General features: G+C 38.4%; 3 protein-coding genes across 10 annotated transcripts in view; 1 reads left to right on the top strand and 2 right to left on the bottom strand.

Moving 5' to 3' along the window:
• Positions 1-12,024, top strand: part of onecut3.L (one cut homeobox 3 L homeolog) — a 50,208-nt gene extending 38,184 nt beyond the window's left edge. The window contains exon 2 of the mRNA XM_018254555.2: positions 8,248-12,024. Within this exon, the coding sequence (XP_018110044.1) occupies positions 8,248-8,540 (293 nt within the window). The 3' untranslated portion in view covers positions 8,541-12,024. The remainder of the gene's footprint in view (positions 1-8,247) is intronic.
• Positions 12,025-25,063: 13,039 nt separating this feature from the next.
• Positions 25,064-106,671, bottom strand: atp8b3.L (ATPase, aminophospholipid transporter, class I, type 8B, member 3 L homeolog). Of its 5 annotated transcripts, none has more exons than XM_041561557.1 (29): positions 106,184-106,671; positions 87,075-87,250; positions 83,961-84,044; positions 81,870-81,961; positions 73,754-73,867; positions 73,224-73,322; positions 72,397-72,458; positions 71,293-71,365; positions 65,235-65,305; positions 65,065-65,147; positions 63,216-63,374; positions 62,597-62,685; positions 62,086-62,279; positions 58,906-59,114; positions 58,352-58,383; positions 57,149-57,305; positions 53,584-53,769; positions 52,958-53,070; positions 51,794-51,958; positions 51,362-51,473; positions 44,674-44,749; positions 41,747-41,888; positions 40,550-40,814; positions 39,552-39,775; positions 36,912-36,995; positions 30,753-30,992; positions 29,433-29,571; positions 27,171-27,301; positions 25,064-26,133 (listed from the first exon to the last, which is right to left on the bottom strand). In XM_041561557.1, the coding sequence occupies exons 3-29, from the start codon at positions 84,013-84,015 to the stop codon at positions 25,957-25,959; spliced, it is 3,543 nt and encodes a 1,180-aa protein (XP_041417491.1). In that variant the 5' UTR covers positions 84,016-84,044; positions 87,075-87,250; positions 106,184-106,671; the 3' UTR covers positions 25,064-25,956. The 5 variants fall into 5 exon arrangements, with proteins under 5 accessions (XP_041417491.1, XP_018109996.1, XP_018109989.1 ...); XM_018254507.2 differs by having other exon boundaries at positions 53,584-53,772; positions 106,184-106,670; XM_018254500.2 differs by lacking the exon at positions 87,075-87,250 and having other exon boundaries at positions 53,584-53,772; positions 106,184-106,670.
• A 2,230-nt stretch (positions 106,672-108,901) lies between these two features.
• Positions 108,902-143,450, bottom strand: rexo1.L (REX1, RNA exonuclease 1 homolog L homeolog). Of its 4 annotated transcripts, XM_018254481.2 has the most exons (16): positions 143,221-143,449; positions 137,661-139,183; positions 134,510-134,602; positions 132,364-132,598; positions 131,562-131,707; positions 129,850-129,987; positions 129,652-129,775; positions 128,938-129,051; positions 124,613-124,750; positions 123,867-123,980; positions 123,517-123,590; positions 121,602-121,712; positions 119,818-119,933; positions 117,011-117,149; positions 116,108-116,228; positions 108,902-109,850 (listed from the first exon to the last, which is right to left on the bottom strand). In XM_018254481.2, the coding sequence occupies exons 1-16, from the start codon at positions 143,354-143,356 to the stop codon at positions 109,762-109,764; spliced, it is 3,411 nt and encodes a 1,136-aa protein (XP_018109970.1). In that variant the 5' UTR covers positions 143,357-143,449; the 3' UTR covers positions 108,902-109,761. The 4 variants fall into 4 exon arrangements, 2 of the variants coding, with proteins under 2 accessions (XP_018109970.1, XP_018109979.1); XR_001934976.2 differs by lacking the exons at positions 108,902-109,850; positions 116,108-116,228; positions 117,011-117,149; positions 119,818-119,933 and having other exon boundaries at positions 121,646-121,712; positions 123,822-123,980; positions 143,221-143,450; XR_001934977.2 differs by lacking the exons at positions 108,902-109,850; positions 116,108-116,228; positions 117,011-117,149; positions 119,818-119,933 and having other exon boundaries at positions 121,658-121,712; positions 123,785-123,980; positions 143,221-143,450.
• Between the last annotated feature and the right edge of the window lie 729 nt (positions 143,451-144,179).

The raw sequence follows: 144,179 nt of genomic DNA, 5'->3' as shown, positions 1-144,179 counted from the left end.
ATGGAATAGGAGAGTAGCATATCCTAGGCTGTGTCCATATGAGGTCTGGGTTACCATACTATTGGGTTGGGCCACATAGAAAGTAGAGGCATGTCTTAATATATTGGGGGCAGGACCGCCATCAGAAATCACAGGGCCCCATATGACAAAATTTCCTGGGCCCCCTGAGCTGCGCCCACAGCAAGCCCCACCTACAGGTCCACCCCCACCACACAGTAAATAACAAAAAAAATATTGGTGGCTAGGGTTCCCACATGTTAAAAAACCCACATGTTAAAAAAAACATTAAAAGATATCGGTGGTCAGGGCCCCCCATAAAAAACATTTGTGGCCAGGGCTCCCCCCAGGCCACCCCCATTAAAAAATATTGGTGGCTGGGACCCCACATGAGAAAAAAAAATGGTGGCCAAAATTGGTGGCCAGCCCCCCCCCCACATTATAAGAAAATTAGTGGCCAGGGCCCCTTAAACGTCCATACCTTCCCGAAGTCAGCAGCTCTCAGAAAGATGGGGGGACTGGCTAATCAAGTAAGTGTGGCATGGCCGGGCCCCCCTTACCCTCGGGCCCCCTACAACTCTCCCCCCTGTCCCCCGCCCTGATTGGGGGCCTGGGATGCCGTGAATTTGAATTATGAATGTTACTCTGTTCAGAACCCACTGAATGTGATACCTTCCCATCATGGCTTTGTCCAAACCACGTGGAAATAGGAGTGACCATTTAACTTCTGGTGGATAGATTTGATTCACCTCTGCTTCGTCACCAACATGCATTTCTGCTCTTACTTTCTCCTATGATTTGTCCACAGTTCATTAGCATTTTAACAGCACAAATTCTAGACAATTTCCCCACTCTGGGGTTCTCACCGTACAGGGTGGCTTCCATATTCTGGAATATTCTGGGCTTCTCACTAAGCACTGCTGACTCTCCCCTCCTGGGATATCAGCTCACCAGCCTCTGGCCTGTCTCATCTTCTCGCAGCACCTCAATAACTTTAGACTTTCAGTCACCTGGTCATTTCGTCCTCTGCTCCTTGCAGTGGCAGGCAGCACCCCCAGGACCTCTGGAAGTTCCTAACGCAGACAGGTAACCTTCCTGTTCTGTGTCCTGCTCTGAGAGACCTGCCTAACACAGTCACTAAAATGAAATACCTTTTCCATAGGACAGCCTTCCTGTGAAAAATCAGCTCCAATATGAGGACGGGACCACTGGAATGTATTGTCTGGCTGGCCTGTTCCTTCCAGCAGTGGCGTAACTATAATACAGCAGACCCCGCGGTTGCGGGGGGGCCCGGGGGACAGAGGGGCCCGGACCAAGCGGTCTGCTGAACTGAAACACTGTGTGCGACGACCAAGATTGCTGCTTGCCACAAGTAATTTAGCGGCGGGGCGGATCTGAGGCTTTCCGAAGGGACAGGAGATGTGCGAGCGCTGAAGGTCATGCGTGTATGCGCATGCAGGTGTACGTGCATGCGTGCGTGCAGCTAAGCCGAGGCCCCAGAAGATTTTTTTGCAGGGGGGCCCGGTTAGCTGTAGTTACGCCGCTGCCTTCCAGAATACTCCAGTTGGGGAGAAATGCAAAATTTACCTTTTGACCTTTCTTTTATACATCTTTCTTTTATCATTCTACCACAATATATAAAATAACATTGTGCATTTATTTTAAATCTATTTGGTATACCTTATGGGTGCTCCACAGTTTTATTTATAGTTTTGTGCATTATTTTTTCCCAAATGAAAATAAACTGCTCTTTCAAGAACTGTATTATTGATTTTCCACAAAAAGGTTGACTGGAAGTCTTGCATATAGAGCAAGGCATACATGAAAAGGATGAGTGGAGAACACTGTATTAAATCTCAGGGTTGTCTGCACACAATGAGTTATGTCATAGACCAAAAGCAGTCCCCAGCAGGAAATCTGAGAACTTCTGTATACAAGCCAGTTGAGTAGGACAGAAAAATCTATTGTCACACACATGGCTGAGTGGGTGCAAGAGCCTGTCGATAAAATGGATCTTGAGGAACACGCCACAGTTGCATAGCAGGCAAATTCTTTGCCATCATTTGAAAATCATTCTCTAGAGATATAAAGCCCTTGCTGTAGTCAATGAGTTGTAGGAAAGGAAAGAAACAGGAAAATACATGGTTGATTCAGAGGCGTTTTATTCAAATAAAATACCCAAGCTGTAATTTCAACATCTGCATTAATGTAGTGTATAGTATATATTTTAATGTATAAAAATATAGTGAATAAAGTACCCCGTTTGTAAAACATAAGGACATGATATGGCTGGGTGCAATTATAAAGGTCATGGAACCCTGGAGTCACCTCTAATATCATTTTATTTTATAACAAGGGTCAAGTGAGTCATATGACAGAAATCACATCACTAAACACCGTTCAACGTTACAGCTGCAGGGAAGTGGGCCTCCTATACACATATATTAACTTGGAACTTGGAATAATCTTGCATCTGAATTTATCTTTTACCTATCTAGTGTCAATGTGGCTGTTAATGTGCATAAAGTTAGGTGCAAAGCACAGTGGGTTCATTTATCAACACTGGGCAAACGTGCCCATGGGCAGTAACCCATGGTAACCAATCAAATTGCTGCATTCATTGTTCTACTTGCAGCTGGCTTTAAAAAGCAAATCACTGATTGGTTGCTATAGGTAACTGCCCATGGTCAAATTTGCCCAGAAATCATAAATGAGCCAGATGTGCCAAGGTGCAAGGGAGCCTTGTAACACTTGTCTCTGGTCAAGCATTACTGCACTGTGCCCACATACACAATCTTCTTGTAACTGCAAAATCTAGAGATGTATAAACTCCATACCCATTGCCCAGCTCCATAACGCTCAAAGCCATTTGAAAACAAGAGAAGATTATTTTGCAAGAACTAAATATTTTGAGGGGCTCATACTGCTGTCATAGAACCAAGAACCAATTAAAAAAACGAATTGAAATTGTTCATTGGCCATTGTCAACACAGCAAAAAAAATCTAGAAGCCCACTTAGCTTCTAGCCAGCCAGCACTGGGGATTTTGCAGGATGCTGGGAAACCAGGTTACGCATTCATTTTCACTCAGCAATTATAGAAAGAATATGGATTATTACACTTTATTTATATAGAGCCAAGATATTATGCATTCAAGCTTAAATATTACAGTATGTCGTGTAAAGGCATTTAAAGTTGAATAAATATTAATTTATTTACAAATGGTGTCAGGCCTGGATTCCGGGCTGAGTCGCCCTTAGTCCAGGAAGGTCCTAGAGCTACTCGGCCGCGCACCCCTTCCACTCACTCATGTGCGCATGCGCTGGATCGCTGGGGATTCCAGAAGTACACATCCCCAGCACTCTGTAGGTTGCGGCTGGGCGGCATGCCGCCCCAAAAATCTTGCTGCCCTAGGCCCGGGCCTTTGTGGCCTTGCTACAAAATCCAGGCCTGAAAGGTACTTTAGTTCTCTCAAAAGCTAAAAGATAGTATGATCTGCCTAAATGTGAATACACAGGTCAGTCCTAGTAGGTATTCAGATGGCAAAACGGCTCAGGGGCCCTATGGATAGATATCATATGAAGGATAACACTCTGCATGGCCATCTTTATACTGATCATTTGGACTGACCATGTGAACAATCAGAACAAAAGGAAGTGAGAAGGAGCTCCATATACTGGCAGATATTGTGCATTTGCATATTTTTTAGCATACAACATCACTGTTATCCATAGTACATGCATAGTAGTGATGTGCGGGTTGGGAATTTACCCGACCGCCCGCCCCCCGCCCTCCCTCCACCCACACCCGCCCGACCACGACTTCCTGGTTTCTTTTATAGACCCGCACTGACCCGCCCCGCCGATGACATCACAAAAGGGACGGGATGAGCAGGTGCATCGTCTATAAAAGAAGAACCTGGAAGTCAGAAGCTGGTATTTGACGGTGGTGGGCGGGGAGAGCAGGAGAAGAGCTCAACCAGCAATCCGTGAAGAATAGTTAGAGGTCGGCCCGAACCTGCCTGACCCGCGGATCCTGCCCGCACATCACTAATGCATAGGAGTCAGGAATGGTTGACTGCCATACACGTATTGGATAGCATACAAAATTACATTTTGCACAAAACCTGGTCAAAGGCATGTACACTGCCTGTTTGGCAGTGTAGAGTCCTGCACAGGTCCATTTTTTGAAACCTGTACACGCAACCTGCAATTTGACCCACGTGTTCCCACTACCCAACCCAGCCCGCAATAGGCCAACTACCCTTCCAACCTGGAGGACACAGAAAACCAAACGTGACATCACATTAAACCAGAAATGATGACACTCCAGTGCTGAATCTTCCCCCCAAAAAAACAAAAACTCCATCACAGTGTTTTACTGAATGTTATATTGAGTAATTCAGATTCAGGCACAAAATAATTACTTACATTAAGTAATTCATATTCAGGCACAAAATAAGGAGGACAAAGATTTAATTCAGACAAGACACTTATAAAACTTATATGCAATAAAGTTTAATTTTACCACGTACATTTAATATTGTTTTCCTACCTTACCCAAAATATCAAACTGACTTGCTGCACTGAAATAAGGCTCACTGAAGAATCCAGCCCTGTGTACTGGAAGAAATAAAAACAAAATCAATATATTTAAAAGGCAAATAAATAAGGGTCTGGATAGAATCCTTGGAAAACACCTCTTTGTGTATATGCCCTTATGAATAGGCTGGAGTGGTTAAACGACCCACTTATGGACAGCAGATAATCTTCGTCAGAATTGTTGTCAGGCCTTTTGTATTTTCAAGAAATAACTTGCATTTAACTAAAATGTGTTGAAAATTGCAGGTTATATTACAGACAAATGGAGGAGGACAATTGCAAAGGTTTAATAAACAGAATAAAAGCAGAGCTTGTGAATATAAGAATGACATCAAGAAGCAGTAAGGAACAGTATACAAAGGCATCAGGTCATTTTAAAATGGTCCATAGATCTCTCTATGGGTGGTACAATTTGTCTATGGGAGTTACAGGACCATTTACCTCACTATTACCTTGAAGGAGCTCTTCATCTTCACGAATCGTTGATGTCTATTTTCAAAATCTCTTAAATAAGTGCACAGCTGTGTAATAGGCCATGAAAAGAACAAAATCCTTTTGTCACAGAGGATGGGGTCTCAGTTGCCTATTTTAACTTTAATGTTATTAGCTATTGTCAACACAAAAGGGTGTTTGTCAGTTTATGCTCAGGATTTAAAATTACCAGCTACCAAATAATTGTTTCAAAAGGTTTACTAACTTGGATTTTTAATATTTTAAGTTACCTAAGATACCCTGCAGCAACCAGCTTCTATTCCTTATTAAGATTATTTTTTCTACTGGAAATCTTCTTATAGACCTTGCTGGTTCCTTCTCATTTGATTGGTTGAGATTTGCCTTCTCTCTTTCTTTCTCTCAAGGCTCAAGTGCTTTATAGACTGCTTTTAGCCCTGCAGCTTCTCTCTTGGGTTGCATAGCATTGGGTGTAGTTTACTAAGTGACCAACACAAAGAGTTGCCACAGGTCTCCGTTCTCCAAAACAGACAGGGGCGGAACTAGGGGTAGGCAGAGTAGGCACGTGTCTAGGGCGCAAAGCTGGGGGGGTGCCAGGCACGTACCTCCTCTGTTGCCTACCTGAAATCCGACCCCTCTCTGCCTGAGTTTTGGCCTATCTTCTGGTTTTGTGAACGTGCACAAACTCCAATTCCGAATTTGTGCATGCGCACGCCAATTCAGGTACGCAAGCGTCAATTCGCGCGCACTAAGACGGCGCCACGTCCGGCCGGCTTGCCTAGGGCGCATGGCTGGCATGGCCCAGCTCTGAAAACAGAGCACAGAGACCTGGGTTTACCCTATAAATATTGCACTGCTTTTGTCTGACAGTCTGTCGGCCTAGCTAGTAAACACCTGCCAAGGCCAGGGCAAGTAGTACAAATTTACTGGCAATGTAGTTGTTGATAAAACTGTAATACTCCAAAGTTTAGTCCTAGTGTGTGCCCATAAGCCTCCGATCTGCCCAGAACCCACATAGGGTTGCCACCTTTCCTACATTTGGAATTCGAGCAGGGGGCGGTAACCGTGGGGCTAGTAACGTGAAAGGAATGGTGGTTGTGTTTTTTCTGGGTCGGTGCCCACGTCTATTCCTGTGAATGATGCTGTCCATGATGAAAAGTGAAGGGGAGGGTGAGTGACATAAAGGGGAGGGCCAGTGACATAAAGGGATGGGCCAGAGACACAAAGGGGGCGGGCCAGAGACACAAAGGGGCAGGCATGTGACGTAGCGGGACGGGCCTGTGACGTGGCAACCCGTGATTGGCCACAAAGCTCGGGAAAGCAGGTAACAGGCTTGCCCAGTTTTCTGAAAACCTGGCAGGTATTTTCGAATTGGACAGCAGGTGTAAAAACCTGATTGTCTGGTTCAAAACCAGACAGGTGGCAACACTAAACCAAGTCCGGACTGAGAATTACAATAGGCCCTGGCATTTCAGGTACACAGAGGCCCAATCAGCCCACTGCCCACACAGAGGCCCAAACAGCCTCCACCAGCCCACTAAATACTGACTTTCTATAGGAACTTATAGGAGCCCCTCTGGCATTTGCCAGAACCCACAGATTGTCAGTCCGGGCCTGCACTAAACCCACCCCAAACTTACACTTCCTTACACCTTCCCTGATCCTCCTGGGATCTCATAGATCCACCCACCTTTCGTCACCACCCAAGGTGGCAACCCTAGACATCTAAAGACAATCAGTTGTTGGGATGGTAAGCCTCCAAAATAGAGACTTGAACTTTATCACCCAGGCATACATAGTAGTAGCTCCATAAACGAACACAACGCTTTAACCAATGCAGGGCAATAGCAAATTTTATTTACAGTAAATGCATAGAAACCATTTTCATTTCATTGTCCTACAGTTAATTTTGAGGTTGTTCTTTTCTCTTGTAAGTAGTATATACATGTGACTTCACATTCAGCTGTTAGTATCTGTGGCTGAAGTTTTGATTGATTTTCTTTGCATGCAGCAGTAATAAGACAGATCGAGGGAGAACTAGGTTGTGCATTGTCAGCAAAAAGCAGAAACAATGACTGATCATCAAAGAACCTTTTGCCTGTGTGTGTGTTCTAGCTTTCATTTTTCTTTTTAAAAAGAACAATGTTTCTGGAATGTCACATCTCTCCCTGTTACACATTACTACATTATGCAAAGCAGCAGAGGGAAAAGCATAAAGTGCAGTCAAAAAATTTATTTTGTTTAATATTTTACTCTGGTTAAAATAAAAAAGGTTCATTTTTTTTACATAAGGCATCTAAAACGCATAGAACAAGACAGCAAATAGCAATGGTTCTATTTACCTGCCACAAGTAACTTCTCTCATTTCTGCCATATTAATATCATCTGCATGCAGTGCAGATACATGTATGGGATCTATTATCCAGAATGCTTGGGACTTGTGGTTTTCAGATAAGGGACCTTTCTGTAATGTGGATTTCCATGGCCTAGTTTGCTAAAAAAAAATAATTTAAACATTAAATGAATGTTTAAATAAACCCAATGGATTCATGAAGCTTAGTTATCATCATGTACAAGGTGTTGTTTTATTATTACAGAGAAAAAAGGAAATAAGAGTTATTTTCTTAAAACAGACTCTATGACATTTGCCCTCCTAATAGTTCTGTGGTTTCTGAATAACAGGATTCCAGATAAGGGATCCAATGCCAGTACAGTCAATGGTACCAGACTTTTGAGACTTAGTCTGGAACATGAAGCATTTAGGAAGCTATTTTTTTTGTTATTCCGAATAATTGTTTTCACCTGATACTACTTTTATCAAATATAACATAAGGTTTTCAGTGAGACCGTTTTCAAAGCTGAAAGATATGCAAAAGGAAAAAAAATAAAACCGCATTCTTTATATGATTTAAAATACACTAGGAATTTACTACAATGAATACAATTTGTATACAATTTGATATACATAAATTACTGGGGCTCATTTATTAACACAGGGCAGATTTGCTCCAAATCAGAGATTTTTTCTATTATTCCACATGGCATAGAATGCAATATACTTTACAGTAGTTGCTATATGGGTTACGGCACTGGGGCATTTCTGTTCAATGTCAAAAAATTCTTGTGCATGGTTCTTTAGAATAGGATGAGTTTAATTGTTAAATCTAACAGAACTTCTTATTTGTTCCTTTTTGCTTCAGCTTGTAAACGCAAAGAACAAGAACAGCAAAAGGACCGCAACCTTCAGCCCAAAAAGCAAAGGCTGGTCTTCACCGACCTTCAGAGACGGACCTTGATTGCCATTTTCAAAGAAAATAAGCGTCCATCCAAAGAAATGCAGATTACCATCTCTCAGCAGCTAGGCCTTGAGCTTAACACAGTCAGTAACTTCTTCATGAATGCACGTCGACGGTGCATGAACCGGTGGCAAGAAGAGCCAGGGTCAAATCCTGGTATACCTTCTGCATCCACAAGCACTTTCTCCAAAGCATGAGTTGTCATCTTTTTCTAGGAAATCCTCAGTTGCATCAGACAAAATATTGAGAAAACACCAAACAAAACCACAAATAATTCCTCTGAAGAAAAAACCAAAGAGCATCTACTTAAAAAGAAAAGAATAACTGCTGCAGACAAAGTGTGGGTGCCACACGACTAGCTCCCTAGAAAATAAGGTTGAATGAGTTTTAAAATGGAAGAAATGGATACAACATTTTAAGAGTTATGATGTGTTGGACTCAAAATATGCAATTTTTAAAACAGAAAATGAATTCATAATTTTCATTAACAAAGGTAGCTGGTATGACTTTGTTATACCTAAAACATGTAAAAAAAATATCAGGCTGCATCTCTTAAAGGAGGCACATTTAACTTGCTGCTCTTTCTGAATTCCAAATACGTTTTTCACCAAATAGAGGCAAAAAAATTAGTCATCTATGATCTACAAAGAAAGAGGACAGCTTAAACTAGAGATTCTACAAGCACATTTTAACCGGATAAGGCAAGCTTCCGTTTGTTAACCTATGCGTTAATTTTTATGGAGAAAGTGGCCAAACTGATTTGATTTCAATCCATAAAACTATGAACCACCTCAGAAAGTCTCACAACCCAGACCGACAACAGCGAGATTTATTTAAATATTATTACATTTTCAAACTATTTGACAAAAAAGACAATATCATGTACATTTTGGACAAAACAGAATGTGTGCAAGTTTGAATGGGAAACAACTAGTGGAGTTTATTCTAACAGGATGGTCAGTTTTTAGTGCCAATAACAACTGCCTTAATGCTGTCTATAGGAGATGGTACTATACCAAAGATAAATTAAACTTTCCAAGGTGTCTCCTAAGTATGACATGTAAAAAAAAGACTTCATACTCTTTTGAACCTCATTAATACTGGAGAGCTCTTTAGGATCATTTGTTCATGAAGAAGACAATATTTGAAAACATAACTGCCCCATTTTAGTTGTAGGAGGCAGAGAATTAAAATCTGTCTAAAATGGGAAGGTGATGGTTGTCAAGAGGTTAATGAACTTTATCAAAATGATGCGGGTAAATATATATATATATATAACTGTACCATCACGTGTGTGTTTTAAAAAAATGGATTTACTTCAATTAACTTTAAGGCAAATTGTGTGCTCATCAAGTAGGCACCAATATTGAAATAAATATATGTATATATACAAATTGAGAAAATTGAAAAGTAAACCTTTCATAAAAAACAGGAGAACCAATTGAGAAATATCATTTTTTTCTACATGGTGTTTGGAGAAGAGCAAAAGATTGCTAAATAACAAAGAACGGAAAAAAGGAAAATGAACAGTAAATGAATCTAGAGAAAAAAAACGAATCTGTTTTGCCAAAGAAAAAAATATCCTAGAAACAAAAACGTTTTTCCCATAAGATCTAAGGATTCATAAACCAGACAGAGAAGTAAAATATTAAACCTGGTGCTGATGTTTTACTTCCCTGCTGCTCCACAATAAGTGGACATTTAAGACTTTTCTAGTGAGAACCTCAAGGAAAAGGCTACCTCACTTGAATTTTTCATTAGTGATTGAACAATCACACTTGATACCAAAGATTTTGTTCTTACTTGCCTGGTCTGTGCTGAAATGCACTTTTTACTGCTAAATGTGCCATATTTCCACTGGCTTTAAATGAAATGTATATATTCTAAACCCCAGTTTTTCACATTTTTTAAAAATCAAGTCTAATATATGTGTTTAACTTAAGGTAGAAATGAAGATTGTGTGCAAAGTAAAATCTTTAGGGCAGGCTTTAGGGCTTGTTTTTTTTTTTTTTCAGAAAGACACTTGTAATCGTTCCATAGCCTAACTTCCTAACTCCTGTGGTAAACCCGATCCACAACAGTCCCCAGAAGAGTGAGGCCACTAAAATGTTATACAGTAATGACAAAATGACAACCCCCGTAACACCAATTCAGTGTTAAAGGAGATATACACATGGACTAAAGGGCACTAATGCTAGAAAAATGCCAAAGCTCTTGCATGCGTAAATAAGTAATGAAAACTTTTCTATGATCCCTTAAGTATGATCTTTGGAATCATTTTATATTTTTCGTTATGATGAAGGAATCAGCTTCTGCTTTGCCCATTTCACTTCCTGTTTATGTTATATGGGTGTTACATATAAAGCCAATAGGTTTCAAGTAACTTACTAAAAGCCTGGCTAGGAGACGGGCTTTTGACTCCTTTATGGTATCTGCCTCTCAAGAAAATATTTCTTTCGACACATATTATATTACATATTAAGCCAATTTCTCATACCTTCTCTATTGTGTAACAAAAATGTTGTAGCCTTCAGAAAAACACTCTGAAGGATCATCAAACCAGTCTACTGCTATAAGGGCAATTTGCATTTCCGCATTAGTGTTATAATGATTATCATGGAGGGGTTTCTGAGAAATGAACTTGTTTGTTTACATTTGGGTAAAGGATTAATAGAATTTTTCTTGACAGATTGTAAATGGAAAAAAACCACTGCAGTATCAGTATGTCTACTCAAAAGGAACAGCACTTGCTTGTGATCTATTTCTTTCTACACTGGATTAGCTAGAAAGTATACCTGTGCATATAGATAGGTCTTCAGAGGCGGATCCTCATGGGAATATACATTTTAATGCCCAAGAGCCATATATAACCTTTAAATCCCTGTAAATATATGCGTTACAATAGGTGCTTAGTAATGTAATTTGTACCACATGACTCATTGAAAAGTGTATATTATAACAAATACATTAATACGTCCCTTGTTATTTATCATGAGGATGTTAGAGGTCACCTCAGAATGCCAACCTCTGTATAATATATGGCCATGGAATTCCTCTTTGACCTTAAATACCCACATACAGTGGTACATTAGTTTTATATAATGTGCCAATCAGTACAGCACAGGGCTGAGATATGATGGGACATGGTTTCCTTAATTACTAATTCTGTCAGTGGGTGCTTATGGGTGTTCCTCCTCTGTGGCCACACAAGCCACTTCATAGATTGGCGTGTCAAACTTGTATTGTCTATCTAAATATACACACACAAATGACATTGAAATTGATATTATGAACTATTATTATGAATGTACATTGGAAGGGATATATGATTTGTAAATGTTGCATGCTGTCTTTTTCATTGTCAAGGGTTACTAACTTTAATGCTTTTTATAGGGTGCCATTTACTAAAAATCAGGCAGTAAATGGAGCTTAGATCTTTGTGATAACAAGCAAACATGGTTGTGTGGCTGGCCAAGTGGGTTTCAGTGTTGTGAACTATTTTATCTTCAGTGAGAAAATAATATTAGCTGGCACTTCAGGGATGACGAATGGGCTTGTCTTTAGTATTGCTTAGTTGCTTGAGTCATCTTGCTAATATTTAAAGGGAAACTCTGGCTTCCAAACCAAAATTTGATAAAGAGGCCCACATAACACATAAACCCCTAATATACCCATCACAGTTACCTGTTTCTTCAAAAAGTTTGAATAAATGCCATTTTTATGCTGCAATCCAGCTGTTTAACAGTTCTTCTCATTCTGCATCATTTGAAATCCTGGCAGAGAAGGAGGGACTAGAACACTGATGTTACAAATTGTAACAACTTCTCCACATGTTACAGACAGCATGCAGGAACTACATAACCCACAATGCATTGCACTGTGATGTTCCTTTCCTTATTGAAATCATGTATGCAGGGAATGGTGGGGTTTGGAGGATGTAGGCTAAGGACAGATGGCTGCTGATACAAAGTAACAGTAGTCAGCCAGCTCAGCAAAGTAGTCAGGCAGCTCAGCAGGAGAGCAGGGGGCTAGGCTTAGGGAACTGTCAGAAACCATTTAAAATCATGAAAGTCTGCATTTTTTTTAATTGATGTATATTGCAAAGTTGCTTGAAATTATGTTTACTTTTCAAAAAGCTTAAGTTTTCGTGGAGTTCCCCTTTAAACACCTTTTAAAATATAATGTGTTTCTTTAGATTCCATCCATAGACACAGAGGAACACATTTAACATAAATGTGCAGTTTTCTCCATGTGTGTGTGTTTTTATTTTTGGGCCATAAAAATGTCTACCCATTCTGCAGTCCCATATAGGCTAAAGGAAATAGATTCACTTGAGTTTTATTTAACTGCAGTTCCTGTTTAATTGCCGTATGAAATGCTATGTGAATGTACTCACACATCTATTTCTGTTTTTGGTTAACTTAGTTGATGTTCTGTACACCCATTGTTTTTTATTCAACAATCATTTTTAATCCACTATTTTTTTTTTCAAAACAAATTCACCTAAAATCTGGCAAAAACCCAGTTGTGGGTTTAAAAAATCAGTTGTGGAAAAAAAATTTTTTTTTCCATTCCTTGAGCCAATTCTCAACATCAATTGATAGTAAATGAGCCGCTCAGTGTTCTTTCTCAGAAAATAGCAGTCCCGCTATAAGTAAAACTCTTTAGTTTGTGGACTACTTGAATTAACTTATTAACACTGATCTTATATTTTTCGAATCCACAAAACACATACTTAAATTGATTTAAATGGTAAATATAGCTGGTTTTAATTAAATCATTTAAAATGTATATTATTTATAAATTTCATGAGATAGGTTTTAATCACATGTTCAGCCTCTACATAGTTAAGTTTTTATATCCATGGGAAGCCAACAGTTGTTTGCATGCAGAATGAAAATTCTATAGGCTCATTTAGTCTCTTTCAGGTAAAATGTACTAAATGTCTATGTTAATGCCACCTACGTGTTAAGTTAAACATTAATTTAAACCACACCCTCTCTAAGATTTGACAATATTAAAAATGCACTCTTTCAGCACAGACCTTTCAAGCCTTCGACAATTTTCTCTGAAATACCTCAAAATATTTAATATATAGTTTATGTAAAAATGCTTAGCTAGGTTTTGAATTTGTGACTTGAAGCTTTCTATTGTTAAATTATGACTTTTTTTGCAGAGGTGTGTGGCATGTTATTTCTTTGATGCATAAAATGGGAGACATATTCAATGTGCAAGGAATTTAGCTAAATGAAGGAAACTTAGGGTGGGCCTATGGGATTTACATATTTAGACATAGAGTTGTTAAGTCTCCTTTCCTTCTAGGGTACAAAGCAGTCTTCTAATGCAATGAGAGATAAATATCCTTTATTTTGTTCATTCTTGTTAATTTCTAACCTGTCCTATGGCAATATTTCTATGTTACATGTTTAATTAAATTGTAATTTCAAAATGGTAGAGGTATAAGGGATGATGTCATTATAATTTAATGCATGAAAATAGTCTGCTTCTTACAATACTGTATTTTTTCTTTATTGTAGGGGTGGGGATTAAGGATGGATCCTACCAGAGATATTTCTGCAGGTGCAGGGGCATTGCATGGATTGGGGATCTCATCTCAGTTGTGAACCATTGTACTTAGAATTGCATTTCATCACCTGAAATGTTGCACTGCTGTTATAAGCAAACAACATTTAAATATCAGCACAAAAGTACCCAATGTAATGGAAGGAGACCAAGGGTAATGCACTTTTAGTGAGACAGCAAATTCAATGTCCAGAACTGCCTAACAAATTCTATAATGCACCATTTTGTACAGAAAAAAAGTAGGATTTCTGCAGAAATGAGATCACGACATTCTCTAATTCTCATTTCATAGGGACCATAGTGTTAATATATGTGAGTTACACCTTGACTTTGCAAGCATTATTAAACGTTTGTTTTATATGGATCTGTGGAAGAAGGTTTTTCTACAAATTAGCTTCTACAATACTCTGTTTCACCAAGTCCCTCAGAAATTTCTCTGGACTGTGAAAGGTTTCCATAAGGTAACATCTCAAGCGCTCTCATTTCTGTCCTATCACAGGTCTTCGAATTCCAGATAAGATAAGTGTATGGCATAGGCCATGGTCAGAGTTGAAGTGTGGCACTATCTATAGTGTTTTTAAGTTAACATAGTATCAAACTAATGAGTGTCTTTGTCTAAGGGAATAGAAAGAGACAATCAGTTATCAAAGTATCCACTTTGAATGCATAGCTATTTTCATGAAACAGTAATCCAACATGAATCAATGGCAAACTGTATAAAGGTTCTTTCACTAATAGGATGGAGGTGCCTGAACATCACAAGGTCAATACAAGGACCTATACAATTTTGCAACCCTTAACTGGAAACTCCTCATTAAGGATCCAGCTCCAAATTATGTCAATACACATCTGTAGTGTCAATATGATCTCTCTCCCGTGTGGTTGTGAGTCGACATTTAGGACTTGCTGCAAGAGAAAGAATCTCTTTGTATTTGGAGAAAGATACCAAAGTAATTATTTCTATAGAAAGTCTAAGATGCACTTAACTCACCTTGTAGCAGTTTAGTGTCAATTACACTTGGAGGCCAGATGACGCGAGAAGCAACTTACATCAGTATAGCAAACATTTCCAATCATATAATAAAAATTGTTTAAAAGTTTAAGATACCATCCAGTTAATAGTATGACTCCAGGATCACCCAGTTTTAACCAAAGATTTGTAGGTAATGACAATCCCTGCCATACGTAAAGCATTTTTTAACCCTTTTGGGTGATCTGGGAGCCCGGTACAATAACTGAGAGGGTCTGGAGCAAATAAACATTGCAATGGTTTGCAGTTTTGTTAAGTGGAGTGGGTTAGTTGCTTTAACCACTTCTATTTGAGAAACATCTCATAAATAACAAAAATATATGTTACCCAGTATTCAACTATAAGTTCAGATAAATGCATTTTGGTAACCATACTGTGTGATTTAATGTTCTCTGTTTTTCTACTCCTTTAATCCTTAGAATGGAATAGTTTAAATCAGAGCTTAAAACTCTTGAATTCTTTGTTCAATACTCATACAGAGTATGCGTTTTAGGAATATCATCAAATACACATAGGTTTTTCTTGTTTAGACATCTATGGAAAAAAACTGTATAGGTGTTGAAGGTTTATGGACACTAAGGTAAGCACTAGGGCAAAATTACGTTTAACAGATTTCAATAAACGTCACACGGGAGTCTTAAAATATTCACAAATGCTATGTATACTCACCTAGAAGATTTTTGTGGCATTGTAGAGGCCACGCGTGAATACCTGACTCGAAAAAAACTATAAAATTACTGGCAGTCACCTAATATTTCTACATTTTACTTCTTCCGTGTGTGTGGATTCTAAAGTTTAAGTCTAATGGTCCATCACTAGTGTAGATATTAAGGCCTTTGTTTATTTATTTTATGGCGGCTCTAAATCACATACAGCCAGCCAAGGCTCTCTGTAGATTGGTAATTGCTTGGAATTCCATTCCAATATGGAAGCTAAAGGTGGCCATACACGGATAGATCCGCTCGTTTGGCGATGTCACCAAACGAGCGGATCTCCCTCCGATATGCCCACCTTGAGGTGGGCAATATCGGGCTGATCCGATCGTGGGCCCTAGGGCCCAACGATCGGATCCTAGCGTTCGCCAAACGGGCGGTCGGATCGCGGGACCGCATCAACAAACAGATGCGGCCGCGATCCGACGGGATTTTTAATCCCATCCGATCGAGATCTGGCCGACTTTCGGCCAGATCTCGATCGGGGAAGCCCGTCGGGGGCCCCCATACACGGGCCAATAAGCTGCCGACACGGTCTGTCGGCAGCTTTTATCGGCCCGTGTATGGCCACCTTAACTTAAGATTTAGTTAGCTAAAGAAATTAGATTTTCCTATTTTTGGTTAAAAGACTTCCGAAATTCACTTTTTCTTGCATATTCTGCAAATTTATGTGCACTGAAGAATAAAATTACACTACACATTTAAGAAGGAGTCCCACTAAATTTCCATTATACGCTTATGCTGGAAATACAAACACGAAAAGGGACATAATGTCATCATGAAAAACTAGAAGGAATGTGATTTTAAAATGTACACTTTTGGTGCATGATTAAACATTTTTCCAAAACTTTGGTAATACCAGAAAGTCCTTTGACTTCTTGAGAGATAGCTGAACCCAGTAAATTGGACTGTAGAAAGCTAACCAAAGAAAGTAGTAACAGTTGTTCTACTAATCAAGTTGTGATTTTCTTGGGTGAAAATATTGATTTTACCACAAATAACTAAAAATTACCTTTTGTAAAATGTTTGGCTAGCTATAGTTGTGCATTTGGAGGAATCATTCATTAATATATGTGGTGCATCCCTAGTTGTTATTTTTCTATGAGCAGACTGTGAAAGTCAGTTGAGAGAACAATAGGTTTCCAAAACGTTTTCCATTTTATGATCTGTTTATGGCCACTTGGCATGCCAAATTCCTGTTGGCAAATGGAATCAATAACAGCCACAACAAGATTGACATTGAAGCAGGGAGATCAATATTAAAAATGAAAGCCCTCTCAGGAACTGTGTGTTGGTTGAAATAAATACAGCGTGTTTATCACCAAAAAAATGTCATGATATATAAATTGTATTTATAAGCCCTAATAGTATTTATAAACCCTAGCTGGTGTCACTGTCCACAAACCTTATGATCTAAGGAATGAAGCCTGACAATGTTTACATTTGTTTTCACATATATGAAGGAAATTACTAAGAAAACAAATGACAGAAACATAAGGGAATTTTTTTTTGGTGGGGGGGGGGTCGGGGTTTAATGACAATCTCTAACCAAAGATGTTCTATTCTGCAGAAACCATGTTGCTGGGAGGAATGCATCTGTGTATCATGATGATATTGTTAAAGCTATTTATAGTAGAACCAAAGATATCCTGTGTTTGGCACTTTACCCAAAAGCATACTGTGTTCTTGTCTAGTGTGAAGTTCCAGGGCCTTGCTGTAAGGGGCTGTCTCAGAGGATAACCTGCTGCAGACTGATTCCCAACTGTTGAGCATTTTTGAAAACAATTGCATCTTTCATGTGTTCATCTCTTCCTGTTTTTCAGTGTGTTGTATGTTTTTGAAATTTATGTTCAATAAATTATTTTTAAATCATTTAATAAACGATTGCCGCATCGTCATTTAAAAAATGCTTTTAATCAAGGCAAGTATAAAAATGATGGATGAAAGCGCCGAGGAAAAAGTACTTCATGTATCACATGTAAAACTTTACTTTTCAACCAGGTATTAGAAAAACATAAGAAGATTTATCAGAGATTTATCTGGTAATCCTTTAGTAACTTTCAACAATTCTATCCAACTGGCCTATCAAGTTCTATTGATTCTATAATTCAGTAACATTTTAAACATTTTCTCAGTTTTTCTCAACATTGATGTTGGTCCATATTGATAGAATGCTTTCTTAACAGATTGATCTGAATTAAATAGATTATGAACTATTTGTTCTGAAATTATCTAATACAGTTTTAACTCACATTTATAGTCTGGTCCCCCAATATCCTGCAAGTGGTTTGAGCTACAACAGCAATACCCTACTTTAAAATATACTTAATTTATGAGAAATGGTCAACATTTTTCCTTTAATGGATAAAGCATGCAAAGTTGTTGTATACACAAAAGGGGCTGTCTTTTTGTCACCTTCTGAAGTATTCTCTCTACAGCAACCATTGTGGCAAAACACAGATTTTACTATTCTGTTGATTAGTACCGAGAGTTTGTCAATAAGGGAAGCTTTAAGATAGTAACCTACAGGGCTATTCATTTCCATGCTCTTTGTAGGAAGAACCTAAGCAATAAAAACTATTTCACTGAACAGGAGGGTGGAAGGGCTGACTATTACACACCATACAGTGTACTGCTAACGTATTGTCGTATTAAAATAAATTGAGACTACCAAATACACTTACTTGACCTTATAGGAGAAGTAAAGCTTAAACTGGACCTGTCACCCAGACTCAAAAACTGTATAATGAAAGCCCTTAAACAAGAAACTCAAATTTCTATTTTTTATTAAAGCATTCATAGCTGTTGTAAACTCATTTAAAAATCTCAGCTGTCAATCAAATATTACTTTCACTTTCCATTCATCACTTACTAAATGTCACTGCTCCCCACACATTCCCCCATTCTCTTCACGTTTAATTGTGTAGCCAGGGCATGGGGCTGGAAATCAGGTCCCCCATTCTGGTGCACAAACACATTTTTGAGACGATGCAAGACTTGCCTTAATAGCAGTGTCCACAAAATGGCACCTGCCTGCTTGCTATAAATCCCAGACTGCAGGAAACAAGATTCAAATAATTGATATAGTGTAATTAAAGTTCATTTTGCTTGACTAATGTGATAAAATAGGATTTTGAATAAATTTTTGGGTGACAGGTTCGCTTTAACAAAAGAAATAGGCTAGAAATGTTGTACATTAAGTTTTGGGCTTCTGTACCAGCCCAAGGCAACCACAGCCCTTTAGCAGAGAAGATCTGTGTTTCTAAAGATGTCCCAGTAGCTCCCCATCAGCTGATTCACTGTACATGCTCTGTTCTGCTGTCACTTACTTAGCTTAGGGACCGATTTACAGTACACATATACAGTACACTAAGGGGCAGATTTATCAAGGGTCGAATTTCGAAGTAAAAAATCCTTCGAAATTTGATCTAATTAAAATACTTCGACTTCGAATATCGAAGTCGAAGGATTTTTTACCAAATTTGGCAATCGAACGATTGAAGTAAAATCATTCGATCGTACGATTAAATTAATTCCTTCGACCTCTAAAGACTTAGAAAACTGCTCTAGAAGGTCCCCATAGGCTAACATAGCACTTCGGCAGGTTTAATTTGGCGAAGTATTGAAGTCTAAGTTTTTTTAAAGAGACAGTACTTTGATTATCGAATGGTCGACTATTAAAACGATTTTTACTTTGAATCAAAGTCGATTCGAAGTCGTAGTATCCTATTCGATGGTCTAAGTATCCAAAAAATTACTTTGAATTTCTAGTTTTTTTACTTCGGAAATTCCCTCGAATTCACTTCGACCCTTCATAAATCTGCCCCATAGAATATAAATGTCACAATATAAAGCTGAATATTAATTAATGCAGATAATTACTACATGAAACCAGTACAACTAGCACCAGAATTTAATAATCAGCCCTGTAGCATCAGCTTATATTACAGGACAACCTCATTTTCTGCTTGATATTTTGCAACGACCCCTAAGATTAGCTTTTCAACGGCTGCTCAGAACCCACTGAGCATATGAGTGACACCCTGTGACAAAGTCCTTGATCATTGCTACTATTAAGAAGCTGAAATTTTAGGCTGGTGCAATAAGTTCATTATATAAAATATCATATGGCATTTTTAGTCATTTTCATTTTTAGGCATTAGTTTTCCTTTAAGCACCAAAGTTTTAAAAGAAGTATATTTGTTTTCTCCAAAAATAAGTGTTTCAATTAATAGATGGTATAAATATTGCCTTAAACTTAACATTACATGGAGCATTTTAAAGGGATTCTTTCATGATTTTTATGATGTTTTTATTTCTAAATTACATTGTTTACACTGCAAATAATTCACTCTACAACATAAAATGTCATTCATGAATCAACAAGTTTGTTTTTTAGTTGTAATATTGGTAATATTACATTAATATTGTAATATTGGCCCATCTCAGAGCATTTTACCTGGCCATGTGCTTTTAGAAAGAGCCAGCACTTTTGGATGGAACTGCTTTCTGACAGGCTGTTGTTTCTGCTACTCAATGAAACTGAATGTGTTGCAGTGGGACCTGGATTTTACTATTGAGTGCTGTTCTTAAATCTTCCAGGCAGCTGTTATCTTGTGCTAGGGAGCTGCTATCTAGTTACCTTCCCATTGCTTTGTTTTTAGGCAGCTGGGGGGAAAGGGAGGGGTGACATAACTCCAACTTGCAGTACAACAGTAAAGAGTGACAATTTTACCAGAGCACAAGTCAAATGACTGGAGGCAGCTGGGAAACTGACAATATGTCTAGCCCCATGTCAGATTTCAAAATTAAATATAAAAATATATGTTTGCTCTTTTGAGAAATAGATTTCAGTGCAACATTCTGCTGGAGTAGCATTATTAACTGATGCATTTTGAAAAAAATATTTTTTCCCATGACAGTATCTCTTTAACAACCATTTCTGTGTGACATAAATGCACCTTTCACTGCAACACGAGTCAGATTTCAGGCTAAAAAATGCACAGAAGCATTTTTGGGCTATAATCTGCCCCCAAAATATAGTTTTCCAAATAGGAATGTTTACAAAATATTGCTCAACTTTACAAGTATGTACGAAACATTGCTTCCAGTGCTACTGTAAATGCCCTATTTTATTTTGTAAATGTAATTTCTAATCAAAGTAGTACCGTTCAACATATTCAACTGATGATGGAAAAAGACTGAACCTCCAGATATATCAGAATGGGTAAATTTAGTAGAAGAAACCAAACATAATGAGGAAATAATAGCTTTTAAAAGGGGTAATTTAATTAAACACTTCCAAAATTGGAGACTTTGGTCTGATTATACGAAACAGTACAAAAATAAAAATGTGATAGAAAACACCTCCTAACCTAAAATGTTATGCCTTTACAATGTTTTGTTTTTAACATTTTCTGACATATATATATATATATATATATATATACATACATAGGCCGGGTGGCAATATTTTAGGGGTGGCATGCAGCCCAGCGGCATCCCTAAGGAACTCAAAGCTCCACAGTGCTCCTGTGCCTGAAAGTGCACTTCTAGAAAGTGCGCCTGTGTGTATATATATATATATATATATATATATATATATATGTGTGTATATATATATATATATATATATATATATATATATATATATATATATATATATATATATATATATATATATATATATATATATATATATGATGCAGGGATCAGCACACTCTTGTCAAGGTCCCCAGGTGGGACCGAAACGTTGGACAATGCTGTGTTATAAACAAAAAGACTTTGATTCATCTTGACAAGAGTGTGCTGATCCCTGCATCGTTTGTATCATTCTAATTGATCGTGCACCTCGCCTTCGACAAAGACAGAGTATAGAACCTGTTATGCAGAATGCTCGGGACCTGGGGTTTTCCGGATTACAGATCTTTACGTAATTCGGATCTCCCTACCTTAAGTATACTAGAAAATTATGTAAACATTGAATAAAAACACTATGAAGATATGTACCTGCGATTTAATTCTGCTTGTGAACCATGTTATGTTTTGTTTGTTGTTTGAACTCCCTTGTACATTCTTCCTTAAAAAGAAATAAACCCCAAAAGCTGGTTTTTTTTGCTTCCAAAAAAGATTAATTATATCTTAATTTGTATCAAGTACAAGATAATCTTTAATTATTACAGAGAAAAGGGAATCATTTTTAAAAATGTAGATTATTTCATTATAATGGACTCTATGGGAGTTATAATTCGTAACGAAGGATGAAGCTTGCACTCACAGGTCTTACAAAAAGTTTTCAAATGTTTATTGGATCACAAAAAACATTTGAAAACTTTTTGTAAGACCTGTGAGTGCAAGCTTCATCCTTCGTTCTACTTCTACCTTTTTGGGCTTTTTTGCACCCAGGCAGAATCTACCATTTTACGAGCTGTCCTGGCTTCCAGAATCATATATATATATATATATATATATATATATATATATATATATATATATATATATATAGTAGTAATGGATCAGCACACTCATTTTAGAAGTGATTAAAGTGTCTTTATTGGTAACACAGCATTGTTATCCAACGTTTCGGTCCCACCTGGGGACCTTTCTCAAGGATGATGTGTACAAAATGCATCAAACCTTAAATACCCTCCCCCACCAGTGTGTTTTGGCGCCAGCATGACGTCATCAGTCCATGTACAGCTGTATAGTCTTTTTCAATCAAGTCTCTTTAGTTGCATGTGTGGAGTGTGCTTCAAATTTCCACCAGTAGGTGTCAGCCCTGTGCCTCTGTGAGCTTACATTATGTGTATATACAAAAAGGTTACTTTGTTCCTTCACTGCAACAATGAAACATCAAAAATTAAAAACATTACTTACAGATCTTGGTGAATAACCACATTGAAATCTGATACTTTGTATATGCTTTTCCTGTAGGATGAAAAAGATACAGTGAGACCTTTGGTTACATTTAGCTAAAACCTCAATTAAGAAAACAGGTTAGTTGTAGCTGTCCGTTTAGTCCCGTAGGCATAACACAGTCAAGTTCGTGTATCCAGAATGCTTCACGTTTTAATAACAAATTATCAATATCACCACCTCTTGGTGGTTTTGGTATATGGTCAATTGGCATACACTTGAATGCTGACGGGTCATGCCTTGCCTCCTTCCAATGTTTTGCCACTGGTTGTTGTGCGATGTCTTGTTTGTTTATATCAATTTTTCTATCAGTGTCCAGTGCTGCCCTGATACTGGCTCTATGCATGTTGATTCTCTCCTTTAATTGCCTAATGGTTTTTCCACAATAGATCAGACCACATGGACATTTGATGACATAGATTACCATTGTAGACGTACATGTTAACCTATGTTTGATTGCATATTTTCGGCCAGTTCTCGGGTGCCTGAATTCCTTCCCTAATATCAACGTATTGCATACAACACAACCTGTGCATTTATACACACCTGGGCGGGATGTCAAAAAGTGCTGTGCCTTAAGTTGTGTGTATTTTGTTACTGGGTCGGAGGGGCTTAGATGTTCTTTGAGGTTGGTGTTCCTAGAGTAGCTAAATTTAGGCTTGTTGGGGATCTTGGTGTTTAGCGCATCATCTCTGGCCACTATTTCCCAATATTTGGTTATCGCTTCCTTTGTGTCCTTGCTTTGAGGGTTGTATTTGCTTACATAATAAATATCATCACTTTCCCTTTTGGGCATCTTTTGTGTATTCTGTAGCAATTGTTCCCGTTCCATGGACATTACTGTATTGGTTGTTTCTTCCACCAATTTTGTGGGATAACCTCTCTCTAAAAAATTTTTCCCCATTATAAGTAGATCCTCTTTGCGCTGTGCAGGGTCACTATCTATTCTAATGACCCTCATTACACATACTACAGAATGGAAATCATGTCCCAACTATCTGACACTAACAATTACGGCAAACTTACTTTCGACCCAACGGAAAAATTTAAAGGGGAACTTAAAACTTTGATTGACATGGGGATATCCCAAGGTTGGCTGACGAAAGAATTGGGAAGCTACCTAATACCCAAGAGTCCATCGTTACCTGTCATATATACGTTACCAAAGATACACAAGAATTTGGAAAGACCACCGGGGAGACCCATTATATCATCCACAGGGTCACTAAATGAAAAACTGGCACAATATCTTGACATGCTATTACAACCCTGCATAACATCCACCAGCAGTTATTTGAAAGACACAACTGATTTTCTAAATGTTGTGGGGAGTATCAAATTGCCAATAGAAAATCTAATACTAGTCACTATGGATGTCCAAAGCCTGTATACTTGTATACCCCACACTTCCGGCTTAGAAGCAGTGAGAGATCTACTGATGAATAATCCCACATACAGTGGACCCGCCATAGAATATGTTACACAACTGCTGAGCTTTGTATTAAATAACAATTATTTCAAATTTGAAACCCAGTTCTATATACAGCGAACAGGGACCGCTATGGGCTCGAAAGTGGCACCCGTATACGCAAAAATTGATATAAACAAACAAGACATCGCACAACAACCAGTGGCAAAACATTGGAAGGAGGCAAGGCATGACCCGTCAGCATTCAAGTGTATGCCAATTGACCATATACCAAAACCACCAAGAGGTGGTGATATTGATAATTTGTTATTAAAACGTGAAGCATTCTGGATACACGAACTTGACTGTGTTATGCCTACGGGACTAAACGGACAGCTACAACTAACCTGTTTTCTTAATTGAGGTTTTAGCTAAATGTAACCAAAGGTCTCACTGTATCTTTTTCATCCTACAGGAAAAGCATATACAAAGTATCAGATTTCAATGTGGTTATTCACCAAGATCTGTAAGTAATGTTTTTAATTTTTGATGTTTCATTGTTGCAGTGAAGGAACAAAGTAACCTTTTTGTATATACACATAATGTAAGCTCACAGAGGCACAGGGCTGACACCTACTGGTGGAAATTTGAAGCACACTCCACACATGCAACTAAAGAGACTTGATTGAAAAAGACTATACAGCTGTACATGGACTGATGACGTCATGCTGGCGCCAAAACACACTGGTGGGGGAGGGTATTTAAGGTTTGATGCATTTTGTACACACCATCCTTGAGAAAGGTCCCCAGGTGGGACCGAAACGTCGGATAACAATGCTGTGTTACCAATAAAGACACTTTAATCACTTCTAAAATGAGTGTGCTGATCCATTACTACTGCATATTATGAACATTGATCGTGCACCTCTACTCTATTGGAGATCGAGTGCGGACACCCAAAGCAACTCTATATATATATATATATATATATATATATATATATATATATATATATATATATATATATATATATATATATATATATATATATATATATATATATATAGCCATTATTAATTACAAATTATATAAATGGATTACTATATTTTAAATCATTTCTAATAAGGTCAAGTAAGCATATTAGGTAGACCATATAAGTTTCTCTAATAAGCCTAGTTGTAAAACTGAAAGGTGATTCATACATACATTAAATACTAACCTTACTATATCTACAATTGGAATAATTCCCCTGATATTTGTGATGAGTGAAATCCACTTGCCCTGATAAAGAACATTCTTGATATAACAGATGACTTCTCTTGCAAATCTGTACATGTGTGAAGATGGATAGGCTTTTCCTCCAGCGGGTGTCTTTACTGTAGGCAGCCAGGTAATTTTGATATACGGCACATATAAAACTGTATGCAAAGTCATTGTTAGCTCATCAAGTTATAAAAAAAAAAGGTTAAAACCTAAAAATAAAAACATGGTTGGAATACAGGTATTGCACCCTTTATCCAGAATGCTCAGGACCTGGGGTTTTCCAAATAAGGGGTTTTCCCATAAATTGGATCTCAATACCTTAAGTCTACTAAAATTCATACAATAAAAACCCAACAGGATAGTTTTGCCTCTAATACGGATTAATTATATCTTAGTTAAAATCAAGTACAAGGTTCTATTTTATTATTACAGCGAGAAAAAGGCATTTATTTTTAAAAAATTTAATTCTTTGATTAAAATGGAGTCTATAAGAGATGGCCTTCCCATAATTCATAGCTTTCTGGAAACGGGTTTTCAGATAACAGATGCTATTCCTGTATTGTGCATTAATATCTTCATTGTGTTCATACAGGACTTCTAAAATTTTCTTGATGTACTGATAGATGCCACTCACTGTAAGATGCCATAGACAGTCATTATATAGTATGCTGGTAGAGGGCTGAATCCCAGTCCAGGACTGGTCAGGAGTCCTTTGGTTTAGCTTTGTGTAAGCTTGTGCCATTGCTAATAAGGTCAGCATAACCTTCTTTATGTGAAAACGCATAGCTAGATCTACGATGCAGAGCTCCTTTCTTGAAAGTCATACCCAGTGCAATTGTATTTGATGCACTGTTCGTATCAGCTTTAGAACACATATTCTACAGAGAAACAGAAGACAATTTTTTTAGCATTCTGGTAACAGCCACACGATAATTTTTTATACTACCAATAACAGCAAATCCATTTAAATGTATCTTTTGTAATGAAAATGTTAAAAAGAATTTTCATGATACATTTAGTCGATACATTTCTTATCTTTGTCCCTGCTAAGCAGAATCTCTGGGTTTCATTATAGGCAGCTGTTAGAATTGAGACAATAGTTGCTAATACCCCAGAGATGATGCTTAGACTCAATGTTGCAAAATTGTTTAAAACAGTTTAGTCTGTACCTGAATTACTGAGCTGCCAGACTCAAACACCAGAGACACGAACGTTCAACTTTAAACTTAGATTTTGGAAAAACAGTAAAAAATAAATAATGGAAAGTATTTGAAAAAGTATTTTCTGGGGAACAATCTGAAAACCACTGAATTGAAAAAGTGTTTGGAAGGTGAACAACCCCTTTAAGCTTAAGCAGTATAAAACCATGCTTATATCTCATAGGTCACATCTGAATAGTAATGAATGTACATTGCAAGTGCTCGTAGGACCACTTTGAATAAGTTTACCAATTCATATTTGGGGTTTAGATCCCCTTTAATAAATCAGAGGATACTAGGATGAATGTATTAAAGCAGTATCAATGTATATTGGAAGTTGTTTTGGGGTGATGTCCCATTTAATATTGAGTCTAGTGTTGACAACAGTGATACAAACACATGTTGGATTGATTTGGATTCTGTTCTTTTTGCATCAACTAGGACAGCAGAAACAACAAACCCAAACAAGTGTAAAAAAAAATAGTTAATAAATCCAAGGCCACTGTTATGTACAAACTTGAGCAAAAATAGGATTAGAACAATCTTTGCATGTGTTTATTCATTACCCCAAGGATTACTTGGTTTTAAGTTGAACCACAGAGCTGAGAAGGTATTGTAACTAATTCAATCATTTGCTGTTAGCTTTATTGTTCTTTGTTGTACAGAGATACACAATAAACTATGTTGTACGTAGACAGGATAAACTAAGTACTTACATTGTAGATACGATTGTGGCTCATAACTTTGTTTAAAAAAATGACGACAAGAGAGGGCAGGATGCTTATCACCACTCCTAGTATTATAGTCAACCATATGTATCCATGGCTTAATGTGTTTCTGCTGGCACCTTTAATAAAAATAAGTAGTCATTATTTTCCCATTTCTATTAAACATATTTTCTTTGGATTTTTCACATGGAGATTACATACATATGCAAAAGAAAGCAATGGACCCATATAATTAACAGGCATAGATTAGCAGTTTAGGCCTAAGGATGCCTTTGATCACCAGTATCATTATAGATCTAGAGTGTGAAGGATGGTTTATCATTGTACCACTTTCTTTATAGGGACCCTTTCACTAATCCCAAATTTTTCCCCAAGACATTTTGCAATGTTTTACATTGAGCTGTCCAATTTATGGGGCATTTTATGAGGGGAGCATTAGTTCAGCTGAGATATATATCTTAGGGGCAGATTTATCAAGGGTCGAATTTCAAAGTACAAAAAACTTCGAAATTCGACCATCGAATTAAAAAAACGTTGAATTCGAATTTTTTTCAACAAATTCGATCGAACTAATAAATGGTTTGAATCGACGATTCGAATGATTTTAGCGATTGATCGAACGATTTTTATTCGATGTGTAAAGACTTAGAAAAATGTTGTAGAAGGTCCCCATAGGCTAACATAGCACTAGCAGGTTTAATTTGAAGTCGAAGTTATTTTAAAGAGACAGTCAAAGTAAATTCGAAGTCATAGTATCCTATTTGATGGTCAAAGTATCCAAAAAATTACTTTGAATTTCAAATTTTTTTACTTCGAAAAATCCCTCTAATTCACTTTGACCCTTAGTAAGTCTGCCCCTAAATATGTGCAACGTAAGCTTTGCAGATATGTCTGATTTTGGGAGTCATTTCATTTAATTTCTCTAGAAAGATAGATGGTAATAAATGTCTAAAAAATGGTAGATAATTACATGAATTAAAAAATATTAAAATCTATTTTTCATAATACAGAGAAATATGGCCTTATTATCAAATTTCTTCTTGGAAGTACTTTTAAAAACAAATTACTGATATCCTGTGTTAGAAAATCTATGTTCAAAGTCACCTGCTTGGGGTACATTGTACCATCAGCAATTTATCAATGTAGATACAATTAAATCCCTCAAGAAGGCATTTACTTTAGCTCCGGTACCCAAAAACCTCATCTTTCAACCTGAACAGATAGCTTTTATACACATCTCAATATATCCTGTTGGAGAAAGAGTCTGGTTCGACCACCTCAGGGTGACTTTTATTAAAGGTGCTCCCAAATGTTTTGGTAATTTCTGTATAATTGATGTCATCTATCCTGTTGCCATCCGACTACAACTTCCTCCAGAGATGAGCAACCCTAATGTTTTCTATATCTTCTTTGAGCTGTTACTATTTTTTGCTGTCATTGTACAAGGATAGTAGCTGGAAAATATCCTAGATTACAATATCCTAGTCTCCATAGTTACATAGGTAATTGAAAAACAGGCAGTTTACTGTTCAATATAAGTGTGACTGGGCTGTCTGAAATGAGACTATATCATCATTTAAATACTTCCTTATTTTGTTTTGTTGTATAATTTATAGATAATCAGAATTTAGTTGCATCACTTGGATGCCACATAACTGTCAATGTTATTTCTCCACATCCCAAACACCTTAAAGGTGGTGAGAAAAAGGGACTATTCAGTGACAACCAGGACCGCCATCAGAAATCGCAGGGCCCCGTACCACAAAATTTCCTGGGCCCCCTGGGCTGCGCCCACCGCAAGCCCTCCCCACCACACAGTAAAAAAACAAAAAAAATATTGGTGGCTAGGGTACCCACGTTAATAAAAATAAAAAGATATTGGTGGTCAGGACCCCAATAAAAAAACATTTGTGGCCAGGGCCCCCCCATTAAAAAATATTGGTGGCTAGGACCCCACATGAGAAAAAAAATTGGTGGCCAGGCCCCCCCCCCCACATTATAAGAAAATTGGTGGCTAGGGCCCCTTAAACTTCCATACCTTCCCGAAGTCAGCAGCTCTCAGAAGGATGGGGGCCCGGCTTATCAAGTAAGTGTGGCGTGGCCGGGGCCCCCTACAACTCTCCCCCCTGATGGCTGCCCTCGTGACAACAGCCTATGGACTGAATTGATATGGTACAGTAAATTTGGCCACACACAACACCCGTCCACACCCACTCACCCCCCGCTTGCCATGCAATAGTTGTGCTTTACCTGGAAACTGGAACATTGTTGGCTGGAAGGTAAACAATGGAAATGATTGGCTGGTAAATGAGGAGAGGAAATATAGCAGTGGGCTGATGACAACAGCAATGACAGAGAGACGGGTCCAATAGGAGATCTCAAAAATGATCTGTCAGAAATAAGAAATTATTGTAAAAATAATTTGAGGGTTTTAGGCTGACTTGAAGCAGAAGTCAGTCACAACTTGTTCCCACTGTTATGCATCAATACCCAGCCTTCCACCCAACTTCTGCACTATTATCTTACAACTTATTTATATTACCTTCTACATTACTTGGCACACATACCCCAGCAATGCATCACTACTGAATTCAGCCCCTTCCTTTCCACCAGTATTTTATAATTTGTCAAAAGTGTGTAAGGGCGATCGTCCCATGAATCATAGGTCTATTATTTCTAGAGTTGTCTCAGAATTGATACATGTGTTATTACAACTCTTAGTTAAAAGATCAGCATTATTTTGATAGGTACAAACATACAAATATACTTGATTGCCTAGATAGATAACAAGATAGCTTGTTATGCCTAGAGATCGACAGAGGTTGCACATGAACTGCTGTAGACATTATTAATTGTAGAGAATACTGTAAATTATGTAAAAGGTTTCTACATAAAGTTTATGGTATCAATTAAAAAATGTTAGAGTGTTGTTTAATACAAACAGGGAAGCTCTTATAGCATGAAATGGGTTATGGAAGAAACGAGATAGACCTGCAGCAAATTGAGAGCTGAAAACTGTGCTGCAGAATTTAAATTTATCAATAGTAACGTTTAACAAAAAGTGAGTTTTGAAAAAAACTTTTAAATAGCATTACATTAAGTCCTGTTTTAGTGTTTGACTTATTTTTTCTGTGTGAGAACTAACCCATTGTATTCTGCAGAGCTTAATTGCTATGTAACTGAGCCCTTTCTCATTTTTCAGATGGAATGGCTACACCACAGCTTGATCTACAGTAATGTTTCTGAAGCAAACATTCCAGTTTTACCAGTGCAGGCCAAGATAAATGACCACCAGAGTTAGGGAACAAGTACATACATACTTTTCTCTGCAAAAATCATAATAAATGTCCCCAAATATGAAGTAGCAGGCATAGGACCACAACTAAGGAGTAGGCAGATTAGGAACATGCCTAGGGTATTAACATATTCTTAAGAAAATCCCTGGGGGAAAACTGGTCCATATCACTACATTCTTATCACAAAGGTAAAAATATAAGATCCTCCAGCAGGGAAAAGTACATAACTGATTTTGCAAGTTTGTCACATTAAATTAAAATGTATACTTTTTACCTCTATAGTGACAGACAGTATCACGGTGGTGGCGGTTGTAACAGCAAATGCTTGGTAGTCACATATCCCGTCGGGACCAGCAGTGTCTCGGAATGCCCCAAATGATATGAAGAATGTGGACAAGGAAGTAGTTATTCCTTTTATGAATGTGATTAGAAATGTTTTGTAAGTGAACAAAGAGCCAGATTGTCCTACTCGGTATAATGCAGGAGACTGTAGGCTGACTTCAGCAGTAACATCCTAAAATGCAAAAAAGGGTTCTTTAAGATACTGCAAATAATATTCTGGGCTTCACCCCAGTCCTTTATAGAGCCTCTTGATAAAGGTCTAGTGTATAGCCTGAAACGTTGTTTGTTGTTACCTTTTACCAGCTAAACTTTAGTTCCCTTTTTTCTCTAAGGCTGGTATACAGAATTATGACCATTCATGCGAGGTTACACCCTGTGGCTTTCAGCTTGACATGACTAAATCAAAATATGATCCATTTAGTTTGTCAATGTCTTTATCCTTATTCACCTAGATCAGAGGTCTCCAACCTTTTTCACCCATGAGCCACATTCAGATATAAAAAGAGTTGAGAATTATTCCTGGGTGGTACGAAATAAGGACCTTGATTGGCCATTTGGTATCCTCTATGTAGACTGACAGCTTACAGAAGGCTTTGTTTGGCAGTACGCCTGGTTTTTATGCAACCAAAACTTGCCTTTAAACAAGGAAATCATAAATAAGCACCTGCTTTGAGGCCACTGGGAGCAATATCCAATGGATTGGTGAGAAACATGTTGCTCGGGAGCCACAGGTTGGGGATCACTAACTGATTATTCATTTCTACACACTCAACATGATGAAGACAAGTCTATGCAGCTTCTGTGTATCATTTATATATATGCACATGCTTATACTGCCTATATAAGTCAGAATGAAGGGTTGCTCTATCGTGAAATATACTGTAACATTGGTACCAGCCACCCTTGATAGAACAGATCTTTGTTGACTTTTCAACTAGAGCCACTCAAGTGAAACACAATTTGTTAGTTTAAACATGAGTGTTCCTTCTGTGGGGGGAACCCACCCAGCAGTATGCAGGCAGTAAATAAGGTTATTAATTCTTTTGGAAAGTGTTATAATGATAAAAAAGACAGTAATGATGCTCCCAATGGCTAAGCAAGCGGGAAGCTCTGATCTTTGCTGGCAATTTAAAATCAGTATTCACAAAACTATGTGGACTCAGGTCAACGAGTTACACTTGGTTACATAACAAATGCCTTTGCTTAACCTCTATACTATAATGTATGTCAACCTGGAAGTAATACCCACAAAGGAAAATGACAGGTTTTACCTTTACATGGCCATTCTCTGTAGCAAATTCAGCCAGTTGAAATATCAAAACAAAAACCAAAAGACTTATCATTCATATATGTAACGCTGTATTAAATGCCTTGGCAAAGTTTAAACTACATCTACTGCAATGTCACTATTAAACTTCCCAAACTCAGGAGGCAGAACAGAAGACGAAGCAGCAGCAGCTTCTTACTCTTTATTTAAGAGTTTTCAATATGTTTTCAATAAGTAGCTGTTAGGGGTGTAAAGCTCAGAAGAATAGAAAGATAGAGACACCGAAGAAGCAGTATGTCAACTAACCAATTAACAACCTAGTTACTAACCTTTGCAACTAAAAGCAAAAGAACGAATTGGAGTAGAAAGCTCTTTAATGCCCTTCATGAGAAAGCTGCAAGATTACATTGTTTCTTTGTAGTGCTGTTACAATGTCTGTTAGAACATATCGATTTGAACAAGTCCTTTGGCAGAATATTGTAGCTGTCCCTTATGATGGAAAGTACTCATTTGTCCAAGGCATGATTGGAATATACATACATTTTATATGCCACAACTCCTAGGGGGCTATTTATCAAAGGTCCAATTTTAGAATGTTTAATACCTCGAATGAATGCAAATGAACTCACAACTCGAACAGTTTCTAATTTAAGAAAAAACTTGAATGTAAAAAACTCTATTCAGCAAAGACTCTAATTAACCGCTTTTTTGGTGAAAAAAATCTAAACGCTTGAATGGTTCGAGCTTTCGGGCTAAACCCTTGAACAAAAAAAACAAACATCATGACGGCTATTAACATCTTCAAATGGTTCAAGGGACCTCTGCCACTGATGCCTACATGATCTTGAAAGGTTTTTAGATGGTGTATTTTCAAACTATTTCCATGGTTGGGGTATAATTAATCTCAAAAAAAAATTTGATTAGTTTTTTTAACCCGAAAATGTGATATTTGACCAAAAAAATAACCTCCAATTTTCGTGGAAAACACAACCTCCTTAATAAATAACCCCCTTAGTGTGCTTGTTAACCAAGCATTATGCTGAATTGGACTGGCTTTCTATTGGGTTTGGACTAGTCTAGTGCTATCAAGAGATTTGAAATCTGGACTGATTTAACTCGTACAATAGGATGAGGTTCGAAAGACCTGTCTGTGCTTGGTATAACAGTAGGCTGTAATGGTGCAGGTGTGGTGCACTGGGGCTTTGTGCAATCAGCACATAAATGCTGTTCCCCTTTCAGTAGCTTAACTAGGAGACCACAGGTCAGGATGCAAAAACTGCACCCCCCCCCCCATCTGCCTCTGAAGAATGCCACAACATCTGCACTGACAAGTAGGGCCATATTAGAGTATTCAATTTCTTTGTAATTGTTGAAATACAAGAGTGAGTATATCCTGGTCAATGCAGCAGGTGCGTAGTCGGTGATATGTTAAACATTTAAATCAAATGTATGATTGATAGTTAATATAGATATTTTCAGTTGAACCATTAGAGGGAACTAGAGAGTAGCTGTTGCTAGGCAAAGTCCCCAGTGGGTGGAGAGTAGAAGATGATAAAAGGGAAGGTTGCAGGTAAAAAAGATTGAGATGCGTCATGGGAACAAGTGAGGGGAGTCACCTCAATGGCAGTTGAGTCATCCCATATAGAAGATATTGTACTTAGACAGTTAGAGGTCAAGTAGTAATAGTACACTCTAGTGGGTGTAAGTTAGTCAGGTGATTAGCATGGGCAGCAGGGCCCTACAAGGAGGTAGTGGGCACAGTGTGTCCAGCAGGAATCTCTTCAGTCAGGGTGGAAGAGGCAAGGCTCAGCAGGACATATCTGGCCAAGACCGAAGGGGTGTCGGAGTGAAGGAGCGAGTGCCCCCTGACAGTGTGTTAAACAGAGTGAAAGCAAAAGAAGGATTGGGGGATAGAGCCTTGCAAATGAGTGCCTGTCTTTGTAGCTGTCCATCAACAATAAAGAGAACGTGGTTACTGCAGCCTTCCGCCTACTGTGTCTAACTTAAGGTGTCTCCATAAGCAGGACGGTGGTTCCTTGCAGGTAACAAAGGGGTTAAAAGCCGTGACCCCGTTACAGATGGCTACTGACAATCTTGACATTATAGACTGAATGCAGGTCTATTAGAAAATCTAGCATGAGCACTAGCCTATTTATCAGAGGGAACAATCAGTATTAATGGGGATGGGTAATAATTATTCCCCAGCATATTTTATAGCAAAAGCAGGAAACCCTGTTAACCCAAAGCCCATTATGTAGTGAAAGCAGTGAATACTGGCATCTTCCATCACATTATAATGAGAACAGTGGTAATGGCAATGCCCAGAATAGAATATAGTTACAGGGAAGGCCACCAGCTACTCTGGCTAGTCCAGCATGTTTTTCAGTGGGAGCAAAGAAACGTTGTTATGAAATAGAAATATCAGCACAGTATACAATGAGTGAAGAGTGTAATTGCATTTTAAGTACATTATATTGTGGATACTGTATGCAAAGTACATCATACAGCGAGAGCAGTGGACAATGGCTAAAGCATCATTATATACTCTTTGATTGCCTTTACTATCTCTTCTAAACTTAGTGTGCAGTCTGATACTGGCTTGTTAAATTTAAGTGCACTGCCTAGTCAGCCTTTTTTTCCTGGGCATTTTGTGTAACTGCAGTCAGTCTTATAATTCAGAAGTTCAAAAGTCATCTGTATGTGTACATCTCTATGCTGAAAGGCAACAAAATGATGAGAAAAGATCAGATGGCTGAAAGTTTATTTTTGCACTCAGCCAGTTTCTCACTCATAATGCAATTCTGGGGAAGGCAGTGTACAAATGGCCTATTATTTACTTCTCTCCTATACTCTTATATTCTTGACTTTCTTCTTCTCTGTCCTGTCACCTCATCTTCTATTCGCCTCCATTCTAATTCCTCTTAGTCTTATGTGCTCTCCTTCCAAATATTCTGTATTCAGCGCCGATTCTGACGAAGAAGACTTCTGAGGCGGCTCTTCAAATTCCGCCCCCTTCGCCGGCTTACCTATCAGGAGGGGAGGCATCCGAGGCAGGAACACTAGTGCGGAGAGCGAAACTGCGCCCTCTTGCACTAGTAAAGCCAGGCACCACCTCAGCTCGCCTCATTGGCGAAGCACCCCTGTCTGTATTTTTCCAACCTTCCCTGTTTGCTGTCTGCTTTGCATTGTACTACCCCTTTCTGCTGCCCACTTTGCTCTTTCCCTCTTCCCCTAAAGGGCAATTGCTGTTTCCATCTTCCCAAACCTGGAGAGAGGAGTGAGGCCTAAGTGTCCAAGGATTAAGGACACAATTACAAAACTTTCTGCCCCACATCAAATAGTTTACACCCCCCATATATATATATATATATATATATATATATATATATATATATATATATATATATATATATATATATACAAACAGAGATCCTATTAAAATTAATACTCCAGTATGTGCAGTTCCACATGCTCTAACTGTGTAATGGACAACAATTTTAAGCTCAACTAGGGCCATCAAAATTTGTAACACTTTGCAACCTCTGTTACTGCTAACCAGAGCAAGAGAAGAGATTGCTGAGCTTCTGGTAAGGTTCTAATGGCACATTGCTCTAGAATGGTATGAATACAGACCAGCAGTATTAGTAAGCAAGAAATGGTGACTGACAACTTGTGCATATACAATGTCTTAAACTGACCTCCAAATAGGCACTGGATTAATGAGAGCTTTGGGGGAGAGTCAATGGCGATGCAATTCTAGGGCAAGGCAGCAGTGTATGCAACAACCCAATCACATTTTCAAATTTTATATTTTTAACTTGCTATTTACTGGTGAGGCCACTGGAACCTTCTTTTTACTGGTCCTACAATCACTAACATTGTTCTCTCTCAATAAAAGCTTTAGCTCTATCTAGTTTTGGCAAGCAAAATTGCAGCTACTCGACCCCTGTCTCTTCCCTAACCACAAGAAGTATCTCCCCTTGTGCCTGTAGAACAATAACCACATTATTTATTACAAAGAATGGCGTACAAAATAAAAATTTGAAAGGAACAACTGCCACCCAGTGACCAAATATAGGAAATGCAATAAACTGAACATTTGAATTAACCCCACTTACAGGAGCATCAGTAAAATTAGATCTAAGCCAAACAGGACCAGGAGGTTAACTAGACAAAAACAATTTTTAAAAAATGGGTGACTGACAAGAGAAGCAATAAGGAACAGAGGTCAATACTTAACCCAGTAATTCAGGTTACAAAGTTTAACTAGGGAAATTAAATAGTGGAGGCTATAATTCTACAAAGCCATATTTGTGAGCATTACCTGCATAAAAAATACCAGAACTTCTGTTTCCCAAAGGATCCCAACAGTGGTATGAGTACAGACTCACTCCATGTCACTGGAGGAGGATTTCCTGATCCCACCCCCACTCCCCTGCAGTTACTTTTTCTGCTGAAGGTTCTCATTCTTGAACCCGGAAGTGGCACAGCATGAGTTAAACAACCATTTTCAACTATAAAACTGATTTGTCTGACTTTTTAAATAATCATTCCCTACCTTACTAAACGTTATACTTGGTAATTATGCGTGCATGGTGACTGCACGGAGGGCCCTTTGGGTTGCAATCCCGGTGGTCCCCCAATGCTCTAGTCCGACACTGGCAACAGGGGTTACTTTATTTATTATAATACACAAGTTTCAAGAGTCCTGTGACAGAAATGACATCACTATGCACCGTTTATAAGGATTTCATTTACAGGATATTCATGGCAATGATATAACATTTTTTTGTTTACTTTGACAATTCAGAAATGTTGTCTCACCTGTTCAAGCACAGCCAGTGACAGAACTGGAAAGCAAGTGAAGGTAACAGAGTAGAGTGATATGTACCAGCTATCATACAGGGTCTGCAAAATAAAGAAAGCAGATGGAAAACTTGTCAGCAAATCTAGTCAATTTATGAAATGAATTCTTAGCCCATTAATTCTGCCATCCAACTTATTATCACAAGGGACATTATTCAGTGCCCCTGGTATATAAGAAAATTCACCATACAATTAACATTAGTATCCAGATGTAATAATGAGCAATAGGTTTGCCCAGGTGTGGAAACCCATAATAGCCAGTAAGATGATTTCTTTAAAGGCTGAACTCCACAGTGCACTGTTGTCCGGCACGTTGCCATGCGATGACACCCATGTGACATGTGGGATGTGCAGAAGAGAACGACACTGAACGTGAAATCACATGTACAAACTACATGTATCCGACTGTCGGATGAAGACGCATGCATGCGGCGTTCATATCTGACAGTTGGATACATGTAGTTTGTACCTGCGATTTCACGTTTAGTGCCATTCTCTTCTGCACATCCTATGGGGACATGTCAGAGAACAGTGCGCCATGGAGTTCAGCCCTTAAAGCAGGTGACCAGTATTTTTAAGTAATGTTTAAGATTTAGGATTCATTTTAGCAGCTTTACAATTTGTCTCCTTTAGGATTTGGCTGCTGAATTGAAACATTGGTTGCTAGTGCAAGTGGCATGAAGCATAATGGATGTGAAACAACATCTGAAGTGTAGTTATTATTTTGTCTTTAATATCTTTTTCCTCATACCCACTCCTGCTCATCTTCCAATTTACACTTTGGTTTTTACATTTGATCAACCAAGCAATAAAGCAGACTTTTAAACATTATAAGAGAAGTTGCATACATAAGAAAATACACTAAATGGATCATTTAGTATGGGCAAGGTTCAAGTGCTGGAGACTAGGGAAACAGCAAGCTCACTAAACATCTGCAAACTACTTGTAGTGAGGTGCAAGCTAACGCTTTGTGCCTTGTGCTCGATTGCACGCACAGGTACAAGGGATAATTGGACTTAATGCCTGACACAAGCAGGAGTCACCTTTGAGGCCCTGGGATCCCTTCTATGAGGACCCCTCATAGAAGGGATCCCTTCAGTTTTATATGCAGCGCTGCTTATTTTTTAAATATTTTTAATTTTACTTGATTAATATGGCATGGTGGTGAATAAAAATCGCTTTTTATCTTATTTTGACTTCTAATCATCTATATTATTTGCAGACCGTCTCAGACACATGTAGTGTGGGGAAAAGTCCCTTGCGTTTTCTCTGGTTTCATATTGTTAATTTAGTGGACACCCCAACACCTGTAGTCTGTTATATTCTCATTAAGCCTCATCTGAGTCACTTTTGTTATTGTTAATTTTATCAGAATTTTACTTATTCTGTAGACTGCAGCAGAACACCACCATTAGTTGCAAGATCTGCTGGTGACGTGGAATCATTTGTGAATTAACAAGGCTGTTGCAGAAATTGTGTTAATGGAACAGTAACACCAAAAAGTTAATGGTGAAAGTGTTTTAATGGAATGACAATATAATGTACTGTTGTCCTGCCCTGGTAAAAGGGTGTGTTTTATTCCAAACGCGTCAGTTAATAGTGCTACTCCAGCAAAATTCTGCACTGAAATCTATTTCTCAAAAGAGCAAACAGATTTTTTTTATATTCAATTTTGAAATCTGATATGGGGCTAGACATTTTGTCAATTTCCCAGCTGCCCCCAGTCATGTGACTTGTGCCTGCCCTTTAGGAGAGAAATGCTTTCTGGCAGGCTGCTGTTTTTCCTTCTCAATGTAACTGAATGTGTCTCAGTGGGACATGGGTTTTTACTATTGAGTGCTGTTCTTAGATCTACCAGACAGCTGTTATCTTGTGTTAGGGAGCTGCTATCTGGTTACCTTCCCATTGTTCTTTTGTTTGGCTGCTGGGGGGGGAAAAGGGAGGGGGTGATATCACTCTAACTTGCAGTACAGCAGTAAAGAGTGATTGAAGTTTATCAGAGCACAAGTCACATGACTTGGGGCGGCTGGGAAATTGACAATATGTCTAGCCCCATGTCAGATTTCAAAATTGAATATAAAAAATCTGTTTGCTCTTTTGAAAAATGGATTTCAGTGCAGAATTCTACTGGAGTAGCACTATTAACTGATTCATTTTGAAAAAAAAATTTTTTCCCCATGACAGTATCCCTTTAACAAGTTGCTGTATAGCCAAGGGGGCAGCCATTCAAGTACAGGATACACAGTAGATAACATATCAGTTCTGAAGAATCCCATTGTATACTACAGAGCTTATCTGTTATCTGATGTGTTTCCTGTGCCTTTTCTCCTTTTTCAGCTTTGAATGGCTGCCCCCATGGCTACACAGCAGCTTGATTATATAAACTATTGTAGAGTATCTGAAGCAAATACACCTGTTTTACCAGGGCATGGTAACAGTACATTATATTGTCATTCAGTTAAAACAATTTAATTTTATGGTGTTAACTGTTCCTTTAAGCCGAATGTAAAATTGAAAACAATGGATAAAAAGGTTACGTAAGAGTTACAGTGTGTGTGTATAGTATTTAAACACACTAATTAATGAAAGGATAATTACAAGGGCACTGAATCCGTTGAAGCAACCAAACCAGACGTGGCCAAGAACATTTGCAAAAGTCTTGTAGAAGAAATATTTGAAGTACTTGGTGATGCGCAAATAAGACCACCTTCCATGGATAAAGAGGAGACGTTGCAGGAAAAAAAATTGTGCTATAGAGAAATCACTTGATTGCACAGCCTGGGTTCCTTCCAGTCCACTTATACCAACTCCAATATCTGCAGCTAAAGAAAGAAAACACAGGTAGTGTTGGTCATAGAAGTTACTGAAAATAACAAAAATAAAAGAAACTACTTTATTAAGAGACTATGCTTGACTTCTGGCAGCTCCCCTGTCATGCTCAAAGTACAAGGTACATCCTTTCAGAACACTTTGAAAGCAATCTATTTTTCATCCTGCACATTCTACAATATGTAAAGTGGCAAAGGATCTACAGATCTCCAAAGTATATTTATCCATTCACATAGAGGCAGATTTGAGTTTCTTGCAAATTTGAAAAAAAAATCTTCAAAACTCGAAAATCTCAATTGCTAGTTTATTTGTAAAACTTCAATATTGAAAACTTGTGTAAAAGACACTCAATTACACTAACATATTCTACTGTTCCTTTTGATTAGCAAAATCTCAAACTTTCTCAAAAGTTTGATACAAAAATAGCTAGAATTTTAAAAATGTACCTCCCATTGATTTCTAAAAAAACTCACTAGCTTTTAGATGGCAATTTTTTTTTATTGATAAATCTAAGAATAGACAGGTTAAAAAAAACAAATAGCAATAAAAAATACAATCCACAATGCTAACAAATCTTCTTTTTAACATTTACGTTAACCTTTAGTAAGTAATAGAGTGGCTTATTCTAAGCAACTTTACAATTGGCTTTTTATCTTTTTTTATAGTTTTTGAATTATTTGCCTTCTTCTTCTGACTGTTTCAAGCTTTCATTTGACAAATGAGCATTTCCCATTACATCCTATTACACCATATTCTTAGTTTCTTACTTTTAATCATGTTGACATCATTTGCCCCATCTCCAATGGCCAAAGTTGTAGCATTTTTGTGTTTTTTCACAAGCTTAACTACCATAGATTTCTGCTTTGGAGTCACTCTGCAACAGATAACTGTCTGGCACTGAGATGCTAAGTCTACAAAGGCCCATTCCTTAAGGTTGTCCTCTTCTTTGTTCCGATATCTCTTCCAGTTGCAACATTTCTGGAAAATTGAGTGCTTGTTTTGCTTTTGGATTGTTGTACCTAAAATTCTACCCTGCAAAGAGAAAATCAGAGTTTGCAAAATTTCAAAATGTTTATTAAGCATAAAGAAGAAGAGTTGTATATATTATAGAGATTTCAAATACTGAATTCTGAAAATGACATATTGCAGTTTGCTCATAAATTCTCTAGATCATTCTGGAAAAAGAACTGACCATAGGACACATTAAAGGAGACCACAGACTAGCCACTAATGCAACTTTTCCATTCATATAAGTTTTAAAGGACCAGTAACACCAAAAACTGAAAGTAATTTAAATGCATTTAACCGGCAAGTCACGCCAAAATAAAAAATTGTCTAATAAAAGAAAACATAATTCTAAGCACCTTTTCAATATACATTTATTAAAAAATTTCAGAGCTTTCAAAGTTATTTGTAAAAACAATTGCTATTGAAAGCAGCATTTTCTTAGCTCATGGTTGTTACTGTTTAAAGTAGCATTTAATAATTCATGGAGCACAGTAGAACGATACCTCTTCAGTTAAAACATTGTATCAACAGTCTGAGCAACCAAGGACAAACAAAAACTGCAATACATATACAAAAACATAGAACAATTGTCATAAAAGCATATTGCAAAGTCACTTTGAATGTTTTAGAATTTATATTAGGCAAATTTGTATTGTTTGGGTTGACATTCCCTTTAAATATAATGTACTAGTTACTCTGCACTAGTAAAAACCGAATTTCTGCTTCTGAAACAATATTGCAACTTATATAAATAAGCTGCATAGGGCCATTAAAGTTGAATAGGGCAATAGGATAAAACCTCTTTCATGTAAAATAAGATATTTGTTACCATGAAACAGTTTATCGGTAGATTCTCCATCAACAGATAACCTTAAATGTTTTTTACTTGTGATGTTAAGAATTTCTGTACTGATAAAATGACAAATGTAACTTCTGAAAACAAATAAGAAACTCACCAGAAAGTCTCCACTAACCACAAGTGCCATCTTTCTTCCTTGCAGGCTGGTTCTGTGCTTCTTGAAGCTATCGCAATTTACAAGATCTTGTCCACTTCCAGAGAGATTGTTGTTATGCTCCCAGTATTCATCTAGAATATCACTAAAATGTAAAAAAAATCACCATAAAAACCTAAAATGTAGGTTCATAAATTGTATTAGTCATTTAACTGGCACAGTTTCTCAAATATCAAAATGAAGATATGTGAAAAATACCAGAGAAGGAAAAACAAGAATTTTCACATTTTGATAAAACAGCTCCTTAGAAACTGATAATCTAGAAAATAAATGTTGCTGATGAGGGATAGAAAATGGCAAATTATATTTAACATACATGTTCCCAATTAACACTACATCGAAGTGGAATGAGCACAAGCCACCACAGCACTTCACTTCAAACAGTTTATTCACCATGACATGTTTCAGACAGGAAACACAGTGTTGACATGGCGAATAAACAGTTGTTTGCAGCAAAGTACTGTGGTGGATTGTGCTCATTCTACTTCAATGAAGATTCTACAGTTGTACAAGAGTTCTAGCATTGGAACATGGTGAGACAATTCTGTGTTGTGGAGGAAAGTCTGTTGTTTGTTCCCAATTGAAATTATGCATGTTATTGTATCGTTTAAGAAGGTATTCTGTTTGAAAGCTAATAATGAGCCCTGGCCGTGTTGGCAGCCGCTATTTTTTGGGTTTAGCTATGCCAGCAAATGTTAATGTAACCCATGTTAATGCAATATACCTTAACAGTAGTGATGGGTGAATTTCTTCCGTTTTGCTTTGCAGAAAAATTCCCGAATTTCCTGCAAAATTTGCGAAACTGCGAAAAATTCTCAAAAAATAGTGAAATCGAAAAGTTCACGGAAAAATAGTGAAATTCAACCATTTTCACGATAAAATCGAGCAATTGGAACATTTTTACGAAAAAATCAAGCAATTTGAACGTTTTCATGGTAAAATCAAGCAATTCGTACCTTTTCACTAAAAATCAAGCAATTCGAATGTTTTTACAAAAAAATAGAGCAATTCAAACATTTTCACTTTAAAAAAATTGAGCAATTTGAACGTGTTCACGAAAAAATTGAGCAATTCGAAAGTTTTCACGAAAAAATCGGAAATTTGTGCCAGGCGAATTTATTCGCCCATCACTACTTAAAAGGTGATGCCAGGATGAGGTTACCCATAATCTCTACAGAGATACACCATAAAGCTACATCACCAGAAGACTTTCACCTTAATAAGCAACATGAAAATTTGTAACACCAAAACTTAATGGAATCGGGCACAATGGTTCATAGTTACATATCGGTAACAAAAAAAAAAAAGCACAATGCAAGCAATGTTTCCTTTGCACATATTTTGTTAACAAATATTGACTTAAATGACTCTGGACAGGGTGTAGAGTAGGTGAAGGACAATAATGACAGAGCTTGGAAGGGAACGGGAAGTTGGCAGAAGGAGCTAGGGAGACATGAAGAGGAGCTCAATACCATATTGCTTGATCCAGAGCAGAGGCCCATCCGCCTTTGGATTGGGTCTAGGTGACCATGCTTTGGGGTCCATACTGTATATAGGTGCCTGGGACTTCAATTCAATCAAATTTTTTTTATCACAGCAGGAGGCAGAATGCTTGCTCTGGGGTCCTATGGCAAGGGATCGTTATGGTTATGGCTATGGCTAAGTAGCCAGCTGTAGTAATACATGCTTTCATGGGCATGGGTCCCACAAGAGTGGTAACAATTAGTTGTCTGGCTTCAATTACCCACCCGACCCCTAAAAAAGCAAAGGGTTTTGCATCTTTTACAAGAGCCGTGACATTGTGGAATTCTCTCCTTGAAGTGGCTGTTTTTGAATTACTCTAACTATCTGAGTGTATAGATAGGTCTGTATAAGTATCTGCATATTTGCGCACTGGAGTTCATTTGGAGGGTTGGAACTGCATGGACTTTGGTTTTTATTTCAACCCAAATTAACTATGTAATGATATGTAACCTACATTTTTATGTATGCTACTATGTACATTGTAAGAGGTAATTAGAGTCATACATGGCAATTAGTGATGGGTGAATAAATTCGCCAAGCGTGGATTAGTGGTGAATTCCACAACTGTGTAGAAAATTCACCTGCAAAAAATCTGGCACAAAAAAAAAAAATTGCTGCGCACATAAAAATTTCCGTGTGTCAAAATTATTCTGACACCCATTGACTTTAATGCATTTGGACAAAATAGTCACGCATATAAAACTTGTCGCTCGTGTCAAAAATTGTCACGCGTCAAAATGACTTTGACGGCCATTGACTTCAATGCTTTTCACGGATTTTCGCCATTTCGACAGATTCGCCCATCACTAATGGCAATTTTGTAACACTTATGGCATTTGGACAAAATAGTCACGCATATAAAACTTGTCGCTTGTGTCAAAAATTGTCACGCGTCAAAATGACTTTGACGGCCATTGACTTCAATTCTTTTCACGAATTTTCGGCATTTCGACAGATTCGCCCATCACTAATGGCAATTTTGTAACACTTATGGTACTACTGTTTTTTCTTATAGTTTGTGCTTGAACTCTAGCAAAAAGGGCCTTGCCATTGCTAAGTCAGAAACCATCTCATCAAAAGTTATAGAAGTCTATTTTTGCCAGCACCTCTTATTTAATAAGTGTCATTCTAAATACTTCTCTTTGCACTTTTGGTGGCGGTGGGTTAAGAATGCTTGGCCATACTTCAAAACCCAAAACTTCGGGCAGAAAAATATACTAAGTTTATATTATGAAAGATATTTCTATAAACTTGTTCAATTGTCATTACAAGGTATAGCCAAAAAGAAACAAGAGCACTCTTTTAGAAAAAAAGTACTACAATTGGTGTAAAAACAAGATAAGTACCTTATCTGTTCTTCAATTAAAATTTCCATATCGTCAGATAGCAGTCGGCAGGAGAAACCAATGTTGATTGCAGTTTCTTAAAGGAAATATAATTCCAGTTTATTTATTGCACAAACTACATACATGCACACACATGCAGACTGGTATTTCTCATAAATCTGTATTTCATTTAGAGATTTAAATTGATTTTTAGATGATTTTTAATAAAATAGTATTTTTTCATTTTTAATCCTTTCAATGCCATTGGATTTTTTCAATATATTGTTGTTTCCTGCAGGGGGGGGGAACTATGTATTGTTTTCCAGGACCTATGTTTTTTGTGGATTTCCACTTTGTAGCAAGATACAAGAATACCTCAAAAATTATAAAATGCCATATTTTACATCATATAGATAAGCATATATGAACTATAGTTTACTATATGTGTGAAAGCACAAGTGGACAACAGATTCCTGACTTGAATAGATCACAAACCTAAAGAAGTACACTGATTTTTTAAAAATTTAGATGGCAAGGCAAAAGGACACAGTCTGATTATTTCAAAATGGCTTACTAGTCCAAATTACAACACTTTGTTCAAATATACTCAAACATTCCACTTTAGCCTCTAATCATCCACATGTCCTTTGACAGAAAAATAACATCTTAAATAAGAATGCCCTGTTTCATGCCCTGTTTGTATTGGATTACTTACCAAAAATGTATACAGAACATATGCATTTTCATGGATGATGGAAAATCATATAGTTTTTGAGTATATACTCTAAACTAACAAACTGCAAAGATTTGCTAAATGTAGTGGTTTTTAGTATTAGTTCAGAAAATAAGGGCTAAACTCAACAGGAGATTTTGTAGGAGGGAGTCTGATTGTCAAAACACATCCTACAAGTCGGATGTAGTCACGTGGGTTGAAATATAATTGAAGATTCAAGCTTTGTAGGATCCTGGAAATCTCGTGGTGTTGTATGGCAAGATCAGATAAAATCTGACCAATAAAATCTCCTGTTTTAGCCCAAACGTTTGCCTTAAGGAGTATGTTATCTATTATATATCCTTACATACATAAAATCCTAAATATGAACTCCAGAGGTCTTCTGAAATGTTTGATATCCAATAAGGGGATTACAAAACAATGTCTGTAGAAGCTCCCCCCCCCAAAAAAAAAACTGCACTACACATCAAATTTTTGCAGGCAAAAACAAGTATTTCTAAACAATATTCCAAAGAAAAAAATCACCTGATCCAGAGATGCACTGGCAAGATCAACATTATGGGGCACATTTATCTAGGGTCGAATATCGAGGGTTAATTAACGCTCGATATTCGACTGCTGAATTGAAATCCTTTGACTTTGAATATCAAAGTCGAAGGATTTAGCGGTTTTAGCGATTCAAAGTATTTTAATCAATCGATCGAATGATTATCCTTCAATCAGAAAAACCTTGGAAAGCTTATGGGGACCTTCCCCATAGGCTAACATTGGCCTCGGTAGGTTTTAGGTGGCGAAATAGGGGGTCAAAGTTTTTTCTAAAGAGACAGTACTTAGATTATCGAATGGTCGAATATTCAAACGATTTTTAGTTCGAATCGTTCGATTCGAAGTCGAAGGTCGAAGTAGCCAATTCGATGGTCGAAGTAGCCAAAAAAACCATTCGAAAATCACATTTTTTTTCCTCTATTTTCCTCTATTCCTTCACTCAAGCTTAGTGAATGGGCCCCCACCACGAAGGCAAAGGCATTTTCACCTTTTTGTTGCCCTCTAGCTAGATATTGTGCTGATGCCAAAATGCTCTATGTGCCATTACCCTTAGCACTGTGGGGCATATTTATCAAAAAGCGAAGTTAGAGATTGCAACAGTCCTCTAGAGTGAAATTCCACCACACTCCATTCATCTCTATGCCATTTTGAAAGGCTTATCAAAGAATGAACTTTCACTTTCACCCATTGATAAATACTCTTTTAAAAATCCCATTGAAATGAATGGGGAGTGGAATTTCACTCTAGAGAACTGTGGCGACCTCTAACTTCACTTTTTCACGAATTTACCCCTAGTGTCTTTGGGCTTCTTAGTGTCTTTAAAAGGCTGCATTTAAAGCTTATGAAAAATTGCAGGTAACATTGCTTTTAATGAAGATTCTTATATACAGTGGGGACTTTCAAGCCAACTAACACTGTAAACATATTATTTCTTTATTTTTTACTTAAAGGAACAGTAACACAAAAAAATGAAAGTGTTTTAAAGAAATGAAAATATAAAATACTGTTTCCCTGCACTACAACTGGTGTGTTTGCTTTAGAAACACTACTATAGTTTGTATAACAAGCTGTTCTGTAACCGTGGGGGCAGCCATTCAAAGCACAGGCTACATATCAGATACAAGATGCTCTCTGTAGTATCCCATTTTATTGTAATACAGATCGTAAATGTTATCTGCTATGTAGACTGTGCCTTTTCTCCTTTTTTTGCTTGAATGGATGGCTGTCCCCATAGCTACACAATAGCCTGTTTACACAAACCATAGTTGTCTTTCTAAAGCAAACACGTAACTTTCACCAATGAATAGCAACAGTACATAATATTTTAATTTCTTTAAAACACTTATTTTTTGGTGTTACTGTTCCTTTAGATATAGGTGATCTCAGTTGCCCAGCAGCCTTTAGTTACTTTTAAGGGTGAAAAATCTATTACTGAACTCTGTACTAAAAGGGTATTCCCTTAATTCTGAATAATGGAAGTGACCACAGTCTAAGACACTGAATGGATTATTTCTGTAGCATAAATTGCTAAATTAAATTAAACATTTCCCTTTGTCTGTCTGGATAAGAGAGTCTTTGTAGCAGGTAAGTCCATACTTTTACATATAGCGGTAGTTCATCTTTTTGTGTTTAGGTGTGGGCTTGGTCTAATATAGTGAGTTTGGCCACCTTTTACTAAACTTCAATATAGCATGGTACAGGTATGGGATCCGTTATCCAGAAACCCATTATCCAGAAAGTTCAGAATTCCCATAGACTCCATTTTATACAAATAAACCAATTGTTTTCTTTTTCTCTGTAATAATAAAACAGTAGTTTGTACCTGATCCAAACTATGATATAATAAATCCCTATTGAAAGCCAAACCAGCCTATTGGGTTATTTAATGTTTACATGATTATATTGTAGGTATGACGATCCAAATTACGGAAAGCTCCATTATCCAGAAAACCCCAGGTCCTGAGCATTCTGGATAACAGGTACCATACCTGTAATTGATTTGGGTACAATTAATGCTTATAAAATGCATCCGGTTTACTAAACTGTGATCAAAAAAATATAATTTTTTTCCAAGATTGATACAACTTGCACATTTAAGTTCCTTTGACTTATTCATTTAGAAGGCTAATTGTAACTAGGAGGATCTATGCTTGACACTAAGGGGGTTATATATCAAAGTTTTTATTTTTTTCATGATTCAAATTTTCTGGCGTGACAAATTATGAATGTGAATAATGGTTTAACGTACCAGTAACATAAATTTTATAAATACAAAGAAAAGATAAACTTTTAAATCGTGAAGTCTTTATTGCACTCCTATTCAGAAAAGGAAACACGGCGATGACCTATCATGCGGCACTCGATTTCTCCTCCCTGGCTATCTCCTAAGGAAGGCAGGGAGGAGAAATCGATTGCCGCAGGAGGGATCGCCAGATCGCCTTTTCTGAAGAGGAGCGCAAGCCTAGTTTCGGTAAGTTATTTCTTAATAAAGACTTAGCAATTTAAAAGTTTAATTTGTCTTTGTGCTTTTTTTTCGTTCTGTACTAAAGAATTTTTTAAAAAAAGAAAATTTATGTTACTGATCCATTAAAAAGCATACATTTTTTATACTTATCAAGCAAAATTATTATGTAAAACTTTGATATCTAAATGCTTGCAAGGTCATGTAGAAGTCAATGGGAGCTGTCCTAGCCAAAACGTAAACTATTTAATTCAAGGTTTTCAAATGTTGTTGAGCTTGTAAAATCACTAAAAATGATGAATTTGAGGAATTCAAGGGGTTTTCCACAATTCTATTCATTGCAGTTTGTTATATTAAGATTTTTTAAATAAATAAAGTGAAAAAATCAATTAATTATGTTACATGCTGTAGACCATTAAATATAGGGCACTGACATTCAAGATACATAGGGCCAGCACAGTATAATCAAGTAGAATCAGTAGAATCAGTAGAATGAGTGTGTTTTGTGATCAAATGGAAGTTGTAGCCTATAAGAAATACAAGGACTGTTCCTGGCTCGTGCAAACTACAAGATACACAGGATTGATTAACAGTATATGTAATAAATAAATAGGCCTTTTATGAGGGGAAAAAAGCTTCTTAACTAAGAAGATATTAGGTACAAAGTGCAAGTCACTTTTTTTGCAAAGTATACAGCATTTTTCCCTAGGGTCAGGTGCAAACCTATGCACCTCGTTTTGGAAGCTTAGATTTGTGTCTATCTATGAATGGGCTGCAGATAAAGGGCAAAAAGTGGAGATCCACTTGCACACCCCTTATTAGTGCAACATCCATAGATGTAAGATGGTATGTGACTAAAGTCTTTAATGCACAAAATAAAAACTCCCACTGCAATGCGTAACACATTCCTGCTTGAGCCACAAAGTAAAAATACACCCATAGGACTGCTTCTCCACCTATTACAATATAATTTGTGATGCTATGTTTTACTTTAACTCTTTTAATGGTTATTCTTTTCTATAGTGTTAAAATCATCGTATAATGTGGAATTCAAAATACAAAGTCAAGAATTCAACACTATTTCTGTAAAAAAAAATTACACTCAAACTGAACAGTGCAACCTCTTATCCCAGCACTTTTTCCCTTTGGAAATGCTCTTTTTTCTACCTTGTTGAATCCTTTAGTTTATAAGATGCTGAAACATCAAAAAAAATACCTTCTTAAGTCCTTTCAATGTGAAATTGACTGATGCACAGCCTGAGGCCGGTTATATTGACCTGAAGCCTAAATTTGTCTTTTATTTATTTATTTTCGATTTGGTTTTGACAACAAAGCACTGAGAAAACCTAATTGTAGTTTTTACCTGTGCTAAGCAAACAACTAGCAATTAAACAGGCTCAAAAACTTTTTTTTTCTAATTGGTATTATAGCAAATGGTAGTTACATTTTTCAATAGGAACTACTCTAGCAAAGAAATAATAATAATAGCATAAAATGTAGCATACAGTATATAAATGTATGCAAAACTGAATCAAATAATTTTGATTTAAACAAGACTACCTAAAGGAACTTGAATAGCAGAATTACAAGTAAAATATATGTTGTTACTTAATAAGGAATAATAGCAGGAATAACGTGTATAGACAATAACATAACCCCATGTTTTTTTATCATTATAATAAAATATAATGGCCCATTTTTTATATTGCTTTACCCTTAACCAAGGTTTGCTTTTAGGACTATTTATTGTATGTGATTAAAGGATAGCTTCAAATTTTGCCAGATCCTGGGATCACTCCAGACAGATCTTTAGGGGTGGCAATGTCAGGGACAACTTGGTCTAAACTTCTGCCTTTAACATGACACTGTGACCCTGTAAACTAGGTTCAACTGTGGTAAAAATTCTGAAAGCTTTAACCTTTGCATTCACCACATGTTTGTGTATCCCTCTGTAATGTTGTTTAGACCAGCTGCCTGTAATCTTCTAATCAAGCATTAGTAAGCCAAACTATTGCTGCCAGTTGCTTTATCATTAAATATTATGCTATTTGCTTGTTCCCATATTCTACTTCCCTAAGGCCAAAAACCCTCCTCCCTACACCAAATTCTTATCTTAAGCTCCTCTCTAATTTATCATTGCTACCAAAGTGTAGCTCAAACATTGGAACTTCAACAGCTTCACGCCTCGCAATGTAACTACCCTCCAGTCACAAAAGCCCCCAACCCCTAGAAACAGGCAAACACAGTGATTAGTGTGCAATAACATGACAGATTATACCACCACCTTTCTAATAACTGTATCTTCCCTCTGCCTGTACTACATCAACTTGTCCCAAACATGCCATGACAGTGCTGCTCTCCCCAGTCTTCAGTCTTTGAAGTGCATTTATCAAAGGGTGATGACTGAAATGTTCAGTCTGGTCCTGAGGTGCTCTATAGTCACCTCAGTCACCACCTTTTGATAAATATAAGAACAAACTTAGCATATAATGGCAAATCTGTATGATTGGACCTGAGCCTTTGCCTTGCCAACTTTTCCTTATAACTAACCAATCTGACTCCTTTTTTACCTAACACATCTCCCCGCCAACACTGGGCCCTGCCAATTCTTGCTCACTCAGCACACTATCCTCACCTAGATTTGTAGGACCTCCCTGGGACTTGAACCTAGATGTAAAAGGTTTACCGTTTGAAGAGATGAACTCAGCAGCGACAAAGAATATTAAATGGAAGGCAGTCTTTCTTTATTACAGAGAAAAAGGAAATCATTTAAAAAATGAATTCTTTGGATAACATGAAGTCTGTGGGAGATGGTTTATAGCAGAGGGGCTGATATAAGATGCCATATACAGTCACTATTTAGTGGACCGGTAGGGGCTGTTTCAGCCTCTATGTAGTTGAAATGCCAGGGCCTATTAAAATCCAGAGCTACAATACACCATTAAAAATCAGCACCTTTTTTTACCCACCTTGTTTGTCTCCAGTCAGTACCCATACTTTCATATTCCCATCTTTCAGCAGCTGTATTGTTTCTGGGACCTTGTCTTGTAATTTGTCTTCAATTGCAGTAGCGCCAAGTAACTGAAAAAGAATTGAAACCTCAGGACCAGACCAAAACAACTATACTAAGACAAATTCTCATATAACCTTGCTTCGTTTTATACTATATCATTCATATATATATCATCTCTTTGCCCTTTTTTTAACCACGACTTCTCTTTGCCCTTTACAGCCGTATAACTCATATCAGTTTCTCTGCTCTGTTTTGTATAAAATAATGACATTTTAAAAAATATATAAAAATTCTGTATATTTAGCTGATTTTACTGCATACACATCATAGAGTATTTTGGAGTAGCTAGTTATTTCAGAGGCAAATGTACATACATAATAAAAATCACCTGTAAATCAGTCTCCATTTCTTCATAAACTCTCTCTAGCTGCACTGCACGATTCTGTAAGGTCACCCTCGCCTGATGATACCGTTTACTCCATGATTTGTACATAGAAATATCTACATCTTTGTAGGCCACGCATAAAGTTCTGAGAGTGTCATGGGCGAACATCTGTACCAACACACAAGTCAAACCAAGAGAGCACAATGAAAGTACTTTTTTTTTTTGAACACTTGAAAAAGAATTAATGTGTCGTGTGTTCTGCCTTTTATTTGAATAAATACTTCTTCATCTCCTTTACCCTGGAATCAGTAGGATCACCAAAATAGGGAACAATTACTGTATTTATTTACTCTAACTCCTCTTTACTTTTCAAAGATAAATTCATAAAACCAGCCATTATAATAATTTGAGGCTATTTTTCTTTTTTTTTAGATATGAATAGAGGGAAAGTTGTGCTCACCGGCTAATTTTTTTCCACTATTTTGAATTCAGCCGAAAACCTAAATGCTCTGTGAAAGATTCGACCTAATACAGAACCGAATCCTAATTTGCATATGCAGATAGGTGATAGGTGATTAGGCCCATTTTTTTTTTAATCCTGTTATTTATTAGCATAATCCGATAACAATTTTGCAGTGCTACACTTTAAGATCTGGATCCTCCATTGTATACCACAAATAAAGTAGGGATGCAGTGAATCCACTATTTTGGATTCAGCTGAACCCCTGAATGCTTCGCGAAAGATTCAACCTAATACCAAACTGAATCCTAATTTGCATATGCAAATTAGGGGTGGGAAGGGGAAAACATTTTTTACTACCTTGTTTTGTGAGAAGTCACAAGATTTCCCTGGTGCCCCTAATTTGCATATGCAAATTAGGATTCGGATTCGGTTCGGACGGGCAGAAGGATTCGGCCAAATCCGAATCCTTCTGAAAAAGGCCGAATCCCAAACCGGATCGCGAACCGAATCCCGAACCGAATCTTGGATTCGTGGCATCCCTAAAATAAAGAAAAATGATTGAAAATTATTTGTTCTGTTTTGTGACAAAGAAGGTAGTATGGAAATTATGTTCCCTATAATGTCCAGTGCCCTTGTTGTAATACATTTTATGTAATGTACTGTATGTATTAACCTCACCAATAAACACAAATATTTATACTCACTGCTAGCGCTTTCTCAGTGATTTCATAACTGGAACATTCAGAATTAAGGCGTCTCATAATCACATCATCTGCACCCTTTGTATAAAGCTTAATCCTCCCATCAGGGTCTTCAACTGTTGACAAAGATTAATGAATGAACAGAACTTAAAGGGGTAAGTCATCTTTCTGTTAACTTTTAGTTTGTTATAGAATGGCCCATTCTAAACAACTTTTCAATTGGTCATCATTATTTATTTTTATTATATATATTTTTTTAAATATTTGTCTTTTTCTTCTGACAGTCCAGCTTTGAAATGGGGGTCACTGACCCCATATAAAAACAAATGCTATGTAAGAGTACAAATTTATTGTTATTGCGACTTTTTATTATCTTTTTATTATCATCTTTCTATTCAGGCCCTCTTCTATTCACATTCCAGTCTCTTATCCAAATCAGTGCATGGTAGCTAGGATAATTTGCATCCTAGCAAACAGATTGCTGAAAATGCAAACTGGAGAGCTGCTAAATAAAAAGCTAAATAACTGAAAAAAACAGAATGCGAATTGTCTCAGAATATCACTCTCTACATTATACTAAAAGTTAATTTAAAGGTAAACAGCCCCCTTAAAACCACGAACCATCTCACCTAAAATAGACATCCTCTTGCGGACACTGCTGAAATCAAGGAGTGCCAATACTCTGTAGGTTCTTTCTACCCCAAGCTCATTTACTGTCATAGTCTCCTGTGTCCGGGATAAAAAGACATACCCAACGTTTCGGGCTGCCGTCACTAAAGCTTCTTCATCGGGACTTGCCGCTTTGTAAACAATTTCTTCTAGGGGTAGCAGAACATTTAAGTTAGCTTACTGTGTGACAATAATTTGTATAGCAATTGTTTTCATGATATATTTAAGATCTTTCCTGACGCAAAATACACTGGTCAAAACAGTGACATTAAAATTCTGATATGCCCTAATTATACTGTAAGAAGAGTTTTCATTCATTTTATGTTTTTATGCATGTACATAGTTAGCCATGTTGGAGCTGCTCCAATAAACCAGCATGAGTCCTGCACAATTTCCACTGTAAACACATTTTGTGGCGACATTTCTGCTGTCTGGATAGAGCAGCAACATAGGAAAAGTGCAGAAAAGGAACCTCTCGAATGAAAAATTCAGATAGACTGCAGAAGTGGCTGCCCTGGGACACATGGAGGAACTTAATGTGTGACCCTGCTTCTTGAGACATTCCTACTTTCTAGAAGCAAACACTATAGATAACCCTGAAGGGCAGTACTGCTGATTGTCTGTGGCCCTAAAACCTCCACAAACTAAACCAAAGATCAGATGAAACAATTTCTACCTATATTGCAGAATTAAGGCACGTAGCAGAGCAATGCCAGTTTAGAGAGTTCCTAAATGAAATGCTGCAAGACCGATAAATCTGCAGTATTCAGAATGAGGCCTTGCAGCTCTGTCTTCAAGATGAGCCTAATTTAGCACTTGCAGCTGTGCAGAAAGGCTTTGGCAGCAGAAACAGCACTTTTACACACACTATGAAAATTTATTCCACAGCAACCAGTGATCACATCATAGCCCCCAATTAGGGAGAGGACATTAATTTGCTAAACCTTATATTTTCACCTTATATAGGATGTGGTAGTAAGCATAGCAGCTCTACATGCCCTTTTAGGAATGCTACCTGCCCTTACTGTACCAAAAACAGCCATGATATACATGTTTGCAAAGCAAGGATTAATCAGGAAAAACCAAGTGCTTATACAAAGTTTTCACAAAAAACAATCCCAACAAATAATAGGGCAGCCTTGGGAACAGAAGTTAAACAGCTATATTACATCCAACATGTCAACAGTAAGGGTCCTGAACACTCTGATATAACTGCAAATGTTTTTACACATGACCATCGGCGTGAAATGGAGAGACCGAGGGGCTGTATTTACTATAAAAAGTTCAGAATTATTTCCTAAACTATTCCCTCATGATCCTCCCACATTATCAAACCCAAGGTGCATACTCCGTGACTATAATGTGAAGTCTGTTCAACTTCTTGGAAGATGTGATGTCAGTGTTCAGTGCAATACATTCAGTTGGATTTTACCCCACCTAATTGCCAAAGGTACTAAAAAAAGCCTTTTGGGAAGGAACTGGTTTTCTCTATAAGAAATCGACATCCAAGGTCTACAGAAGGTCATTGAGGAATTTCCACAAGTTTTTCTGATGAACTGGGCATTTACAAGGGTCTACTCATGTCACTTAGCTTAGACCCTGCAATTTCACCTGTACACATAAAAGCCAGACCTGTGCCATATGCTTTACGTCCAAAAATCTAAGCTGAAATTGAACATCTCACTGCAGAAGGGGTCTTTGAGCCAGTGACACACACACAATACACACACACAATATGTAACCTTGGAACAGAGGTATGGAAGACTTTCTCATAAACAGTTCAAGTTTATTGTGGGGACTTCTTTGTAAGAGGTAAATTACGGCACAATTCTTGCTCCTCAACTTTCCCTGACATAGACTGCTGTCCCTTGCTCTATCACTGGAAAAATGGCCAATTTATTTCCTGTTCCTGTTTGCTTTATTCACTACCAACAACTTTATACTTCACAGTTTAACTTAGGACTCACTGCCACCTAGTAGCCAAACTATTTATACATTACCCTAATTCACAAATGGGCAACCCCGATTGTGCTGGTTCTGAAGCCTAATTATGAAGTGAGAATCTATGGAGACTATACAGTACAGTAAAGTTTTTAAACAGAACCCATATCCTGTTCCTGCTGTGGATCAACTATTATCCAGATTAGCAGATGGCAAGGTTTTTGCAAAAATTAACCTTAACCAGGCATACCAACAGTTGTTGTGGATGAAGTTTCTGCAGATGCCTAGCCTATTATCATCCATCGGAGTGCATTCAGGGTTTAGAATTTCCAGTACTCCAGGAATATTCCAGCACTTTATGGAAACCTCACTATCCAACCTTTCATATTTTGATGATGTTCTACTAATGGAGTCGTTTGAAAGTATATTGGCTGACTGCCTTAGAAACGTGCTCTCTCGTTTTGATTCATGAGGCATTCAGTTAAGAAAGAAAAGTGTGATATTGGAGCTACCAGCATAAACTTCTTGGGGTACCATATAGATACGTCAGGCATTCATCCTACAGAAAATAAAGTGAAAGCTATTCATGATGCACCTGAACTATAATCTAAACATGAGCTTCAAACATTCCATTGGTTGCTCAATTTCTATCACAGCTTCCTTGTTCACAAGGCAACAGTGGCACAGCCTCTTCACCGCTCGCTTGACAAAGGGGCTCCATGGAACCGGACTCCTAAATGTGAGTGAATATTCAATTCTTCAATTTTTCATTTTTTTTCTTGGCTCTCTGTGGTTTGATGTACTTCCTTCTTAAAATGCATGTACATTGTTAGCCATGTTGGAGCTCTAATAAGCCAGCTGTTTTAGCATACCCAGTGAGTCCTGCACAACTTCCACTGTGAACATACTGTAACAGTACTGTAAAATGCTTACTTTATTTAGCAGTACAATTTGAACAAAATATTTAAGAACACCTGTTTTATAAAACAATACATGTATTTCAGCCCGTTAGTATAAGAATCCAACAAAACCTACTAAACATACTGTTCAATGGGATATACTGTATGACATTAGGGGGCAGATTTATCAAGGGTGAAAACTCAAAGTAAAAAAATTCATATTTTGAGCTATTTTTGTTTACTTCGACTATCGGATAGGCCAAAATTCAATTCGAATTTGAAAAAATTTGACTATTCAAATATCGAAATTTATCATGTACTGTCTCTTTAGAACTTCTACTTTGACCATTCACCATCTAAAACCTGCCAAATTGCTGTTTTAGCCTATGGGGGACCTCCTAGAACCTATGTAGAAAAATACTTTTATTCAAATTCGATCGAATGCGCTAAAACTTCAATTCGAACAATTCGAATACAGTCTATTCACCCGAAGTTAAAAACTTTCATTTTTTAAATACATTTTATTCGACTTTCGAAGTTATGGGAGTTCAAAAAAGCTCCCATTACTTTGAAATTTGAACCTTGATAAATCTGCCCCTAGCAGTAGATTGCCTATATTTCATCCCTGGCTTAAACCAGCACATAGAAATGTAATATTAAAACATTTTTATTATGCAACACATACCTCCATCCCTCTCCGCCATTACTGTGTGACAAAGAGCTAGAACACGGAAGAATTCCCTGTATGTACCATCCTTGTTTTCACAAACCATATCAATTAGAGATTGGTCATAAAACTGGAAGTTTTTATCAGCATATTTATTCCAACTGAAATTCACCACCTTGGAAATATTTGTGTTAGAGATGCATAGGTAAAAACAGATTTCATGAAATCAGGATCATTAATTAAATTGAAAAATGTAATTGAAAAATGTAATTGAAAAATGTAATTGAGAAACGTAAAGAAATTTAATTTTACAAGTTGTAAAACGTATCTGGTATCTCCCCATATTTCTACTCTTATTAGGATTTATACCCCATAAGTCCGCTCCATTCACTCCATTATATCCCACTTATGCATTATGACCTCATGGTGCACAGTGTACATTTATGAAGGCATACAAATAATCCTCAAATATACAGTTACAGATTCCTAATATTGTTTCTGTTTCAAACTCTAAAACCTAATTTAGCTGGATTGTTGTAATCGGTGCCTGTTTACAGGTATATTTATGGCTGAGAGAGAAACTTGCTTCTGGCTGTCTGGATGTTTGGACTAGAATTTATAATTATTATACTCAACAAGACACATATGAATATTACTAACCACTTAAAGGAACAGTAACACCAAAAAATGAAAGTGTTTCAAAGTAATGAAAATATCATTTACTGTTGCCCTGCACTGGTAAAACCGATCTGTGTGCTTCATAAACACTACTATAGTTCATATAAACAAGCTGCTGTGTAGCAATGGCAGAAATTGAAAAATGGTTATATGGCTAAAGGTTAAATAGTGGATAACAGATAACACCATTATATTCTACAGAGCTTATCTGCTATCTGCTATGTAAGATGAGCCTTTTTCCTTTGAATGGCAGCCCCCATTGCTACACAGCAGATCATTTATAAAACAATAGTAGCATTTCTATTGCAAACACAGGGGTTTTACCAGTGCAAGGCAACACTGCATTATATTTTTATTACTTTAAAACACTTTCATCTGTTTATGTTACTGTTCCTTTACACTGTTTCTAAACACACTCTGAATTTACTACTTTCTCAATTCTCCCAGTGACAGAAAAATAAAACCCTAGTTATAGTCATTTATTGTTGCCAAACTTGAGAGCATAAATTGCAGTTACCAACATCACAGATAATATTTACATACCTTGATATTCTCTTCATCTTTAGAGCCTGTTCCTGCAGAATAATGCAAATTCAAGTGTAAACAGCTTGACTTACTTTTAAATGTCAATCACATTTAGCTCCTATAGTGAATGGCAATTAAGAGGAGAACTACAAAATGGCATGCTTCTGATGACTTGCGGTGGGTTTGCATATGGGACCATGAACATGTTTTCATGTGACCTATTGAAGTATGAGTTTTATTCTAAACTTCGCCTCTAGTCTCTAATGTAGATGTGCATGGAGAGCTAGCAAGTAGGTCTATCACACTTCTTATAATCACAAAATACAGGTAAGGGACCTGTTATCCTTGAATGCTCGGGACTGGAGTTTTCCAGATAATTGATCTTTCTATAATTTGGCTCGTCATACCTGAAGTCTATTAGAAAATCATGTAAACATTAAATAAAACCAACAGGCTTGTTTTGCTTTCAATAAGGATTAATTATATCTTAGTTTGGATCAAGTACAAGGTACTGTTTAATTATTACAGAGAAAAAGGAAATAATTTTAAATGAAAAACAATGACATAATTACCATAGGTTCTTCCATTTATACAACATTTTTTGAAGGTCATAATATTCTGTGTCAAAGTTCCAGTCTTATCAGAGAAAACATATTCCACTTGGCCAAGTACATAATTCAGACTGCTTGACCTGGCATTGGCTGCTGTGTTTTTTTCAGCACTATACATGCCTTCATCCCAATTAATGAACTTATTGTGGAGAAGATGAATAAGCTCTAAACTAAAGAAGAAATAGATTAAGTGTTTGATTTAAACATACATTTGTACATCCAATTTAAAAAATCAGAAGCTACAAATTTCATATATATATATTTTTACGTCTCAAATGCCTGTCACAAAATACATTTAATCTAATTTTATCCGGCAAAAGAATAGGAACAATTATTTCTAACAAACCATGACTAGCCAAGCCCCATAACATGAAATGGTTACCATACCCACCATAAGGACTGTTTTTTGATAATTTTCAAGGGCAGCACTCACTCACTAATTCTCCCTTTAGGCCAATGGACAGTCTCTCAACAAACACTTTGAATTGATTAGCCCCTCCCGTAGCCTAGTTTATGTCTTAATCATTGCCTGAGCGAAAGGCATATTTTTTGCGAATGATGCCATGGAAGGTGGTCAGAAAAATTACAGCGAACATTGTAAAAATTTATTGTCACCAGTGGTAGCTACTGACCAGTAGGAGTTCCCAAAGCTATATACAACAAACATATTCAGGCAAAGAAAAAAATAAAGTCAATTAATTCACCATAATATTTTTTTCATTCTACTTTTATTGAAGGTTGTTAAGTTAAAGTGAGTACCGAAGAAAAGATTTGATGGACAGATCACTTAAAAAAACAAAAGGATAAAATTATATATTTTCAAGTATTTGTTTTAAAAAAAATGCTATTGCAAAATTGATTGTAAATGAAAATCACAGAAAGGGGCACATTTACTATGGGTCGCATATCGAGGGTTCATTAACCCTCGATATTCGACCATCGAAGTAAAATCCTTTCTGATCGAAGGAAAATTTGTTCGATAGAACGATTACATTTTAATCCATCGATCAAACGATTTTCCTTCTATCAGAAATTGCTTAGAAAGCTTATGGGGAAGGTCCCCATAGGCTAACATTGGTGCCCGGTAGGTTTTAGGTGGCGAAGTAGGTAGTCGAAGTTTTTTTTTTAAAAGAGACGGTACTTCGACTATCGAATGGGCGAATAGTCGAACCATTTTCATTTTGAATCGTTCAATTCGAAGTCGTAGTCGAAGGTCGAAGTAGCCAATTCGATGGTCAAAGTAGCCCAAAAAAAAAAACCTTCGAAATTCAACATTTTTTTAATTCTAAACCTTCACTCGAGCTTAGTAAATGTGCCCCTTAGTGTCATTTCATTGATGCTGTCAAATCTGTTTAAAAAATTACAAAAAAAACCCTTGATCATCAGCTTGCTTGAATGCTTCACATACACTCCCCATTGATTTGTATATATTTGGATTTAAGGTTGTATCGCTTTTCGTTCTAATTTTTGAGATTTCTGTCAAATTTGACATCAGAATTGTGTTCTTTCAACATGATTCTTAATTAGATCTGCATTAGATCCTTATTATCTTATAATACCCCAAAAAATTAATACTTTAATTCATCTAATTGTTTTGTACATTTTAAAAAATGTACAATTTCTGTGTGGTAAATGTGAATAGTATTATGCCCTTATGATGAGCTAATTTCTTCATTATTCTGGTTGAATTTACACCACAGGTTCCATTCCAGAACCTGTAATATTTCTTTTCTTTATGTTCATAATCTCTAGTATCTTAATTGGATTAAGGCGTTAGCATTATTGAGGTTAATGTATTAGTTTTAACTGCATTTGATTTTTTCTTATTATATAGACTAAGCAGAACCATACCTTGTAAAGTATGTTTCATATTAATTAGCATGGGCAGCGGCAAATAGGGGCAAGGGGGTTTAAAATTTTGCATATGTTGCAGCTCACAGACCACTGTCCCAGATCACTATTTAAATGTCCCACGTTGTCCTTCTCAGCTTTCTGCTCCTTGTGAAAAAATGCAAGATGGTGATGAGTTCTGTGGAACACTCAGCCATCTTAGATTTATTTACAGAAGCCAGGCTTAGTTGTGCATATTGAGGAAATTGGGCTAAACTACATGGGAGATTTTGTAAGATGATGTCAGATTGATAGATCACACATTCAAGTTGAATGCAATAGCATGGGTCAAAATATAATTGGACTGATGCAAAAATCTGATGTATAAACTACAAGATTTGCCATCTGATATGATGCCTGTTGGATTGGATCACAGCATGCTGTGTCTCATCCGGTAAGATTAAAACAGATGGTGTCTGACAGACTCTTTTCTCATTGAAATATATTGAATGTCAGATGTAACAGCACATGACCCGACATTACATTACAGCAGTGGGGGATCAGATTTTATAGCATCCTACAAATCTCATGCTATTGAGCAGTTTTGCATGGTGTTGCTTGACAAATCTGATCAAAATCTTCCGTGCAGCTTCATAGTGTATCTTAATCTTGATCTCCTCAGTGGACACTCAGACTGCCCTGCAAATTAATCTGCTAATTACATTGATCTCTTTTTATTCTGTAAGCCTTGTTTGCTAATTTATTGTAAAGAGCTGCATTACCTGCTGGTATTATATAAATAAATGATGATGATTATCATCTATTTCTCATTCCTACATATAGAATTTAGCCTACCACAAGCTAGTGCTTGTTTACAATGTCTTTTTTCCTTGACCCCCCCCCCCACACACACACACATGTACCTCTTCTACCACACGGCTTCTTATTCTTTTATGCCTTCATTTTGTGTCATGGACTATCCTCAAAGAATAGGCCAGTCGATCAACTATGGTTACCTCCTTACCTTTTACACCACTAAGGGAACAAACTGATATTCCTGTAATAGATGGAACCTTCGTCCACTCAAAGGGCATGCCTACACTTGGACGGGGCTACACCTCCTTCCTCTCATGCCTTGCACACGGCTAACACAGATTTCTTACTAGGGACATAACCTGTCAAAGTTAATGTTAACATTCTCCCAACCATAAATTAAATAAAACATACCAACAAATACCTTTTTACAGTAGCTAGGAATTGTTGTGTGTATTATTCTTTTTAAATTGTATCTGTTTTGAAATGAATGCTTACTTGATATACATAGACATTGGTACGATAGTGCTCAGAAGTATAACATAGCCCCAGAAGACAAGGAAAGCACTGTATGCTGGAGTATCTTTTTCCGCCAAAGGAGGGATGTAACTGTGTTTTTCTTTGAACCATGTAGACCAGTATCCAGCAATGATGGCCAGGATTGCTGCACAAACAATAAGCATGCCAAATATCTGGAGGACAACAGATCACTGAAACATCAGTTCCTAGCCAGCTGAGTATAAAATAGCATCACTTTTTCATAAGCATAATTTAATAAAAAGTTACCATATAAATGTCAATTTGTAGACTTTATCTAAAGGAAAACTATAATCCAGAAAATGAGATTTCATCTGCATCTGAAAACAATATCTATATTACAATAATCATATAGCTATGGAGTAAGTTTTATGAGTACTGGCAACAATGTCGCAATGACACTCAGGAGAGACAGTGAAGATGTAGAGATTTCATTATAGACTTGCATACTATACCTACAAGCCTTACTTACAATGATCACAAGACTGTTCATCATTTTCTCAAGTTTGGTTTTTTTCACTCTAACTTTTCCCCCGTTTTTCATTATTTTGGAATCAAATCCTGTCAGAAAAAAGGTTAAACTTGCTGAAAATCAACTACTATGTCAACACACTGTGCATTTATATATATATATATATATATATATATATATATATATATATATATATATATATATATATATATATATATAAGAAATCCAAGCAGATCCGCACTCACAGGTCTTACTACTTAAATAAAAATATTTTTATTGCAGAGCTTACAGCCTAGCCTATGCATTATATACATACACTGGCAGGAAATTGCAATTCTTGCCAGTGTATGTATATAATGCATCCATGTTTGTGATTAATGCACTTTGAGAAAGGCCTCGGATGAGGCCGAAACGCTAGGCTGTAAGCTCTGCAATTAAAACATTTTTATTTCTTGTTGATAAAATTATGGATACTGCACTCAGGCATATGAACTTTCTATTCAAGAGTGCCGGCTTCCCTTGGTTTATATATATATATATATATATATATATATATATATATATATATATATATATATATATATATATTTTATTTATTTTTTTTACAGTATGTAAGTACCTGCATATATCACCAACCCATAGCAAGCCTCAGTGTTTCTAATCTTACAGCCTCTTAAAAGAATGCAGTCATTATCCAAAGAATACGTTTCTCCATTCCATTCAAGTGTCCCTATGAAGGTGTGCATATTACTGTTGGGTTCTTCACACGTTACTTTACCTAAAAACAAAAGGCATTAAAGTAATAATTTAGCAAGGTGTTCAATTTGATTAAAAAAGCACTAAGGACTCCATCTATTAGAGATGCACGAATCTTTTATTTTCGGATATCAAATACCGAATTATCCAAATTATATTTGGCTTATAGGACACGTCAACTAAAAAAAAAAATTGTTTGCCTAAAAAACAGAAAACACAATTCCCAGCAACTTTGCAATATACAATCATTACACATTTTCTATGGTTTTTGACTTGTTTTGACTTGTATTGCCATTAGTGATTCGCTCGAAATTCTCGAAATGGCGAAAAATTCGCAAAACGGTGCCAGCGTCTCGTTTTTGACGCCGGCACCCGTTTTTTGACGCGGCGTCCGTTTTTTCAAAAAAAAAAAACATTTTTTGACGCCAGCGAATTTTCGCGGGCGCTTCGCGAATTTATGCGCGGATTTATTCGCTGGCGGCGAATCGCGCAATTTCGCCGGGAATTCGCGCCTGGCGAATAAATTCGCCCATCACTAATTGCCATTAAAAGCAGTGCCTGTCCCTTTCTCTGCCCTGGTGGCTTGGGCTTTTGAAACAATGTAACACAAGACAACAGATTAACAAACCTGCCTTGCTGGAGGAGACTGGCTTTTGCAACATTGATTAAAAAGTAACAACCGGAGTTATGCAAATGCTTTCAATAACAATTACATTTAAAAATAACCTTTAAATCACTAACAATTTTAAATAAATTTATATCGGAAAGTTGCTTATAATTGTGTTTTCTTTAATTAGGCAAAAAAATATTTTTTGTTTTAACAAGTCCTTTAATAGTAACCAAATCGAAATCCTATTTTTTCTAACTGGAAAACTACTCAGTAGAGCATTATTAAAAAGGACAAATCATAAAATGGATTTTCAAGGGAGTAGTGATGGGCGACTTGGGCGTCAAAATAATTTTGATTTATGTCAATTTTGACACGAGCGACAATTTTTATATGCTCAACTATTTTGTCCAAATTCATTATAATCAATGGGCGTCCGAATAATTTTTTTTGTCTCCCCAGATTTTTTGCCAGCGAATTTTTGATGCAGTTTTGGAAATGTATTTATGTTATACTCTGAAGAAGTGGCGAGACGCCACAAAACGCGTTAAGCGCACAATCCGTCTAAATGCTGATACATTGAAACGTCAATTTTTTTAACATGGATTATTAAAGTATATATTTTTAAATACACCACTCCTGATGCTCGGTAAGTTGCTACTTTTTTCCATGGAATTGGTCCGCCTGGGGGACGGAAATTACACGTAGCACGGGGCGAGTGTGTGAGAGGAATGTGATGCTCCCCGTATTTGGATGTCTTACTGGCAAATTTATTCGCCCATCACTAGTGCTGAGGTTGGTTATGCAGTCTATTATCCTGCAAACATGACTGACTTACAAGTCAATGCTGGGAAAAGGCTCACCTACTGTATCTGTCTATGAAATGGCATTCAAAAGCACTGGAGAACTATTAAGCAGTTCCTTTTTTAAAAATATAATATATATTATCGGCAGATATTATTAGCATCTTATAACTGCTTTGTTTAACCTGTCTTTGTAAAGGTTTGGTTTTCAAGTTGCACAATAAATATACTTTTCACTGTTTTTATGTATACCAACACAATGTAAACAGTAGTTCTAAAAATGTAAAATGGATTTTACTGACCAACAAAATTTGACAAAGATTCTTCTGCGGATAACCCTTGGTGTGTAACCATCAAGGCTTGTTTAAACTTTAAATTTGTCTCCCTGGCACATAAACAAAAGTAAAATCAAGTAAGAAATATTATTGGAATGAGGGTATAATTAAATATCCCATGTAAGATAAATTCTTACCCATCTATATCTGCAGTCTCCACAAAACACAGACTGTTTGGTTCTGAACTTTTCAGCAAAAAAAGATCTGCCTAGTGATAATAATCAGAATTAGTATATACTGTAAATCTATAATGTTCCCTCTTTAATTATAGCCTTTGTATGAATACAAAAGGTGTCTACAATGGCAAGATTTTTTCGTTCAGACCTTTAAAACTTAAGTTAACAGCTTATAAAACCAGTTAATATCAGAATCTACCACAGGGTATAAGTCTTTTTTGGAATACCTACCAAGGAATGTAACTTCTGGATCTTTGGTCTGTTGCGTACTAAGTATATACAACTGAAGTAGGTGACTTACTTAATCATACAAAATACATATGAACTGGTAAACAGTGTTTTAATGTAACTGAAGAGCTGAATATAATTATGTTATTTTGCTTTATTCCCCCCAAGCTACTATGATATTAATACTGGCTCAGAATGAGGTTTTACCATGCCTAATTATTTCACTTATTGGCAGACCATAAACTCCTTATCACTTCCCATATTGCTCCTATTGTGTTCATAACTCAATTTCAAGAAGCCAAAATGGGCAAGGTCTGGTAATCAAGAGACATGGTACAATATTATGGGAGGGGGACATAGGTGACCAAATGTGGCTTTAAATGGCACTTTCCAAAGCCATTGGTTTACTCATAGTTTATACTAATTGATACCAAAAGTATATGTGTATGCACAATTCTGCAACAATTTTTAAAGTGGAAAACGTGCCCTTTATTGTATAAAAAAGTTATTAAATACTAAAGCTAAAGAAAAATATTTTACTGGCAAAAATATTTTTATAATTGCAGATTTTATGAGGAATTCTGTGGATGAAATCCATCTGACTGAGAACATCCTAATAATACCAAATTTGGAACAACACAGGATTTACTAGCAGGAATATAATTTGCACAATAACAGATCTGTGACGTACTAGAAGATGGTTGATTTTATTCTAGTGAGTGCCTCCTATGGAAATTATTCCCATGTTGAGATTTGTAAATTGGTTCCTCTACTAAAAGGCTGTATTGTTAGCTTATGTTAATAAGAGTCATTAAAACTAATGAGCATTTCCCAGTTTAACATCCCTGTTAGATGTAACTAATGGCTACTGAATCTCCCAGTAGAGCTGACATTACTGATATTTTAAAGCTTTTGTATAACAGAACTGGTGGTATGATCTCGGTGATCATACAGAAGAAGGTAGAACAAGGGGTCATTTACCACTGCCCGAGGCACAAGTACAAAATCACTAAGAATTTGCACCCACCATTTGCACTTATCTGTTACTTGGTACAATGCCTTATGCAGTCTGTACATTGCACCTTAAAAAAACAGTGCATGGTGCAGAGTACAGTACAGACATGCTCAAGGCATTCCTGTAGGCCCAACTCAAGTAGTCCTCAAGGCAGTCCTTACCATAGGCAGGTGGTAAGGACAGGCTTTGCACAAGTTAGTGCTCCATGTCTGGATGACAGGCAAGCTAGGGGGCATCCAAGGGGCTCCTATATTGCCCCCAGCCCACCCTCATGAATACAATATTTCTGGGGAGTGCCTAGATTCAACTGGTTGATGTGAAAGACAATGGGTGCTTAATATTGACTGCAATAATGTCTGCAGGTTTTTTTTCCGTGTATAAACCATATGGTAACATTCATAATCACAGTTGTTGTAATTTTAAATGTACAGTATTTACATTTGCCTACATTTTTTTTAAAGGTTTTTATTTAACATTTTCTTAACACAACAGCACATACATATACTTGCATTGCTATGACCGTACAAATGAGAATGAATGTTTGTCGGGTAACAGTAAGTTATACATTCAGTAATATATAGTAGGACAAACACCAGAAGTCAATGGGAGAAACCTTAGGGGGAAATTAATGATGTTTAGAAGTAAATTAGGTAAATTGAGTATCTTTGTGTTCTTAGGAAGCTATCCCTGGATTAACTTCCAGCCAGGGATCCCAGACCTTCTCAAACTTTTGGGGGCACCGTCTAGCCAGATAGGTTAGTTTAAAGGGATACTGTCATGGGAAAAAAATGTTTTCAAAATGAATCAGTTAATAGTGATCTAGCAGAATTCTGCACTGAAATCCATTTCTCAAAAGAGCAAACAGATTTTTTTATATTCATTTTTGAAATCTGACATGGGGCTAGGCATGTTGTCAATTTCCCAGCTGCCCCAAGTCATGTGACTTGTGCTCTGATAAACTTCAATCACTCTTTACTGCTGTACTGCAAGTTGGAGTGATATCACCCCCTCCCTCCCCCCCAGCAGCCAAACAAAAGAACAATGGGAAGGTAACCAGATAACAGCTCCCTAACACAAGATAACAGCTGCCTGGCAGATCTAAGAACAACACTCAATAGTAAAAACCCATGTCCCACTGAGACTCCTTCAGTTACATTGAGAAGGAAAAACAGCAGCCTGCCAGAAAGCATTTCTCTCCTAAAGTGCAGGGACAAGTCACATGACCAGGGGCAGCTGGGAAATTGACAAAATGTCTAGCCCCATGTCAGATTTCAAGATTGTATGAAAAAAAAAATATGTTTGCTGTTTTGAGAAATGGATTTCAGTGCAGAAGTCTTCTGTAGTAGCACTATTAACTGGTGCGTTTTGAAAAAAACATGTTTTCCGATGACAGGATCCCTTTAATAACTGGCAGCATACTGTTTACTAGTCAGACCCATTGTTGTAGCTGTGGAGGAAGGGGACTCCATTTCATTGCCACATGTTTTTTGGCATAGAAGTATAGTGTTTTTAGTAGAGTTCTAGTCTTATTCAATGGGACCGTGTCCTCAATTATTCCCAGCAAACACACCTCCGGGTAAGAATGCCAGGTAGCAGGACTTGTTCATTAATGTATTTCACTACTTCTGCCCAGTACGTATGCACCATTGGACATGCTCAGATCAAGTGGAAGAACCCAGAGTCTGGAGAATTACATTTGGGGCACGATGCAGTGGGGTTCCTACCCATTATTTTTAGCCTTAACAGAGTAATATAAATCCTGTAAATTATTCTGTACTGCACCATCCTGTCTTTGGTGGAGATTAGATAATCATATAGCCCATCAGTTGCCTCTGCCCACATCTCATTACTCAAATGAGGTATATCAACAGCCCATTTGTTCCTTGCCCTATCAAAGGGTTTCCCCAGGCTAGGAGTCAGGGACTTGTATACTACGGAGATTAGTTTGCTTGGGTCTGGGTCCCCTAATCTATTTTTGTAAGATGAGGTCACTGTGTTAGGTGTTATGGAGCCAAACTGGGAGACAAACGCATGGAGGTATCGGAATAATTGTATACTGGGTTGATTTGAGTCAGGGTGGGAAATGTATCTTCCACTAGTAGATCTTTCAAATGGCGGACTCTCACTTTGGGCCAGTAGTGAAAGTCTGGTATTTGCATAATATATGTGAAATTGGAATTTTTCCAAAGTGGTGCATTTGGCGAGGGCGGGAGGTTTGATTTATATAGCGCTCTAGCAGTAAGCGCCCATATTTTTTGCGGGGTCGATAATATAGGTGGCAGTTCAGAGGTGTCTTTGGCTTTCCTATAAGGCTTCTAGGGATCCCGCAATAGTGGCCTGTAGTGCCATGAATGGATTCTCAGGGTCTGGTGTGAGTCAATTGTGTATGTACATTAATTGAGTAGCATAGTAGTAGTATCTTAGATGTGGGAGGGCTAATCCGCCACAGTCCAGAGGGGCCATTAGCGTTTGCCTGATGACCCTGGGGGCTTTATGGCATATAAAGGAAAACAGTACATCATCTATACGCTTAAATAGTTGTGGGGGCATGCTGCATAGCATGCATAAATTTGGGTAGGGATATCATTTTGAATAGGTTTATCCTGCCCCAGACGGTGAGTGGAAGTTTCTCCCATTGATTTGCTCTGGACTTAAACGTTTGCAACACCGGTTCAACATTATCACAGACATATTCATCCATCTTACATGTTATAACTATTCCTAGGTATTTGAACCTTGTAACCCCCTTTAGGCCTTGTATGTCACCTTCTGGGCGAGGCTTCTCAAGAGAGAAAAGAATGGGATTCTCTTTGTTTATTATGACCCTCGTTGAACCTGCCCATTTGATCTGCTAAGTGAAGGGCACTATGAAGGGAGTCGTTGTAGTCTGCTAGAAATAAGAGTATATCATCAGCATATAGGGCAATTTTTTCCTCCATCCTCCCCATTTTAAGTCCTATAACCCTGGGGGACTGCCGGATTAACATGGCTAATGGCTCTATTGCCAGGGCAAACAGCAGTGGGGATAGGGGGCAGCCTTGCCTAGTCCCACGGGAGAGGTGGAATTCCCTGGATAGGGTTCTATTAACCTGTATTCGGCGGGTGGTGATTGGTACAGTAACTGAACCCAAGAGATAAAGTTGGGTCCTATACCAAACTTTTTTAGCACTTTCCACAAATATGGCCACTCAACAGAGTCAAATGCTTTGGTAGCATCTAACGAGGCAATCGTTCTGGTACCAGCATTAGTGTGGTCAATTTGAAGGTGGGAAAATATTCTTCTGAGGTTAAATGCTGTGCTCTTGTTGGGCATAAAGCCAATTTGGTCTGGATGTATTATTAAGGTTACTACTTTGTTCAGTCTTTGGGCCAGGATTTTTGGCACTATTTAAAATCTGTATTAATTAAGGATATGGGTCGGTAGGAATCGCACATTTCAGGGTCTTTCCCCTCCTTAAGTATGAGTATTATGATAGCGGAGTAAAAGGATTTTGGGAGGTAGCCTGACTCTTTCGCATCCGCCAGTGTGGCATGTAACTTGGGTACCAGGTCTTCACCAGGACCATGCTGCCGCTAGACCATCTGGCCCAGCCGTTTTTCTCACAATAGTTTTCCTCCGCCTGTGTCACTTTCCCTGCAGCTACAATGACCTCCTGTATAGAGGCTATGCGCGCTCTCGCAATTGCCAAGATTAAGGTGCCGCAGGCAACCACTTTAGAGGCTTCCCATACTATATTACTGTGGGCCGTGTCTTTGTTTGTCTCCCAGTACTTCACGTACTCAGTGCGGGAAGCTTCCTTCACCTCAGCATTGTTGAGCCATAGTGGAGATAATCTCCATTGGAAGTGCTGAGGTTGGGGCTTTGTGCATATTTTCAGTGACAGTGGAGCATGGTCTGATATGTCTTCTGCCCGGTCAATGAGTGCTTTCACTTGTTGCCGCAGCTGTGTCATCTTGTCTGGAATAGGCCGTACCGTGTCTTCTATGGCAGATACTCTGCATTCCGTTTCAGTGGTTCGTTCCCGGAGGTTTTGAAGGTCTTGGCAATTACAAATCAACTTTAATAGTCTCCAGCTGAGCCGTAATTGAAGTATGCATCCCGTTAATAGCCGCAAGGAGTTAGGCATTTGACGGTTCAGGTGCCTGAGCATTGGAAGCAGCAGAATCCGAGGCTGGAGAGGGTGGGTCATCTTCCGCAGCCCTGTCAGTGTCTTGAGAGGCATGGAGATATCGGTCGATTCTGTTTTCAGATTTATATCTGACCCCATGTTTGCCCATCTTACAGCTGGGTGTACAGCATTGTCACTTGATGGAGGCGATGGCTAATGTTGCCTTGAAATATATTCAGGAGGTTAAGAATGGCTACAACGCCTCCACGGTCGCGTCTGGGCAGCCGCCTGTTACTTTAGGCCGCGGCTTCCGATGTCTGTGTAGGCCTCAACAATTAGCTTTGGGCCAGATGCAGCTAGAGCCGCGGTTTCAGGGCTGGTAGACTGCGGGGAGATTCCGGAGGTAAGGCCCTTCAGTGCGCAGCGTTTTGCGCCTCTTGCCTTAGGGTGATGACCCAATTTTAACTTTTGGCCCCGGGAGCGCCGCAAAGATGCGACTGTTTAGCTGCGTGGTTAGCCACGCCCCCCCACCTACATTATTTTTATGCCTATAGAATTGATATTAAGTGATTTATACCCAAAGTATGTTTTAGAATGTACTTTGGAATGCTTTACATTCAATATATTAATAGAATCACACTTTCTAAGAATAGCATTAAGAACTTACTGGAACAAAGTCATTCTTTTTTAGTCGCACAATATCACCAGTCTGAATGTCTTTCCACTTCTCCATGCAGAAGCTATAAATGTATAAAGAACAAAGAACATTATAAATAATTGAATCTACATTTCCTATAAAGGGGTTGTTCATAGTGATGGGAAAATCTGTGGTGTTTTGCTTCGCGTAAAAATTAACGAATTTACCAAAAAATGTGAGAAACGGCGAAAATTTAGCAAAATGCATGGAAGTTGATGGGTGTCTAAATAATTTTGACGCGCAACAAATTTGACGTGAGCAACAATTTTTATATGCGCTACTATTTTGTCCAAATGCATTAAAGTCTATGGACGTCTGAATAATTTAATGCACACGTCTATTCTGATGTGCCACATCAGATTTTTCACCGGCAAATTTTTGCTGCAATTTTGCAAATTTATTCACTGGCGGTGAAACACGGAAATTCGCTGCAAATTCATGCCTGCCGAATTTATTCGCCTAACACTAGTTGTTCACCTTTGCGTTAACTTTTAGTATGATGTAGAAAGTTATATTCTGAGACAATTTGCAATCAGTTTTAATTTATTATTTGTAGTTTTTAAGTTATTTAGCTTTTAATTCAGCAGCTCTCCAGTTTGCAATTTCAGCAAATTGATTGCTAGGGTCCAAACTACCATGCACTGATTTGTATAAGACACAGAAATATGAATAGGAGAGGCCCTGAACAGAAAGATGAGTAGTAATAAAACAATAAATAAAAAAGGTAGCAATAACAATAATTGTCTTGCCGTACAGAGTTTTTGTTTTTTAGATGGGGACCGTAACCCAAATTTGAAAGCTGGAAAGAGTCAGAAGAAGAAGGTAAATAATTCAAAAACTATAAAAAAAAAAGTGAAAAGTTTCTTATACTTGGTCACTCTATAACATACTAAAAGCTTACTTAAAGGTGAACCACCCCCTTAAATATTTAAAATTTCTTCTATTATTGGCTTTTTTGCATCCATTCTTTTTTTTAAAGTGGTAAGTGAGTGAGTTTGTAATTGTGTTTTCAGTGTGATTTCAGGGGCAGAACTACCTAATCAGTAAAATATTTAATTTCAGCTGGTCTCTCACCTCTGTCCTTTGAGAATTTCACATGGCCTGTTGTTTATAGCCTTGTCATTGTTATTCCGTGCCTGCAGTGGATTATATCAAGAACAAAGAATCAAAACAATATCACATGTGTAAACCAGGTCCAATTATGCTCATATTTAGTAAGGTTCACTATTCAGACCAAACAAGGAAACGGAATGTTGTACATGCCCTTTGTAGAAGTAAAACAACAAATAACTAATTAGCATTAGCCTATGATTAGGGCAATATCTGGGGTTGTTCACCTCAAAATTAACTATTAGTATGATGTAGACAATTTGCAGCTGGACTTTATTTTAAATTATTTGTGGTTTTTAAATTATTTAGATTTTAGAACAACTCTCAAGGTTGAAATTTCAGCACCTTTCTGGTTTGCTAGGATCTAAATTACCCTAGTAACCAGGTAATGGTTTTAATGAGACTGGACTATGAATAGAAGAGGGCCTGAACATAAATATATGTAAAAAAAGTAGCAATGTCAATTTTTTTTGGCTACTGGGGTTAGCGATCCCCCATTTGAAAACTGGAAAGAGTATGCAGAAGACCAATAATTCAAAAACTATATAAAATAAAAAATTAGGACAAATTGAAAAGTTGCTAAGAATCGGCCATTCTAGAACATACTAAAAGTTTACTTCAATTTGAACTACTCCTTTGAAGAGTTATTTGTGCCTGTATATGATACAGTTTCTGAAAATCCAACATCATCACAGTACAACTCTTTGCTACTTTGGATTAATTCACACTGAAGCTTGCTACTCTTTTTCTCTCCATACATATTATAACGGTTAAATATATATAATACTCACAATATCATCAATTAAGTCTCTAATTCCTCTAATAACCAGGAGTACCAGAAGAGGCATCATAATAGCAAACCAGGGCAATGTAGAAATGGCAGGAATGGTCTACAAAAAGAAAAACAATTAGAGACAATTCAGCTGAAAGTTGTATTTATTTTCATCTATCACATTCATCAACTAAGATTTAAATTGGTATAATTATAGTATAGGGTTGGATTTACGGTATAATAATTTAAAGTATAATAGTCTATTTATATAAAGTATATAAATATGTTGTCTTTTTGCATCCATATAAGGCATAAAAGCTTCCAGGCAAAATCATCATACAGGTATTATACACATTTATATATAATTGTTTTTTAAAAAATAATGTTGCCAACAGTAACATTACCTAATTTCAGAAATAACAGTTTTCTTGCCAATAGCGCCTCACTTTTTCTAAATAATTTTAGTGTGAACAGCAAATTTCTTTGAAAGGCAATGTATTGTATACTAATTAGTAGCAGGAAAAAAACTGCACACAGGGGAATCCTTACCTGTAAGATTATTATAAACAGGAAATACAAATTAGCCATTCGGTGGAACTGCTCAAACAGATTCAGTGGTATAAATGTCAGGATGTTATATTTGCTTGTTGTAATGCTGTTATCCTAAAAAGAAACATACAATAAATTAAAATATATATTTGATTAGTCTAGTGACTAGTAATTTGGTGACCATAATTATAGGATTCTATGGGGCTCAATTATTAAGGAAAATGCAAAAAAAACCTGTGCAATTCACCATGTTTTATTTCTTCCCAAAATTACAGAACCATCTGAAATCAAGGCCTAAATGCTGTGCGGGATTATGGAAGTACAGAAATTAATGGCACTAAGCAAACTGCCCACAAATGGATGCATTTTGGACCTGCAAGGTAAGGGGAGGCAAATGGTTCTAGTGTGCAGTCCTAGTGATGCAATAGCACCTAACATGCAATTGGACATATAGGCACAATATGCTCCTTTAACAATTACTGATGAGCACAATTAAGTATCTATACTTAACACTTAATTATGGTAGATGTTAGGCTCCGTTATTATTGCACTTGCATATTTTTTAGCATGAGGCACAAACTTTCTGTCATGGTTTCCAGTTGTTCAGTAGAATGTGAAATGTTTTGTCAATCACACTGGCTTCGCCCCACGTGTTTACCACTCTTTAAATGTCCAATGACAGACAGGTAAGGGCATTTTGTTTCTTAGAACTCTTTCATAAACAAGTCTGTAAATGAACAATTACTATTTCAAGAAAGCTTTACTGTCAAGACCGCCGGGAGCGCGAGGAGTCGCGTCCGCTCCCGGCGGCGAAGAATTCAAGATGGCGGCGCCCAGTCAACCCACGTGGGTTCCGACGCCGGCGCCGTGACGTCAGCGCGGCGCGACGGTCGCAGGCGCGCTGACGCTGGCGCAAGGGCGCCAAATTCAAACATAAAAGGACGCCTGAGACGCCAAGATGGCGCCCGAAAATAGGATTCTGTTCCCTGAGAGTTTCCTGGGTTCCCTTGCTGTTTTCCATACTTATATCTGCCTGATTCCTTGTTGTGACCCTTTGCCTGGACCTGGACTTCGCTGATTCTCTGCCTGCTATTGACCCCCTGCCTGGACTTTGGACTTTGATTATATTCTGCCTACCTTGTGACCTGTAGCCTGAACCCGATTACCCTTTCTGCTTAATCCCTGGATACCACGATCCTGATCCCTCCTGAGGGGCTTCCTCCTAGATCCGGACTACTCCCCAGAGGGGGGCTCCCGGCTCCCTGACATTATTTTCGGGCCATGGATCCTTCTGAGGAAGCCACACCTCATGTCGGACGAGCGCTCCGCGGACTGGCATCCCGCATGGAGGACTACGAAAACCAGCAGGTTCGCATTGGGCAAGCACTCGATGTCCTGCTAGCTCAAGTGCCTTCTGAGCCTTCCACTGCTCCACCTACTGGAGATCCCCCCATGGCGGCAGCCCCTACGAACGCAAGCTACCCGACAGGTGAGCCTCGCATTCCACCTCCCCCTCGCTTCAGTGGGGACCCACAAGCCTGCAGGGGGTTTGCCACGCAATGCCAAATTCAATTTGAGTTCCAACCCACACAGTTTCCTAGTGAGCGTTCCAAGGTGGGGTATGTGATGTCTCGATTGGAAGGCAAGCCACTGGAGTGGGCAACGTCTCTTTGGGAGAAGAATTCCCCGCTGACTTTTGATGTTAAAGACTTTCTCCAAGCTTTTCGTTTAATCTTTGATGCTCCAGGTCGGGTTACGAACGCCCCTGCCCGTCTCTTGCAGCTCCGGCAGGGAAGCCGCAGTGTCAATGACTATGCTATAGACTTCCGAACACTGATGGCGGAGACTTCCTGGTGTGATGACGCTTACAAGGCTGTATACTACCAAGGCCTATCCATCCGCATCAAAGATGATCTCGTCTCCAGAGAGACTCCTGACACCTTGGAAGGGCTGATCGCTCTATCCATTAAAGTGGACACTCGTCTCAGAGAGCACCAGGTGGAGAGAGAGCGCAGCAGACGATTTTCTCCCTTGTTGGCCCCTCGCTTTCAAAGGCCGATTCTGCAAACACCCGCTGTTCCTGTGACTCATGTGTCGACGTCCCCCTTGGAGGAACCTATGCAAGTAGGAAAGACTCGCCTCTCCGAGCAGGAAAGACTCCGAAGACGTATGGCAGGTCTCTGTTTATACTGTGGTGGGAATTCCCATTTTGCCAACGCCTGTCCTGCCAAAGCCAAGAGTTTTGTACCCCGAGGTATGTCTCAGGTTTCTCATGTAGGGGGCATCACTCGAGGTCCTCAGGAGAAGTATCAAGAAAGTTCACGCAGACTTCTTCTTCCTTTGCAGATTCACCTGGCAAGTAAGTCTATCTTCGAAAGGGCCTTCCTCGACTCCGGAGCGGATGGCAATTTCATGGATGCCTTTTTTGCCGAACGCATGAAGATTCCCCTGCTTCCATTATCTTCACCCCTGCGAATTACCGCCATAGATGACAAACCCCTGGAGTTTGAATTCGTCACAAAGTTCACGGCGGAACTATCTGTACAAGTTGGGGCGCTGCATCAAGAAAAACTTTCATTCTTCATCATCCCCTGTCCTTCTACTCCAGTAATATTGGGTCTTCCGTGGTTACGTCTGCATAACCCCACCATAGACTGGTCCACTGGGCAGATCTCTCGTTGGAGTTTATTTTGCCTGCAACATTGCCTTCCGTCAAAACCCCTCGAGAAGGTGAATGTCTCCTCTGCGGAATTAAAGACTTTGCCCTCCACTTACAAGGGATTTTCCAAGGTGTTTTGTAAAAAGTCGGCAGAGTTCCTTCCCCCACATCGCTCCTACGATTGTCCGGTTGAACTCCTGCCAGGAGCTATGCCCCCCAGAGGGCGCACCTACCCTCTCTCTCCTGCAGAGACTACCGCTATGAAGGAGTACATCCAAGAAAATCTCCAGCGGGGGTTTATCCGCCCTTCTACCTCTCCAGCAGGGGCTGGGTTCTTCTTTGTGGAGAAGAAGGACGGAGGCCTTCGGCCTTGTATAGACTATCGGGGTCTGAATAAGATCACCGTGAAGAACAGGTACCCCCTGCCCCTGATTGCCGAGCTCTTTGACCAGCTGAAAGGGGCAAAGATTTTCTCCAAGTTGGATCTCCGGGGGGCCTACAACCTCATTCGCATCCGGGAGGGTGACGAATGGAAGACGGCATTCAACACTCGGGATGGGCACTATGAATATCTCGTTATGCCCTTCGGCCTATGCAATGCCCCTGCCGTCTTCCAGGAGTTTGTTAATGATGTGTTCCGAGATCTCCTAGGAAGGTTCGTAGTCGTATACTTGGACGACATCCTGATCTTTTCCAAGGACCTTGAAAGTCATCGCTCCCAGGTGAAGGAGGTACTCTCTCGTCTGAGGAAGAACTCTCTCTTCGCCAAGTTGGAGAAGTGTGTCTTCGAGGTATCCAAGATCCCCTTCCTAGGATACATTATCTCTCCAGAGGGATTTGAGATGGACCCCGTGAAGGTGTCGGCCATCCAGGAGTGGCCTCTCCCACTGAGTACCAAGGCAATCCAGAGGTTCATCGGATTTGCTAATTATTATCGACAGTTCATCCGGGGGTTCTCTTCCCGCATTGCACCTATCCTGGCCCTCATCCGGAAAGGGGGTAAACCCAGCCTGTGGCCTCAATCCGCCATAGAAGCCTTTCAGTCCTTGAAAGAGGCCTTCACGTCCGCTCCTGTTCTCCGACATCCCAATCCTGCACTACCCTTCTGCATCGAAGTCGATGCTTCTGAAGTCGGAGCCGGAGCTATCCTGTCTCAGAGACACTCCACTGATGGAAAATTGCACCCCTGTGCGTTTTTCTCCAAGAAGTTCTCATCCGCAGAGCAGAACTATGATGTCGGAAATCGAGAACTCTTAGCAGTCAAGCTTGCCCTTGAAGAATGGCGTCACCTCCTGGAGGGCTCTGAAATTCCTGTCCAGATTTTCACAGATCACAAGAATCTGGAGTTTATACAGTCCCTCAAGAGGCTAAATCCCAGACAAGCCAGGTGGGCCCTTTTCTTTTCTCGTTTTAACTTTGTTTTGACTTATCGCCCAGGTTCCAAGAATCTGAAAGCCGATGCCTTGTCTCGTAGCTTCACTCCGGTGGATCGTGACCCTGAGAGGCAGGAGCCAATCATTCCACCAGTCAAGATCATTGCCTCTCTGTATCCCCAATTTGCCGACCAGATTCTGGCTGGGCAGTCCTCGGCTCCTCAAGATACTCCGATTGGCATGGCCTTCGTCCCTCCAGAACTTCGCCTGGCCATCCTGCAACAAACCCACTGCTCCAGACAAGCTGGACATCCTGGTCCGGCCAAGACCCTTGAACTCTTGAGGCGCCTAGTCTGGTGGCCTGATATCCACAAGGATGTAAAGGACTTTGTGGCTGCTTGTAATGTCTGTGCCACTTCTAAGCCTAGCCATTCCCGCCCCAGCGGGTTGTTACAGCCTTTGCCGGTTCCCTCTCGTCCGTGGACGCACCTCTCTATGGACTTTATTGTCGAACTTCCTCCCTCCGGTGGGAATACTGTGATCTGGGTTGTCATTGACCGCTTCAGCAAAATGGCCCATTTCATCCCTTTGAAGAAGTTACCCTCTGCGGTGGAATTATCCCAACTCTTTATTAAGTACATCTTCCGCCTGCATGGTTTCCCGGTGGAGATCGTCTCCGACAGAGGCACCCAGTTTACCGCCAAGTTCTGGCGTTCTCTATGTAAAGACTTGGGAATAACACTTAAATTTTCATCTGCCTACCACCCGCAGACGAATGGGGCAGCTGAACGTGTGAACCAAGCCTTAGAACAGTTCCTGAGGAACCACGTGTCTCTTTGCCAGGACGATTGGTCTGACCTCCTCCCGTGGGCAGAGTTTGCTCATAATAATGCATGTCATTCCTCCACAGGAAGGTCTCCATTTATGGTGGTGTATGGACAGCACCCTCAAGCCTTTCCTCAGGACTTCGTGTTGTCGGACGTCCCGGCTGCAGATGATCTGACAGCCCATATGCTTGCTATTTGGGCTGCAACCAAGTCTAATCTGGAGAAGTGTGCTCTAGTCCACAAGACTTTCGCGGATCGCCGTAGAAGGCCCTCTCCTCCCTACAAGGTGGGTGATAATGTCTGGCTCTCTTCCAGGAATATTCGCTTGAAGGTGCCATCTCCCAAGTTGGGTCCGAAGTTCCTGGGTCCGTTCCCCATCTTGGAGATAATTAACCCCGTAGCCATCAGACTTCAACTCCCACCAGAGATGAGAATCCCCAACGTGTTCCACGTCTCCCTGGTGAAGCCCACCGTCTCCAACCGTTTCTCTGGTGTCCAATCTCCTCCTCCTGCTGTCTCTGTGGAGGGTCAACAAGAATTCGAGGTGGAGAGAATCCTTGATTCCAGAATCTCCAGAGGGTCCCTTCAGTACCTCATCCATTGGAAGGGCTTTGGCCCCGAAGAATGCTCTTGGGAGGGACATCGTGATGTGCATGCTCCTCGTTTGGTAAGAGACTTCCACTCCAAGTTTCCCCAGAAACCAAGTCCCGGTGGTCCTGAGGCCCCCCGTGAGGGGGGGGGGTACTGTCAAGACCGCCGGGAGGGCGAGGAGTCGCGTCCGCTCCCGGCGGCGAAGAATTCAAGATGGCGGCGCCCAGTCAACCCACGTGGGTTCCGACGCCGGCGCCGTGACGTCAGCGCGGCGCGACGGTCGCAGGCGCGCTGACGCTGGCGCAAGGGCGCCAAATTCAAACATAAAAGGACGCCTGAGACGCCAAGATGGCGCCCGAAAATAGGATTCTGTTCCCTGAGAGTTTCCTGGGTTCCCTTGCTGTTTTCCATACTTATATCTGCCTGATTCCTTGTTGTGACCCTTTGCCTGGACCTGGACTTCGCTGATTCTCTGCCTGCTATTGACCCCCTGCCTGGACTTTGGACTTTGATTATATTCTGCCTACCTTGTGACCTGTAGCCTGAACCCGATTACCCTTTCTGCTTAATCCCTGGATACCACGATCCTGATCCCTCCTGAGGGGCTTCCTCCTAGATCCGGACTACTCCCCAGAGGGGGCTCCCGGCTCCCTGACATTTACATTTCTACAAACCTCTATGAACAGGGTCTCCAACCAAAAGCTTTTTCCAATTCTAAGCAACTTTCCAATACATATAAAAAAAATTTTTAAAGTTTGTAATGCTTAATTTATATGAAATAGATAATAAATTAAAATAAGGATTGGCCTGGATGTTTTTATTTTGTGCTCTGCTGTTTCTGACTCTTAAAACAATGAAGCTAATTTTAGTCCTTCAACAGTCTGTTAATCAGCAGGCTTGTGCAATATTGTCAGAAGTACATCAACAACCAATAGTAATAGTAATCAGAATATCAACAACCAATAGTAATTATATTACATATAACTTTAAAATCACTGAAAAACATTAAACAACATTTTTATTTTATTTCTTAACACAATATAATACTAATCAGCTTTCCAGCAAACCCATTAAACATTTTCACTGCTTTAACAGCTCTTTTTTACATATGCTGTTCTCAGTAGCAATTACACTTAAAGAAACATTTAAACCATAAAAAATGTACATTTATTGGATATTGCTAAGAATGAGATTTTCAGGCACCATTCAGATATGACCAAGCATACCTCCTTTGGATGCAGGCCACTTCAGGACTTGGTTATGAACAGTGGGAGGAAGCTACAGACAATGATTATAAATACCTGATCTCTCTAAAACAGGGATCCCCAACCTTTAGAACCTGTGAGCAACATTCAGAAGTAAAAGGAGTTGAGGAGCAACACTAGTATGAAAAATGTTCCTGGGGTGCCAAATAAGGGCTGTGATTGGCCATTTAGTAGCCCCTGTGTAAATTGTCAACCTACATTGAGGTTCTGTTTGGCACTACACCTGGTTTTTATACAACCAAAACTTGCCTCCATGCCAGAAATTCAAAAATAAGCACCTGCTTTGAGGCCACTGGTAGCAACATCCAAGGGGTTGGAGAGCAACATGTTGCTCACAAGCTACTGGTTGGGGATCACTGCTCTAAAAGATAGGCTCATACAGTACAAATCCCTTCACCAAACCTACATAACCCTCCTCCAGGGGCCAATTTCATCCATATTAAATGGTCCTGTCCCCCCATACAACAATTCTGGTCTAAAGTAATAGAGACCCTACTGAATGAACTGGGCACTCCACGAATAGTGGACCCAGCATTCTGTTTGCTAGGGGTAATAGATGAGGCACTATCCACCAACACGGCCAGAGTACAGTTACGTTCATGTAATCATGCACTGGATGGGGGCATAACCCTCCCTCCTAACCTTCTGGAGACAGTTGGTGGATGGAGCACTTCCACTTAATAAAATTAACTTGTGAAATGAGGGGGGATTGGTTTGATCTGGACTCTATGGACATGTAACCTATATTTGAAAAATTGATGTTACCTGCTTTATCCCACTAAATACAGCCACATGTACATCAAAAATTGCAATTTTTAGCGACAGTATTCTCCTGCCTGCACAAGCAGGTGCTTGACCTGTGATCAATCCTATGCCATACTATCAGACACTGTATTGTATTTTGCCTGTTTTGTACTTGTTCTTTTTAAAATCAATTACATTAACCAGCATCTTCAAATGGAGGATTTCATTTTCATTTAAATTCACATTGCCACTCTCCTAGGCTAAGAAAAACATAAAGAATGTGACAGCATAACATTGAGTTAATAATGGGGATCAAACAGAGGGCTTCTCCATTTTCTCCATCTGTACATACTGGTTCTGCAACTATGGCTGCTACATACAGTAGGTACTTGTCATTAGGCGTGGTGCAGGTGTGTGTTTCCCAAAACATCCACCATGTTTGCAAGGCTTAGCTGTACATTTAGCACTCCTCTTTGATCTTTTGCTGCGGCCTCTTTGCCACCTGCATTATGAATACTGCCTGTTAGATGTTCATAATTTTCTGTTTCAAAACTCTACTTATCATACATACTAATGTGTAAGTTCTTCCTTATTTTGGAATCCATGTAAAAGGGTTGATTCTAATAGTTAGTGAAACATAAATCAAAATCAACTTACTGCATATTTCTTTTTTTTACAAAAGAGCCAGGTCTTCTTTTCAACTGATGAATTAAATATCCGGTTATTTGCTCTGACCTCCCAGGTGCATCCTTGATAAAAAAAAATACAAAACAATTATTATACAGAAGATATTGTACCAGCCACACTTTGCTAAATCATTCACTACAACTATAACTAAAACTATCATTTGCCTTTAGTTGACAGCGAGTATTTTCCTGTATATGAAGATAAAACATTGCAGGATTTCCCACACCCTGCTTTAATATCCACTTATACCCCATTGAGGCAAAAGCACTTGGAGTTTATACATCACCCAATGCAAAGAAGTACTCCCAGTTCTCCAGATTTCTAATCATGAAAAAACACTCAATTGTGAAACAAGTTAAGGGTTAAGTCACAACATTATAGGCAAAGAAAGCATCCTGTCTAAAAATGACAATAGGGTAGTATGTATAACAAGTTCAGAACATAATTATGCAGTCCTTTGTAGTTCCTCGGAGAACCTAATTATGCAGTTCCTTGGAGTTCCATGAACTATACAAAAGCACTTGGCCTTCAGCCTCATGCCTTTAAATAGTCATTGAACTCCTCTATGACTTATAATATCCATATATTTTATGGGGGTAATTAATTAATTAATCTAATTAATCTAATTCTATTCATTGACTAATAAAAGATCTCCCAAATAATAGATAGCCAAACTATACATATGTCCTAAGATAAAGATATTAACAAAAATACAAATACTAACAAACATACAAATATACAACCCTGAGATGCCATTAAGACACTGATGAAGACATATTTAACAACAGTTAATGCTGGCATACTAACTACTAAAAACAATGTTATGGGTTACATATTTAGCCACTTTAACCGGGCTTCCCGAGGCATCTAATTTAATTAGCATATACCCCTATCCCTTCTCATTCTGCCTATATTTAAAACCTCTTCCTATTTCCTATTCATTGTGCATCAAATACACAGCTGAGAGCTGTAGTTAATTTACATCTAGAGCGATACAGGTTGCTCATCCTTTTTTAATCTTAAGGATGATAAACCTGTATGAATATAGTATTAACTAAATTTTCCTTTTCAGATATTGGAAAGTATATAATGGTATACTGAAAATTTATCTTTTTTTTAACGTTTGCTTTACAGCAGTTATTTTAGCTGCCGAATCGGCTCCAGTCTGAGTTGACAGCTTATCTGCACATGTATGAGGCGCTCTACCGGGTCTACCGAAACGATATCTGTCCGAAAATTGTTTAGATGTTGATCACACTGGTTTAAAAATTGTCAGGGCGATGAACGCAGTGGCTTTTTGATCAGCCTGATATCACCCACCTCAAGTTATGGCCTACTTAAAGGAGAAGGAAAGCTACTGAGGTAGTTTATTGCCAATAGATTAACCACAATATTACAAGCGATAACACTATATTTATTCTGTAGAATGATTTACCATACTTGAGTAAACAGCTCTAGAAGCTCTCTGTTTGTTTAGGATAGCGGCTGCCATATTAGCTTGGTGTGACATCACTTCCTGCATGAGTTTCTCCCTGCTCCCTCATAAATCTCGGCTTAGATAACAGAAGGAAAGGGAGGAGGGAGAATGGAGGGGCAAAGGGAGAGAGGAGCAAGCTGAGCATGCTAAAGCCCATGCCCCGGAGGTTTAAGCTGAAAGAAGGAAGTCTGATACAGAAGCTCATGTGTATACAATAGAAGGAAAGAAATGCAGTGTTTCTTTTGACAGAAGACTCAGAGCAGTATCACTTTGAATGTTTACTGGTCTATTTATACAGACTTTTCTGATAAAGCTTACTTAGTTTTAACCTTTCCTTCTTTGCACAGGGTTGTCTAATGAGAAAATACAATCATAAAAAGGTGAAAAGTTGTAGGGTCCATTTATTTAATTTTAAACCTTGCCCTATTTTTGTATATGACCCAACATAATTTTTTCTTAGCCAATATATACAAAAAATTAGTTTAGGAGAACTAAACAAGAATGAATAAGGCCACATTGAATGCCAGCATATCTACTGACATCTTTGTTCTCCTTTAAACTGACAAAAATATATTGCCTGCTACCTGATTTTGCTTCAAATTGAGAATCTTCCTCATCTTGATTTTGTTTCTGATTCATTCTTCAAGCGTTGCATTTATTTGAATGATCTAAAGAGAAAGATGTATAGTTAGAAAGTAAACAAGTTCCTTCAGCTTAATTATGTCACAACCTAAAATATACCAGAAAACCATGATAAAAGTAGTTAGTTGTCTCTTAAAACTGTATAAATGTCAACCTCCCAGAGATGATTTTCAGGATATTTTTGACCATGACTCTGGAACAACCTGACCACACACCATAAAACCACAGCTTCACTCCCACCATGTATATGATTCCAGGTGCCTCCAAAAATGTCTGGGTGGTATAACAGCTCTGCTCTTTGCTGCTGTCATCTTTTCCTAACCATTCCTTGCATGAGTCTGTGCTTAGCACATACACAGTACAGAACTTTTCCATGGAGTTTTGTACTGTGCATGCAGCAAGCCTGAACTTGCACATGATATGCATTGCGATGAGTAAAGTTGGTGGTGACCTATCCTGCAGCAAACATCCTCAGGTTTTAAAACCCTATAACTGACCCATTCACGTGAATGACAAAATATCTCTGAACATGGGTTCATAGTAGCCGGAGTTATATACTATAAATGGTAATGATCATTTACCTTATTACACCAAATAACCTGTCATAGGTATACGTAGCGTTGGACTGGGATGCTAGAGGCCAGCCAGTAAACCATAGGGCCTCTAAACATATTATTTTGTTCACCTTTTTATTCTTTAAAGAAACAGTAACACAAAAAATGAAGCGTTTTACAGTAATGCAAATATCATGTAATGCTGCCCTGCGCTAGTAAAACTGATCTATTTGCTTCAGAAACACTACTAGAGTTCATATAAACAATCTGCTGTGGACAAAAAAAATGGAAAATCCATAAATAAGAGATTTGGGAAAAAAAGGGGACAAATATATCTAACTAAAGTATTATAGATCTCTCTGTATAATGTGACTAAAATAAGGTATGATACAGCAAACAGCAGACACAAAATTGAGTGAATTGACGTTATTCTCGTGCCAATAGATGCTCCTAGTAACTTGTCACAAGCAGCAATGCACCCTTTAAGCATGCTCTGATGAATTGGACCTGGTGGTTTCAAGTCACGTTCATTGACTTCCCAAGGAAACTGGACATTATTATCATTATGGATACAATGCACATTGGCAAGTTGTAAGTGAACCTAATTATAAAACCATGCAAAGACTTCCCTAACAAAAGTTCACTCTCCTGTCCTTATTTATTAACGTGTATGTTATTTTATTTTTACATTTTTAAAAAAAATCTATAACAAATACTAAAAAAAAAGTCACCTTTTCAGAAACATGAGATTGTGATACTTTAAGATTCCCTTCACCAATATCACTGTTAGGCCAGCGCCAGATAAAATACTTTATAGCAGAGGTTAAACAGAGTGCTTTTCAGTGTTTCCCTAGCTAAAAGTGTCACTGTCGCATTAAAAAAAAAAACACAGAGGAGATAACTCACCTAATTCTATTCTATGGGACTGTATTCGCAGAACTGCACTAAAATGCAGATTAAATTGTATATATACCTGTAAGTCCCTCACTTTCCATGAAAGGCAGAGGGACTTCCAGTTTCATAATCCATAAATTCTACTTGAATGTTTCCGGCAGCCTAAGAACATACTACTGTATAATGGTTTCCTCTCAATCTGAGGAATCATGTATGTCTGCCTGATTCCCACAAATAAATATATAACACTAAAATAAATATATATATATATATATATATATATATATATATATATATATATATATATATATATATATATATATATATATATATATATAATACACAAAAGCCATGAATATCCTGTAAATTATATCCTTATAAACGGTGAGTTCTGATGTCATCAGTTATAAACGGTGAGTTCTGATGTCATTTCTGTCACATGACTCATTGAAATATGTGTATTATAATAAATAAAATACCCCCAGTTGTAAAATATGAGGATATTAGAAGTTACCTTGGAGTTTCATGACCTGTATAAAAACACTCGGCCTTCGGCCTCGTGTTTTTATATGGTCATGAAACTCCTCTGTAACTTATAATATCCTTATATTTTACAAGATGGGGTACTTTATTCACTATATAAAGCACACTGTCTCCAATCCCAGCCCAGGTGGAAGGCAGTAAAAAGTGTCATGAAATTTCTGGTGTTGCTGGTCTTTTTTTGCACACACACACATATATACATGTATGTGTATATATATATATATATATATATATATATATATATATATATTATATATATATATATATATATTCACATCTTATTCCACAGCAGACTTCCTCTAACCAGTGTCCACATGCAGACGTGCATGTACAGTACATATGCTACAACACTGAATTCATACATGCAAGTCAGCTAAAGCCACGTTGATATGTGAAGTGAAGGAGGCATAAGGTTATTGGTTAGGTGCCACAACTGAGTCACGTTACTCTCTAAAAATTGCATATGTCAAGTAATCAAGTATGCTTTATTTTTCTCTGCACAAATTGCATTATTAAGCAAGCAAAATAAATAAAAAGCTGAGGGTTAACATTAGCAGACTGCCTTGCAAGCTGCAGCCATCTGCTAAAGAATACTGCATATAAATGACAGCAACTACCATTACTCTAGTAAAATGAAAAATAAAAAAATGTACTTACAAACAGGATAGCAGGATATATAAACATAATATAAGAAAAGGTTGATAGAGATGATGATGATGCTACATACTGTATATGCTGCAATTGTAGGGTGTTTGCATATGATGTCAAAAGATATGAATCACGTTACATATAAAATGTTTTATGAAAAAAAAATGTTTTTAAAAAGCTTGAAGTCATTCTGCTATATTTTCTTTAGAATTACAGGATACATAATCCACAAATATAAATATGCCATAATGGCAGAGGTCCTAAAAAGTTAACTGCTATAAAAAAAACACAGCAACGTATGTCCAATAGATGTGATTTTTGTAGCCATTGTTTTACATACCTATGTATTAGAGATTGTTTCCAGTGCATTAAAACCCTTCTGTGTATTCTTTTTTTAAAGCATAACATAATGCTTACCTGATGTCTGTGAAAATGTGTTTTCTGAATGATCATTAAACGGCCAAACACAAGAACATGTTGAATATAAAGGGCTTATGTATTGTGTTTCTCAGGATAATCACTAAGCTCCGCCTTCAGCATCTCTACAAATAGGTAACCCTTGGTGATGTTCTCATTGCACCTGCTCTTCTACACTGTAAGAAGATTGAAATATATTTCCCTTTACAATAGCAATGCGGACTTCTCAGTTTACTTAACCAATGAATATCACCACAGAACAAAAAGTCTATTATGTGTATTTCTATAGTTAGCGATTATATTTCCATGTACTAAGGAATAACAAACTGGAAAAACCTGATATTTGACAGTCTGTGATTTTTTTTTTTTAAACATTACAAAAATTACTAGAGATACATTACAGTTAACAGTGGAAAAAGGGCTGTATCTGTGGGAAGGTCCCAAGGGCTCAAGCCTAGGGTGGCAGAATTTTCAAAAACATATTTTAATGCTACTTGTCAGTCTGTGCACCCCTAGCTCCCCGGCAGTCTCTGTAGTATGAATATTTTCAGGTTGAAGTAGGAGGGCTAGAATATCATGTCTTGAAATATAGTCCAGAACAACCCAAAAGCATTCAGACCTTTCAGTGAACTTTAGAAAATGTTCACAACTTAAATACAAAAGTAGGCACACTGAAAAAAAATCAGTGCTTTGCAGCTGTCTGTCTAATGCAAACAGTATATCCTCAGCAAATTTGCATTAATAATTTACGAACTGTTACAAACTGTAAAAATAGCAAACTGCAAAATAAAACACAAAACAGTAATAATGAAACACAGTGTGGGTAAAAATATTTGAAAATCTCTAGTAAACTGACTCAGTGGCAAATAGTCTTGATTTAAAGCTCCTTCAAAATGCGAGTAATATGTAAGGTAACTAAAATTATTAAGACTTAGCAAGAGAATAAGTAAATTTTCTGACCATATAAAACATTTATTGTGCCACCACTGTAAATAAAAAGCACCAAATGCAAATAAACACAAGTTCAGATACCATAAATTTAAAAATCCAGAGATATTCTCCAGTTTGGATAAAACCCTACCCCCACCCCACATAGACCACCCTCCCTCCTCCCCCCAGCCTAGCTGCTACCCTGGGCAAATGCCCCAAACTTTTTACTTACACCTCGGTGCAGATTCAGGGATCGGAGTTCACGGCAGCCATCTTCCTTGTCTTCAGTAATCTGAGAATGAGACCAGCGGAGCGGCGCATGTGCAGTTGAAGCAATTTACCGGTTTGCAACATCTGCGCATGCGCTAAAATGGATGGAAATTCCCAAAGCCCGGGAAGAAGACACAAAGACCCGGAAGATGGCTGCCGTGAACTAGCAGCTTGGCTGGGGGTTAGGAGGGAAGGGGGATCTATGTGGGGTAGGGTTTTTTTAACAAGGGGTTTGTTTCTCTTTTAAAAAGTATCAGAGATTAACTAGCCCTTGCAGGCAGTAAGCAAAGAATAAATGTTGGTGCAGGGCACACTGGTAGCTCACGTATAGATCAGACCAAAGGTTTGTAGATAAAAAATGGAAACTTTATTTATACAATCATCCCTTGCCTGACGCGTTTCATGTTAATCATAGGCTTGAGTGCAGGCAGTAAGCTCATGCATTGTTCACACCTATGACACCTCTATTGTGCATAACCCCTAAAGCCCTGTACTGTTCACATCTCAGTGTATTGGTAAAACAGGACAACCTCTGCATATCTGGGGTGCCCTAAAATAAATTTGCTGTGGGACCCATTAACATCTAGTTTTGCCACTGGTTCCTTGTATGTGCCATACTCTGCCTGCCCTATGCTGCATGTGTGTGTCAAACTCTGTCTGTGTGTTTCATGTTTAATTTGAAAAGCACTTTTATTATACAGCTTTTTATGTGTAGTGACGGGTCCCCAGGATCCAATGTTCCCTTTCCCCTGCTTTTAAAAATGGGCAAAAGTAATAGATTCAAATGTAAATGTAATATAATGCTTTAATATTGTGGTAACAGTACAGCAGCATGCAAATTCCGTAGTTGAATATGACACCCTTGCAAAATTAGCAAAATACAAGATTTCTAGGTTGGAACCTCGAATGCAGTACTCCAGTGGAGAAACACAAGTACCAAATTCACATACACTGAATATCTTTCTTAAAGTGACTGAGGGAAAAAGTGCAACTGTGCTTGCCAAATTTGGCCATTGCCCATCTAGAAAACCCGGTTCCCAATTGTTACACCACTCATACTATCCTTGAGAAGCTTGATACGCATTCATTGTTTACCATTGTAGATAATGAGGATCCATGAATATAATACTTAGTTGCTCATAACAAACTATACATGCCTACAGAGGAAAAAATATGGAAATATAGAAATAGATCTGCCAGAAGTTCTTACCTCGGCCATACTGGGGAAAAAAAGTCTAATAAGGGTAATTTGCAACCTATCCATATATTGTCTCTAAAAAAGTCTATACAATAAACATAAGCAGTCTAGTACCTATAAGGGCAATGACACATGGGGCAATTAGTCGCTGTGTTTTTTAAGAAAATCTGATTGCGGCGACTAATACTAGTGATGGTGATTTGTACATTTCCATTGTATATATTTCACTGCTAGTCACGGCTACTTCCTCAAAAAAAGTCCAGTGGCGATTTGGAGCAACAGCGGTTCTGAAAAAGTGCAGTGTATTTTAAACGTGACTTGTTTTTCATTGGATGGGAGGGAAACTTTTGATAAACTGGCGATCAGTTGTGGTGATCGGGGGCTTTAAAACTCGTGGTGACTAATCACCCTTGTGTTATCAGCCTAAGGCACATACTTCTAGCCAATGATCTCTTCTGTAGACTTGAAAACTGAGGTCTTAGCAAGAATAAGACACTGGGGCTCATTTTTAAACACTGGGCAAATTTGATCCTGGGCAGTAAACCATAGCAACCAGATTATTGCTTTCAGTGTTCAACCTGCAGCTGACTGAAAACAGCTAATCACTAATTGGTTGATATGGGTTACTGCCCAGGTGCAAATTTGCCCAGTGTTTATAAATGATTAGATTAGCCCCAATAATTAAATAGATACAGTATAAGATAAAGTACTTCATAGCCAAACACGCAGACAAACCTTTAAAATAAAAACAGAAAACAGATGTGGACATAATCTCAGTACAGTAACTGTCTCTGAATGGACACATTGCATAACAATGAATGCACCCACTATTGTAAAGTCAAGTCTAACATCTCAAAATGTAATAGCACCGATCAACAGTGCAGTGTGAATTAACATATTGCAGAAAACAGCAAGAAAACAAAGATGTTTTTTGCCTTTAAATTAACTTTTAGTATGATGTATACAGTGATATTCTGAGACAATTTGCAACATTTGTGGTCTTTGAGTTATTTAGCTTTTCCTTCTGTAGTTCTCCAATTTGGAATTTCATTAATCTGGTTGCTAGGGTCCAAATTAACCTAGTGACCTTGCACTGATTTGAAAAAGAGACTGGATACGAATAGGAGAGAATCTCAATAGAAATGGGAGTAATAAAAAATAGCAATAACTCATACATGTGCATCTTTAAAGAGCATTTATTTTCGATGGGGCCAGTGACCCCCATTTAAAAGCTAGAAAGAATCAGAAGAAAAAGGCAAATAATTTAAAAACTATAAAAAAAAAAATAAGAGAAGACCATTTGAAAAGTTGTTTAGAATGGGCCATTTTATAACATACTAAAAGTTAACTGAAAGGTGAACCACCCCTTTAAGAGAATGGAACATATCCAGTATGGTTCAGAGCATTGGCCCAAACAGCAGAGGTAACAAAATAAATGCTTTTTCAGAAAGTTTTAAACAGGCATACAAGAAGTAGACTTAAGAAGAATTTAAGATATCATATTCATACATTCATATATTTCCCAGATGACTGAAGAAACTCTAACCATGGAAACATACACACGCATCCAAGCTCCATATATGAGGAAGGATGAGAAATCTTACCCTCCGTCCAGCTAGACTGTTCCACTCTGGTCACGTGGACTGTAACAAACAAGGCATTTGGAGGCGCATTCAGAAGTCACTGGTTCAATAGTAGGGTAGATATACATAGTTATGTAGGTGAAAATCCACGTTTATTGATTGTAGTTTAAAAGCATATAGTAATTCAAAAACGATGAATGAGACAGGTGAGTGCATAGCTGTCAGGGAGCCGGGAGCTCCCTCCAGGGAGGTTGTCTGGATCAAGGAGGAAGCCCTCTTGAGGGAACAAGGTCGCGGTATCCAAAGGGTTAAACGGAGAATAGTCAGGATCAGGCAAGAGTTCACAGGCAGGCAGAATACAATCAAAGTCCAAAGTCCAGGCAAAGGGTCAGGATACAAGGCAGGAACAATATTAGGCAATAAGGCACACAGGAAACCCAGGATATGCTTCAGGAAAGTAATCCTATTCTTGGGCGCCATTCTGGCGTCTAGTTGGAGTTTTTATATTCAAATTTGGCGCCATTCTGACGTCATTGACGCTCTTGCGCCGACGTCGGCGCGCTGACGTCATCGCCCGGCGCCGCTACCCACGTGGCGGCCATGGGCGCCGCCATTTTGGGAGCGACGCCGGCGAAGATGGACGCGCCGCCCGGAGCTCCTGGGCCTGCTCCGGGCGGCGATCGTTACAGTACCCCCCCCCCCTCACGGGGGGCCTCTGGACCACCAGGACTTGGCTTCTGGGGAAACTTGGAATGGAACTCCCTCACCAGACGAGGAGCGTGAACATCACGGTGTCCTTCCCAGGAGCATTCTTCAGGGCCAAAGCCCTTCCACTGAATGAGGTACTGAAGGGACCCTCTGGAGATTCTGGAGTCTAGGATTTTCTCCACCTCGTACTCGAGTTGACCCTCCACTGAGATGGCAGGAGGAGGAGACTGACCGCCAGAGAACCGGTTGGTGATGGCGGGTTTCACCAGAGACACGTGGAACACGTTGGGGATTCTCATCTCTGGTGGAAGCTGGAGTCTGACAGCCACAGGGTTGATTATCTCCAAGATGGGAAATGGTCCCACGAATTTTGGACCCAACTTGGGAGATGGTATCTTCAACCGGATATTCCTGGAAGAGAGCCAGACATTATCACCCACCTTGTAGAGAGGAGAGGATCTTCGACGACGATCCGCGAAAGTCTTATGAACAAGAGCACTCTTCTCTAGGTTCAACTTGGTCGCAGCCCAAATAGCAGACATATGGGCTGCGGAGTCGTCAGCAGCCGGGACGTCAGATAGCACAAAGTCTTGGGGAAAAGCTTGAGGATGCTGACCATACACCGACATGAACGGAGACCTTGCGGATATCAGGCCACCAGACTAGGCGCCTCAAGAGTTCAAGGGTCTTAGCCGAACCAGGATGTCCAGCTTGCCTGGAGCAGTGGGTTTGTTGCAGGATGGCCAGGCGAAGTTCTGGAGGGACGAAGGCCATGCCAATCGGAGTATCTTGAGGAGCCGAGGACTGCCCAGCCAGAATCTGGTCGGCAAATTGGGGATACAGAGAGGCAATGATCTTGACTGGTGGAATGATTGGTTCCTGTCTCTCAGGGTCACGGTCCACCGGAGTGAAGCTACGAGACAAGGCGTCGGCCTTCAGATTTTTGGAACCTGGGCGATAAGTCAAAACAAAGTTAAATCGGGAAAAGAAAAGGGCCCACCTGGCTTGTCTGGGATTTAGCCTCTTGAGGGACTGTATGAACTCCAGATTCTTGTGATCAGTGAAAATCTGGACAGGAATTTCAGAACCCTCCAGGAGGTGACGCCATTCTTCAAGGGCAAGCTTGACTGCCAAGAGTTCTCGATTCCCGACGTCATAGTTCTGCTCTGCGGATGAGAACTTCTTGGAGAAAAACGCACAGGGGTGCAATTTTCCATCAGAGGAATGTCTCTGAGACAGGATAGCTCCGGCTCCGACTTCAGAAGCATCAACTTCGATGCAGAAGGGTAGTGCAGGATTGGGATGTCGAAGAACAGGAGCGGACGTGAAGGCCTCTTTCAAGGACTGAAAGGCTTCTATAGCAGATGGAGGCCACAGGCTGGGTTTACCCCCTTTTCGGATGAGGGCCAGGATAGGTGCAATGCGGGAAGAGAACCCCCGGATGAACTGTCGATAATAATTAGCAAATCCGATGAATCTCTGGATTGCTTTGGTACTCAGTGGGAGAGGCCACTCCTGGATGGCCGACACTTTCACGGGGTCCATCTCAAATCCCTCTGGAGAGATAATGTATCCTAGGAAGGGGATCTTGGATACCTCGAAAACACACTTCTCCAACTTGGCGAAGAGAGAGTTCTTCCTCAGACGAGAGAGTACCTCCTTCACCTGGGAGCGATGACTTTCAAGGTCCTTGGAAAAGATCAGGATGTCGTCCAAGTATACGACTACGAACCTTCCTAGGAGATCTCGGAACACATCATTCACAAACTCCTGGAAGACGGCAGGGGCATTGCATAGGCCGAAGGGCATAACGAGATATTCATAGTGCCCATCCCGAGTGTTGAATGCCGTCTTCCATTCGTCACCCTCCCGGATGCGAATGAGGTTGTAGGCCCCCCGGAGATCCAACTTGGAGAAAATCTTGGCCCCTTTCAGCTGGTCAAAGAGCTCGGCAATCAGGGGCAGAGGGTATCTGTTTTTCACGGTGATCTTATTCACACCCCGATAGTCTATACAAGGCCGAAGGCCTCCGTCCTTCTTCTCCACGAAGAAGAACCCAGCCCCTGCAGGAGAGGTAGAAGGGCGGATAAACCCCCGCTGGAGATTTTCTTGGATGTACTCCTTCATAGCGGTAGTCTCTGCAGGAGAGAGAGGGTAGGTGCGCCCTCTGGGGGGCATAGCTCCAGGCAGGAGTTCAACCGGACAGTCGTAGGAGCGATGTGGGGGAAGGAACTCTGCAGACTTTTTACAAAACACATCGGAAAATCCCTTGTAAGTGGAGGGCAAAGTCTTTAATTCCGCAGAGGAGACATTCACCTTCTCGAGGGGTTTTGGCGGAAGGCAATGTTGCAGGCAAAATAAACTCCAACGAGAGATCTGCCCAGTGGACCAGTCTATGGTGGGGTTATGCAGACGTAACCATGGAAGACCCAATATCACTGGAGTAGAAGGACAGGGGATGATGAAGAATGAAAGTTTTTCTTGATGCAGCGCCCCAACTTGTACAGATAGTTCCGCCGTGAACTTTGTGACGAATTCAAACTCCAGGGGTTTGTCATCTATGGCAGTAATTCGCAGGGGAGAAGACAATGGAAGCAGAGGAATCTTCATGCGTTCGGCAAAAAGGCATCCATGAAATTGCCATCCGCTCCGGAGTCGAGGAAGGCCCTTTCGAAGATAGACTTACTTGCCAGGTGAATCTGCAAAGGAAGGAGAAGCCTGCGTGAATTTTCTTGATACTTCTCCAGAGAACCTCGAGTGATGCCCCCTACATAAGAAACCTGAGACATACCTCGGGGTACAAAACTCTTGGCTTTGGCAGGACAGGCGTTGGCAAAATGGGAATGCCCACCACAGTATAAACAGAGACCTGCCATACGTCTTCGGAGTCTTTCCTGCTCGGAGAGGCGAGTCTTTCCTACTTGCATGGGTTCCTCCAAGGGAGACGTCGACACATGGGTCACAGGAACAGCGGGTGTTTGCAGAATCGGCCTTTGAAAGCGAGGGGCCAACATGGGAGAAAATCGACTACTGCGCTCTCTCTCCACCTGGTGCTCTCTGAGACGAGTGTCCACCTTAATGGATAGAGCGATCAACCCTTCCAGGGTGTCAGGAGTCTCTCTGGAGACGAGATCATCTTTGATGCGGATGGATAGGCCTTGGTAGTATACAGCCTTGTAAGCGTCATCACACCAGGAAGTCTCCGCCATCAAAGTTCGGAAGTCTATAGCATACTCATTGACACTGCGGCTTCCTTGCCGGAGCTGCAAGAGACGGGCAGGGGCGTTCGTAACCCGACCTGGAGCATCAAAGACTATACGAAAAGCTTGGAGAAAGTCTTTAACATCGAAAGTCAGCGGGGAATTCTTCTCCCAAAGAGACGTTGCCCACTCCAGTGGCTTGCCTTCCAATCGAGACATCACATACCCCACCTTGGAACGCTCGCTTGGAAACTGTGTGGGTTGGAACTCAAATTGAATTTGGCATTGCGTGGCAAATCCCCTGCAGGCTTGTGGGTCCCCACTGAAACGAGGGGGAGGAGGAATGCGAGGCTCACCTGTCGGGTAGCTTGTGTTCGTGGGGGCTGCCGCCATGGGGGGATCCCCAGTAGGTGGAGCAGTGGAGGACGCAGAAGGCACTTGAGCCAGCAGGACATCGAGTGCTTGCCCAATGCGAACCTGCTGGTTTTCGTAGTCCTCCATGCGGGATGCCAGTCCGCGGAGCGCTCGTCCGACATGAGGTGTGGCTTCCTCAGAAGGATCCATGGCCCAAGAATAATGTCAGGGAGCCGGGAGCTCCCCCCAGGGAGGTTGTCTGGATCAAGGAGGAAGCCCTCTTGAGGGAACAAGGTCGCGGTATCCAAAGGGTTAAACGGAGAATAGTCAGGATCAGGCAAGAGTTCACAGGCAGGCAGAATACAATCAAAGTCCAAAGTCCAGGCAAAGGGTCAGGATACAAGGCAGGAACAATATTAGGCAATAAGGCACACAGGAAACCCAGGATATGCTTCAGGAAAGTAATCCTATTCTTGGGCGCCATTCTGGCGTCTAGTTGAAGTTTTTATATTCAAATTTGGCGCCATTCTGACGTCATTGACGCTCTTGCGCCGACGTCGGCGCGCTGACGTCATCGCCCGGCGCCGCTACCCACGTGGCGGCCATGGGCGCCGCCATTTTGGGAGCGACGCCGGCGAAGATGGACGCGCCGCCCGGAGCTCCTGGGCCTGCTCCGGGCGGCGATCGTTACAATAGCTCTACGGGTTTCGTGACTATACTGGTCACTTCATCAGAATATATCTACCCTACTATTGAACCAGTGACTTCTGAATGCACCTCCAAATGCCTTGTTTGAAACTCTAACCATATCTGATATGTATTTATGGAGTATGGAGCCATAGAATAAGCAACTGCTTAACTGTTCTAAACCCTATTTTTATTTTTTTTTTATTCCTGTTTTGATCTGTAACTGGGATAATGAGTGCTAACAAGATTGAAGGTCTGCCGTATGCAGATTTGGAACAAGAGATCCAAAATGCGTACCTCTATGGTGGTTGTGAGCAAATTGCCACTAATTGCCACTAATTGCCACTAGAGCAACAAATTGCAACACTGCGGAGCGGTCAATTGACAATCTTGAAAGGAGTCTCTTGCTCATTGAGCAGGACCAAGCGGGGTCATATAGTTTGGGGGGAACAGAACAGCAGTAGTATATCGAGGCAGCTAGCTGGGTGACAGTTAGAAAATCTAAGGTGAGCAAAAGGAAAATGGAGGCTGATCCGGAGTTTATACATCGCAACAAATTTGCCAGATTGTGTGATGATGATGGGAGTATGAACTCTGGATTGGCAATTCTAGATGGGGCTGATCTCTCTAACAGCCGGGAGACCAGTTTCTCTAGTAGTGGTGGGGAGGAGAGCAGAGTCAGGCCTAAGCAGATTGTGGTTGTAGGGGACCCAATTATTAGGAAAGTGGATAGGGTAAACTGTCATCCAGATCGCTACAACTGAACAGTTTGCCGTCTCCCTGGTGCCAGGGTTCGGCATGTGGTTGATCGAGTAGACAAATTATTGGGTGGGGCTGGGCATGACCCAACTCTCTTAGTGCATATCGGTACTAATGACAAAATAAACGGTAGATGGAAGACCTTAAAGAGTGATTTCAGGGATCTAGGCTCTAAGATCAAGTAAAGGTCTTCCAATGCCATCTTTTCTGAAATTTTGCCCGCGCCACGTGCAAGTTTAGGAAGACAGCGCGAGTTTAGGGAGCTAAATGCGTGGCTCAAGTCTTGGTGTATGAAGGAAGGGTTTGGGTTCCTAGAGCACTGGGCTGATTTTTCCTTGGGGTACAACCTATACAGTCATGACGGTTTGCACCTCAATAAAATCACTCTTTAAGGTCTTCCATCTACCATTTTTTTTTGTCATTAGTACCGATATGCACTAAGACAGTTGGGTCATGCCCAGCCACACCCAATAATCTGTCTACTCGATCAACCACATGCCGAACCCTGGCACCAGGGAGATGGCAGACTGTTCAGTTGTAGCGATCCGGATGACAGATTACCCTATCCACTTTCCTAATAATTGGTCCCCTACAACCACAATCTGCTTAGGCCTGACTCTGCTCTCCTCCCCACCACTACTAGAGAAACTAGTCTCCCGGCTGTTAGAGAGCAGAAAACAAAATAATACTAACTAAACATATAATTCTCCACTAAGTAATGCAAATTTCAAAAGTAAAAGTAGTAACCTCCGCTGTATGCTAGCAAATGCACGGAGTTTGTCAGGTAAAATGGGAGACCTAGAATTAATTGCATGATCGAAAAATTATGATATAATTGGTATCACTGAGACCTGGCGGGATGAAACATGTGACTGGACCAGAGCCGGACTGGGAGCAAAAAGCAGCCCAGGCAAAAAAAAGCAAAGCAGCCCATATGTAAACAAGCTCACACAGAGACACACACATAGAGACACAAAAAAACACACACACACACATACACAAATACAGACACACACAGAGACCCAAAGAAACAGACACACACATAGACACACACATAGAGACACACAAAAACAGACACACACAAATACACAGACACACAGAGACACACACACACACAAATAAAGACACACACACAGAGACACAAATACACAGACACACACAGAGACACAAATACACAGACACACACACAGAGACACACACAGACAGACTTATTCTCCAAGAATCTCCATACCTCCCCCAACACGCATACACACTCTTATAATTTTCTCTTTTCCCTCTGGTTTATTTGTAGGTTAATGTTTGAGCAACATTGGTGGTTCAGTGGGAGCGCGGCCTTACAGTGATCTGTAAACGCTTCCTTCTCCTGGGTCAGACACGTGCTTTGTGCTGCTTGTGTGCGCCTCTCTCACAGGATTCCAGAGATAAATGTGCGCACCACAAGCCTGAGCCAGTAAAAGCAAGCGATCACTGAGCGATCACTGATCCACCGATGCACGGGTCCCGGTTCCGTTGCCTGCAGGTTACGCAGACAAGTGCAGCGAGCGCCGCATCTGATCGGGCAGCCCACTTAAACACAGGGCAGAGCGGCCCCTCTGGCATTTGCCCGTACAAACAGATTACCAGTCCGGGCCTGGACTGGACTGTGAATTTAAATGGTTACACCCTTTTTAGGAGGGACAGTGGGATTAAAACGGATGGAGGAGTGTGTTTGTATGTAAAGCCTGAATTAAAGCCATGCACTAAAGAAATAATCATAGCTGGCACTAGTGAGGATGTAGAATCCCTCTGGGTAGAGATTTTGACTGGGCAATCGGTTACAAAGAAAATCATCATTGGCGTATGCTATAAACCACCTCGTATAAGAGTCGAGTATGAAGCCCAGCTACTCTTGCAGATACAAGCAGCTTCACAGCTGGGTCAAGTTGTTGCTATGGGTGACTTCAATTATCCAGACATTGACTGGGGTAATGGGGATGCCAAGACAGAAAAAGTAGGTTTGTAAATATGCTGAATGACAACTTTTTATTTCAGCTCGTTCAAGAACCTACTACGAATAACTCACTTTTGGACCTTGTAATAACTAATAATACTGAACTCATCTCTAACATTTGTGTGGGTGAGCATTTAGGGAATAGTGATCATAACATGGTCTCCTTTGAGATTCTGTTGCAGAAGCAATTCTATAAGGGAGTAACTAAAACACTAAATTTCAGACCTGCAAACTTTGACAGTATAAAGGCATCTCTGAAACATATTAAGTGGGAAATGCTTTTCAAAGGGTTCACAGAACAAAAATGGGAAATCTTTAAAATGCTGCTTAATAAATATACATGTCAGTATATTCCCCTTGTCAACAAGGAACGTCGTTGCAAAGCAAAACATTTTTGGTTCAATAGAAGTGTTGGTGTTGAGGTGGGTAAGAAAAGGCGTGCTTTTAAGGCTTTCAAGTTAGCTGGGACAGCTGAATTATTTATAAGGTTCAAGGAGGCCAATAAATCATGCAAAGAAGCTATAAGGCAAGCTAAAATTGATATGGAAAAGGATATTGCAGCAAGCAGCAAAAAGAATCCAAAATTATTTTTTAAATATATTAATAGCAAAAAAATGAAGCAGGAAGGAGTGGGATCTTTAGTATCAGAGGGGGTCAGCTGGTTGACGATAAATAAAAGCGCAGATTCTGAACTCATATTTTAAGTCTGTCTACACAAATGAGGAACCCGTTAATGAAGGTTTCCTTCTTAATAGTCTCAATTCTAGCAATACAACTAATGATGCATGGTTCACACATGAGGAAATTCAAAAGAGACTAGAACATGTTAAGATTAACAAAGGTCCGGGCCAGATGATATTCATCCCAGGGTACTTAGCAAGCTTAGCTCTGTGATTGCCAAACCTCTTTACTTAATTTTTCAGGATTCATAGAGATCTGGCATAGTGCCGAGAGACTGGCGAATTGCTAATGTGGTGCCTCTATGAGTGTGTGCCAGCATGGTTTTATGCGTAATAGATCTTGCCAGACTAATTTCTTTTTACGAGAAGGTAAGTAGGGACCTCGATTCTGGGATGGCAGTGGTTGTGATTTACTTAGACTTTGCTAAAGCATTTGATACAGTGCCACACTGTATCAAAAGGAATGTTGGCCTGTAACATAATATTTGTACCTGGATAGATAACTGGCTAAAAGACTACAAAGAGTGGTGTTAAATGGAGCATATTCTAATTGGACCAGTATTGTTAGTGGAGTACCACAGGGCTCTGTACTAGGTCCCTTGCTTTTCAACTTGTTTATTAATGACCTGGATGTGGGCATTGAAAGTACTGTTTCTAATTTTGCAGATTATACTAAATTGTGCAGAACTATAGATTCCATGCAGGATGCTGCCACTTTGCAGAGTGATTTGTCTAAGTTGGGAAACTGGGCAGCAAACTGGAAAATCAGGTTCAATGTTGATAAATGCAAGGTTATGCACTTTGGCAAAAATAATATACAAGTTATACACTAAATGGCAGTGTGTTGGGAGTTTCCTTAAATGAGAAGGATCTTGGGGTTTTTGTAGATAACACGTTGTCTAATTCTGGGCAGTGTCTTTCTGTGGCTACTATAGCAAAGAAAGTTCTGTCTTGCATAAAAAAAGAGCATTAACTCTAGGGATGAAAACATAATTATGCCTCTTTATAGGTCCCTGGTAAGGCCTCATCTGGAGTATGCAGTGCAGTTTTGGACTCCAGTCCTTAAGAGGGATATAAATGAGCTGGAGAGAGTGCAGAGACGTGCAACTTAACTGGTTAGAGGGATGGAAGACTTAAATTATGAGGGTAGACTGTCTAGGTTGGGGTTGTTTTCTCTGGAAAAAAGGCGCTTGCGAGGGGACATGATTACACTTTACAAGTACATTAGAGGACATTATAGACAAATAGCAGGGGACCTTTTTACCCATAAAGTGGATCACCGTACCAGAGGCCAACCCTTTAGACTAGAAGAAAATACATTTTATTTGAAGCAACGTAGGGGGTTCTTCACAGTCAGGACAGTGAGGTTGTGGAATGCACTGCCGGGTGACGTTGTGATGGCTGTTTCTGTTAATGCCTTTAAGATTGGCTTGGATGATTTTTTGGACAGACATAACATCAAAGGCTATTGTGATACTAAACTCTATAGTTAGTATAGGTATGGGTATATATAATGTATATGAAAGTATGGAGGGGTGTGTATGGATGCTGGGTTTTCATTTGGAGGGGTTGAACTTGATGGACTTTTTCAAACAGATTTAACTATGTAAATATATATGTCACAGTAGATTATTAGTTGTGACTGAATCAAGTCCCAAGACACTGCATTCCTGCAAGTACAATGCCAAAAGCATTGGACAAAGGAAAACACTGTACCCATTTGACTGGAATTAAGCAAGCGCATAGTTTAACCATAGAGACATGGAAATAAATAGTAAACTACACTTATCTGGCTTACACTTAAAGGGGTTGTTCACCTTCAATGTCCAAATCTTATGAAACCACTAAAAATGCTCTCGTGTTAGAAAACCCATTTGCCATGAAAAAAAACGAAAAAGGTCATTGTAAAAGCTAGTTTATATACCATTTAAATCGGTCCTCCTGTTTTTCTGATCAGTTTTCTGAAGGATGGGAGTGGCCTGTTTTAAACTTGCACTTCCTATATGATTACATCATCACTCTCAGGCTTTGCCCTTACTTGGTTCTTATTGGATATTGATACTGCCCTCCCATTGTAATTCATTTGTTGCTTGTGCACTTGTAAGCAGTCACATAAATTCAAAAGCCATTGGTTAATTTCGCATTGGTTGCTATCTTGTGTGCATTACTCAAAAAAAAAGTCTCAATAAGACCCAGCATATACCAAATCTAACATATTTTTACTATGCAAATAAGCATTTACATTAATGGACATGTAAACTCTATAAACCCTTACCATGTCATTAAATTGGGCACATATTCCCCACACAAAATGTATCATTGTCTATGTATTTTTCCCCTTGTGCACTGTAGTGTTTTCCTGAATGCAAGATCCGCTTCAACCAGGTGGCCATTTTCTATCAGATGCATTATCATTTATATTTGTATATCCAGCCACGCCTGATGACCTTGCTCAGAAGTTTTGTTTGTAATGTAACTTTATTAACTATGTGTAATCCTACTCACTCCTACATGTATAATCCCACTCATACATGTAATCCCAGTCACTCATACATGTAATCCCACTCATACAAATGCATAATCCCATTTATACATGTAATCCCACTCATGCATATGCATAATCCCATTCATACATGTATTATTATAGGCAAAACAGCAAGTGGATCAGATGCATGTGGATGTGCATGCTTATTGGGGTTTTTCAGCCTAATTTACTTACAAGAAACTTTTCTCCTTGCCCGCAGGCTATACATAGCAGGTTGGAGGTTATAGCAGAATAACTTGACGATCTTTAGATAATTAAATCATTGAGATGTACAAGCAAATGACGCTGCTAACATTTGCCCATATACCATAATCTCTGGAAGGTAATTTGATATATTTGGGGTGATTTAATTTACACTCCCCAAAAACGTCCCTTAGGGCTCTTACTTATGGGCATTTTATGTGATTTGCAACTGCAAAAGTGCATTTTGGGCATTTATATACATTTTTAAAAGCAATTAATGGCTCTTCCTCAAGCGCATTACACCTGCTCTCCAGTGCGTTCAGCCAGTGGAGCACAGATAGAAACACACAACTCTTTTACATGGCCCCCGTACTGACACAGGCCCATGTAAGCGCCAAACACAGAATGTTGCATTCCACCTGCTTTCAGAGCTTACATGCGTCTGTGTCAGTATGGGAAAGAAAATGCAGCATGTGGCATCTTGATGAAACACTCAAACCTGCACATCAAATGCATAAAATAATACCCCTGTGTATGAGCCCTAGGAGTAAATGTTCTCTAATTAGAGAATCTAATAAGTCATAGTTTGGTATATATTATTTGGGATGCACCGAATCCAGGATTCGGACTTTTTTAGCAGGATTCGGATGAATCCTTCTGCCCGGCCCAATCAAATCCTAATTTACATATGCAAATTAGAGGCGGGAGGGAAATTGCATGACTTTTTGTCACAAAACAAGGAAGTAAAAAATGGTTTCCCCTTCCCACCCCTAATTTGCATATCCAAATTAGGATTCGGATTCAGTTCAGTATTTGGCCAAATCTTTCACAAAGGATTCGGGGGTGCTGCCGAATCCGAAATGGTGGATTCAGTGCATCCCTATATATAATAGTATAGCCCAAACACACAGATATTTGTTGCCTGTGGTAAATCTATCCTGCCAAAAATGCTTCCATATGCCTAAAATACATTATGCAGCAATCCAAATGAATCCCAGTAACATTGCCTTCTATTCCTGATATTAAGCTGGATCACCGCTATGATGTTTTGGCAAGGAGAAAGCATTTTCATGAGATTTCTTGCCCATAGTAAACGAACTACAGGTATGGGATGCATAATTCAGAAACCCATTATTCAAAAAGATCTGAATCACAGAAAGACTGTCTCTCTCAGACTCCATTCTATCCACATTTTTAAAAATTATTTCCTTTGCAGTAATAAAACAGTAGCTTGTACTTGGGTTTATTTAATGTTTACTTCATTTTCTATTCAACTTAAGGTATAAGGATCCAAATTCTGGAAAGATCTGCTATCTGGAAAACCCCAGGTCCTGAGCACTCTCAATAAAAGGTCCCATACCTGTACCACAACAAATCTCCATGTGTGCCAGTACTCTGGGAATTCTGCTTTTGGTCGATATGTAATATGTAATAGTACCCTACTTTCCTAATCCCTGTAGCTGGTATTGTGTGTCATTTGTATATAAATGAGATTAAATAGCAATTTTATTAAAATGAAAAAAAAAATCACAGGCTATGGTGACTGATTTCTTACAGAAAACGGGTCTGTTTAAGTACTAGCAGCATTGTGTGCATATAAGTGGTACTCTCTGGTACAAGCAAAGGTAGTTCCCCTTGAACAATCATTGATTATCTGTCTATTAAATCTGACAAACACGCAAAATTCACTACAGGTATGGGACCTGTTAACCAGAATGCTCGGGACCTGGGGTTTTCCGAATAATGGATCTTTCCATAATTTGGGTCTTCATGCCTTGGGTTGGGTTCAAGTACAACAATAGCTACTGTTTTATTATTACAGAGAAAAAGAAAATCATTTTTAAAAATTTGGATTATTTGTATAAAATGAAGTCTATGGGAGCTTTCTGGATATGGGATCCTATACATGTATTGTACAACAGGCAGTTCTTCTGATATTGCCTTTAAATATTATTACTTTATATCCTCATAATTGCACAGAAAATCCCTTACTGTATGTGAAAAGTGAAAAATACCACTGCAAAGTCCTTTCCAATATATATTTTCCTTCATTGACACAGGTGCACAGGAGTTGAAGGTTAATGATAAATCCCAAGGCTGCCTGGTTTTTACATCATGATTATAGAGTAATTAATAAAATAAATCCTCTTACTTCAGCAAATACTGCTAAAATGTAATGTATGTATGTGAGTTGTGTTTGGAAAGTTAAAGTGCAGAGTCATTTGAGTGTAGAATACAGAGACAATAAGAACACTCTGCTAAGGTGATGTGCCTGTATTGCTCATTTATTGGTACAGTTTATTGTGCAGAACATATTCCATTTTAAGTATCATGTGAAAGACATACTCCATAACCATGATGAAAACACCCTCCAAAGACTTATTCCCCTCTAGAAAATGGAGCCTGTGCACTTATAACTTACCCCCCAAACACTGAGAAATGTCAGATGAGCCCTGCCTGAAAGTGTCCCCTCCCTTTTATTCACTCAAATTTTCATTATCGGGACCGGAACAATGGGGAAATCTAAAAAAAATGATAGTATTTCTGCGCATCCCCAGTGTTTCTGAGCCAATGTGGGTGTGGTTGGGCAGCATGCCACCCCCTGAAATCTTGCTGCCCTAGGCCCGGGCCTTGGTGGCCTCTCCACAAATCCGGGCCTGCTCATATGTCCCCACAAGTGACAGACCTTCCACCCAGCACTGACTTTACCTTCCCTAACACACAGACACTCCATGAATCCCTCCTCCCTCAGTGTGGATCAGTCACAGATCACTTGTTCCTTCACACAACAGATCCCTCCTCCAACCCCACACAAGCCTGTGCCCCGCACCCTCCTCTCCCCCCCCCTATGAAAATTACACACTGTCCTCCCAACACACACACAGAGCTAGACATTTACCTCCTTCAAGTCAGCCCCTTCACATAAGAAACGTCTCTGTGCATACATACTAGCACACCAAGTCCCACCAGAAGAGTTCTCCTCTCACGCTGGCCCAGCCCAGAGCAGTGTGTATGCAAATTAACCACACTGACTAGGGATCAGAAGCAGACTGACAGGAGAATCAAGTTAGGAAAGTATCAGTAAAGTCTGTAGTTTTCAAAAGACTGGAGACAGGGTCTCTCTAAGCTGCCCATACACCAGAACAGTGTCTCCTTCTGCAAGGTCCACAAATAAACGGATACCAAATTTGAATACCCACATTCTTAGGAATTGAACAATCGAATACAGCCTATTCACCTGATTCGATTCGATTTTTTTAAAAATAAATTTAGGTTGGTCTTTTTTTATTCGAATTTCGAGGTGATGGGAGTTTAAAAAAACTCCCATCACCTCGAAATTTGACCTTTGATAAATCTTCCCCTAAATGTTCGATTACCTTTGACTTAATTCTACTAGAAAGACCAATAAGCCTCTGACTGGGTATGGATGGGGTCTTTCAAAACTTTTGTTTTACTGGGGGTTTTTGATTATACAGGTGAACAATGGACCATATATACAGATTTAATTTTATTACAAATGGAAGAAGTGGAGCTTTCAAAATCAGTTGTATCGTCACATAGATAATAAAGTATGTATCAGATCTATTTCTCTATACTATGGGATCCATTATCCGGAAACCGGTTATCCAGAATTACAGGAAGCCCATCTCTATTTTAAGCAAATAATTCTGATTTGAAAATTAAGTCTAATATAAAATGTATTTCCTTTTCTTGGTTTATTTAACGTTTAAATTATTTTTTAATCAGACTTTAAGTATGGAGATCCCTTATCTACAAAACCCCAGGTCCCAGACATTTCCTGTGATATTTCTAGTTAAAGAAGTGAAAAATATACAAGCATTTAGGTAGAGGAAAGCTTACGTTGTCCTGATAAAATAAATACAATATTCCATGGTAAATTTAAATTTCCACAATACGTCACTATAGTTAAAGCACTGAATGCAACTGAACTGCAACTACAATTAAACAAACAATATTTCCATAATTTACAGTTGCAAAATAATTATACAGCTTTTTGTTACCAACAGGTTGTTATTGCTCCTCCCTTGGTCATCTGTTGGCTCAGTCTTCCATCTTCATTTCAGTCTGTCCAGTTTCTATTGCCCTCACATGTAAAAGGCCATGCCCCATGGTGCTCACAGGCTGCCCCCTTCTACTGTCCGGTGTCCAACTGAGCACAGGCTTTCAGTAACTGCCCCCACAGCTCCCAGTTGATCAAATCCGGAGAAAACTTGGCCACATCCTGTTGAGCCAGTTTTCTTGCATTCATAAACAAGTTTTTGCTCCAGTAGCAAAAATACAGCCCAACTACCACTCACAGTAAACCATTTGATATGTATCATTTGGGTCTGGGTGTGACTTGAAATGCAAGCTACCTGGAACACCGACTCTGTAATCAATACACAGTGGATAACACATAAATATGTATAAGGCCAAAAACACATACATATGTAACATAAAATATTGGCATACCCAAGGTGGGTGCCATTTCTTACACTTCTATACTCTTAATGAGATTATTAGAGGCATATCATTGATAGGGAAGGACCCTAGAATACCTGTGAATCATAAGATTAGTTGTAAGCAAGCAATACCAGTAAACAATGTGATTTTGCAAAATATTGCAATATTATTGGAGAAAAAATAATAATAAGGTGCACAAAGCCGAGTCTATAATATTCTGGCAGTCATATGTACGCTAAAAAAAGAATAAATAAAGTGGCAACTAAAGATCAACTAAGCCAATAAAATAGATGCAGAGCTCAATCAAATATTGTGGCTGACAAAATTTAATTGGTACTACAGGTATGGGACCGGTTATCCAGAATGCTTGGGACCTGGTGTTCTCCAGTTAATGGATCTTTCTGTTAATAAGTTGATTAAGTTGGTTTTGCTTCTAAAAAGGATTAATTATATCTTAGTTGGGATCAAGTACAGGTATGGGATCTGTTGAAAAGCTCAATCAAATTTTGTAGCTGACAAAATTGAATTGGTAACAGGTAGGAGACCTGTTATCAGAATGATCGGGAACTAGGGTTTTCCGGATAACGGATATTTCTGTTAATAAGTCTACTAGAAAATCATGTAAACATTAAATAACCCCAATAGGCTGTTTTTTTTTTGCTTCCAATAAGGATTCATTATATCTTAGTTGGGATCAAGTACAATGTACTGTTTTAATATTACAGAGAAAAAGGAAATTATTTTTAAAAATTTGGATTATTTGTATAATATGAGGGACAGCTTGTTTGTAATTTGGAGCTTTCTGGATAGCCGGTTTCTGGATATCGGATCCCATACAGAGCGCAAATCGGCAACACTTTTGAAAATTTGGATAAAATGGAGTCTATGAGAGACAGCCTTTACGTAATTCAGAAATTTCTGGATAACTGATCTCCTGATAATGGATCCTATACCTGTATTTACATTGGTAAAGAGAGTGTCTAAGGGTGGATACAGGGGTGTTTCTGCCATGAGGCAAGGTGAGTACCTTGCCTCAGGCGGCAGCTCCCCAGAATTTACCAGGGGCGGCAAAAAGCCGCTCCTGTAACTTTAAGAGCCGAATATTTCGCACTCTGAACTAGCAATGCGCCCCCCACCGGACCTCCCATCGGCAATCCAAGGTAAGCCTGGTGGTGGCATTGATGCTTGAAACGCGCCTGGGTGGATATGATCACTACTTATTAGTATAGAAAAGGAATGCTCAACACATATACTCCATTGTAGCTTTCCAAAAGGCATCTAACCGGAAAGGAAAAAATTGGGGTGAAAGCTATTGTGGAACTCTCTCACAAATCTGCTGTTTTAAAAGATTATAAAAGAGATTAGTAAGGGTGTGATGGCTTTTTATAAAGTACAAATATACATGTACTCAAAGTACAACCATCCAGGACAAGGCCGACAGGTGTTTTGGAATCAGCAAGTATTGACCTTAAGTCAACTGAATACTTTTAAAATATGCATTACCTTAAAGCACAAGGAAAGTCTAAAATAGAATAAGGCTAGAAATGCTGTATTTTGTATACTAAACATAAGCATGAACTTACTGCACCACAAAGCCTAATCAAACAAATGATTCATGCTTTCAAATTTGGCCACAGGGCGCTGTCATCTTGTAACATCTTTGCCTGACCCTGACCATGCTCAGTGTGGTCTGGGCTGCTTAGGGATCGTCATAAACAAAGCTGCTTGCATTCTGCATGGCTGGTAAGTAAGGCGGGGGCTCCCCCTGCTGTTCATGAGTATGATTGTTTCCCTGCTCAGCAGTTAGGGACCATCTGACAATTCCTATCCACAGCAGTAAATGAAGGGAGAATTTCACTGGATACAGTCAGGTTTCTTATAAAAACGGTACACATTTTTTCATTAAAGTATATTGGAGATTGGTTTCTTTTTCATTAAAGAAAGTATAAATGGGATTTTATTTTTTTGCCTTTCCTTTAATGACCATAATTTGAAATATTCAAGGAAAAACCTACAAAATGTCACTGGAATTTACTATAAGGCCACAAGACATCACATAGCTATATGTTTTCTGTGGTTGGACTTATTCTACTCTGTGCTGAAATCTACAATTTTTAGAGGGGCACGGTAAAAGGAAAAAAACCCCCAAAAACTAAAAATATTATTTTGCATAAAACAAATATTTAACATTGGACTATAGGGACCAAAATTATGGCGTAATGAAAGTGAAACGTTAAACAAGATATACAGCAAAAAGGCTAGAGAAACAAAGTGAATAGTTATCATGTAAATTTTAATTAAAGCTGACCTTAACAGCAACACATTAGATATGGTATAAATGTGCTGACCTTACAGTACAAAAACAGTGTTTATAAATTAAATACAACCTAAAATAAACAGAAATGGGTGGTTTAGCTTAACCTGGTAAGTTTTCTTATTTTGTTTTTTACCAGCTTTCTATTTTGCATAATTAAAATGTTTTTCAGGTTTTGCAGCCTGCTTAATACCTTGAGTATTTTTATACATATTGCTTTACGAACACTTAACGTAAAAACTGCTTTTGAAAAAAAAAAAAAATAAAGCAAAAAGAGGAGGTGGCTTACTTCCACACTTTTCAGCCTCTATGGTAATAAATAAGCAAACAATTGCTGAATTTGTTTGAACACTTTAGTGCTATGGCTGCCAAAATGGCCACTACCTGAAGAGGATCACTTTTGTGATTTGAATGGAAAGTGTTCGGGTTAAGCTTATTAAACTTCCAATTTGCATCAATGCAATGCTTTTCACACTGGGTGGCAGAAATTAAAATGCCCTAGTGCCCTTAATGAAATAGACTATCATTTTTCAGTACTTTTCCCCGAGTACTTTAATAAATCATTCAGCACCAGCTGAACGTCAATTTCCTAACTAAGATTTTGTTGGAAATTATGTTACTGGGTGATCCAAGTCCAACATTTTGAGTTTACCATTTGTACAGTAACTTTTTCATTACTATGTTAACAAGTAGCCTCGGCAATAAAACTGCTAAACAAATTTTAGGGCCATTCCATATTCCAAATTTGGTCCTTGATGCGGGTGTTCAGTTCCTCCATTTGAGGGCTCAGTCTGTCATGAAATAATGTTTGTTGTGCAAGAATCATCGTTTCACTTTAGCATCTTCCTTTATCTTCCAGATCATGAGCTCCATGCAGGAACATGCATCTTCACTGGAGTCATGACCCTCCACTAGGATAAGACGGAGAAAGAACAAGTGTCAAAACTGGTGCTGCCATCTGGATGATAGAAAATGACTGCCTCTATTTCTTGTCACAGGATTATATTAAAAAAATGTCTTTAATATATTGATATTTAATATATTTATAATGAGTGCAGAAGACTAAGTTTTACCTGCAACTTACTAGCTGCTTTCAAAGTAAAACTCCCAAACTTGGCTGCCCTTTTATTAGACACCAGTGGGATCACCTGACTATAGCTGGGAACGGTGGGAGCTACAACATGGAGCTGGTCACTGCTCCTGTATAACTATAACAAACAAGGGAAAGTTGTGTATAATGAAGCAATAGAATTCTTAATGAATCAGATGAAAATTGAGCATAGGACTGGCCAGATATGGGATGACTGACATAGTTGGCCAGCTTAAATATAGCAATATATGGACAAACAATCCCTGTTTTGTTTAAAGGGTAAGGCATTTTTCAGTAGCAGTATGCACAAAATGTCTGTCTTAAATATATTGGGTTGAGTGTTGAGGACTCTTGTATTTGTCTATATGTATTTTGTGGTCACAGCCTCCTTGCACCCCCACCTAATGGTTTTAAAAATTAGTGGTGATCACAACTTTCCCTTGTTTGTGTATATATATAGGTCGTCCGTAGAAACTGCACTCACAGGAAAACTAACATTTTGGCTGGAACGCCAGCCTTTTTCAAAGTGTATATATATCCAGGTCAACTTCTACATGTCTTTTTTTCCCGCCAACTCTTGTATTTATGGTATCTTTCCAAACAATTAGACACTTTGAGAGAGGCCTTGGAGGAGGCAAAACGTTAGTCTTGCATGAAACAATAAAACATTTTACATTTTAACCCTTTAAGTGCCAGCAGAATTGACCATTTTGGTTACGCGAAATGCCAGACGTTTTTGAAACATTCTGTGCTCTCTCAATTTAGGGGCATTTTCTGAGGGGAAACCCATAGTTCACCTAAGAAAACTATACATTGTTTTTTTCGGGAGAAACTGAGCTTTCTAAATCTGCCAGAGTTTTTATGTATTTCCACCTCTGCAAAAAGATTTCTAGTGCTAAATACAAAAAAAAATGAAAAATTCCTATTTTTCACAATATATGAACTTATACCTGAAAAATATTTTATTTTATGCATGAAAATCCAACTGATTTGGAAAGCCGCATGTCTCTCGAACGTGCCAATACCAAATATGTATAGTTTTAGGCAGATTTAGGACATCTGTACAGCAAAAACTCTGAAAGCAGAAGGCAGAAAACGGCATACTTTTGATTCCAAGGCCACAAAATCCCGAAACAGTATGTTTCCCCCAGAAAACCATATATTTTTGGAAAGTACACATTCTGCCGATTCCAAAATGGGTAACTGCGTCTCTCTACTCCTAACTACCAAACATCAAAGCTTGTCTGAACGTAGCGTTTATCAAAATTTTGAAAAATCACTTCAAAGGTTTTATTTTGCTGCTCCGCATATCACACACTATATTAGATACCATGAAAAAGCACCATGAATATGATTGCCAGGGGTCCACTGAACAGTTTGATCCCCATTGTGCATAGGATTACCAAAGTACCTGGCATTTAGAGACCCCAATATGTAGTCCAAATTATCCAGGACTTTACTTCAGCTACTGAAAAATCAACACATTGACTGCATTTTTTGTGGGGTAAAAACACCGAAATATATGTTTACCCCCCAAAACAATATATTTTTGGAAAGGACACATTCTACAGAATCTAAAATGAGTACCCATGCCTTTCTGCTCCAAACTACTGAGTCGCAAGGCCTTCCCAAAATTGACGGTTTTGGTGCAATATCTGAAAATTGCCTCAAAGCTTCAAATTCCCAGCACCATATCACCCATGTATCATTACGTACCAAGAAAAAGCACCCTAAATATGATTGCCAGGGTTCCTCCAAACAGTTTGGTGGCCATTGTTCATAGGTTTACCTAAGAATCTGGCATTTAGAGGCCCCAAAATGAAGTTAGCGCATATAAATAGTCCTGTGGGTAACTTCAGCTAATGAAAAATCAACACATTGACTGCATTTTTTGTGGGATAAAAACACAGAAATATACGTTTACCCCCCAAAACCATATCTTTTTGGAAAGTACACATTCTACCGAGTCTAAAATGGGTACCCATACCTTTCTGTTCCAAACTACTGAGTCGCAAGGCTTTCCCAAAATTGTCGGTTTTGGTGAAATATCTGAAAATTGCCTCAAAGCTTCAACTTTCCAGCATTGTATCGTCCAAGTATCATTACCAGCATGAAGCATCCTAAATATGAATGCCGGAGATCTACTAAACAGTTTGATACCCAATAAACATAGATTTACTATGTGGCATACAGGTAATTAGATCTTTCTACTGCAAACTACCAAACCGCAAAGCTATGCTAAACATAAGGCTTTTTTTAAATTTTCTGAAAATAGTCACAAAGCTTGCATTTTACCCCATTATATACCCCACATTTTGTAATGTACCAGCAAAAGCCATCCTAAATATGAAAGCCAGGAGTGTACTGAGCAGTTTGATGCCTGATATGAAAAGATTTACCAAACTAGGTGGCATACAGAGGTGCCAAAATGAAAATAGTACATATGAATTTTCACATATGACACTCTGACTGCTACAATACAAGCACCTGGTATGTACATTATGCACCATAAAACCCCCTAACAGTATGGAGACCCTAGAAAACCATATATTTTCTGAAAGTACACAGACGAATCTAAAGCAGGTAATTACGGTAAACTACCAAAACGCAAAGCAATGCTAAACATAACGCTTTTTATGAAATTTCAGAAAATAGTCACAAAGATTTTACCCCATTATATACCCCATGTTTTGTAATGTACCAGCAAAAGTCATCCTAAATATGAAAGCCAGGAGTGTACTGAACAGTTTGATGCCTGATATGAAAAGATTTACCGAACTTGGTGGCATTCAGAGATGCCCAAATGAAAATAGTACATATGAATTTTCACGTATGACTCGGACTGCTACAATACAAGCACCTGGTATGTGCATTATGCACCATAAGACCCCCTAACAGTATGGAGACCCTAGAAAACCATATATTTTCTGAAAGTACACATTCAGACGAATCTAAAGCAGGGAATTACATCTTTCTACTGCAAACTACCAAACCGCAAAGCAATTCTAAACATAACGCTTTTTATGGAAATTCTGAAAATAGTCAAAGCTTGCATTTTACCCCATTATATACCCCACATTTTGTAACGTACCAGCAAAAGTCATCCTAAATATGAAAACCAGGAGTGTACTGAACAGTTTGATGCCTGATATGAAAAGATTTACCAAACTATTTTGTACACAGAGACCTCCAAATGGTTATATAGCAGACAAAAAATGGTCAAAATGAACAAAATCACAAAAATCCAACAAAACCGCAAAAATCAATGCTTTTTTTTTTTCCAGCCTACTGTAATCAGCAGTCAGAATCAATTTTTGATTATTTTAGCATGGCCAAATAGGTTTTACAGACAGAAAAAGGGGAACAACACCTTTGCAAATCTGAAAATGTAATAAAATGGCAAAACATGCAATAAAATGTCTAAAAATGCACCAAAATCACCATAATTGCAGTATAATCACCAAAATGACATACAAAAGGTATTGCGCAGTGCAATTAGCGAATACGCTATTCGCAATGGCAATAAAACAGTTTTTTCTGGCAAAACAAACAGACGATGCAATAAGAAAAAAAAAAAAAAAAAAAAGACACAACAGTGTAAGTGTGTATGTGTGTACAACTGACCAATTGCGTGTGTGTGTGTGTGTGCGCAAGCGTGTGGGGGTGCTGTGAATGTGTGAGACCCCCCTGATCCCCCAAAAATGTGATTGTGTGTAAGTGTGAATGTAAGTGTGTAATGGGAAAATAAGTGTGTGTTTGTTTCTGTGTGTGGCTGGGCACTAACCTGGGGGAAGCAGGTTCAGATCGTTCTGCAGGGCTGGAGGAAGAAAATGCTGCATCACCCAGGAAGATCTGTTGTGAGGGGGCGGAGCTTCGGCTCAGGAAGTGAAAGCAGCAGCAGGACACGCAGTTTGCACGTGTCTGCTGCTGCATTTAGGGCCCCATGGCGATCGCGCCTCAGGGGCCACTCATTCCCGGCCCCTGCTCGTTGCCTGGGGGCTGGGGAACGAAGAGGAACAGAGCAAGTGGCTTGAAAAGCCGATCCTCCGTTCCCGAACCCTGAAATGCTGCAGAACGTAGAATCTACGTTCTGTGGCATTTCAAGTGCCATTCCCACAGAACGTAGATTCTACGTGGGGTGGCACTTAAAGGGTTAAGACCTGAGAGTGCGGATCTTACTTGGCGGATACGGTAATTATTGATACTGCACCCAGGCAAGCTAAATTTATTTGCGAGAGTGCCCGAGGTTCAGCAGCCCTATAATAGTTATGATCCATCCAAGCTGTCAACAACAACTCCCAATCTTGGATCTTGTTGGACCATTTTTTTTATTATCCGTTTATTTATGCATTTTAAATTATATAACAAAGGAAGAGCAAATGTAAACTAAAGGAAACATGTTAAAATTAACAAAGAAAAATAAAATAAAAAGGAAAATAAAAGAAGTCAATGTTTGGCTTTTGTTATTTCAAACAATTATATCAGGTGTATCCTAAGAAGTGAACTCCAGTATAAAGGAAGCCAAATGGGCGTACAATGTACGGTACCTAGTGTAATTTGACAGAGCATCTTCTGTGATGGGGGCGTTGGTTTCCTGTTCAGAGTGTGATAGCTATGGGAGCGTAATCTGATCTACTGTAAATACTGGTCTCTCAAATGTCTATGTATTGAGGTGCAGGGGAATACAATGTCTCATAAAATTTTTGAAATTCCGAGAATCTCCAAAGGTTTATCAACCTGCTTTCCTGAAGTATTCACTATGAATGTAATCAGACAAAATTAATCAACATTAAAGGGGTAGTTCATCTTTAAGTTAACTTTTAGTATGTTACAGACAGTGGTGTAACTAGAGTGCACCAGGCCATCCTTCCACCCACTTCCAGTCCCACCTCCACACACACTGTGCCAACTTGCGCTCCGATACCCCGCCGCAGGTAAGAGATCGGCTGGGGAAGGGGTTTCTTGTTAGCTATAGAGAAAGCAGACGCCGCAGTCTGGGACCCCCTTTTCCCAGGAGCCCCTGTGACTGCAGGGTCTGCTTCCTCTATAGTTACACCACTGGTTACAGAATGACCAATGCTAAGCAACTTTTCAGTTGGTCTTCAAAATGGGGGGCACTGACCCCATGTAAAAAACAAATGCTCTGCAAGGCTTCAAATGTATTGTTATTGCTAGTTTTTATTACTTATTTGTATTCAGACCCTGTCCTACTCAAATTCCAGTCTTTTATTCAAATCAATCCATGGTTGCTAGGGTAAACTGTACCCTAGCAACTACATAGCTGAAATTGCAAACTGGCGGGCTGCTGAATAAAACTAAACAAAAAATAAAAAAAATTAAAACAAAATGAAAATTGTCTCAGAATATCACGCTCTACATCATACTAAGACTTAACTCAAAGAAGAAGGGGAGCTACTGGGGACAGAGGAAGGCACAAGAGTCTTGTGACTTGTGCAAATTCTTCTCTTAAGGCTTTTTGTAAAGCACGTTTTTTAAGCCTTTTTCTCAGGGGGCCTAGACTGTCTGGGAATTACCTATTCAACCCCTGAATTGGGGTTAACTGTGCATCATATTGATTATTTGAATGTAGCTAGACATTTTCCTTTATTAAAATGCATTAGAGACACTCTAAACAGCATTAGTACCCATTTCTAAACATTAAAGCAAAAGTATAACACATTTTGTCAACTTAAGTTCAATTACTAGGGCTGTGCTGAACCTATTTCAGTATGTAAAAGTATGTTTAGCACAAGTCATATTCAATAAATGTTGAAAAAGTCAGTATACTGCCCCTTTATTCCAACAATGGACATTGAATGGGGAAAAAAAACTATTACTGCTAGATATGTGAGAACAAAGGTAACTTAAACAAGATAAAGTCCAAGTCAATAAGATCTTTACTAAAGTTTGGGAATAACAAAGTAACAGGAAAAATATTCATCTCCATTACCAACAGAAAACAATGGTATTTTTAAGAACAGAGTGAATCATTCGGACACAATTGCAAGTGTGCTATATCACAGTTACATTTATAGACATATTAATGATACTAGTCATGTTAATGAAACAAACTCTTACCACTGTCCTGAATGATACGTTTCAAGTGATCTGCCATTAGTGATCTCAAAGCCCGCTTGTATGGCAAACCCAAACGATGGGGGAAGACTATGGCTGTATCTACTACTGAGGCATGAATAATCTAAGGATGAATAAGAAAACTATATTAATTATGAAGTTTTTGTAAAACCACTCCTACAAAACTTAGATTTAACAAGAGACTAGCACTTTGCCTTTTTACAGTGCTTACACTGGTACAGCTGCCCTACATCACTGTAGATTCAAACCTAAAAAGGTGTCATTAATAGCTACATGCCCTTCTATTCCTGGCCAACCTATTGTGTCGATGGCAATGCACATGCTAAGTAGCTAAATGCTGTTGATCCATAAAAGGTCCAGCTACTCATAGCTACAGAGAACCTGGTACAAACAGATTTTGATTCCTTCCTAATGACCAATGTGATGGGCCTTGTGCTATTTGGATAGACAATTACCCGTATACATCGATAAGTAGCCCATCATTTTCTCAACCAGGGTCTTGTTTTTTAATAAAGTTACACATCCATATTCCATGATGAAGGTATGGGTACTGTATATATCACTTACTAAATCAGGCAAATGTTGCAGTGTACAGGTTAAATCGGGTTGATGGTATTTTATATCATTTGCAAACTCTGTTAGAATTACTACATGTGCTCTTCGCTTCTCAATTTGCATAAGAAATCTCTCACAGCTGATCTATAACTAAAATCAACTTGAACCACTTATGCTTTGGAACACAAATATCAGGCATATTTGAAAGGAAAATGCCCTATTATGCATAATAAAGGACATTTTTATGAAAAAAATTTATTGTTAAAAATGGTCTCTCGAAGTAAACAGGTTTCAAGAGAAGGAATCACATTACTGTAGTTGGTACATCACCTTTAGTGCAAATAGGTCACTCTCCAAGCTGTGACCAATCAAGATCGTTTTAGAACTAAACATGGAAAGCAGGACAGCCTGTACATCCAGCAATGTCATTGTAGTATTCTGCAAATCCTCCTCTGTCACCCCAGAAAACCTAAGAGGAAAAAAAATAAAAGTTATTCACAGGCCCGGATTTAGGGAAAGGCCCCCTAGGGCGGCAAGATGTTAGGGGCAGCAAGAAGGCGCCCCCTAACATCTTGTGTAAGTCGGCTGCTCCTGATAGATCCGGCTGGCTTTAGGACCGCTCCTCCAGCCTATCTCCCGCTGTGGCTCCGCCCCCTCCCACTCCTCTCTGTGCTCGTGCTGCTGCTGCCTCTGCTGTGCTGCGTGTGTCCCAGCAAGGTGATCTGTTCCTGGTATGTACATTTAATATTTCCCCTGCAGATCTGCTGTATATCGGCCATGTAGAGAAATATGTCATAGTCAACTTGCAGATTTGCTGGAGGTGCAGAATCACAAGTGTTCTAACTTCTAAACCTGTTACAGATTTTTTTATGTCCCTTTCCTGCTTCCTACAAAATGAAAACCATTTCAATTCTTGTATTATAAGGGATAATGTACCCCCTACTGTAAATGATAAGGATATTAGAAGTCACTGAGGGGGTTCTATGGCCATATAAAGGCACAAGGCTGCAGGCTGAGTTATACAGGGAACTCTGAGTATCACTTATGTATTATAATGGATAATGTACCCCCTACTGTAAATGATAAGGATATTAGAAGTTACTGACGGGGTTGTTCTGTGACCATATAAAGGCACAAGGCTGCAGGCTGAGTTATACAGGGAACTCGGAGTATCATCATGTATTATAAGGGATAATGTACCCCCTACTGTAAATGATAAGGATATTAGAAGTCACTGAGGGGTCCAGTAACCATATAAAGGCACAAGGCTGCAGGCTAAGTTATACAGGGAACTCGGAGTATCACTCATGTATTATAAGGGATAATGTACCCCCTACTGTAAATGATAAGGATATTAGGAGTCACTGAGGGGTTGTTCTGTGACCATATAAAGGCACAAGGCTGCAGGCTGAGTTATACAGGGAACTCGGAGTATCACTCATGTATTATAAGGGATAATGTCTGCTGAGAAATAGGAACTACAAAGATTATGATGCTGCCAAGATTTGACTTTTTTATTTTATGATAAATATTTAACTGATGCTGCGGCTGCCCACTGTAGCACAATTGACAAACTTATCAAAACAAGGGACACATCTCTCTCTGCATCTATGTATAAAAAGGTGTCTATATATAGAGAATATATATAGATATATCTCAAACAAGCCTAACTGCTAGTTGATCCATCTGATCCACTTTTGCATAAATGTCCTGATTGGAAAAAGATTCACATCCAGAAAATGCGTGCGGGGGGGGGGGGGCGGCACAGTAGCTGGGCCTAGGGGGGCAAGGAGGGTAAATCCGGCCCTGGTTATTCATACTGAGATTATCCATCCCACAGTGACATTTTCCACCAACCATATCCTTTCTACACAGAGATGGAGAAAGCATTCAGATAACATTCCTTGGGGCACATTTCACTTACCTATTTATGCTTTTGTATAGGCATGTATTGTCACTTCAGTACTACTTGGGTAATGCAACTTATGTCAGAAAAAAAAAAAAAACTAGCCCGATTCATTATTCATAGTCCATAACGGTCATCTAATACAACATGGCGGGCCTAGCTTCATCAATAGGATGGGACTACAGGACTTTACATCCATTTCCGTCACTGCAGAACCACTATAGATATTTTAAAGCCCTTCATCGCTGAAATAAAGCTCGGTATAAGCAGGAAGGATAAGCTTTATATGAAGTCTGATATGCAATAGTAGCTTAGCTGTCTAATGTTTCATTTCATCCACAAGACACAACTTTACTAGAAAGTTATGGTTGGAATATTTTGCACAAGGTAAAGTGCATTTCAAATAGAACCATAAAACACAGAAATCAAAAAAAGAATTACGCAGGATTATACATACATTACATATTAGCAGTAATGTTAAACCACAGTAACAACAATTTATGGTGCAGTCATGTCTCCAATAGGATAATCATGATCTAATTCAGTCTAAGAAATAAATAGAGGTTAAGGTGTTAAGACATCTACATTTTTAAGTTAAAAAAAAAACCACAATCAAGAGATGAAGCTTTTGTTCTTTTGAGTTTTGCTACATTATAAATCTTGATAACTGTGGCATCTAGATAGCAAAAACTCCAACTGCAATGCAATGATTGGCTAAGTTTTCACATGTAACGAGGAGCCACAATTCTCCACACAAATCTCCAACCATGATTTTTGATAAATGTATCTAAAGTGAAATATATATTTAAATATATGAAAAAATATTTCTTTTCCATAATGAAATTTTTGTTAAAAAAATTCTGAGAAACCTTTTAGATTCAAAAATCTTCTATGGTTAGTGTAAATGATAACTGCAGTCTGTTAAGTAATTATGATGTTCTGCAGTTTATTTGTGCAAATGGAGGGTCAGGGATCCCGAGGGATTAATTAAATGCTTTAAGGAGTTCATTACCTGGGTGCTTGGTTTTCCTACATGCTACTGGTATACTATCGTTTACTATTAGTGATAGTGATAGTGACATCAACTTGTCACTTAGAACCCTGTGAAGGGTGTGTTGTTTTTAGTCGTCTTATGAATATTGCATATTATGGAATGCTAACAGCTTGATTGAAAGACACAATGTTGTTGCTGTTTTTAGAAATAAATATAGGCACAAACATTTGTAGTTACCTTGTGTTATAATCCACAATCTTGTTGTCCGGTCTAACAAAAGTGTCATATACAACTTTAAGTTCTGAGTTAATGACTGTGACACGGGTCAGCTCCAGGCCTTGTGTGGTGTAACACTGCGAAGAGAAGAAGGTTCATAATTATGGCTATATCAGTCAAAACTAGGAAAATGAAGGAAGTGATGTTTTTTTTATCAAATATTTGCTTTCGGATGTTGCCAGAATTAAAAAGGCCTGGTGTCCTTGTTTGTGCCGTTACTAAATTGAATAATGTTTTCCAAAAATTGTGGTAAATGAGATAAGCCTGAAACATTTTTCAGCCACTTTTGTACAGTAAATAACATATACAGCCATAAACTGATGTAACAATAGCTAGGCTCTAGGCCAGAGGTCCCCAGATTTTTTTTTTCCAATGAGCCACAATTAAATATAAAGTTGCTGGAGCAACAAAAGCATGAAAAAGGGGTGCCCAATAACGGCTGTAATTGGCAGACTACAGTTTGGCAGAATGCATGGTCTTTATGTCTCCAAAACTTGCCTCCAATTCAAAAATCCAAAAACGAACATCTGATTTGAGACCACTTGAAACAACATTAAAGGGCTTGGTGAGCAACATGTTGGGGGGGGGGCTTTCACGTTTTTAGCGCTTATGTCTGTATGGTCTTTTAACAGTGGTGTGGGGTGGGCGGGACCTGGGGTGGGGGGCCTACAAGAGTACTACAAATAAAATCAAGTAATATTTTTACTTGCAGTGATCTTAATGTTTCTCAATGGAAAATATTTATAGGGAGATTTGTCAGCTGGGGTACCAAACAATTAACCAAGGGTGACAAATCTCCTTGTGTGCCATCACCCTAAGAAGCCAACCTGATTTTGTAGTTTATCTATAATAATAAAAAAATATGCTGCGTGTAGCTATAAATATATACAGTTGTGATTGAAAGTTTGTGAACCCTTTTAAATATTCTATATTTTTATATGAATGTGACCAAAAACATCATCTGATTTTCTAAAAGTAGATGAAGAAAACCTAATTAAACAAAAAATATTATATTTGGTCATGTATTTATTGAAAAAAAAAAAAAGATCCAATAACATATCTGCCACAACAGGCATTTTCCAACAGTTTAGCAAGATCGCTGCAATAGGTTTTATTTGTGGTGATCTTAACGTTTCTCATGTGTCATTACCTTAAAGGTCAGAAGCAGAACTATCCTTTCCACAACATTTAACTAAGTTTTCTTCATCTACTTTTAGGACATGTTTGAAAACATGCTGTTGTAGGTTACATTCATATAAAAATATTGAACATTTAAAAGGGTTCACAAACTCTCAGGCATGACTGTATATATAAAATGTCAACTACCAGCAGACAGATAAATATGCACCCTTTTTAAATAAAAGTTCAAACATTCATCAGTGTCCCTTTACACCTGAATATCCTGTATCATCTAGTAATTACAATTTAGGGGTGACACACAATGTTAATTATAAAATATCACTAATATAATTATATAAAAATATAAATTTTAGGCCTATGAACACAGTGTATCGAGTAAATAAAGGCTATAAAATGTGTAAAGCATATAAAATGTGTACAAGAAGTAAATCTTAGATAAAAGGCAACACTGAGCATAGTTGAATAAGTAAGTAAAAGGCAGGAAAGCCATAAAGGTAGCGGTATTACTGTAGGGCGGGCAGACCCTATGAGTCCAATTTCCTAACCCCGCCATTCAACTGCATCATGGTCAAATGTGGAGATAATACTGTCAAATTTCGGCTCACCATTTCACAATCCAATGCAAAAATCCCAGGATTGCCGTCAGCAGGCTGCAGTTTCTCAAATGTCTTCACATATCCATCTAAGTTCTCCTTCCGGCCATCATGCACATGTTGCTGAAAACAGACATTGTTGCACTTGCTGCATTAATAGCCAATAACTGGCACTTATATACTTATTTTGCAGTGGCACCCACTGTAACCTGGTTGCAATGCAATGTAATTTTTCTTACCGCACACCCAATCTCACTGATCCTGCAGAGGTGGTGCGTTCTTCCGTCGACCCGGCAAGGTCCCCTAGCAACGTGAATGTTGATAAAAGGATCCGCACACACTTCTTTCTTTTGCAGTGGGGGGTCACCCCTTCACTTTATTTGTTTAATCACCACACCATCAACGTTTCGGGGGGGAAACACCCTCCCTTCATCAGGATCCTGATGAAGGGAGGGTGTTTCCCCCCCGAAACGTTGATGGTGTGGTGATTAAACAAATAAAGTGAAGGGGTGACCCCCCACTGCAAAAGAAAGAAGTGTGTGCGGATCCTTTTATCAACATTCACCCACTGTAACCTGCACCACTTAATTTCCTCCTATTTGGGTCTGTAAGATAGCCTTGCCATTTAGAGTACAAGCTCTACAGGGCAGGGACCTCCATCATCTTGTCTCTTTGGCATTAAGCTATTAATCTTTATTGTAACTGTACTTTTATATTTATTTTTGCAGTAGGTATTTATTTTTATTATTGTACTTTTTATTTGCTGTATATATAAACATGACACAAACCTTTCCATTTTAATTATTGCTTTTTATTACTTACCTTAGTATGGAGGCAGTCTGCTAAATTTCTCACAAATTCCAAATCACTACCTGGATGCTAAGTTAACATGTACACTAGGAACAAGAATTTCAAAAAAAGAACTACTGCAAAGAGTCTTAGAATGTCACTAATCTTTTTTTCATTAATTTAATAAAATACCAATATGCATTGATACTGTACCAGAAATATTAGGCTATAGAAACCCAATATATAAAGGCACGTAATAATTTTGCACATTTGTTTATACAGTGTTTGTATTGTAAATACTACTGATAATACCGTTGCTATATTGAACCATAGATTTTTAGAAGAAAAATTCAAAATGGGTTAATATTTCTTTCAAGAAAAAAAAATATCAAACTGCAAATCTTTGCTATGTTTGGTGACTTTTCTGCACTTGTTGAATTTGTTCAGGGATAGATAAGATAGTTACAAAATGGATTAGGCTGAATAAGACAATTGTCCAAAAAGTTACGGAAGCCTCTATTCCGCCACAGCTGCTTATAGCCAAAGGTAGCTTTATGAAGTTCTTGTATGATAATGACATGTCTCGATTGTTGTTGGAGCCGTCATATTCAGATACCATAATAGCAGAAATAGAGCCGCTAACAGCTACAACATCTCTTATGAGGAAACCCAACCCTCTCATTAATGTATTTGATATAAATTATGCCTTTGTTGGATACTTAGGATTCCTTATACATGAGGATAAATATAAAGTATTTCCAGTGGGCAAAGGACAACGGAGATGGTGCTGAAACAACTTCAACACCAATTTAAGTAGCAGCAAAAAATTAAGTAGGTATATACAGCACTACAGAATGTGCTGGTGCTTTATAAATACATGTTAATAATTATTATTAATAATAGTACTAATAGGGATGCAGGATGCCTGTTAAAGAGGTTGTACAAACATACAAAGCAAGCATACCCTTCCTTTTTAAACAATATAACACTCTGCAAACTTTGAATAATATTACGGCAATGTGTATTTGTGTACTTACTGTTAATATCAAAGTAAAAAAATAAGGTGTCATAACTTATGTACAGTATTTTATATGAAATGTAAAAAAATATATATGATTAAAAAAAAAAAAATACTTACTTTGGCTGATTGACATCCAGTAGATCCAACAGCTCCAGAGCAGCAATTGTAATGAGTCTCCCAACCGCCATGCGCTGAAAACAAACAAAAAAAAATTGCAAATTGAATAAGCAAATTTGTTGCCCTCTTTAATGTGGACTATGCAAACATGCTAGGACAACTAGTCTTAAATCTCTTTCTAAGAAAACCTGTTTCTTTCTCTCACACTTCCTTAATACTCAAAAAATGACTTCTTCTATACATATGCTGACCCCACCCCCATACATACAATTAAATCACTTCTCTTGCAGCCCTGTAATTCTCACACACTGTCTGTTGCTCTCTCAGCCCCTCCCTTCTTCAGACGGCACCTCTCTGTCTGCGTAGGCGACCCCAATGATAGATGCATTCCTCTCTGCGCACACATTTCCCACTAGTGGACACCGAATACTCTGCTCCACAGCGACAGCACACTCTGCAGGAAGCTGCAAAAATGAAAAGCACTGAGTTAATGAACCAATTTTCTTTAAAAATAGTAATATACATTCTCTACCATACTGCACATGCTGAATGTTATCAAAATAAAATAAACCCCACTCAGACTTTTTCCACCACCTCCCACCCATGAAAGCTTGTGCTAACCCCAGTACATCAGATGAACCTAATACACCACTGCACAGACCAGTGAGAGAAAATGATGTATGCTCTGTACTTTATTTGCTCTGTTCAAATGATGAAATGAAAAAAACAAAAACAAAACAAAACAGGCCAAGTGTATGCTTAGAACTTGTGTTGAAAAAAAGGGTATTACAGCCCTTTTAATATAATTTCAAACACGTTTCACATTTTACCCTAAATGATTCAGAAGGGTTAGTTTCACCCCAGACTCAGCGTTACATGGGTGACAAATGTTCCATTACCTACTCTGAACACTGGCTTCCTTATCTGTAAAAGGGCATAAATATGCTAAGAACTCCAGAATAGCGATAGGTCATATAAAAAAGGCTGATCTTTTAGGTCTGTTGATGTTTTCTCAGCTTGTTAGAGAGCTTATACAGATTGCTGCTGTATAGTATGCTGTTTTATTTAGAAGGATAATTATTCATATTTTACTTACAATCCAAGCTCCTCTTTTCCTCTGTGTTAAAAATCATGGCTTTTCCAGCTTTATCAGGGTGAGCCATCGGGTATCCATGCTCTTGCATTTGCTCTTCAGTTAGCATATATTCTTTCAGTTTTGTATACAAAACAGCATCTGTTTAACAAATAATAAATATGCACAAAGAATAACATTAAAGGGTTGTTCACCTTCAAACAACTAGTTGTTTTCGGATAGATCACTAGAAATAACGACTTTTTCCAATTACTTTCTATTTCCTATGTGTCACCATTTTTCTAATATTGAAGTGTAAAGTGTAATTTTTCACCTTCTAAAGCAGCGCTGGGGGGGTCACTGACCATTTAAACTGTTCTAAATTGATATATTTAGTTGATACATTTCTTATCTTTGTCCCTGCTGAGCAGAATCTCTGGGTTTCATTACAGGCAGCTTTTAGAATTGATACAATAGTTGCTAATACTCCAGAGATGCTACTGAGAATGCATCAACTAAATGTTGCAAAATTGTAACAGTTTAGAGTGCACCTGAATCAAATTAGATTTTGAAAAAACAGTATAAAGTAATAAATAATGGAAAGTAATTGAAAAAAGTCTTTATTTATGAGACACTCTGAAAACAACTGAACTGAAAAAAGTGTTTGGAAGGTGAACAACCTCTTTAAAGGAGAAGGAAACAAAAAAAATGAAACCTACTTCATTAGGTTTGCCATCAGGCCCCCTCCTGAAACGCTGCATTAAAAACTTTAAGATCACTGCTGCTTCTGTGCTCCTGCATTCAGAACTTTCGGCGCTGTTAACATTTTGGCGCCGCCATTTTCAAATTGGCTTCCTCTGTACTGCGCATGCACATCCTACGTGGACCCCGGTGATGTAGTCTTACATGCATTGTCTGACTGACTTTGCAAACAAGGAGCTTTCCTTTATTAATAATGCATTACTACAGACCTCAGTCAGACAGACCCGCACGCTGGGTTGCTTGATTTATTTTTTAGCTCCGCTCCTCAGCTCAAAGCTTCCCTTTGTTTTCACGCAACAGAGAAGCAGGAGCGCGATTGGAGCTTGATTCAATGAGGTGGAGGCAGAGAGGTCAGAGATGACGAAGGAACGGCATCATCACGTGACCAAAACTTCATGCTTCACACGGAGCCCACAAGAACCTAGTGTGCATGCGCAGGGCACGGCTGAGAGCTACTGCGCATGCGTGTGCCCTATTGAGAACATTTCTGGACTGCAGCATTGGTATGCTTTTATCTACATGTTTCAACTTTTTAAAAAAACAATTGCAGCCTAAAGATTAATGAAAAAATGAATGTGGGAATGCTTGCTAGTAAAGGTATTTGCTTTTCATGGTCAACACTTAGAGATTAAGTTGATTTTAGACTTTCCTTCTCCTTTAATACTTATCTAAAATCTAAAAGTAAATACAGACCCTAGACATTGAAAACGAACATTTACAGGCAGTCCCCGGGTCACATACGAGATAAGGTCTGTAGGTTTGTTCTTAAGTTGAATTTGTATGTAAGTTGAAACATATACATTTACTTATTACATGCAACAAGACAGATGTTTGTCTTAACATAGTATTTATTTTTACCTTTCTGTGTTCTGCAGTAGACAACACAAGCCAGAGGGGATTGAGTAGGTGGTTTTTTAAAGCTAAATGCTAATAAAGGCCAAGCAAACCACAGTACATTACTGTAATAGCCTCTGTCTGTAAGTATGAGTTGTATGTAACTCGAGGACTCCCTGTATCCTAGTATTTTCAAACACTTTTAAAATAAGTAAGCTTCACACCAGGTCCACATTACACATTTTAAATTATCCTTTTCAGTTAGGACAAATTATACTAAAGAATGTTTCTCTCTGCTACAAAATATTCAAATATCTTTTCATGTTAAAAATAGATGTTTTCTAGCACATGTAATGGGGGGCCGAAGAGGAGACAAAGTGCTGGTTTTAGAACATTAAATTAATGGCAGGTACACATTATAAAGACATACTTGTACTTCCATTACAATACCTGTCAGTATTCCTGTAAAATCTACCTTTGAAGTGTCATGTGTACTTAGTCTGTGCTTCCAAAAAATCTCAATCATTCCACAATATATATATTATATTTTGATTTGCCAAATGCCATTATTTTCACTCTAAGGGTTTTTTTCTGTGTTATCTTACAGTGGAATTTACACCTAAAACCTGACTGTTTAAAGGAACAGTAACGTCAAAAAATAAAAGTGTTTTAAAGTAATGAAAATATAATGCAGTGTTGCCCTGCACTGGTAAAACTGTTGTGTTTGCTTCAGAAACACTACTATTGTTTATATAAATAAGCTGCTGTGTAGCAATGGGGGCAGCCATTCAAAGGAGAAAAAGCTCAAGTTACACAGCAGATAGCAGATAAGCTCTGTCTGTCTAATGGTGTTATCTTTTATCCATTCGTTAACCTGTGTCATTTAGCCGTTTTTCAATTTGTGCCATTGCTCCACAGCAGCTTGTTTATATGAACTATAGTAGTGTTTCTGAAGCAAACAGATCAGTTTTACCAGTGCAGGGCAACACTACATTATATTTTCATTACTTTAAAACACTTACATTTTTTGGTTATTGTTCCTTTAAGCTCTTACAATGCACTTCTATCATGTATTGTATAGAGATTACTGGTATACCACAGGAGAAGTTCACCGTTAAATTAACTTTCAATTTCAGTTGTTCAATTTCCAAAACGAAGCATTAAAAAAAGAAAAAGTTGCATAATTTTAAAACCAAACAAAAAAAAGGGAGGAATTGCAAATCTTAGAATATCATTGTCTATGTCATAGTAAAAGTTAATTCTAAACCAATCAACCCCCTTAAGCAAGACTCCAAACTAGAAAGAGGCTTATTCATTGCCTGGGAACTACACAAAAATTATGCCAATGATTTAAAAAACAAACAAACAAACAAACCAAAAAACATTATATTATGTACATGTATGGGACCTGTTATTAAGAACGCTTGGGACTTGGTGTTTTCCGGATAAGGGATCTTTCTGTAATTTGGATCTTCATACTTTATGATTACCCAATAGGACTGCTTTGCCTCCAAAGAGGAATACTTGTACTCGACCTGGGATCAAGTACAGGGTACTGTTTTATTGTTACAATGAAAAAGAAATATGTTTTAAACTTTTGAATTTGATTAAAATAATTGGAGTCTATGGGAGATAGCATTACCAAAATTCGTAGCATTCTGGATAACAGATCCCATACCTGTAGTACTATGCCTTTTTATTTCTTGTTGCTGACCATTTTAATGTATTAATTACAGAGAAGATATTTGGTCTTTCTTTAATTTACAAATGGAAAATAAAGGCACTATTCTCCCATCATTATATATTTCTTGGTTTCAAAGCAGACTGAATTCTTATAAATATTGTTCTTACATTATTAACCTTTCAGAGAGCCTATGTAAAGGAAAGGTTTCCGAACACTTATAGCAGGGGTGCCAAAAACGTAGATCAGGCTCTACCTATAGACCTCTAGCTATTTGTTTGTCAACAAACGGCTTGTGTAAATTACCCTCCTGTTTAATGATTTTCATTCAGATATTTATTATGTTGAGGTTACGCAAGAAATGGTAGTTTGTTAAATATAACAATATACATTTTCTCATAAAGCAATATTTAAGTAATATTTTTCATGGAACAGAATTCTAACAATGCTTTTATGGATGTAGATCTTAATGGGACAACATCACTAAAAGTAGACCTCTCATTATTAAAGTATGGGCACTCCTGACTTACAATGAACAGCCATCGACAACAGTCAAAGTGTCTATCCAAATTAACTCGATCTAAACATATACTCTGACACCCTTATCCTCTGCAGTACCCAAAGCATGGGATTTTTTTTTTTTTTTTTTAAAAAAAAAAAAAAAAAAAAAAAAAGCTACAAGCTGTTTTTTATATAGTACTCCCACTCAAAAATCCCCATATTAGTACTGAAGTCAGTGGTGCCAGTGTGCTTAGTGGACTAAGCAGCAACCTATTATTGTTTTAATAAATCAAAAGAGGTCCAGTTTTATAAAATGATTCATTTACAAAGCTACATATGTTGATGTGCTTTTATGTTCTTATCCTCTTCCCTTTGCAGGTGGTAGGGTTCTCCTACAGTTATTTCAGTAAGTTTGTTTCTGATAGTGTTGTAAACTAAATGCATATGCGCAAAATAGCATTATGCTTCAAAATATTACCCAAAAATATTGAACTTTTTTCACACACAAAATGACCAAAATAAAATGAGAATTATGAATACAAAGGCAATTATAGTCTAAAGCGGTCAATACCTGAAAATTTCTCCTCTCGATGACCACTGTTACTCTTCACAGAAAAACTGTTTTTTGCTGCTAGCTTTCCTCCCAGGATAGATTCATGAGATACAGCTTTCTTGTTCATGCTTTCTGATACAAAAAAAAAAAAAAAAAAGAATATGTAGAATAAAACCTTCAATGTTCCAGTAAGTTTTTTTGAGAACCAGAGTCTTCACTAAACAAAAGGGGTATTTTATGCAATTAATGATAAATATTAACATCATAAATACAGTTTAATAACCATCTACAATCTTGCCTAATCCCCACTGCAAATAACATATCATTTCAAGTTGTGAAAAATAAAAATCAATTGTTGCAAATCTTAGTATAATGCATTTTCATGCCATTTGAGCAACCTCTGAGCAAACTCTCTCTCCCATGTCATATTTATACTTGGATCCATCTCTTGTTCTGTGATAAGGATAATTTTTCTTTCATGTCGATTTAGAAATTTCACTCAAATCTTTACCAAACAACATTTTACCTACAGGGCAGGCTACACGGTTTTGCCACTTCAATATAAACACGCAAACCTGTAAAAAAATGTGGTTATAGGGTGAAATGCATTTCACCCTATACCCTAAGACAATTGGATTGGGCCGATTCCTGCTGAAAGGCTCGGATTTGTTTCTTTAACCTGTAGCACTGTATTAAGAATGCCCACAACCTTAAATTTGATATTATACTCACTAGATGAAGATGCTTTGTTACTTGGTCCTTGATTTCTCAGTTTCTTCAAAGTGTTAACTGCCACATTCAGGTAAATATTACGACTAGTGCTACGACTATAGACCCCTTTCTCCTCAAAGAGAGCCTGATGGAAAAGGAAAATTATGACCTGACCACACAACTGAATAAGTTACACTTGTTAACACTTCCATGCCATACCTTGTCAAATGCCTCTTGTTGAGAAACACATAACTTTATGCACTCATCAATAAAGAGGTTGAGGTAACGCTGCCGTATAGTAGTTGGAACTTTAGCACCAAATTCAGTGGGAATGACTGGTCTCTTCAAGGTGGCACTCTGAATAGGGGATATATCTTAAGATAGTCAGTACAACGAGAGATTTTTAAAGGTATACTTTACATGCATAGTTAGGAAGAACCAAATTGAGTCAAGGAATACTGCATGAGAACTGAGTCTTAAAGCAAAGTTATCTAGTGAAATAACCTTATCTAATGGGCTAAACATAATAAATCCAATACACCATTTAAAATTTTAGGTCACCAAAAATTAGATTAGATTACTTGAAATCTTTGGCGCAAGAGGTATTAAAAATAAAAAAATAAATGGCGCTTTAGACTTCAACACTAGTTGCAACATGAATGGCAATATAGCACAATCTGTAAATAATAGAAAAGCACATTCTTAGTTTTCGTTCTTGGTGGTTTTCACTTACTTGTTGGTATGCATACACTAATAAAATCCTCATTCTGCAAGATTATTCATAAACTAAGATAAATACTGTTAGTTTCTATTTATGTTTTAGAAAGTTGGGTTGCTGTGCACTCTAAATGGAAAAGTGGATAGCTCACTGATTTTAAGCACTCATTTTGGCCCAGTTTGGGTGCGATGAAGATACATGTACTGGGGGTAGAACTAAGTCCTGAAGATAATATAGAAGACATTTAAGAATAAAGAACTAAAATAAGCATATCAGCAAAATGTACAGGCATCTGTTTTTAAAAGGACCACATTGCCTCATCAACTTTTTTAAACTGGAAATCAATCATGTAAACAAACCATTTTCATAATAATATACTTTTCTAGTAGGATGTGCCATTGGGTAATCATAAATAGAAAATTGCCATTTTAAAAAATAAAGGCCGCCCCCTGGGATCGTACGAGTCACTGTGCACACAAACATACTATACATGTTAGGTCACATGAGCCAATTAACAGACAGAGTTCTGTCTTTTGCTTCCACACGTCTTCCTGTTACAGTTGTAGTATTTCTGGTCAGGTGATCTCTAAGGCAGCACACAGACCATCACAAAACTGGGGTTCAAGGCAAGAGATGTAAAACATTTACTTAAATGTATATTCCAGTTTGGTAAGATTCTTTAATATGGCACTTAATATGATATAAACTGTTGCTTAAGTGTTCATTTTGGGGGTATAATTTTCCTTTAAAGCAACATATCCTATAAGTATTCAAAGGATTTTAGCACAGGAGTCAGTTTTACTTTGAAATACCATATTTTCTGTATTTATGACAAGGTTTAAGCATTGCAACATTAATATTACACTATGGGACAGCATGCACAAGACGTTTCTGACAGCCAGGTGCATAAACTGAAGCAAAAGGCTATGTATGTATGGCTGTATGAAGTGCCGTCTAATAGGAGTCCAATATTTACAGACAATACCAGCAAAATGTGCATCTGGTTAGCAGTAAAACCTCTTAATTTCACTAAAAATAGAGTACAGACATGTTTGGGAAAATCATTACAAAACCCAATTTAAATGCATTAAAAAAAGTGGAAGCACAAAAAAATTATGTAAAATGCGAGAAATCAGGGGATGTTAAGAGAGATTGGCTAATTTAAGGAACTTTGGTTGGGGTGTTGGACCTTAAGGTTACAAGAAGTTTGTACCTGTAGTGATGGTGCATGTGCCTGTCTCTTTTGCACTAATGTGGTGGTGGTTTTGGATGCCATGCCAGACAGAGTTCGAGTCTTTACTGCAGAGGATAAACCACTGGGCGATGAAACCATACCAATTGAAGCAGTGTCCTTTATCTCTAAATTGAACAAAATACAGTACATAATATTAGAGAGACAAAAATCACTAGAAAAAGTAGAGGGTTGAGTCTATAAAGCAATCCGGTGTAGTCACCGGTGTTTGCACGATCCGGACATAAACAATGTTATCAATCAAGTGCTTGTAAAACAATTATGTGTCTCACAGAGAATAAAAATGGAACAACTTCAGGGCAGACACGCGCTCAGATTCGGGGCAAATCTCCTCTTCTTCGGGGCGACTAATCTCCCCGAACTGCCTCCCGTCGGCTATAATGTAAATCGCCCGTGGAATGGAGTGCTTTGTTAAATCTCCCTGAAACTGAGCGTGTGTCTCTGTCCCTCGGTGTCCTGGGAACAGACAGATAGGCCAGGGCAGTTTGTGACTCGCACCCTGTCTGTGCAAATCCAACACAGTTTTCTAACTGAGAATTTAGGAAAATATGCCAATATATTTTCTCAACATCCCCAGGCATTTCAATTTCCGAAAAGGAAAATTAGATTTATATTTCATTACATCAACAACCATATCTATAAGTATAAAAAAAATATTTGCATATGTCAGATTTCAAGAAGAAAAAAACAAAAAATAATCAGGGTCATATGATATAACAGGCTCTAAAGAGCAGCAAAACCAATTAATAAACCAATTGTTTACCTGGGGAAATTGCCTGATTATTAGGCGAGGGCAAACCAGGCACATGTGCAATTCTCTTCTTTGCCCCTGGCTGCGACAGTGATGTTTTAGGCGCAATGCTTGTCAGCTTTTTTACTTCCTGCTGTGCAAGAAGCTGCATTGCCTGCTCCTGTGCCCGCTGGATTCGTAGATAGCACATTTCTTGAGGTGTTGGGCGGCGGCACGATAGGCTTACAGGCTTGCTAGGAACTTCTTCCTATTAGAAGGGAAAATCAATATACCACATATAAATTATGGAATGATATCTTAAAAGTAAAGGGCTCAAATGTGCAGTATACATAGGTTTCGATAGTAGCTCCCTGTAAGTGATCTATACTTTTTTTTGTAGCATATGCCAGGTTTTTAAGTTAAACCTCCCCATGTATCAGACTCAAACTCTTTTAAATGACCCGTAACACCAATAAATAAATAAATAAATAAATATATATGTGTGTGTATATATGGACTCTTCTGCCTCTTGTCAGCTTTCAAATGTGGGTCACTGAACCCAGGAGCCACAAAACAAATGCTATTATTTTAGACAAGTATCTATAATGCACAAGATATTCTGCAGCTCTGCATAATAAACAAGAGTATAATGCTGTGAGGCAACAGTGTTATTGTTACTTTTTAATTTCTGTTCAGCACCCCTTGTATTCATCTTCCAGTCTCTCTCTGATTTGATCCTAGCAACCAGATAGATGTTGAAGTCCAAACAGAAAAATGCAAAATATAAAAGATACCAACTGAAAATTATCTCAGAATATCCCATTTTCATCAGACCAAAAGTAAATTTGAAGTGGAACTACCCTGTTTAACTTAAAACCAATTTACTTTGGAATTTACTGTCAAAACATGGCTCCAAGGGGCTCACCACCCACAAATGATAATCACTTAAAAGTAACACAGTTTTTTTTTTTTTTTTAGTATGCACACATGCAGTAGCACCAATTGTCTTTAATACAATACTGCACCTTCTGCAGACAGTTTGGTGACAAAATGCCACATGTGCCAAAGGAAATTGTGTATGAGGAGATTCAGGGCATTTATTTCTTAAAGGAACACTAATGTCAAAAAATAAAAGTGTTTTAAAGTAATGAAAATATAATGTAGTGTTGCCCTGCCCTTGTAAAACTGCTGTGTTTGCTTAAAGGGATACTGTCATCGGAAAACATGTTTTTTTCAAAATGCATCAGTTAATAGTGCTACTCCAGCAGAATTCTGCACTGAAATTCTTATATTCAATTTTGAAATCTGACATGGGGCTAGACATTTTGTCAATTTCCCAGCTGCCCCTGGTCATGTGACTTGTGCCTGCACTTTAGGAGAGAAATGCTTTCTGGCAGGCTGCTGTTTTTCCTTCTCAATGTAACTGAAGAAGTCTCAGTGTTGTTCTTAGATCTACCAGGCAGCTGTTATCTTGTGTTAAGGAGCTGTTATCTGGTTACCTTCCCATTGCTCTTTTGTTTGGCTGCTGGGGGGGTGGAAAGGGAGGGGCGATATCACTCCAACTTGCAATACAGCAGTAAAGAGTGATTTAATCAGAGCACAAGTCACATGACTTGGGGCAGCTGGGAAATTGACAATATGTCTAGCCCCATGTCAGATTTCAAAATTGAATATCAAAAAAACTGTTTGCTCTTTTGAGAAATGGATTTCCGTGAAGAATTCTGCTGGAGCAGCACTTTTAACTGATTAATTCTGAAAAAAAATTTTTTCCCCATGACAGTATCCCTTTAAGAAACACTACTATTGTTTATATAAATAAGCTGATGTGTAGCAATGGGGGCAGCCATTCAAAGGAGAAAAGGCTCAGATTACACAGCAGGTAGCAGATAAGCTCTGTCTGTCTAATGGTGTTATCTATTATCCATTAGTTAACCTGTGCCATGTAGCCGTTTTTCAATTTCCGCCATTGCTACACAGCAGCTTGTTTATATGAACTATAGTATTGTTTCTGAAGTAAACAGATCAGTTTTACCAGTGCAGGGCAACAGTACATGATATTTTCATTACTTTAAAACACTTTAATTTTTTGGTGTTACTGTTCCTTTAAGCGACCACCAGCTTAGAATCATTATCATTCATTTCAAATTTGAAAATGGCCAAATTTACAAAAAATACTTACATTAGGTGGGTTGGTGACATGAGAAATTCTCCTCTTTTGTCCAGGAAATAAAGTGGTAAAAGTCTCTTCTGATATCTTGCTTTGCACTTGAGGCTGCCATAGAACAAAATGGGGTGTATATAAAGTTAAAATTGACTCAAAATATGACTAGCAGACTATAGCCTATCTCAAATGAAACTGGAGTTATAACTCTGAATTAGACTTGAAGTTTATCCCAGGTGGCACTTCCATAAATACAGTGAAAGCACAAATGCTCTAACCCCAACTCTAATCTATAAAGGTAAACACTATTGACAAATGTAAGAATTTTATAACTAAATACTTGAGATTATTACCCATTATAATCTATTAGAAGATATCTGAGCTATATGATCTCAATAAATAAGGTAGGGCTCTTTAAAATAATGTTCAGTGTAGAAAAAAAAACCGAGTAAATGTTTTCAACATACTGTAGTTACTTAGTCAAAAATGTGGAACGGCTGGAGTGTGTGGATTTCTAGCATAATAGCCAGAACCCAAGTTCCTGCTTTGCAGCTCTCTTATTGGTTACCAGTCAGTAACCAATCTGTGACTTGAGGGGGGGGGGGGCATATTGGTCATAACCATTCGCTTTTAAATCTGAACTACATGCTAAGGCTCAAAAGCAAACTAACTGAACAACTATGTCCCATGTGCACCCCTTGAAGTCACTCACTTAGAGTTAGAGAAATGTAAAGCAGGAAGTTGAGTTCTGGCTATTATGTTAGATATCCATTCACTCCAGCCTTTATAGATGAACATTTATGACTATATTGGAAAATTTAAAATTTTGCACAGCCTATTTACCCATTTTTTATTTTTACACTGAACGGTTACTTTAAATGTGGCCATCACAATATTTGGATTCAATCAGCAGCATTACACAGCAAAACTGGCATGTTTGCCTACATATTCAAATGTAGCTTTGGGAATTGTTGTCATACCAAACTTGCCACTGACAGGTGATTTAAAACAGGTGAGCAGCCTATTGGAAGGCTACTAAGTACAATCAGCTATGTTGAAGAGAGTAGGCAGTAAATTCGTTAGCTATAGGTGCCGAGTCCCTACATCAGAGGGCTTGAGTGCCTTTTACAAAAGGCCATCCAAGAGTGTGATAACCTTAAGGTAATTTATCTTCTTATTAAATTGTGTATATGCCAGAGCTTTAATGCAGTGATCCCTAGCCAGTGACTCAAGAGCAACATGTTGCTCCCAGTGGCCTAAAAAATCAAGTGCTTATTTTTTAAATTCTTGGCTTGGAGTCAAATGTACTGCAAAATGGAGCCTCCCTTAGACTGCCAGGCCACATCAGGCATTTGGTACCCCCTAAGACCTTTTGTCATGCTTGTGCTGCTCCCCAACTGAAATGTGGCTCACAGGTAAAAAAAAAAAAAGGCTGAGGACCCCTGCTGGAAAGCAACATGCTTTCTCATACCTTAAACCCAGAAATGTTATTAAGTAAAATTTGTATTTAGTAACATATCTCCAATTTATTTTCTTGTTTCTAGTTCTAGCACTTCAAATCTTTCAAACTGTCCTTATTGGTCTACCCCAGCATACATTAAAGGACAATGCATTAACTAATGTTAAGGTACTCATTGATACAAACTTTTGGATATTTTAGAAATAAATATATATATATATATATATATATATATATATATATATATATATATATATATATATATATATATATATATATATATATATATATATATATATATATATATATATATATATATATATATATATATATATAGATATATAGATTTGCTCATAAGGATCCGCACACCAAAATTCTTTCATCAAATTCAGTGCTTTATTCAGTACATAGATCCGACGTTTCGGCCCACATTAGGGCCTTTTTCAAGGATATGTGGGCCGAAACGTCGGATCTATGTACTGAATAAAGCACTGAATTTTGATGAAAGAATTTTGGTGTGCGGATCCTTATGAGCAAATCTATATATGAATTTTTGGACCCTGCACCCACAGGAATTACACTAAGTCCGGTCTACAGAGTGCGGTCGTTTCACACAGACTATATATATATATATATATATATATATATATATATATATATATATATATATATATATATATATATATATATATATATATATATATATATATATATATATATATATATATATATATATCACTATATAAATGATTTGTATTATTGGGGATGTATTTAATTAGAATAATTACATGGGAACACGTCACTGTGGGAGGGTTCTTGGGTTTTTCGCGCCAGAACCTGGGTATTTAGGGGTAGTATGTTTGTATATATATATATATATATATATAGATTTGCTCATAAGGATCCGCACACCAAAATTCTTTCATCAAAATTCAGTGCTTTATTCAGTACATAGATCCGACGTTTCGGCCCACATTAGGGCCTTTTTCAAGGATATGTGGGCCGAAACGTCGGATCTATGTACTGAATAAAGCACTGAATTTTGATGAAAGAATTTTGGTGTGCGGATCCTATGAGCAAATCTATATATGAATTTTTGGACCCTGCACCCACAGGAATTACACTAAGTCCGGTCTACAGAGTGCGGTCGTTTCACACAGACTATATATATATATATATATATATATATATATATATATATATATATATATATATATATATATATATATATATATATATATATATATATATATATTATATATATATATATATATATATATATATATATATATCACTATATAAATGATTTGTATTATTGGGGGATGTATTTAATTAGAATAATTACATGGGAACACGTCACTGTGGGAGGGTTCTTGGGTTTTTCGCGCCAGAACCTGGGTATTTAGGGTAGTATGTTTGTACCTGTGTAACTTTGACAAAGGCTGATGTCGCAGCCGAAACGTTCGTTTTCTAAATAAACGACTATATTTTTCTGAGTCCTGAGCAGTGCGGCTTCTTCCTGGGAGGATATATATATATATATATATATATATATATATATATATATATATATATATATATATATATATATATATATATATATATATATATATTTTAGGGTTTTTCTTGCTATTCTACCTGTATAAACAGGTGGTTGCCTAGGTTGTGGCTAAAGCAACCTAAATTCTTTAACAAATGTAACTAGATTACCTGGTTTGCCATTCTGCCCTTGTCCTCAGTCTTTACATCTTGAGACTCATAAAATACCCGCAGACACTCCTCCATTGGATCAGAGTCAGAATCCGCCTCTTTTTCTACCAGTGAGTAATCAATCTCATCTTCAGATGATGTAGAAGGTCTTTGCAGAACCTTGCTATTCTGCATACTGCAATGCTCCTCGGTGTCCCTATGCCCTCCTTTATTGGAACCTGCTCTAGAATCACGTGACCGTTTTTTTTTCTCTTTGATATCCTCCTCACTACTCTCATCCCCAAATAAATCCACATGACTGAGGGACCTTTGCTTTGACTTAGCCTTTAGAAGTCCTTTAGATGTCTTAGACTTTTCTGCCGTTTCACTCTTTGTAACCTTTGTATTATATTTTCCATTTTTCACATCACCCTTTGCATCCTTTTCAAATTTAACTGGTTTCTCTTTGCTGAACTTTTTTTCCAACTTCTTTTTATTTGAGTCTACAGAGGGTTTAACTGAAATGTTCTTGTCTGTTTTATGATTTTTGGATTTAACCTTCTCTGTTTTTCGGGTCTCTGTTTTTTGTTTTGGTGGAACAGGTTCTTTATCAGCTTTATTAATACCAGTGTCTGTATCAGTTTTTTTTTTTACAAAATTATGTACTTTCCCTTTCTTCTCCTCCTTGGCTGAGCCACTCTTGCTAACAAATGAAACCTTGCTTTGGATAGTATTAACCAGTTGGTCAATATCTTCCATATTGTACTGTACAGCCATTTCCTTCATTTCTCCAGAACTCCTGTTTTTTTCACCAGCTTTGATGGCTCTCTCTATGGGCAAGACTTCCTCTTTCATTTTGGATGTACGTTTTCTGTCTTGAATTGGAGAATACTGGGATTCATTTTCCTCATCAGAATCCGAAAACTGAGCTTCAACTACATTTTCAGAGACTTTGCTGCAAACCTTCTTGACTGTTGGAGAGTACATTTCTTCCTGATTTTCCAGTCTGCATCTTTTGGTCCCTTTGTGCTCTCTCTCTTTGCTTAAAAGTCTAGCTGAGTAGTTAGACATGGGGTCATATTCTAGGTCTGTAGGTGGTTTAGAATTATCAATTACATACTTGTTTGTTTTGTATTTAGAGACCGGTGCAACTGCAGTTGGAACATACTCCATAAACCTACCCTTGCTGTTCCCTTCACCAGAATCGTTCAGGGTATATTTGCAAAATACTTTGTCTGGTTTTGACAGCGGTGTGGGATTGTAGTCTGTTGTACCATTTCTGCAGCTTCCTGGGTTGTATTCCATTGGAGAATACGCATCAGTCTCTGAAGGGAAGCTTGGGGACGCATTGTACTCCTTATTTGTCTCAAGTAACTCCTTATATTTTCTTTGTTCTCTCTCCACTTCACTCTTTACTGCCTCAATAGCTTTGTTGACTCTTTCCAGCTCCAGAATATCCAATCTTGGGTCAGAAATAGCTCCCAGTACTTCATCATTAGCACTACTTGGCACAGTTGAAAGCTCTGGACTGTATGGGTCATATTCTGAAACATAAAGGTCATTTTGGTAAGCTAGGACCCAAACCACAAATACAGTTATGGGGTGAGCTATTATTCATAAACCTGTTATCGAGAGACCTCAAATACACAAATGGCATGTCTCATAGCATCTGTTTAAAAAGAAAAACTCTTTACTGATGTGTTTTGTACTAGAGGATAATTAAGTCAGCAGGTGCATGCTCATGGCAAGACATCTTTAGGTGTTTTAAAAAGGCAGTGCATCCCTATATTCAACATTAGCTTAATATTTAAGGATTGTGCTGAACATTTAAATTAAATCAAAAGGCAAAATGCATTAACTGTTTCTGTGTTTTCCTCCACCAAATAGGGCACAATATGAAAATAAAAGTTAAAAAAAAGTGCGATATACTCAGAAGTCAGAGTATATACCCCCCATTTAACCTGTTGCAGTTTTTAGGCTTTGAGCAAAAGTAGGCCACTATACAGAGAGATTTGACGGACTGATGTTTTTTAACCTTGCTCATAGCATAGGGCCAACAAGTAGAATGTGACTAGTTTCATAGATATTTCTTAAATAAAACAATAGCCATGTGGGATAATCCTGCTTAGTTGAACTAATGTTGAAAATTGGGATATAAAGCTTCTTTGCATTCAATTGTAGTTTCACTATATTTGTCTTATAGAAGAGGTGGAACGTGGGGCAGGAGAGTGGAGATGTGTAAAAAGATTTAAAAAAAAAAAAAAAAAGGCTCAAAAAAGGAATTATAGAGGGGATTTATATATTGGACAATGTTCAGCTTGGGGAGAGAGAAAGGTCTGACAGATAGAATCCCCATAATGTCCATTGGAAGCAAGAATACTGCAATGCTACTTGATTTACTTGTTAGTTTGTTTGTGGCTTATGAAAGTTACTGTACATATTTTGTGAGACACTCTTTGTAGGTTTCAGTTATGCCAGAGGATGCAGGTCTTCTGGATATGAGAGTAATAATATCCATAAAACTTACATAAGACTGTTTAACCAGGCAAGGTAGAATACATAGTGCTGGCTCTAAAGTTTGAGTGCATTACAATTTCCAGGACAAAAACTTGCTATCATTCTAGATTTAGGACAAAACACCCAATGCAAATCTATAAAAAATTGAAAAAAATATTTGCTTGATATTTATGTAAAGATTTTTCAGCCCTATCACCTGCCCCCTCAACCCCATCTTCCAGTGGGAAACTCTAAAGAAAAATAAATTCAAAATCTTACCATTTATATCAGTAAAATTATACTAGAATTATAAATAAGGTTGACATGTAATTTGCCGAATGAGGGGAAGCCCTATATTACACAATACACCAGCAAATCATTATTTTACTTTAATATACAAAAGTTTATTTCTGCTGACATGAATTTGAAATGTCACAGAGTTCTCCAGAAGTAATAATCACCTAGAGAACACAAGCTTCATTTTAAAGTAAAAAAAACAATCTATATGTGCCCTAGGTTTGATAGCATATGTGGCATATTCCCAAAGCCATTAACAGCACAGCATTACTCTTAACCATCCAGACTGCGGTAGTGATGTGGAGAGAGAACCTCTTCTAAAAGTCATGCTATATAATGCTATATCTACTATTTATTCAATTCACACAGAGTTTTGAATGGATTGTAAAAGAAATCTCTCTTTTCTCCTCTCAATTATATCACAGATCTTTAAAAAAAAAAAAAAAAAAAAAGTACGGTATTAATATGTGCACAGAACAACAAATTAAGCAGTAAAAAATAATCTATGGACCATAGTCCAAATAGTCAGGGTGCGGGCTGAAACATTGGATACACAAGTGATGCTTGAATGAAAATATTTGATTGAAAAAATATCACTGGAGTGCTGGTCCACTTTGAAGGCTGTACATTACAATTGACCAAAGCACCCAGCATAAATCGTGGGAGGAAGAGTGTGGGTACTTTCAGAACAATTATTATATATATATAATAGTATGCAAAGTACCAGATAACTATTTCTAAAGAACACAAGTTAAATACATTGGAGAAGTGCCTAACAAATAGAAACTGACTAGTAACTAAAATCTGTGATATTTACCCTGGGCTGGCAGAGGATATATTCCTGCCCGGTGTAGAACCACCATGTTTTTCCCTGCTCCAATGTGTCGCATGCACTGCCAGAGGCAGGCCCATGAGAACTAGAATTTAGTTTATTATGCATATGCCCTGCTCAAGCCAGTGCAATGGACACATAGAAGCAGGAGAACATTGAGGGCCACACTTTGTAGGTAAGTACACCAGAAAGGTTGAAGATTTTTCTCACTGGGTGATAAACTGGCACCACCGTTTGTATCCTCACAATCCATGATCAAAGCATATAAACTTGCTTCTTAAAGGGGTTGTTCACATTCCAAACACTTTTTTTCAGTTCAGTTGTATTCAGATTGTTCCCCAGAAGAATTACTTTTCATTATTTATTTTTTACTGTTTTTCCAAAATCTAAGTTTAAAGTTGAATGTTCCTGTCTCTGGTGTTTCAGTCTGGCATTTCAGTAATGCAGGTGCAGACTATAAACTGTTTTGCAACATTTAGTCAATACATTTCTCAACAGCATCTCTGGAGTATAAGCAACTATTGTATCAATTCTAACAGCTGCCTGTAATGAAACTCAAGGATTCTGCTCAGCAGGGACAAAGATAAGAAATGTATCAACTAAATGTATCAATTTAGAACAGTTTACAGGGTCGGCAATCCCCCTCCAAGAGCTGCTTTATAAGGTGAAAAATTACACTTTACACTTCAATGTTAGAAAAACAGTGACACATAGAAAACAGAAAATTATTGGAAAAAGTAGTTATTTCTGGTGATCTATCTGAAAACAACTAGAAAGTGAATACCAGGTTTATTACAGCATATTTTTGTTTTGTATAGGCAGTTTCTCATGAAAAAGTCAAAATACAGAAATGACTAATCAATGGCAACAGTTTAAGCATGCATTCCGGGAAATATTTACACACGCTATCAACAGGAAACTGCCAACAAATGCAATATCTCTCTCATTCACACATACACTGACAACCTCTAAATAATGATGCAACTTTCTACGGGCTCCATGCAGACTTCAAAATAATCTAAAAATACACAATCTATTCCTATTGCTTATTGCTGTACCCTACAACCAAGAGTATTTTATGGACAAGTGGTAACAGTAATAAATCACTTTCTAGCACCGCAGCTCACAGCTCAAATTCCATAAGGTTGTGAACTTGTTTATATATGCTACTCCTTGAGAAGCCAGCACAGATTATATATCTATATATATATATATATATATATATATACACACACACACACTCACAACTGGCCTTTGTACAATTTTCAACAAAGGAACAACACTCTTCCCTAAATTCAGGTCAAGAGTAACACTTACGGGTAGCAATATACTCGGAACCATGGACAAGGTCACATTAAAGCAATATTGTCATCAGTCAAAGTGATTAACTCTTTCTGGCCTGTCCTATCTGGCAACTGCCTAACAAAAGAGCTTGCCAGCCAATGTGTATAGTAGCGTGCTTAACAACTTTGACCAGAATATATTTAACCCACTGTAATGGCAGCTATGCTATCCCTTAAAATGATAGCTTTTTCAGAGATGTAAAAACCTAAGACTTCCAGGTTTATTGATTTAACACTTAATGGTGACAATACAGCTCACCAGTTGATAATGGTACTCAACCTATAGAGGTAGGCACTCAAATAAATATAACAAAAGGAGAAGCCCGGGAACTAGTGGCAAAATAGACTGCTGTTTATTTCTCCTTGCAGCATATGAAAGCACAAAGGGACTCAAACTGTATTGTGGGAGTAATTCGTGACTGCATTGTGTTCGTCCAAATTGCAACACAACAAAGGATTTAATTGTGTTTGTCAATAGCACACATAGTAGCACACAGAATATGTAATGTTACGCAAACAGCTGTCAACACAAAGAGGTCCATCTTCTTAAGGGTACAGTTACATTGAAGTCTGGCACTTTGAATTTTTCCAACAGCAAAATGAAACTGCTCACCCGCCCCGACTTGGGCCTCTTCAGTAAATACGTTCCCGGCCGCCCTCCCCCGGTGCCTAAAGTGACAGTACGGGCGCCGGCAACACTCCCTAAATGGACATTCGAGCCCCCGGAAGTAGCCGGTATTCTTCAGCATCCTATCATCCACGGTATCTGGTCACCGGGACAAACAGACCGCCGCCATCTTGGATATTTAAGGCTCAGGGGCGGGATTAACTGGGTCCTCAAACTGGGCTGTCTACTTGGTATGCCTGTACGGTTAAATGAGAATCGGATTAGGGTTTTATTTTCAAAATATGTTGCTGTAGCCTAGTGTATCTGATTTTGTTAGATCAGTCACCACTCCATCCCAGTTGATGAAATGATAGCGTCGGTTTGTCATTTTGAATATTTTGTCGTTTTGACAAAGGTCGTGAACAACAATTTCCAGCGTTCTTAGTCGTCCACACCTTCTGACTGAGGATACTGGAGTTGCGATTCACAATGAGACGGACAGCTGTGTAACTCAAGATGTAAAACTGAAAGTGCTGGGGTACACATGTATACATGTCATTTTCTTTACAAACCTCTTCATAAAATATATAGTGAATAAAGTACCCCCTCTTGTAAAATATAAGGATATTATAAGTCACCGAGGAGTTTCATGACCATATAAAAACCGGGTGTTTTTATACAGGTCATGGAACTCCAAGGTAACTTCTAATATCCTCATATTTTACAACTGGGGTTACTTTATTTATTATAATACACAAGTTTCAATGAGTCATGTGACAGAAATGACATCAGAACTCACCGTTTATAACTGATGACATCAGAACTCACCGTTTATAAGGATATAATTTACAGGATATTCATGGCTTTTGTGTATTATATAAATATATATTCTGCTATCTTCTGTGTGAATTATACATGTGTGCTACATTACTTTTTGGTTCCAAAGACATGGAGTGAAAACCGTG

Source organism: Xenopus laevis, chromosome 1L, assembly GCF_017654675.1.
Source record: "Xenopus laevis strain J_2021 chromosome 1L, Xenopus_laevis_v10.1, whole genome shotgun sequence".
In the NCBI taxonomy this organism is placed as follows: domain Eukaryota; kingdom Metazoa; phylum Chordata; class Amphibia; order Anura; family Pipidae; genus Xenopus; species Xenopus laevis.
The sequence above is the reverse complement of the archived record's forward strand: the minus strand, read 5'-3'. Positions and strand labels throughout refer to the sequence as shown.

Excerpts from the sequence above, each read along its gene's own strand:
- rexo1.L (XM_018254481.2), bottom strand. The coding sequence starts at position 143,356 with ATGCTGAAGAATACCGGCTACTTCCGGGGGCTCGAATGTCCATTTAGG. Across the intron at positions 134,603-137,660 it reads AGGGCAGAATGGCAAACCAG|CCTCAAGTGCAAAGCAAGAT; the intron begins GTAATCTAGTTA and ends GTTCTATGGCAG. Across the intron at positions 123,591-123,866 it reads TCGCCTACGCAGACAGAGAG|CGCATGGCGGTTGGGAGACT; the intron begins GTGCCGTCTGAA and ends GTTTGTTTTCAG.
- atp8b3.L (XM_018254507.2), bottom strand. The coding sequence starts at position 84,015 with ATGAATCAGAAACAAAATCAAGATGAGGAAGATTCTCAATTTGAAGCA. Across the intron at positions 63,375-65,064 it reads ATCTTTGTCAAATTTTGTTG|GTAAAGTAACGTGTGAAGAA; the intron begins GTCAGTAAAATC and ends TTTTGTTTTTAG. Across the intron at positions 40,815-41,746 it reads TGGTTAGTGGAGACTTTCTG|GGTAGAATTTTAGGTACAAC; the intron begins GTGAGTTTCTTA and ends TTCTCTTTGCAG.